The sequence below is a fragment of the Stomoxys calcitrans genome, chromosome 3, assembly GCF_963082655.1.
Source record: "Stomoxys calcitrans chromosome 3, idStoCalc2.1, whole genome shotgun sequence".
NCBI lineage: Eukaryota > Metazoa > Arthropoda > Insecta > Diptera > Muscidae > Stomoxys > Stomoxys calcitrans.
Window position 1 is genome coordinate 92,486,074 of NC_081554.1, and position 136,826 is coordinate 92,622,899.

The following is a 136,826-nucleotide window of genomic DNA, read 5'->3' on the forward strand; positions in this document are numbered from 1 at the left end:
AAAAATTTAATTGATTCAATATTTTTTTAGGCGAATCTTAAAAAATTTTCAAGTATAGTGCTTGAGTAAATTCAATTAAATGCTATTTTGTCTCCCACAATATAAAGGCAAAGATATTTCAAAGACCCAAACGTCACGCAGCCAGTTCTACGTGCCGGATTAACACACTGCTACGACAACAACTACAAATTTCAAGGGCACCACTACCCAACACCCGAAATTTTTTGGAGAACCCCACAGCGGAGTTTTTTTTTTTAAACGGGAGGCCACGGTACCCAAATAACGCACCTGAAGTTCATGCTCCAGGAGGTAAACATCTGTATACCAAATATAGAAATTAATTGGAATTTACAAAAAATTTCAATACTTTTTCAATTGGATCAACTAAAAAATGAATTGAAAATTTCAAAATTTTCAATCATTTTTAAATAATTTCATTGAACATTTCAAAAGTTTCAATTATTTTTTTAATTGAATATGCAATTTTTTTGATTGAACATTTTTTCAAATACTTTTTCAAAAACGGTGATTGATATTATCATTTTCGTGATTGAATTAAAAAATTAATTTGATCAAATGATTTCGTGAATCGGATTATCCGTTTTGTCCAATGTTCATAACTTGTAAACTGATTTTCCGAATACTTATCTAAATAAAAAAAATTCTTGTGGATTTCGTTTTATGAAATGCTATTCATGCTGGAGGGTGGGTATTAGGATGGCGAATTTTTGAGTTTTTTTTTTCTCAAAAATTATTTTCGATTGCACGATTGAATGAACTTTTGCCCATTAATGACTAAAATAAAATTTATTCCATTTAAATATTGAAAAAGGTCAAGAATAGACAATTATCGAATTTGTCTATTCTTCTTATATATAAAATTTAATTTGTGTTTGTTTGTTTGTCGGTTTGTTTGTTTATTCCGTATAGACTCAAAAACGGCTGAACCGATTACCTTGAAATTTTCACAGATTGTGTAGGTTAGTCTGGAAGGAAACATAGGCTATATAATTTTTTTATATCGTAAGGGGGTCGGACCCTCCCCCTCACCCCAAAAGTCCTATCCAAAAAAAAAGTGGACCGATCTGGACAATATGGGACTTAAATGAAAGGTATTGAAGAGTAGAAACCGAATTTCATACTAAAAATTGGTTCTGTGTAAGTGTGGGGCCGCCCCGGGAGTAGATTACGAATCTGCCACACAAAATCAGAACGAAGTATAAGGTGTCACCCAACCCCCCAAAAACGCTTTAAATGGGCATATGACCCGTCATGACTTTATGGGACTCGGGTTTTTTTTGTTTGTTCCGTAGAATCAAAAACCTCAAATTAAAATTATTCGACAATAGATTACAAATATTGTATAAAAAATTTGGTCCAAGTAAAGGGAGGACGCCCCACCCCCAAACAGGCATATTAGCCGACCATGTTTATATGGGACTCATTTGAAAAGTATTTGGGAGTAGATTACGAATATGACAATAATTTGTGTCCAATGCTAGGTGGCGCCTTTCCTTAAAAAATAAGTCAAATAGGTTGATTAACCCATTATGACAATATGGGACTTAAATGAAAGGTAATTGAAAGTAGAAAACGAATTTGGTATCCAATTTTGGGACCAAGTGTTTGGGGGACGCCCTAAAGCACCCCCTAAACTGAACTTCATTTCCGATTATGGCAATATGGAGCTCAAATCAACGGTATTTGGGAATAAATATCGAATTTGGTATCTATTTTCAGGGCAAAGTGCTGGTGGCCGCCCCAGCCCCAAAACACCCTCCAAGCTCTTATAAAATGTATTTGAAAGTAGAGCTCGAAGCGTATATTTGCATTATGGGCCAAGTGTGTCTCTAAACCGGATATTTATCAATACGATAATATAGAACTCAAAAGAAAGGTATTTGGAAGTGGAGTAAAAATTTACCCAGGAACTGGGAAGGAGGACCATTCTCACACATCAATGAAAGCTTTCCGATACAAGTTTAATCTTAATGTTAAGGGACTTTTTTTTATAGCCGAGTCCGAATGGCCACCACTTTGGGGAGAATTTTTTACATGACCATGTATGGCAAATGTTGCCAACATTAAGAGGGTATAACCACCGCTTTAAATGTTGTTCCATGTTATCGATAGGATTTGACCGCAGGCGTTCAGCGTTATAGGCGGACAAAGGCGACAGCGGCACGAATTCGATATACATATTCAGGGCGAAGTGTCCCAAACCTAAAAAGATATTAGGGAGTTAAAGAAGGCGCAGCGGAGCGGGCCCGGTTTGGGTAGTCTTAAATAAAAACTCATCAAAATATGATACAGATATATGAGGTTATGAAAAAGTCATCACCCTAGTGGGTATATGAGATTAATTAACGTATTGTTTCTTGTTCACAGTTTAAAACAAGTAAAAGCGTGGTAAGTTCGGCCGGGCCGAATCTTATATACCCTCCACCATGGATCGCATTTGTCGAGTTCTTTTCCCGGCATCTCTTCTTAGGCAAAAAAAGGATATAAGAAAAGATTTGCTCTGCTATTAGAGCGATATCAAGATATGGTCCAGTTTGGACCACAATTAAATTATATGTTGGAGACCTGTGTAAAATGTCAGCCAATTCGAATAAGAATTGCGCCCTTTGTGGGCTCAAGAAGTAAAATAGAGAGATCGATTTATATGGGAGCTGTATCGGCCTATAGACCGATTCAGACCATAATAAACAGGTATGTTAATGGTCATGAGAGAATCCGTCGTACAAAATTTCAGGCAAATGGGATAATAATTGCGACCTCTAGAGGCTCAAGAAGTCAAGACCCAAGATCGGTTTATATGGCAGCTATATCAAAACATGGGCCATATCGGTACACTAATAAGAAGTATTTGTGCAAAATTTCAAGCGGCTAGCTTTACTCCTTCGGAAGTTAGCGTGCTTTCGACAGACAGACGGACGGACAGACATGGCTAGATCGACATAAAATTTCACGACTATCAAGAATATATATACTTTATGGGGTCTCAGACGAATATTTCGAGTAGTTACAATCAGAATGACGAAATTAGTATACCCCCCATCTTATGGTGGAGGGTATAAAAATCTTGGCTCATCACTTATGTTTTCGACCCGCCCCAATGCATAAGCACACATTGTTTTCGCCATGCGTTGTTAGGAATGGCTTTTAAAATCAATTCTTAAAATTATTAAAACGAGTAAGTACGGCGGCTGTGTGACCGAACCTAAACAATTTTTTAAAAACCATAGGTTTTACCCATATTTACTTACTGCCTTGAACTCAGTTTTTCAAATTTATGAATGATTCATCATAAGTTAAATATTTTCTTATAAATATTTGTATTTCTAACACATGCTAATTTTTGTTGTTTTTTATTCTTGTTTCAGAAGATCCAACAGAAATATGCAAATTAAACCAGTCAGCTGTGGTGGCCTGAAGCTCCGAGAAAGAGAGGCGCTTTGAGAGGGAGCCAGCAGCAGATAGCAAGTCCAACGAGACGACAACCACAGCAAAAATCATCCAAACTAAAAACCTATGAGACTGAGCATGCGCAGCTTTTTCAACTAGATCCACCACAAACACATAGCAACCAACCAACCAACCAAACAAACAACAAACACCGCATTCATCTAGAAGTAATCTCTAGAAGAAATTTTGAAAACAGAAACTTATATACAACCCGAAAAAAATGTACAAAGCTTAGACAAAAAAGAAAAAAAAAACAAACAAACAAAAGGTAACAACACATTTTTTTTATAGAAAAAGAGAAAAATAAAAGACTAACACATAGACCGAAAACCATCGTCAACGATAATTGCCAAGAAGAGGAAGCCAACAAGCCTGCCAGTCAGCAAACCAACCAGCCAGCCATCCGATGACAGCAACGACAAAAGTCCGAACAACCGAAGTAACTAGTCATTCAAAAGTAACAACACAAAATATTACATTTAAGCCAATCACATTCCCGTTTTTCTCTCGCATCCAAGAGCACCCGGTCGCGGTTTCTTTCTCTCTCACTCACTTTGTGCGGTGCAACTCGTCCAAAATTTTTATTATAAAAATTTAAACAAAACACAAAATTGCCAAGCGAAACCGGTCATCATCAATGTTTGTTGGGTCTCACAAGGCAGAGGAGGGGAAATAAGATTCCTAATCGCAGAAAACGAAGACACGCATCACTCCAAGACAGCGGAAACTCAAAACGCCATCGTCAATCTGAGTACCGGGTCTATGGTCTGTGGTGGCTGCATTATCATCTGTTGTTCATCTGGTTGAATCAACATCTTTTGTCGCCCATCATTAACATCAGCACCAGCAACAGCAACATCATTGTCGTCATCATCTCCAATACACACGACCCTAACTACAGCTACAGCCGTAGCGGCAGACACAACAGCAGTTAGTAACGCCGATACCCTTGCCATGGCCAGCAACATGCACAATACCCGTTTGTTGAGATTCTTAATTGTGGTGACCATTGTTGTTCTTACCATATTCATATATGCGTCGTATTCATCAACGCAAACACTGTCGCCGCCACCCATGCGCAATTCAGCGGCAGCCTCACTGATGGCCTTCTCAATGACAACAAACAATCGCAGCAACAACAATGAAGGCAGCCTGGAGGCAGGTGTCTTAAATTCTTTGCCATACGATGGGCATAATAAAGCGACGAATGTCAAGAACAGCCGGGCGGTGGGGCTGACACATTACTCAAATTTGCCACCGGGCGGGGGTGGCAGCCATGGCGGCGAGGTGGTTTTAATTAAAAAATTATCACACCACAGGGAGCCCACCATTGATGAAAATGCCATCGATGGAGGTGGCGAAGTGGGGGGTGTGGGTGTTGTCGGAGCCAGTGGTGCTATGGCCGATGATGTTGTGGCTGATGACACAGCCCTGGAGCATTTTAATAATAACAACAATGATCTTCTGCAGGAGGAGCAATATGTGCAATCGGTTGATAACAATTTAGGTGAGTGGATTAGAGAAATGTATGTATAAATTAGTTTTTTTTCGACATTATGATGGACATCACTTACTTTACTTTAATTGGTTATAACAGAGCATTTGTCCCATTAGCCGAACTTATAATAGTGTTCCAAGCGCCTCGATCTTCTGGGCTCCTTCTAAAATCTCTGCTACCAAGTTTCGAGAAGTCTTTCACCACTTAGCTTTTCTATCGGGTTTTTGGTCGTCCCGGTTTGCGTGTACCATCGTGATCGCCTTTAAAAGATTTCTGACAACCATTTACGCAAACTGGTCCATATATATTACGAACGATTTTTCTCTCAAGTACTACCTCATAATTTTTTATGAAGGATTTTTCTCTCAAACACTCCAAGTACCCATGCTTTTGAGCCATAAAACTGCACGGGTAGTATCAAAGTATTGTATGGTGTAATTTTCGTCTGTCTAGAGTAGGGATCCCAGTAGGGATTCTCGATTAGTCGACTTTTTGCGTAAAAAGAAAGAAAAGTTGGAGTTCACTTTCAATGATTAATAAGTCGAATAATCGATTTTGAAATTGAATAATCGAAAAGAAAGCTACACAGAGGTAAACGTTTGGCCTTGCTTATGTTGCTGCTAGGTAAGAATTTTTTGCAATTTTACGATTTATTGCTCTTTGGTTTAGTCTTGTTGCCATAAATAACTCGTGCCAAAGTTTGTGCATGTCCAAGCCAAATGTTGGGATAACGTCATTATAAATTTAAGATTCACTTTAATAGTTGTATGTTTATGAAAGCTAAATTTTGGCACAAATGTATTTTTTCTCCATTATCTATTGGACTATATCTTTTCATTGCCCCTGCATAGACTGGACTCCATCTTAAAAATATTCAGCTCCTAAAAGACATTTTTAATGTCCGATTTTGCTTAATTTTGGAAAATTTTTTATAATATACCAGGCGTCGTATGAACCATTACCAATGTTCCATTATCTATTGGACTATATCTTTTCATTGCCCCTGCATAGATTGGACTCCATCTTAAAAATATTCAGCTCCTAGAAGACATTTTTAATGTCCGATTTTGCGTAATTTTGGAAAAAATTTTAAATTATACCAGGCGTCGTATGAACCATTACCAATGTTCCATTATCTATTGGACTATATCTTTTCATTGCCCCTGCGTAGATTGGACTCCATCTTAAAAATATTCAGCTCCTAGAAGACATTTTTAATGTCCGATTTTGCTTAATTTTGGAAAATTTGTTATAATATACTAGGCGTCGTATAAACCATGAGCTGTATATACGAATAGTTAGACTCATCAAAATACAACGTTTGCGTTGGCTAGGTTATGTTGTCACAATGGATGAATAAGCTCCAGCAAAGAAATCTTTTGAAGGCGACCATAATAGAAACCGCAAAAGTAAAGACCAAAACTCCGATGGAGTGACTAAGTCGAGAACGACATCTCGAAACTGGGTGTCAGAAATTGGATATAAAGCGCATAAAATCGAGACGCTTGGGCATCTATGTCACGTTCGGGTAGAGGAATAAATTTTCTGTAATGGCCAATTAAAGTAAAGTAATATACCCATCTCAGTCCATATTTTGATGTAGCCACCATATAGATCGATCTCCAGATTAAACAACTTAAGCCTATAAAATGCAAATGTATCGAATAAAGCCTACTGACATCGTATGTGAGGAAAATGTTGCTAAACATCAATCAAATTTTGTGAAATCTCACAATGTTTCGAACAGTGTTGCTAATTTATTTAATTGTAATTAAACTTTTTTAGTTGGCGTGTAAAGCGTTGTTTTGGTAGAAAACAGTTGTATGTTGACATCATTGTTATCATAAGACTGTCAAACAAGCTAAAAAAAAATTTGCAAATTGATAGTTTTAAGTTAGGAATAGTGGTACAGTACTTTTTATCAATAAGCGACTCAGGCTGTGTAATCCATAATGCATGGGAAATCGAGCATAACACAGTGTCCGTAGCCGCCGCATGACCAAAGCGAAATCTCCCTTAGCCTCACAGCAGTGGTCGCAGCAATTTGTCGAGCCACGATGTCCAGAGGCATTGAAGCGCGTCCAACAAACCCCAACACCATATAAAACATAGGTCTGACAACTGCAGTATATATCCAGTGCATGGCACGCGGTTTAAACCCCCAACTTTTGACAATAACCCTCTTGCAGATGTATAGGGCAAGAAAAGAAAGGCAAGACTTTCTTGCCCTTTCCACGGATTGGTCCAATATGAATTAAGGCACTGGAGCAGAGGTTTTGTATTGAATTCGTAGGGATTATGGATTCACATAGATTTGTGGTCGGGTGTAATGTCTTTCATATCCCTAATATCTCTACACAAAAAAATAAAACAAAATAAAAAGGCAACGTTTCTTAAAACTTGAAACTAAAAATTTTTGTAAACAGATGATTGTCATTGTTCGCCTCAGTTAATAGACATGTACATTTAAATCTACGAAATTTGACAATGTTGCTAGCAACATGTTGAAATCATTTTGTAAAAAGAACTTAATACTGCCTAATTGAAAAAATTTCGTAGACATTTTTTTTTATAGTTCATTTTGACAACGCTTTAAGGTCCACATCGGTCCACTTTTATGTGCAGGTTCCATATTAACGTACCCCCAATTTTCGGTACTTTTGCTCTGAACCTCACATTTTTTTCCAATGCGTCTAAAATTTTGTAAGCAACTTTTTCTTGGCCTGGCCAAAGCATAATCCATGGACGAATCGACCAAAAATTTATAGTGTCTCCTATATAAGGGTAAATTTCACAAATAGAGATTTTTGCACTGAATTTAGCGATGTAGTCATCGTCGGTGTGGTGTGATATTAAAATGCGTCAATTTTGCATTTAAAAATTTTCTTAATACCTTATTTAGAAAATTTAGCAAATTTTTGACAAAAAGTCGAAACGTCTACTTCGTCTAGCTTCTGTTAGCCAATATTATCCTTCGTTTTATTTCAAAACTGGTCTCATTTGTTGCCGAGGCAGATCAAGTTGCTGACTATCTTTATTTGCGCGGGTTTACAGGGGTTTGTTGGAGTTGACATCATCCACTTTGTCTTATCACTATTTACTGCCAAACCCATTCTCTTTAGATTCTCTTTAGATTCTTTCAAAGGCTGCGATTTCTTCTTCCGGTGACCGACCCATAATACCGATGTCGTCGACATAGGTGAGAAGCATATGTTCTCTTGTGAGTAGTGTGCCATCATTTTTCATACCTGCATCTCGTATATAGGCTATTAAAGAGATCACACGATAGGCTGTCTCCCTGTCTAAAACCTCGTTTGGTATTGAACGGTTCGGAGAGGTTCTTTCCGATTTAAAATGAGGAGCACGTATCAGCTAGCGTCATCGCTCAAAGTCGTGTCAGTTTTGTAGGGATACCAAACTCAGGCATGGCCTGAAATACCTTTGAACGTAAAGGGCCGTCGAAGGCGGCTTTGCAGACGATGACAAGATGGTAGGTGTTGACTTGTTCTTCTCGGGTCTTTTCCAGGATTTGGCGCAGTTTAAAAATTCGGTCTATGGTGAATTAACCAGGTCTCAATTATATTATTGACTTTAGGCTTTAATCTTTCACACAGTACGCTCGAGAGTATCTTGTATGCGATGGGGAGGAGACTTATTCATCAGTAGTTGGCACATTCCGTCTGGTCTCCTTTGTTGTGTACGGGACATAGTATGCTGAGGTTCTAATCATCGGGTATGCGATCTTCTAGCCAGATAAGCTGATGCATACGCCTTATCAGCGTATCGCCTCTGGTCTTAAATAGTTCAGCGGGCAAGCCTTCGACTCCTGCTGCATTGTTGTTCTTCAGTCGGGTCACTGAAGCTTGGACCTCGTTCTGACTAGGAGGTAAACATTCTATATCTTCATCAGGGATTGGTTCTGCGTACTTATCTACACCGCCATCGTCGGGCACCAGCAGCTTTCTGTAGCAGTTACCAGAATTCCTTCTTTGTCTCTGCAGGAGGATGTGCCTGCACCAAAGCTAACGGTTTGATGTTTGATTTTTGGTAACATTTCCGGACTATATTCTGACTCTTGTATATCTCAATTCGCTCACACTCACCTCTTTCCATTTCCTTTTTCTTTCTGAGGAATAAACGTTCCTCATCTCACATTTTCTTCCGATACCTCTCCTTCCTTCCGTAGCACTTCGACACTCTTGGTCGTAACATGGGTTTCTTGGAGGAGGCTTTTGGTACCCAAGTACGGATTTCGCAGCATTTTCCATGTTGTGGGCAATAGAATGCCACTGCGCCGTTATATCACATCGCGACAAGGAATGCTTTCAACATGTAGTTGAGTCAGTCGAGTGGAGAATGCCGTTGCCATATTTTGTGTTTGCAGCATTTCAATGTCCAGCTTCCGTGCATTGTCATACCGTACTTTTCTCGCCATGCTAACTTCCATCTATTTTGACGCGGCGACATCTAACTTAACCCATTATCGGACGTTATCTCGTTGAGGGCAAATTTTCCGACTGTCGGAACAAAGATATTTTTCTTCTCTATCTTCGCATTGCAATCTCCCAGAACGATTTTAATATCATGGGCGGAAAACTGTCATATTCTCTCTGTAGGCGCTCGTAGAAAATATCCTTGGTCTGATCGTCCTTGTCGTCCGTCGAGGCATGTGCAAGTTAACCATATCATATCTCCCACTGTGTATGGTCTGCCATGCTCTGCGTTTCAAAGTATGAGAGCAGAGCAGTTAGAATTGCAGAGCGACTGCTGGCCGATGGTTGAACTGAGCATCCAGACAAAGGGTGAGAGGAGTTTAGTTATGGCAACCAACCAAGAAACATTCTCATAGACAACGATCAGACGACGAAACTATGTTTGCCACTGTTCCTTAATGGAATTTTTAAGGGGAAAATTGCCTTTTTAAAAAGTAGAAATCTTTGCCAAATATGATTGCACCCTCCACCTTCTAAAATCGAAAGATCAGTTTATATGGAAGCTATATCAGTTTATAGAGCAATAGAACAACGGTTCATACCAGGCACTGGTGTTAACTAGTTCCATTTGCATGGGAGGGTGTGGCAAAATAGTTGTAGTTCAAATTTATAGATAAGGGTCATTAGTCCAAAGGAAAAAAAATAAAATTTGCCATGTTCGGAACATGTTTTACATACATGTGGTATAATATTGGGTTGCCTAAAAAGTAATTGCGGATTTTTTAAAAGAAAGTAAATGCATTTTTAATAAAACTTAGAATGAACTTTAATCAAATATATAATTGCCATTTTGTTCGATAACCTTTTCCCATCTTCCGACAAATTTTGTATTCCACGCTCATAGAACTTCTGGCCTTTATCTGCAAAAAACTGAACCAAGTGCGATTTTATAGCCTCATCATTGCCGAAAGTTTTACCATTTAAGGAGTTCTGCAAAGATCGAAATAAATGGTAGTCTGAGTTCCCAGCCAAGCTCACTCAGTTTTTGGCGAGTGACCAAAGATGTGTGCGGTCTGGCGTTGCCCTGGTGGAATATGACACCTTTACGATTGACCAATTCTGGTCGCTTCTCCTTGATGGCTGTATTCAATTTGTCCAATTGTTGACAGTAAACATCAGAATTAATCGTTTGGTTCCTTGGAAGCAGCCCAAAATATACCACACCCTTCCAATCCCACCAAACAGACAGCATGACCTTCTTTTGGTGGATATCAGCCTTTGAAGTGGTTTGAGCTGGTTCACCATGCTTGGACCATGATCGTTTTCGACTAACGTTGTTGTAAACAATCCATTTTTCATCTCTAGTTATGATTCGTTTTAAAAACGGATCGAATTCATTGCGTTTAAGGTGCATATCACAAGCGTTGATTCGGGTTGTTAAATGAATTTCTTTCAATACATGTGGTACCCATATTCAAATTGACGCCAAACAAACAAATGTAAACAAAATTTCGGGCACTTTTTTTCTAAAGCAAGCTAAAAGTAACAGCTGATAACTGACAGAAGAAAGAATGCAATTACAGAGTCACAAGCCGTTGAAAAAATTTGTCAACGCCGACTATATTACTATATTTCTATTGGGCAACCCTATATATAAACTGCTAAAACTAGAAATTTCAAAATTATGCATGAAGGTAACAAGGGATATAAAGGGCAGGATAGGCTGGATTTTTACCTTTTTCGTACAAAAAATGTGCAAAAGATACCTTTTTCCCTACAACTGAACAAAATGTAAATTTTTCCGTACAATTGTGCGAGAAGTACCTTTTTCTGCACAAATACGAAATGTACCTTTTCCTTTGTCACTGAACGAATGGAGCAGATATCTTAAATTTGTTTTATGAATTCGTCTTGAGCATTTAAATTTTTGCACAAAATTCGTACTACGTATTTGATACCAAAAAGTGTTAAATTTGTTGTTATTGTTGCAATATTTTGTATTCTATCTTTCGTCTGCTTGGTTCTGCTGAATATACAGATCTAGAACCTTTGAGGTTATGGTGGGGTGCATCCAAATGGATCTGCATCTGAGTCGAGCAGGGCTGAATGGGCAGTTAAAAAGGTGACAAGTTGGAGAACCTTTAAAAGGACATTTAAACTAAAAAGTCGAAAATAACGAAAATGATTAAGCTTTGAGAAGAAACTGACGATTTGTAATAAGATTTATTCTGTTTGCCAGTATTCTACCTGGCTAAACTATCAGTTCCATGATTTGGAATGTCAACATTACCTTAATTCGAATATGAAATGTGTAAACTTCAAAATGTATTAAAGTGAAAAAATCCAAGGAGTATCTTTTTTGAAATAGGAAACCTTTAACCTCATTTGCTGCGCAAAATTTTATTATAGTAAATACTCGTATATGCAAATAAAATGCTAATTAGTCTCATTTCTTTTATGTTTTTAGGAAATATAAACAACTCCGTATCATCTGCCGGTACTGGTGTGGCATCCGGTACCGGCGATGCGAAACGACATAAATCACCTGAAGGCTTAGACCAGCAATCTTATTCAAATAATCATCATCATCATGAGCAGCAGCAACAACAACAACCACAAAAACAACTGGAGCATCGGCAGTCACAATCTAACACCAACAATCTTAACAAAATACCAGACTCAGATGTTCTCATACCAACGTCCAATTTGCAAAAATTTATTGAAAGCGCTGATAAGATATTGAAAAATATCACAAATCAGCAACAACTGACACCCACCAGTGAAGCGAAAGGTAAGTTACACACGATCATTCAAATCTCTCTCAGAAGTTGATATTTACGAGCTTCACGTATTCGAATTTCGTTACGCCTTAAATGTTTACATACACTCAAAAATCAATTAAATACGGAGAATAAAAACTGATTTCGAGGAGTATACTTCAATACACTGTTGCACATTTCGGCATGAGACGAAGTTTTTACATGGCGTAATATCTAAAAAAAAGGTCGCTAGCATAAGGAGGGGATAACCACCGCTGAAAATATTTTCTGATGTTCTCGCCAGGATTCGTATCCAGGCAAACGGTGTCATAGGCGGACATGCCTCTGCGCTGCGGTGGTTGCCGAGGGTTCGCAAACAATTCAATGTTCCAAATTCCATCGTAATCGGGTGTAAACTGAGACTTTAGTGGGCTCAAGTCCCCAAATCGGGATATCAGTCTATATGATGTCTATACGAGATAAACCAATAACAATATTAGCCAAATAAAGACAGCCATTTGTACAAATCTGCAGTCTTCCCCACTGCATTTTGCTCACTCCTGCGTCGGTGTTTGACCATTCATTTACCACTGAGAGCCCAATCGTTCCATATGTGGTTGTTAAGTTTTCTATGTTCATGCCATAAGTTCTGTCGGCCTGCTACTTTTGGACATGATTCCTGTGTCTTGCTTCATTTATTTAGTGGTATGGCATGATAAAGAAAACTGACAGACCATGGCTATGCCTAGGATATTCGGACGACTAAAACCCCGAATTCTTTTTCTATCGACTTGGACATCTAACTGCAAGAAAATTCTGTAGGGTTATTTTTAACGGCTACAACTTTTGAATAATTTCATGACAATCGCCTGATATTCTCTTACAAAACATTCTCTTATCCAAAATAACTTTTTTTTTAGTTCCGTATATTGGTTGTAATGGGCAACCCCATATAACTCTAATCTGGCAACAACATTAATGACAAGGATACATGTACGCGCCTCATCCAGACCTCCACTTTTCCACGAAGTTTAAGTTTTTCCATTGGCTTGTGAAATAAAGATTCTTGAATGGTTTGATTTTAACTAAATTATAGTCTTTTATTCAACAATAATAGCACATCATTGGTCTTAAGGATAACTTGATATATTATTTATATAAGCCCGTTAGAAATGATTTTAAGATGGGGCGTTTCACCCAGTTGCTTGACCTTACATTTGAATATTTATTTATTTTATATATACATATATCTCCGATGTATGCCATTTTAAAAATGTAGATAAGGGGAGGGTCCACCGCCACTTCATATATCGAACAATTATATATTCCATTATTCCATCCAGACCATATGAATAGACCCATAAGGTCCAAGCGTAACAAACAATCAAACAAAGTGTATCACTGAGATTTTTACATAGTATGTTTAAGGAGATATCTTAAAAGTGTTAGGAGGTAATTCCGTGGCGTAGGATGTTATATAGTCGGCTATATCTAGACTTGGTAGGTTCCATTCAAAGCCAAACATTACAAGGTAGTTATATTATAGGTATACAAGCTCGACCCGGTAGCCGAGTTGCGACAATCGTGGGTTCAATTCTCACCCAAGGAACGGTTTGTCGCTACTATGGTATTACAATGTATAACATTGTCCCACAGAGTCTGATTAGAAAATAGTGTGTCACTTATATTGCTTGTCATAAATTCAATTGTCTAAAGACAGGTTGCTGTTTAGCAAGCAATGGATGATGTAACTCGATCAGTAATTTTCTGTTACAAACTTAAGTCCCTGTATTAGCTAAAAAATATTTTTGAGTGTAGCCATATTACTGGTAATGTCAACATTAGTGAAACTGATTCAAATAACTCAAATAACACTGTGGTACAAAATTCAATTTTTTTCCGAAATAAAAAGAAGTTTTCCCTTCTGGATCCATCCAATCACCGCCATCATAAATGGCAGGAAGATTTTGTCTGCTCAGAATCTTAGAGATTTATCCTATAGTGCATATCAAGAGCATCGTATTCCTGAGAATTGGAGCACTTTTTGTAAATATCGGAACAAGGCCAAATCCGTTATACGAAAGGAAAGAAATAGATATTATTCTGAACGATTTGGTAGTTTAGATTCCAAGGGCTTTTGGCGTGTTCTTAAGGGTTAGGGTTGCTTTGGCGATGACAAGCTAGTGTATGATGGTGATGTTGACACAGTTAAAAATTTTTTTGGTTCCGGTGTTCGAACTAACCGACCTATTAATATTGATTTTGTATGGAAAATTTCGCGTTTAGTACCAATTCCTAAGTCTTCTATTATTCGTGGTCCTGATGATCTAAGACCTATTTCAATTCTTCCAGTACTTTTTATGGTTTTCTAAGGCATTTAAAGTACTTTGATGGTTTTTTAAGGCATTTGACTAAGGCGTTTAATTCTATTTGCTTTGGTATTATGGTTGAGAAACTAAGGGGTAACTTTAACTTTTCTAGATCTGCACATCACAATTTGTTGATTTTAAAGGAGCTCGATCTAGCATTATTCCACTCTCTTCTGGTGTGCCGCAGGGATCGGTCTTAGGACCTCTTCTTTTTATACTCTACATTAATGATTTTTCTTAATTCCTTGGACCCAACTTGTGTGAAACTTTTCTTTTTGCAGACGATATATATCTTCTTTTTAGTGTGGATCGTGGTTTTAGCAATATTTTGGAGATGAATATTAACGCTTCTATAGGACGAATCTTGTTATGCTCTAGTCTTAACTCGCTTTCTATCAACCCTTCAAAAACTAAGGCATTACAGTTTGGATCCCAGACGCAGTCTGGATTTGATATTTTTGTGGGGAATTCTAGAGTTAATTTTGTTGATAGTATTAAATCTTTGGGGATAGTGATTGATAAAGACCTTAATTTCGGTTGTCATATTGACTCTCTCTATTCACGTGTTTATGGTATTTTGCGTCGGTTGTATTCGGCAGGTATTTATTTCCCTTCGTTGGTGATAGTCAGGCTTGGAAATAACGTCAGTAACGTTTGACTATAATCTTCTAAAACTGAAACGGGTGATGAATGCAGTAGCTAGGTTTGTACATAATGTACATGTTCGTGACCACATTTCAGGGTATTTCAAAACCTTTTTGGGAACTTCTTTTGACCGTTTTATTGATCTACGAAATATTTTATTCTATTACAAAGTTATAAAAAGTGGAACACCGTTAACACTGCGTAGATACTTCAATTTTTCTCGCTCAAGTAGGAGTACTCAGATAAACTTGCCCGTATATTTAGGTCTGTTTTCGAAAGATCATTCTGTATTCGTGTGACCAGGTGTTGAAAGTATTACACGCTGAGTTAAGAATCTTTTCACACTCGAATAATGTTTTTCGCTTAAAACATATTAACTTCTATTCTACAGATCGGACTTAGTATTGTTGCTAAAATCTTTTTGTATTGTTAACATGGGACTTGTTAAAAAATCCAACAGTTTAAATTTTTGCATAATCTTGCTATGGCTGGGGAGCCAATTAAAATAAATTAAGCTAAGAATCTTACATCATTATGTAATGTTTATTAACGGGTATATATCGTTGTAATACTTTTTTTTTGGCCGAGGAGGCTTATTTAATTCTATTAAGAAATAAATAAAGAAGAAATTTTCGGTCTTCAAGTACTCGTAATCCTTTCAATTTAAATGTATAGTGTCTTCGGCAATATTACTGACAAGACTATGAGAAATGTTTTTGTCGAACATTTTAACCCTCAAGCGACTCAAAAAAGGGATCTTTTAAATCCCTTTCTAAAAAAAGAGCTCTCTTTTAAAATGGGTGTGTAGCGCATCAAAATGTTCGCCATAAAATTTCACTATAGGCCTCCGAATGCACCAAAATCCTAAATTTAAACTTTACGCCTTAAATCATTAAATATTGAAAGTTCAGCACTTTTTTAAGTTGGTGCCGAAATCACCTAAAATACTTAATTTTAGGTTGATGAAGTAGAAGAAATTTTTCTTATCAAATTTTACCGTGAATCACTGAGCAAATAAAAGAAAAAAAAGTTCTTCGATCATTGAGGTTTCTCGAAAGAGAAATAGAAATGAAAATTATAAAAAAAATTATCTTCGCCTTAACAGGCAAAAAACTCAAGAAAAAATAAAATATTTGATATATATCATAAAAATATCGATATCAAAAAAAAAAAAAACAAAATATTTTTTTGTTTTTAGTTTGTGTTGTTCTTTTTTCGAGATGGTGCATGGATGTAACATGAAACTTTTTTTCATTTAAGACGGATCGTGTCAAAAGAAGAAATACTCTGCATCAAATTTCACTAAAGTTTCAAAATAGGCTATTTATGTAGATATTAAAAAAAAATCTTTAATTTTTGTTAATTTCTTGGTTTTTCCCATTCTTCACTTTAGAAGAATGATGACAATGGAAGAAATGTTGTACATCGACTTTCACTAAGTATTAATTAAGAAAAAAAAAATTTGAAGTTGTGATTTATATTTGCAAAATATTGAACACAATTTGGGTATAAAAATAGAGTAAATTTTTTTTTTAATTTTTCTTTACAGTACCCTGCTTTGGGTGCTCTGGGGTAATAAATTAAATTATAAATCCAAAATCCAATAATAAAGAAGAAGAAACAAACAACTTAAAACAAATAAAAAGCAACTGGTGCTCTCTTGTTTATATGGAGAACACATAGAAATGTAATGATGAAGGAGATGGTTAAAACAAAACTAATAAAGTAATAATGCTTAGGTAGCTACAGCCTTCCTATTAGTGTGAACATTTTTATAGTGAAACTTGTCAATACTGTATTGTTCATTTTCCCTGCGATTTCGATGAGTTCTGGATGACCTCTATTCATTTCTGGGAAGTGCGGTTCCGATTTGACTATATTTGGATATAGCTGTCCTTAGACCGACCACCCGCTCTCCCGTTATAGGGTAATGAGGCCATAAATAATCCATTTATTACCCGAACTCGATGAAATTTGGCACAGTCAAATGTTTAACAGTTCGGACCATATTTGGATATTTAGAGGGATGCCAAAACGCATTATTTCAAATTTCATCAAAGTCGGATGTGAAATGCTCCTTTTATGGGCTCAATACTCTATATCGAGAGATCGGTCTATATGGCAGCTATATCCAAGTATGGTCCGATCTGGACGATATTCAACTAAAGGGTTTAGAAGGGTACCAGAACTCGCTGTGCCAAATTTCATCGAAATCGGATGAAAAATGTTTCTTTTAAGGGCTCAATACTCTTTATCGGGAGATCGGCCTATATGGTAGATATATCCAAATATGGTCCGATCTGGACCACATTTGACAGGAATGGGTAGGGGTCTACCAGAACACACTGTGCCAAATGTTATCGAATTCGGATAATAAATGGATCTTATATGGCCTCAATACCCTATATCGGGAGATCGGGTTGTCGGTCTAAGGGCAGCTATATCCAGATATAGTCCGACTTGAACCGCACTTCACAGAAATGAATAGGGGTCTACCAAATACCACTTCTTATTACATATTGGCGAACAATTTATTATGTGCGGAAATTATTTTTCACTTTTTCATAAAAAACATGTGCCCACCGTAGAAGATTTACATAGGTTTCTCAATTTTATTTACAATAAAAGACGAAAGACTAGCTCCATAAAAGTAGGCCCTTTGAGAAAGCAGCGTATCAGGCTGACCACCTCACCATTCATGACGACAAAGTAGAAGCAAATCTCTATTCTACTCACTAAAGTAGTTCTGCCCAAAAACGATCCGGTATATTCAGCCACCTAAGCTCCTTTTGGCAAGGGAAAAGCCCACGTGCAAGTTGTATGCCCCGCATGCAACCAGGTAAAACACTTCATAATTATTCTATTTATCTGTCCACCAGATCACTCTGAAGCATCTAATTTTAGGCAACGATTTTTGAATGAAGACTAAAAGTTGTTACCACAATACAGAAATATCGTGGCAAGCTTTAGGTCATAATTGTGCACTATTCAAATATAAAAAGTAAAACAAATATTACAAAAGCAACACTAAACATGTTTGTAACCATTTTAAACAACCGTTTTTTAGCTTGTTTTTCTATTTTGAGTTCTTTTTTTCCAAAAAATAATAGCCAAATGTTTAGCCAAAATAGAACAGCTGAAGCAAAACAGCTGTTTTCGAAAATTCGAAATTCTCTGTCCTCATTCAATCCCTTGGAGTTTATTCCCAGGAAGTTTTCAAAATTGGGCTGATATTGTTCGGGTAACTTAAGTGATTTGTATTATAGTCACAGATTTATTTTTTTCGGTAACATAGCTGAATTCCAAAACGTCCAAAAATCACACTTAAGGTTGTCAACAAAAAAAGTTCACATGAAATGCACAATTTTGTACTTTAATTTTCTTAAAAGTTGTTATATCTAAATAAATAGTCTATTTTCTAACTTATAGTGAAATTTGATGCAGAATAATAATTCTTTCGACACTTACTTAACCCTAATTGGCTATGACAGAACATTTGTTCCACTAGCCAAAAGTAGGATAGCGTTTCAATCGCCTCGATCTTCTGCGCTCATTCTAAAATCTCTGACACCAAGTTTCGAGATGTCTCCCAAAACTTGATCTTTCCATCGGGCTTCCCGGTTTGCGTGTACCACAGTGTTTGCCTTCAAAAGACTTCTTTGCTGGAGCTTCTTCATCCATTCTGATAACATTCCTAGCCACCGCAGCCGTTGTATTTTGATGCGTGTAAATATGCTATCGTCGTCATACAGCTCGTGGTTCCTACGTCGCCTATATTTTCCATTAACGCAAACTGGTCCATATATTTTACGAAAAATCTTCCTCTCAAATACTGCAACCACTGCCCCATCTGCTTTCACAAGTACCCATGCCTCAGACCATATAAGAACACGAGTAGTATCAGTGTCTTGTATAGTGTAATCTTCGTCTGTCGAGAGGTGATGGAGAGGAGAGGCCTTGTTTCTACACTGCTTACTTCGTCCAAAGTAGCATCTCTTTGCCAGTATTATTCTTCGCTTTATCTCAAAACTGGTGTCATTCGTTTGGGTTACGGCGGTGCCGAGGTAAATAAAGTTACTGAGTATCTCATAGTTGTGGTTCCCAACTTTCTCCAATTTCTTTATCTGTTGTACAAGCCGTTTTGGTATTTAAAACCATCCATTTCGTCTTATCTCCATTTACTGCCAGACCCATTTTCACTGACTCTCTTTCGATTCTTTCACAGGCTGCAGTTACTACTTCCGGTAACCGACCTATGATGTCGATGTCGTTGGCATAGGCGAGTAGCATGTGTTCTCTTGTGATTAGTGTGCCATATCTATTCACATCTGCATCTCGTATAATCTTCTCCAGCAGGATATTAAAGAGATCAGACGATAGGCTGTCTTCTGCAAACCTCGTTTGGTATTGAATGGTTCGGAGAGATTCTTTACTATTCTTACTGAGGAACGCGTATCAGCAAGTGTCATTCTGTAGAGCCTTATTAATTTTGCAGGGATACCAAACTCAGACATGGCTAGAAATACCTTTGAACGTAAAGGAGTATCGAAAGCGGCTATATAGTCAAGAAAGAGATGGTAGTTGTTGATTTGTCCTTCTCGGGACTTTTCCATGATTTGGCGCAGTGTGAATATCTGGTCCAGGGTGGATTTACCAGGTCTTAAACCGCATTGATACGGCCCAATTATCTCATTGACTTTTGGTTTTAATCTCTTACACAGTACGCACAATCTGATTTTAATCACCGAAATCGTTACGAAAGTCATATGAAGTGGTTGACATGATTTTGGAATGAAACGTCGATGTTTCGGAGAGAAATCGGAAGGAAATCTGAACAAAAACCTTGGGAAATTTGGAAAGGGAAATTTTTGGCCGAAACTTCGTAAAGAATTCTGAACGATTTCGAAAGTAATTTCGTACTGAAATCGGTTGTACCTTCCGAAACTTCTTACAGAATTCTGAAATGTGTTTCGGACATATTGTTGAACAATGTGTTTAGGACATAATTACATCGCACGTGTAACAACAATAACATAAGTCATATTTATTAAGAATTTGAACATAACATGTACCTGGTTCAATAATTAAAGAAATTCTACACAAAAACAGACATGAAAATCGTGAATCATCAAGCAAAAAACAAAAATTACCATGTGTGACGAAGAAAGCTTGAAAAACCCACAAGACAACAAGCAGGAGAGAAACAAAAACAGGCAAACAAAATTAAAACAAAAATATCTCTTTTAGTGTAGAGAAATGGGGGAAAATATCCCTCAGATAAGTAGGACAGAAATCGCTACGAAGACTGTTCCGAAATTGTTCAGACTTTTCGGACATCCGACATTTGCTTTGCTGGGTTGTATCACTTTATCTGGTACAGCGGTCAAAAAAAGTATTCATCATTCAATGTTTTTTTTTTAATAAGTCTACAAAAGACAATTGGAATAAAAACATATTAAACTAATGATGCAGTAGTGCTTGTGTGATATATATGTACACAATTTCATTGTTTTTAAAGAAAAAAATAGTATTTATTGGAACAAAAAGGGCCATTTAACAGCTGAACACAAAAAATTAAACAAAAAAAGTATTCATCATTGCAAAAAAACAAAAAAATAAATAACATAATTTAAAAAAATTAATACTTTGTTATTCGACCACAGCGTCTTATAACTTCTTTTAAACGGTTTGACATCGATTGGACTAATTTAGCGGTTATATTTTGGTCTATATTAGTCCATTCCTCCATTATCACCTGTTGCATTTGACTCTTGCTCGAAAACTTGCGCGTTCTCAATTTGCGTTCGAGATGTTCCCAAAGATGTTCAATTGGGTTCAAGTCGGAACTTTGAGGAGGAGTTTTAATGGATTTGGGGCAGTTATACAGCATCCACATCTTGGTATTTAAAGCAGAATGTTTGGGGTCATTATCTTGATAATATTGAAAGTTATTACCAAGCCCAAGTTTTACAGCACTATCTTTTAAATTCCTCTTTAAAATGTCAATGTAATACTTATGATCCATTACTCCATTAATAATTTCAAGATTTCCCGCTCCTGAAGCCGCCATACACCCCCAAACCATTAAACCACCTCCACCATGTTTTACAGTAGCAACTGTGTTTCGTTCTTCAAGCTCTGTATTTGGTTTTCTGTACACTATGACCTTTCCATCGCACCCAAAAAGATTAAACTTGCTCTCGTCTGCAAAAATGACTGTTTTCCAAAATGATTCGGGCTGTTTTACATACATTTTTGCGAAGTTTAGCCTTTTCACTCGGTTTATTTTATTTATAAAGGGCTTCTTACATGCAGTTCTTCCTCTGTAACTATGCCTTTTGAGTGTATTTCGAATTGTTTGTGTAGTAACTTCCTTCCCTAAATATTCCATAGTGTTTTTACGAAGAATGGTCGCATTTGTCTTCGGAGTTTTCTGAACTTGCCGCACTAGCCAACGCACATCTCCAACTGAAAGTGTTTTTGGTCGACCAGATCTTGGTTTATTGTCAACAGTTTTCGTTTCTGTCCACTTTCTGATGATGGATTGTATAGTAGATCGTGGTCTATTTAATATTTCACTGATAGTTTTTTGAGTTAAACCATTCCTGTGGTGTTTTATTATCAAAACTTTTACCTCATCAGAAACCTCGTTTTGCTTACGACCCATTTTGACAAAAACTATATTTTCAATGAAATTAAATATTTGCTGTCAAGGGCAAAGCCTCCTTTACTAAATAAAACAGAAAAGGGGGATTCCCAAATAATATTTGAATTTGACTTTGATGATAGCACATCAATGATGAATACTTTTTTTGTTCTGTTTTTGGTGGTATTATATAAAATTGCATTTTTTGCGCTAATTAAATTTATTTTTTGAATTTATTTTAAAACATAATACGAAAAATAAACTATTGCATAAAACTGCATTATTTGTTTACTTTAAATTTTCTTCAATTACCCAAAATAAGTGAATTTATTATCAATTTTGCTAATGATGAATACTTTTTTTGACCGCTGTATATATTTCAGATTTTGCATTATTATGCTATTAAAGACCAGGCAGTCTTCCGTCGCCGATTCGTGTGCAAACAAGGGAGCGAATTAGTATCTTCTCCTATTTGCTGATTACTGATTAGACGCAATTAAGTTAATATGGCTGGTTGTATGGTGGCTGGGCTTGCTCGTACGTACGTACACGGTAGGAGAAACGGAAGTGCGATATCTTGGTACGAATATGCAGTAGACTATGACGGCGACAAGGCAACTATCTAATTAAACCCCGAAAACACAAAACAATTGTTGAGCATTGCCTTTTTCTTGGTACTCTTTTGACAGAAAGATAAGACGACGACGATGAGTGCTAAGCAGAAGTTAATCAACACAAATTGCCGTTTTGGTGATTTGTTGTGCAGCAGGGTGGTGACGTCGCACAGTGTTGCCAAATTAAAAAATCTTAGAAAGAATTCTGGAACTTTTGAATTGATAGAAATATGTACACGAAATTAATGTTTTACATCCTAGCCATAAAAGTGTGACAAACAACTAGTTCATATATAACAAGTAGAAGCGTGCTAAGTTCGGCTGGGCCGAATCTTATATAACCTCCACCATGGATCGCATTTGTCGAGTTCTATGCGTGGTATCTCTTTTTGGGCAAACTAAGAATATTGAATAAGAACTGTTATGCTATTGGAGCTATATTAAATTATAGTCCGATTCGGACCATAATTGAATTGAATGGTGAACATTGTAGAAGTCATTGTGGAATATTTCAGTTCATTCGGATAAGAATTGCGTCTTATAGGGGCTCAAGAAGCAAAATCGGGAGAAAGGTTTATATGGGAGCTGCATCAAGCTATTGAACGATTCAGACCGTATTAGACACGTATATATAAGGTCATGGGAGAAATTTCTTCTAAATCGGATGAGAATTGCGCCCTCTAGAGGCTCAATTTAAACCATTTTTGGTACAGTTATAAGAAGTCATAACGTTAGTCATAACGTCATGCGAATTTTCAGCCAAGTCGGATAAGAATTGCGCCCTCTAGTGGCTCAAGAAGTCAAGATTCAAGATCGGTTTATATGGCATTTATATCAGTTTATGAACCGATTTAGACCATACTTAGCACAGTTGTTGAAGTCATAACAGAACACGTCGTGCAAAATTTCAACCAAATCGGATAAGAATTGTGCCCTATAGTGGCTCAAGAAGTCAAGATCCCAGATCGGTTTATATGGCAGCTATATCAGGTTATGGATCGATTTAAACAATTTTTAGTACAGTTATTAGAAGTCATGACGGAACACGTCATGCGAAATTTTAGCCAAATCGGATAAGAATTACGCCCTCTAGTGGCTCAAGAAATCAAGACTCCAGACCGGTTTATATGACAGCTATATCAGGTTATGGACCGATTTAAACCATACTCAGCACAGTTGTTAGAAGTCATAATAACACACTTCATGCAAAATTTCAGCTAAATCGGATAAGAATTGTGCCCTATAGTGGCTCAAGAAGTCAAGATCCAAGATCGGTTTGTATGGCAGATATATCAAAACATGGGCCGATTTGGCGCATTTACAATCCCAACCGACCTACACTAATAAAAAGTATTAGTGCAAAATTTCAAGCGGCTAGCTTTACTCCTTCGAAAGTTAGCGTGCTTTCTACAGACAGACGGACGGACATGGCTAGATCGACTTAAAATGTCATGACGTTCAAGAATATATATACTTTAGGGGGTCTTAGACGAATATTTCGAGGAGTTACAAACAGAATGGCGAAATTAGTATACCCCCATCCTATGGTGGAGGGTATAACAAGAAAATAACACCCACTGAAAAAAAAGTTTTGAACGATATAATGATGTTATAGATTCTGAAGCGAATAACTTTTTATAGGAAAGAACGATTTGCACAATATTTTCTTTTACTCGAAGAATTTTGCCATCTTTCTTACCAGGTAAAAAAAAATTAATCGGTTTACAATTAGTCCCTTAATTCCAGAAATACCGACGATACCTTAACTAAAATTTTCAAAAAAATGTATAAATCCAATAACTCATAAGCCCACCGAAGCGCAGAGGTTAGCATGTCCGCCCATGACGCTGAACGCCTGGGTTCGAATCCTGACGAGACCATCAGAAAAAATTTTTCAGCGGTGGTTATCCCCTCCTAATGCTGGCAAGATTTGTAAGGTACTATGGTATGTAAAACATCTCTCTAAAGAGGTGTCGCACTGCGGCACGCCGTTCGGACTCGGGTATAAAAAGGAGGCCCCTTATCATTGAGCTTAAACTTGAATCGGACTGCACTCATTGATATGTGAGAAGTTTGTCCCTGTTCCTTAGTGGAATGTTCATGGGCAAAAATTGCATTTTTGCATAACTCATAGACCGTTGGAGATATAATTGCCATTTCAGCATTTTTTTTTTTTTTTTTTTTGTATTAAATCCGTTTTTTGTATCCGTTCAAAAGTACCAGAATTATTTCAAAATTTTTCGATTTGGTAACACTGTGCGTCGTAGCAGAGTCAATCTTATATGTTCCATTTCTGCTTTTTTATAGTTCTAAGAAAAAAGCTGCAAAGTTGAAATTTATTCATGTTGTCTGTCCGTCCGCCTATCTGTCTGTCAAACTCATGAGCCCAAAATTTTGCACCAATTCTACTTTTTAACAAAGTTGGATTTTTGATATAGCCGACATATAAACTGAAAACCAAAGTCGATGTTATTATTGTTGTGGCTATATTTGCAAGTGAAGGTGGCGTCAAGCTCCGGTCGGTGAGCAAGCTGGTAGCGGTCCAAAGGACTGCTTACCGCGGTAACAGGGTAGCCATTGTTGGTCAGTATTTATGCAAGAGCCGGTGCCGCCCAGCTTCTCACTGAGACTCTCCGCTTTATACCGCTGATTGTCAGCGACTGCCGTTGCAGCTACTCCGTATGGAGCATTCCATTATCCTCAGGCTGTGGACTCGCCCGGTAGCTTGTAGCTAATATTCTCGTGACAGCGGTGAACACCCGACAGATCGCAGTTCCAGCCCATATGGTGTTCACACCATTTCGTGCCAGGCTTCTGATTGGTCTTATTGGGCACCTGGATGCGGCAGCTCTCACAGATCTGCCTGAAATGTTGCATTTGATGTTCCATTATGTCTTTCAACATGCAAACATGCCAATTATGGTCGCTATCTGTTAGACACGAAAGGCGGGCATCGATCCCCCATAGGATTTTCGCCGTCCTACCGACCGTTTCGCTGTTCCAGAGTGCTGCATGCGCATTCGTTGCCCACTCCCTTAACACGGACTGCGTCGACCCGAAAGGCTTCGGTTTAACCAAGTTTATTGGCGGCAGTCCTCTGGCCTTCACTGCCAAATCGTCTGCCCTTTCATTTCCCCTTACTCTGTAATGGCCCGGCACCCAAACGATGCGGATCTTCCCATCCTCAGAGAAGGCGTTAATCTTCTTCTTACACTGCAAGACTGTTCGTGACCTTACAGTCCTGGTTGTTATTGCCCTTATGGCAATTTTACTGTCCGTAAAGATGTTCACACTCGACGTGCTCGCATTAGCATCACACCACTTTACGTATTCTGTGGTCGCCCGATCTCCGCCTGCAGGACCGTATTATGGTCAGGCAGTCTAAAACAGATCTCAGTCCCTGGGCTCTCAATGTATACCACCAGGCCCACTCTGTCCTTTAGCTTTGATCCACTCTGACCTCTAGCTTTGATAACATGATCTACCAGTTGGCAATACTACGGTTCCTTCAATCCAAGACTGTGTCGATGGCAGCAGTGCCTCGCACTCGACTTCAAGGTTCATCTCAGGTATCCGATCCTTCCTTCCAGGTTGCCTATCGTCGCCTCGATTATATGAGCTGCTCCCATTCTCAATCCATTCTCCCATCGCCTTAAGTCGTCTGTCAATAGGTGAGATATCTAGAATTGTCTTCAGTGCCCTAGTGGGCGTGGTCCTATACCAAGACAAAATGTTCTCTGAACCTTTTGTATGGTCCTTATGTTGCACTTTTTCTCCATAGCAGTCCACCAAACTTCTGGCTTCTGTAGAGCCAGTGGACTATCCTTGGATTCAGGCCCCATTTAGAGACTACGGCCCGTCTACATAGTACCCAACATCTGTAAGTCTTCTCAGTACGCTCCTGAATGTGAGCTCCCAATTCAGTTTCCTTTCCAAGATCACACCTAAGTGCGTTAAATTGGCCCATCTTCGTTTTCCTCATGAAAAGGCATATTTCAGTCCTCTCTGGATTAACATTGAGACATCTGGGTCTAGCCCAGTCATATGTCATATGCAAGACCCTTTCGGCCCTTCTGCATAGCTCGTTCGCATCCTTACCCCTTAGAAGTATTAAAACATCGTCTGCGTAGCAGACGGGTACAAATTCCTCCTCAGTCAGCATTCGTAATAGGTCATTTATGGTGGTCACCCATGGGAGTAGCGATAATATTAAAATACATAATATTCTGCTTAGAACAAACTCGCTTATACAATGTGCAGTCTTTTGTGATACCAACTCAACTCAACTCAGACCAACTCAACTACCGAAAATGTTTCACAATAATAAAACTCCGCCTATGACGCCAAACAACTGGATTCAAATCCCTGCGAGAATCGAACACAAACGTTCAACGTCATAGACATGCTAACATCTGCGCTACGGTGGCCTCAAAGAACACTTGCGCAAAACAAGTGTTGACATGCCATCCCGGCCCGGGGATTTATTTGCCCCGAGATTCTCAAGAACCCTTTTAACTCCACGAGTTCAAAAAATCTGGGGCATGACGCCAGATACATTTTCGATTAAGGGGAGTGGTTGATTGCTATCCGGCAGGGAGGAGTTCCCTGCAAACATATAAGCCAACAGGATAGCCTTATCAACCGAATCAGTGAACGTTTAAAAGACTTGGAATAGATGAAGAACTACTCTTTACCCTTTTACACGAACGACCTCGTGTAGAAGCAAGAACCCATTTACATAATTCTTTTTTCTGAAGAAAGTGCTTGGCAAGATATAAAAAAAGATATTGTTTCTTGACTATACCTTAGGGTACCTTTAACAGAAGATGAAAATATCAACATTTTGCCTTGGTCTTATCAGTTTTTATACCGTCTACCATAGGATGGGAGTATACTAATTTCGTCATTCTGTTTGTAACTCATTGAAATATTTCTCTAAGACCCCATAAAGTATATATATTCTTGATCGTCATGACATTTTAAGTCGATCTAGCCATGTCCGTCCCTCTGTCTGTCTTCGACCTCTAACTTTCGAAGGAATAAAGCTAGCTGCTTGAAATTATGCACAAACACTTCTTATTAGTGTAGGGTTGGGATTGTAAATTGGCTATATCGGTCCATATTTTGATGTAGCTGTCATATAAACCGATCTTGGATCTTGTCTTCTTGAGCCACTAGTTGGTACAATTCTTATCCGATTCGGCTGAAATTTTGCATGAGGTATTTTATTATCACTTCCAACAACTGTGTTGAGTATGGTTGAAATCGGTCCATAACCTGATATAGCTGTCATATAAACCAATCTGGGGTCGTGACTTCTTGAGCGTCTAGAGGGCGCAATTCCAATCTGATTTGGCTGAATTTTCGCATGACGTGTTTTGTTATGGCTTCTAATAACTGTGCCAAATATGGTTCAAATCGATCCATAACCTGATATAACCGCCATTTATACCAATCTTGAATCTTGACTTTTTGAACCACTAGAGGGCGCAATTCTATTCCGATTTGGCTGAATTTTCGCATGACGTGTTTTGTTATGATTTCTAACAACTGTGCCAAATATGGTTCAAATCGATCCATAACCTGATTTAGCTACCGTATAAACCGATCTATGATCTTGACTTCTTGAGCCTCCAGAGGGCGTAATTATTATCCTATTTGGCTGAAATTTTGTACAACGGCTTCTCCCATGACCTTCAACATACGTGTCAAATATGGTCCAAACCGGTCTATAGCCTGATATAGCTCCCATATAAACCGATCTTCCTCTTTCACTTGTTGGGCCCCTAAAAGGCGCAATTCTTACTCATATTGTCTGCAATTTTATACAATGGCTTCTACTATGGTCTCCAAGATTCAATTCAGTTATGATCGGATTTGGAATTGAATAATATAGCTCCAATATTATAGAAATTCTTTTCTTTTATCCTTTGTTTGCCTTAAAAGAGATATAGGGTAAAGAACTCGACAAATGCGATCTATGGTGGAGGGTATATAAGATTCGGCCCGGCCGAACTTTGCACGCTTTTACTTGTTCCTTATAGGTGAGGTTAAGTTGAAAAGAGGGTGCGGATATTAATCCGCCCCATGCCGCAATGGACATACACCTAAGCTAGTAGTCGGCTTTTTGTGCGCGTTAATTACTAAGAAATAGTGTGCTACTTACAAAACCCTATTTGCTGTCCATAACACACCCTTTAGTTGGTTTATGTCTGGTTTTTCGTTATAACTCCGACACTTTTTAAGCTTTATTTCACTCAAATGGTGCCACAATAAAAAAATATGACTACATATTGTGCATACACTTCATATCGCTCATTTACATACAAAGTCTGTATTTAGCCATCGAAAAAGAATTCTTGTACTTCGTCTTATCTAATTCCTGATCATGCATATTTTTGTTCTTTGATTTTTTAGCGCCTGAAAAATATTACTTACCATTGGATCCTGCCAACGATGATAATGATTTACTTGATGATAATGACGAAGCTTTACCACCTTCGGTGATAATGACCATTAAAGGAGGAGCGGGCTCCTCAATAAACAACCCAAGCCAGATTGAAGTCAAACAACCACAAAAAGCAGTAGCAGCAGCTGCACCGGCGCCGGCAGTGCCCGCTGTCTCACCCGGTAATTCGGCAAAAATCACATCGACAACTAAAAAAGTGCCAAAGGTACAAGCCGATCCCACACAAGGTATACCCACGGAGCAAATTTACGAGCCTGGCCATATGAACGAAGAAATCGATGTGGAACAAATTTGCCCCAACAAGGGCAACAAACTGAAACTTCTAATACTCATAACATCAGCACAAACCCATACCGAAGCAAGATTGGCGATACGACAGACCTGGGGCCACTTTGGCACACGCCGAGACGTTTCCACCGCTTTTATTCTGGGCCGAACCACAAATGCCACCGTTAGCGAGGCCTTAACGCAAGAGAATATAATCTATGGCGATTTGATAAGAGGCAATTTTATCGATTCCTACAACAATCTAACCCTCAAGACGCTCTCATCCTTAGAATGGGTGGACCAACATTGTCCCAAGGCTAAATATATACTTAAGACCGACGATGATATGTTCATCAATGTACCTAAACTCTTACAATTCCTGGATGCCCACTCGAAAGACAAGCGGGTGATCTATGGGCGCTTGGCCAAAAAATGGAAACCCATACGCAATAAAAAATCCAAATATTATATATCAACGGGGCAATTCAATGCCGCTGTCTTTCCCCCCTTCACAACGGGACCAGCCTATGTCTTGACCAGTGACATAGTGCACGAACTGTATGAGAAATCCCTGGAGCAGGTCTATTTGAAGCTGGAGGATGTTTTCACCACGGGCATCGTGGCCCAACTGTTGGGCATAAAACGAGTGCATGTCAATGAATTTCTGAATCGGCGCATAGCCTTCAATCCCTGCAATATAAGGAAGTCGATATCAGTGCATATGATAAAGGCAAACGAACAATTCGATTTGTGGAAGAAGCTGCTGGACCAGACCACAAAATGTAAATAGTATTTTAGTGTTAGACTCTTCTAAGGCTCCCAAACTCCTCCACACATCGCAACACAAACAAGACACACACACACACAGCCACAACCCACAACTCATTTACTAGCTGTAAGTTTTATGAAAGAAAAAAAAAAAAGCTATACCACAAACTAACAGAACCCGACTGACTGACGAAAAGACAAACAAACAAACCACAAAAACACAAGATGATCGGACGAACGTACGGACTTAAGGTCAAATGAAAGCTTACTTTAGGAAGAAAAAAATTTAACTTAGTTAATTTTTTAAAATAACTCATAAATGTGTATATTTTTTAAGCCATTTAATGTAATTTTAGTACATACTCCTATATGTATATATATACAAATATATATATATGTATAAAAAAAAAACATTTACCCATAATATTATACAATAACAAATAACCACAATACCTACCTACCCCCCGGGAATAGAACGAAGAAGAAGCGCCCTGTTTAGTTTTTAATTTTCTTATACTCAACTTTTAAATCTGCGACAAAATGCTTAGCCGGAAGCTTTGCTGTGAATTGAATTTTATTTTAATTATAACAACGAATCTGATGTAGAAATGCAGAATTGAGAGAAAAGCTTAAATTGGCAATGGAGAGATACCAAAAGGATGTTTTATCAGACGCGTGGATATGAAATAAAACCCATAGAAATTTGTTTTATTTTTTCAAAATGATTTGGGGCAAGTGTTCGCCACAGTCGAAGGCCACCGTGGTGCAGAGGTTAGCATGTCCGCCTATGGCGCCGAACGCCTAGGTTCAAACCCCCGCGTGAACATCAGAAAATGTTGCTAATACTGGCTACATTTGTGAGGTATCCAGTCATGTTCAAACTTCTGTACTCCGTTCGGTCTCGGCATAATAAAGGAGGTCCCTTATCATTGGGCTTAAACTTTAATCGGACTGCACTCATTGATATGAGAGAAGTAACCCCTGTTCCTTAATGGAATGTACAATCGGATATTGTCCGGCTGTTTTCTTTGTTGCTGTGCTACAAAAGGAAACTTCTCTTTATAGCGTAGTTTCGGTCTTTTTGACAAATCCCACCTAAAATCGCGAACTGTGGTCGCCATAGACATAATTTCACAAAATATGAACGTTGTTTGAATTAGGAAAATTTTCATTACTTATTTGGCTCTAAAGAAGATTTATGGTATTTTTAAGGCTTGAGCCCAATTTGCAAATGATTTGACCGAAATTTAGCATTTTGGTGGTTTCGAAGTAGCGGTTTCTAAGTAGCCATTATATCTAGGGATGAGATGGGACGTTGAAAATGTTTTCATACCCAAGATATCTGCAAAATTATAAATACACAGCTTTTGGGTATAAATGGGTAAATACCCGGGTATTTACCCAATTTACCGGGTAAATACCTTTTGGGTATTTACCCATTTATACCCAAAAGCTGTGTTTTTATAATTTCGCAGATATCTTGGGTAAAAAAACATTTTTCAAAAAATTGTTGATGATTTCGTTTTCTTTGTATGTAAACCTGACCTTCTGATCTCATAAAATCGGATTTTTATTATATATAGCCGCTATATAGACCGATCACCGGACTTAAAGTTTTGAAACAATAAATTGCTCATTTTTCATCCGATTTCAATGAAATTTGGCTCAGTGAATTTGGGTAGACCCCTATTAATTTCTGTGAAGTGCGGTTCAGATCGGACTATATTTGGATATTGGTGCCCTTAGACCGACCACCCGATCTCCCGATATAGGGTTTTGAGGCCATAGAAGATCCATTTATTATCCGAATTCGATGAAATTTAGCACATTGTGTTTTGGTAGACCCCTACCCATTCCTGTCAAATGTGGTCCAGATCGGAGCATATTTGGATATAGCTGCCATATACACCGATCTCCCGATATTGTCTAATGAGACTATAAAAGGAGCATTTTTCATCTTATTTCGATGAAATTTGGCATAGCAAGTTCCGATACCCCTCTAAACTTTTTTGTTGAATATCGTCCAGATCCGACCATATTTGAATATAGTTGCCATTTAGACCGATCTAATTTATGAATGGAACTCGACTTCATATGGCCACCGCTGGCTTTACGTAGCCCCCAAGAAAATAGAAAATAGGCGTCAAATCGCACAAACGAGGTGGCCAATCAACTGGGCCATTTCTTGAGATAACACGCTCATCAAACTTACTCTTTCAATGCATCTATTGTAACATGTCGTCCAGGTCCATATCTTCCAATTCAGACCAATATTTATTAAGACATAAATGAGCTTTGTCACTGAAGATGATTTTGCTTTGATTTATTTTCGAGTTGGGTATACAGTATTAAAAATTATGTGCAAAAAATTCGGGTTAGTGCAACTCCTATGAGACGCTCCTGATCGTCTGAAGAAGCTCCCTCCAATATGTAATTTAAAGCTATAGTCGTCAAGAATGGCGAAAGGCCTTTAGCATGAAGATAATTTAGACAGGAAAATAGATTTTGTGTAGCCATAATCCTGCACCTACACTCGCAATTTCAGGGCAGTCTCACAATAGGTGCTCAACCATCTATGACTCCTCCTCACCCCCACAAGTTATGCCTAAGTCCGCCATGTTACCAGCGCAAGATCAAAGTCGTGACATTGCGATGGCTTTTCTGGACATTCAGTAGTGAGAGCAGCAGCTCCATCACAGGAGAGGTCCCCCGAACATACCAAGTTACCTAGTATTTTGCCAGCATGGGCACTCTGAACGGCCACACACCATGATGAGAACGTCATCCTCGTACCCAACAAACTTTAACTGTCCTTTTGAAATGACCTGAAAATCCGACAGATATCCAAGAGCCAAAAGGGGGTACACAATCCCTCCTTGTGGTGATTGAGCTCTAATCACAATCTTCCTATTTGAGCTATTTGTTAGCATTTACTTGGTAGCTATCTACGGCTACAATAACTTTATGAAAATATTTAAACCTGTCATCTTTGTTGATTTTGTGGGTTGTTGTTGTTGTAGCCACATTTTCATGTGGAGGTGACGATCCTCGTCAGGCTCCTGTAAGTGAGCAAGCTCTTCCGGTCCAAAGGACCGATTGCCGCGCTAACAAGGTGGCCATTGGTTTTTTACAATCGCCAATAACCCACTTTGTGATATTGAGCATTATAGGCACTCAGTGTTTGAGCAAGAGTCGAGGCCGCCCGTCCTCTCACTGAGACTCTCCGCTCGATCGTCCACGACTGCCGTTGCAGCTACTACGTATCCACTATCCGCAACCTTGCTCTGATTGGTCGAAACCTATTTGCCGAAAATTTTAAATGTCAGGGCGAATCGAATTTTCTTCGCCCTGTTTACAAATTTTGACATATCAGGTTCGCCAATGCGACCACCTTATGAAATACGCCTTGGCTTCGACCAATCAGAGAAGAAGAAAGAAGTGTAACCTTCCACGGTAGACCAGGGTAGCTCTGGTTCAATTCCAATTGGGCTGGGATTGAGTCCAACTTCATGTATCAAGCAGATGAATGATAGAGCACAACATACTGCTACAACAACAACAACATTGAACACGCTACAAATTGGAGTTCCCAGTACCAACACGTAGGGTGTTGATAGCCATCTCATGCCACGATCTGTATACATACAGCGATTGTGGCTTGAACAACAACTAGAATACAATCAAAAATGTATTCAAGATAAGGTTGTTGTTGTTGTTGTAGCTGTGTGTTATACACTGAGGCGGCAGCCCTTGGCAATGAAGAACTCCATCGGGTTAATCTAGTACGTACAACCGACTGCCATGGGATTGTACAAGATAAGGTCGATCGAATCAGCTACTACAACACGAGCCAACACCTCGGCTGTCATATAAACAAATTGGTATAACATCTTTAACCGAAATTGAAATATGGTTAGGTTAGGTAAAAGAACACTCACCTGGCAACCACAGTTGCCAACCGTTCAGTAATAGCCTCGTCTTCTCACGATCTGGATCCCCCCTGGACTATTTCGTTGTTCCACAATGTTGCATGCGCATTTGTCGCTCACTCCCTTAACTAAAACTGCGTCGACCCAAAAGGCTTCGGGTTAACCAAGTTTATTGACGGTAGTCCTTTGGCCTTCACCGCCAAATCGTAAAAAAAGATAAAAGTAAACGAACTGCTGGCATAGAGACCGAAAGAAGTCTCACCAACTAGAGGGCCGCCCTGAGAGCCATCGCAGGCTCTTACAGAAGTCCAGCACGACTTGGCAGTCGAAAGACTGCATAGAGCTCAGTGAAGAGGTGTTCATCCACAATTCTACACCTACTCCCTGTCATCGCGGGGCATTGGCATCCCAGATGCTCGACCGTTTCCGACTCCTCCTAATCCCCACAGACCCTGCAGAAATCATCACCGTCTCGTGCCCATCACCATGTCAGCAACCTGACATCGCAGTGGCCAACCAGGACTCCCACTTACAATCCAAGGTTGTACCCCTTGAGGTCCCGGAACCCAGCACGATCTGACAGCAACCCCCAAACATCCGAGGTGCTCCTTGCATCTCCCAAAAAGCCTTGACTTCACATCACCCGCAGCCATGGCCTTTCAGCACCGCCTGACTCTCCACCTAAATTGGGACAGTCTGAAAGGGCAGCTGCTCCCGACTCAGGAACTCATCCAAGGCCCTGAGAATCGTATAACCTCAGGCCGAAAAAAACTGCACCCGCAGCCATGGGCTTTCAGCGCCGACTGACTGTCCACCTTAATTATGACAGTCTGAAAGGGCAGCTGCTCCCGTCCAGAAATCCATTTGACTTCCTAATCCCTAGCAGTTAAACAAAAACCCCTGCCCACATGCAGCATTGACCCATCCGTGTAAACGGATGAAGCCAAGAAGGCCGAACGTGCCCACACCTCCAGACCGCCATCGCAATTGAAATATACTTATTCGTATTTTTTATGACAATTCCCGAGCACTTTGACCACAAAGTTGGGCTCCAGTCTCTTTTTTTTTTTTTGAAATGTTCTAAGACTGAATACACGCATGTTGCTGCTTCCGACCAAATCTCCATATACTGAAATATTTCAAGAAACTCCATCCAGCCGTTTTGACAACGGTTTACGAAACAAAATGAAAAACAAAAACTAAATTTGTATACCCTACACCACTACTGTGGTACACGGTATTATAACTTAATGAATTAGTTTGTAACACCTAAAGGGAATAGAGATAGACCCATTGATAAGTATACCGATCGACTCAGAATCACTTTCTGATTCGATTTAGCCATGTCTGTCTGTCCGTCCGTCCGTCTGTCTGTCTATGTTAATTTGTGTACAAACTACAGGTCGCAATTTTCATCCGATCGTCTTCAAATTTAATATGGGCATGTTTTTCGGCCTAGAGACGAAGCCTATTGAAATTGGAATAAATCGTTTCAGATTTGGATATAGCTCCCATCTATATGATCGTCCGATTTGCAGTAATACAGCAATAAAATGGTTATCACTCCTAGACCCACTGCAAGCGCATTTATTGACCAATCTTCCCAAAATTTTGTACAACGTTTTCCTCGACGAATTCCACAATATCCATAAAGTTTGGTAAAAATCGGTTTCGATGTAGATATAGCTCCCATCTCCCGTCATTTGTCAACCGTTGTTATTACAGTTGGAACATATTTTCTTTGCTCGAAATTTGATACAGTAATTTTAATAACCTACCTGAATACATCCGCCGAGGTCCATCAAAATTGCTTCAGAATTAGATATAATCCCACTTTGTATTTATAGGGTAGGTGTAGGGTATTATAAAGTCGGCACCGCCCAACTTTTGCCTTTCCTTACTGGTATATAAATAAGATTGCAAATGCAAACTTTACCACGAGCATTCCATTAATTAGCTGCGGGAAGATCCTATCTTATAAATGATTGTTGGGATACACACCAACTCTCAGGATGGTCACGAAAACTCCACCGTTGCAGACCACCTCGGTGTCTACCTCCAATAACTTTAGGTCTGGGGGATTCTGCAACAGCCCCTGGGTAACGCGAATAATTTCGGAACCCCTGACGCAAGAGTAGATTCCGTAATACAAAGCAAAACACTGTTAAAGGGTTAATGTTTCAAGTCTTTTAACAAATCCACCTGTGAGACACGTTTACTCGCTCAGAAAATCAAAAAAAGAATAGTTCAACAAAACAGAACAAATTCAAAAAAGAACTAGAAGAAGCATAAAAAAAACAACCGCGTCGCTTCAAAAAGCATCGCCGTTCGGTCGGCGAGATGTTCAACGCAACTGAGTCGCTAATGTAGCGGTTTGCGCATGAACAATGATACCTCATCTATTTTGTATTTCCAACCGAGGGAGTTTAAATGACTTATTATAAATAAAATAAAAATGAATGCTATACGATTCAAGTGTTTAGCTCAATGGTAAGATACTTTAAGTCCAATTGCGTGCCGCTAAACGACAGACCCATACGTAAAAAAGTTTTACATGACTAAAAGCCATGTAAGGGGAAAACCATCCTGATATTCACGACGGGTTGAGACTCATCAGCGAACTTGCTATCCGATGCTATCCATACCATACAAGTTGAAATCTCTAATGTTTCAATTGCGTCTTAAACGAAAAAAAATCCCATCCAAAGTAAATTTAAAATTTGCGATCCCGAGATTGGTCGGCCATAATAATGTTGTCAACAGATAATGTTGACATTCGAAAAAGCATTATGCGCACCACAACTAGCAGTACCACTTTGTTGAAATATCGACTTTTTTGCAAACCCTAACATGCAGCCAATATACATATCTCCCATTGCATTAACTTATACTTTTCCTTGTAATGCAAAATATACAAAGTCTTATACTCCATTTTAGTTATGTTTGTATGTAGCATACACATGTAATATACATAATAATTACTTATAAAATATGCCTAATAATCAACTTTAGTATGAATCTGTAATTTATGTTTTAAACTCTTTGAACCTTCTAGGCGATAATTCCTTATTTATTTTTCTTGTTGTTTCCTAGGGAATATTCCTTAAATTATGGTCCCCTTTTGTTTTACTTTTGCCAGACTATTATTGTATTGTTTGCATTACAAATGCCATTTTTTATAGTTTAAGAATTCATATAAAACCAGAGAATACTAAACTATCTGTAATATTTTTAAGTTAAAAAAAAAACAAAACAAAACAAAACCAAGTGTGAATTTAAAAAAAAAAAAAAAACAAAAACATAAATCTATTTATATATGTATATTATACAAATACTATAAAAATAAACAAATGAAAACTAATAAAAAAAAAATACTTAATAAACATTGAAATATAAAAATTTGAACTTTTTGAACTGTTCAGTCTATTTAATGATGAGCCAAACTGGTGAATGTTCTGTAAGAGTTGCTCTAGTTAGACTTACTTGGGTGGTCGTATGGAAAGGCTTCTGGATTGCAACCCAACTACGGTTGTCAATTTAATATACATAGCTGAACGTTCAAAACACTGACATTGAATGAAACTAACAAAAAAGATCCAACTTTATACTGATTTTTATTTCATGATTTCATCTCCTGGCAACGCAACAATAGTTGAGTTGCTGTCCACAATCGACCCATTGATTTCGTCACGGAAAACAAGACATATGCAGGAAGCTGTTGAGTATTGCCGGAAAAGTTTACAAATGACTCTCTGACAAGAGCAAATGCAAATTTGCCCATGAACATCCTATCCTATCCTCGGCGACTTCCCACAATCATAGGGGGAATACTAATCTTGTCGTTCCGTTTGTAAAAAATTGCAAATTTTGCCCATGAACATTCGATTAAGGGACCGGTGCAAACTTCGCACATATCAGTGAGTGCTGTCCGACTCAAGTTCTAAGCTCAATGATAAGGGACCTCCATTTTATAATCGAGTCAGAAGGGCGTGCAGCAGTGCTACGCCACTTTGGGGATAAGTTTTTACATGGCATAGTCAGTGTTGCCGTTTTTGGTAGGTTCCTACCAAAATTGGTAGGCGGACCTAAATTTTTGATAGGTTTCTCAAATTATAAATACCAAGTTAATTACTGAACAAGTAAAAACGTGCTAAGTTCGGCAGGGCTGAACCTTCGGATACTTCTTAAAATTTCTACATACCGAATTTCTACCAAAACAGGCAAAAAGTGGATCGGCTGGTTGGAAACTATACCAGTTTATAGACTGATTTGAACAATAATTAGCATGGATGTTGGAAATTAAACAAAACACTATGGGCAAAATTTCAGCCAATTCGGTTAACAATTGTGGCTTTCAGAAGCTCAAGATGTCAAATCGGGAGATCAGCTTGTATGGGAGCTATGTCAGGTTAAATACCGATTTGAACCATACTTGGCACGGTTGTTGGAAGTCTTAACAAAACATCTCGTGCAAAATTTCAACACAATCAGCCAACAACTGAAGCTTTCAGGGACTCAAGAAGTCAAATCGGGAGGTCGGTTAGTGTGGAAGCTATATTAGATTATAAAATGATTCGGGCCATACTTGACACGATTGTTGGAAGTCGAAACACAGAAAACTTCGTGCAAAATTTAAGCTCAATCGGACTACAATACCGGTCTTCAGATGCTCAAAAATTCTATCTGGAGATCGGTTTATATGGGAACTATATCAGGTTATCGGCTGATTTGGACCGTTCAAAGCAAAATTTCAGCCAAATCGGATAATTGCGGTCTCCAGGGGCTCAAAAAGTCAAATCAGGAGATCGGTTTGTATGGGAGCTAAATCCAAATCTTAACCGATATGACCCATTTTCAATCCTCAAAGACATATATCAATAAGAAGTGTCTGTGCGAAATTTCAAGCGGTAAGCTTTACGCGTTCAACTGCTACGATGATTTTCGCAGACGGACGGACATGGCTAGATCGACTCAGAATATTGAGCCGATCAAGAATATATATACATAATGGAGTCGCAAATTAATATTTCGAGGTGTTACAAACGGAATGACAGGAGGCCACCGTAGCGCAGAAGTTGGCATGTCTGCATATGACGCTGAACGCCTGGGTTCGAATCCTGGCGAGACCATTAGAAAAAATTTTCAGCTGTGGTTTTCCCCTACTAATGCTGGCAACATTTGTGAGGTACTATGCCTTGTTAAACTTCTCTCCAAAGAGGTGTCGCACTGTGGCACGCCGTTCGGACTCGGCTATGAAAAGGAGGCCCCTTATCATTGAGCTTAAAACTTGAATCGGACTACACTCATTGATATGTGAGAAGTTTGCCCCTGTTCCTTAGTGGAATGTTCATGAGAAAAATTTGCAATTTTTTACAAACGGAATGACTAGATAGTATTCCCCCCTATGGTTGTGGGAAGTCGCCGAGGATGGCCCAAAATTATTGAACTTTTTGTTGCTTCTGCGTTTTCGTGCAGAATAAAACCATTGATGTTGAGGGGTCTAATACCCTAACAAGGGGTCTCACTGTTTCAAATTTTGGAGAAAAAGCTTGTAAGTTCTGATATTAACTGTAACTGGTACGTGTGTCAAGGGATTTTCTTCGATTTTCGTAAATTCTGGGTAAGAAGTGTGGCTTTTGTGAGTTCAATGCCTTCAAACTTATAAAAGGCTATATTTTAGCTACATACAAATATGGGCTTTGATTAATCCTCAGACGTTGAGGGGTCCATGCAGATAACCACTGCTGAAAAAATTTTTTATGGTGGTCTCGCCAGGATTGGAACCCATGCGTAGAGCGTCAGAGGCGTACTTGCTAACATCTGCGCTACGGTAGCAATTTTCCTTAATAGGGATACGTTCGAGGACTGCTAAAATAATTTTTTGGCTGATAGTGAAAATGCAAATTTTTATCATCAAAAACAGGTTATCTTAGTATACTCAAGCATGATTTACATGCTCTTGCATGCGCTCGAACCAATTTTCGAGGCATTTTTTTTATTTAACGCTTCAACAGTATTTTCTGGCGGCGAAAATCATTGACCCCTCATTTTTATCCTAATTTACGGGAATAAAAAAAGTAATTGGTTGCCAAGTCAGCTCTGTACAGTGGATGTCCCGTCAATTCGACGTTTCGGTCGGTCAAACAGGGGATGGTTTGAGAGCTTGCATTGTCATGGGGAACAATGATTCGCTTTCTTATGTTCGTTTTTCGAATTTCTCCCAAGACTTCAGGCAATCAAATTGTTGTGTACCGCTGAGAATTGACCTACGTCCGTCCTACGATGCTCAAGTGGCGATCTTATAAACGTATTTTGAAGCATCGCGATCGTATTTATGAACATTTCATAGATCTTGTTGTTGTTGTTTTATTGTGTTCTATCTTTCGTCTGCTTGATTCTGTTGAGTGTTAAGACCCAGGAACTCTGCGACTCTGGACGCACCCCACAGGGATCTGGGTCTGAGTCGTGTGTGTCTGGCCGGATAGTTAAACAGGTGACGTGTATCGTGCGGTCCCTGGTTACAATCGGGACATACATCTTGCACGTCGGCGCCAATCCTTGCTCTGTAGGAGTTGAGGCGGCTGCATCTGCTGGAACGTAATTGAGCCAGAACTACTCTGGTTTGCCGGGGGAGATCAATTTCTTCAGGTGCAATGGGAGGCGGAGTTCTCCAAGGACTACATTCACCCGGTAGCCATTTGCAGAATCTGCTACCGTGTCTGCATGAATGTTGTTTAGACCTGCTTGATATGCCGCTGATCTAGAGGTTCTCACTTGTAACGCTGAACCTCACGCTTTAGATCACGTAGATCTATTGGGTTGCCCAAAAAGTAATTGCGGATTTTTCATATAGTCGGCGTTGACAATTTTTTTCACAGCTTGTGACTCTGTAATTGCATTCTTTCTTCTGTCAGTTATCAGCTGTTACTTTTAGCTGGCTTTAGAAAAAAAGTGATAAAAAAAGTATTTTTGATTAAAGTTCATTCTAAGTTTTATTAAAAATGCATTTACTTTCTTTTCAAAAATCCGCAATTACTTTTTGGGCAACCCAGTACTTTAAGGCTTCTGGGCGGTGGATATCTATCCACAAGATGATGTTTTGGATGGTCTCTGCGATAACAGCCCAAAAAGTATTGCTTAAACAGCATGTAATTATGTCTTCGCACTGGTAGGATCTTTGTCTCCTGATGGAGGTGGTCCACATGAGAACTGAGGAGATAGCCCGTCACAGTTCGGGGGGCGGCATTCGGACAGAATTGAATATTATTCCACTGCATGTCACAAAGTTAACGAGACCACACTGGCGCTGCATAACGTAGTCAACAAGGTTTCTTTGTCTGCACCCCAAAAGCTGCCAGCAAGCGAGTTGAGGACCTTGTTTCTACTTTTGACCTTATCGCAAATTGCTGTGGCATGTGGGGAGAATGTGTAAGAACTGGCAAATGTGAAGCCAAGTATTTTGGGACACTTAATGGTCGGAATCATTTCTCCATCGACCATCACGGTCAGCTCAGTATTCACATCACGCGTATTTGTAGTGAACAATGTGGCTTAAGATTTGGTGGCAGATATCTTCAGGTAGACGTTCAACCTATCGCAGATGTCAACAATGGGTGGGGGGCTTGATGCCATGATCGTACAATCGTCCGCATATGATACGTTCTCTATGCCGTCTGGAGGGGATGGAATGGAGAATAGTTAGAGGTTAAACAGTGCCGGAGATATCACCCCACCTTGGGGAACTCCCTGTTTCACTCTACGGTGCTTCGACTTCTTATCCCAAAATTCCACAAATAACTGGCGACCACACAGATAAATCGCGACTCAGCGTTTCAAGCCTGGCTGGAGGGACGTGTTGGCGATGACCTCAAATAATTTGGCATGGCTGTCGAATGCCTTCGATAGGTCCAGTGCCACGAGGACCGTCCTATCACATGACCTAGGCTGGTTGAAGCCACGGCAAACGTGTGCGGTGATGACATGCAAAGCTGTTGTTATGCTGTGCAGTCTCCGAAATCCATGTTGATGCTCGGCGAATGGAGCCTACGAGGCTCGGGCGGAGTAATGCCTCAAGCGTCTTTGCTCCTGGTGAGAGAAGGGAGATCGATCTGTACGACTCCCCCAAACTCGGGTCCTTTTCAGGCTTCAGTAGCGGGATCACTCTGCCCATATTCCAGACATCGGGAACTATAAGAATGTTCAAAGACAGGTTGAGGACAGATAACTCCAACTCCAGGTAAATCCAGATTCTTCAACAACAATGTAGAGATTCCGTCGGGGCCCAACGCCTTGGATGACATTCGTAACTTCGCCCAAGGTAAATTGTGATGGCTGTCCATCGCCTCAGAGACCACGAATACGGCGAATGACTTTCCTTCTTGCCCTGTCACTCTCGGTGCACAATAAATTGACGGTTCAACAACCTGGCGCATCTCTTCGGATCAGTCACGGTTATTTCGCCAAAAGTGACTGAGGTCCTGTCATCCCGTCCACCGGAGTTCGAGAGCTTGCCTAAACCAGTGCCTAAATTACAGTTCTTCAAGTGTTCCAGCCACAAATTCCGCTTATGTTCGTTGACTACCCTGTTTATTATCAGATTCAGCTCGCTGATTCTGGGTTTAGTTGGGTCCATACCACGAATCCCCTCACGCTCGTCTGCGAGTACCACTGCTTGCGCCGGGAAATTGGGCCGCACTTGGGCTATTCGGGATATAAGGCAGCTGCTGCGTGAATGATGTCTCGGAATTTCCTCTCGGCCACTAGCACATCCGAATGGGGTGGCAGTTCACTGAAGCGGCGATTGGTATACTCTCTGAAGCCTGCGCAATCGGCATTCTTCTGATTGATAAACGTCCGGCGCTCAGAGGTTATGAAGTCGGGTGATCGGTCGATGGTGAGAATTATGAGGAGGTGATGAGACCCCAAAGAGATGACGGCTTGCCAGGATACGTCACTCAGAAGATCAGGGGATCTCGTAATCCTAGTGGGGGCATCCTCATTCACCGTGCAAAACGTGGAGCTTTCAATCTGGGCCTACGGGAGAATGCCATGAAGTGTGATGCGCATTAAAGTCCCCAAGAACCAGACGATTATGGCCAGATAGTAACCCACTTATGTCGGGGTTGTAAGCTTGGTCATTAATGGGGACACAGCTACCGACCGGAGGTATGTACACGATGTGTAGCTCTATCTCGGCAGTACCGGACCTGACTGCTATCCCCATGCACTCTATGTAGGGGTCACTAGCGCCAAGCGCAGGCGAGTTGGGTCTCTATTTTGCACGGAATGGTGTATCACGAAGGCTAATCCCCCACCTCCATTCCTTGAGCGATCCTTACGTAGCACATTGTAACCGTGACAACTGTGCAAGCTGCAGGTGTTGGTCAGCTTTGTCTCCTGGATCGCTGCGACCAATATGCTCTTCCGACTCATAAAGTCCACAATCTCATCGAACTTGCCACGGAGTCCGTTGCAGTTTAGCTGCAAACACGATACATTTCCCGGCACTTGCCTGGCAATATTTGGGCTGGGATGCTGCCGTTGCGTATAGTGCCGTACATGAGAGGTCGGGGGTCACATAGTCCGACGACGAGAACGCTTGTGGCCCACTGCTGGCTATGTTCGCACAGCACCTTGCGACACATCCAGTATGACTATACTCCCGTAGTGAAGTGAGGCCAGAGCAAGATCGGAAATGTACCCACTCCATACACCGGTTACACCTCACCGACCGATGATGGAGGCGGTTCTGGCAAACCGAACAGAACCAGTGTCCGGGGGTCTTTTCAATCCTGGCACGGATCAGAAGAGTGCGGAGAAGGCACTCCGGGATGTGTCGCTCCCATAAGGAAAAAAACGAACACGTACACTGAGGCCGGCAGCCCTCGCCGATGAGAGTTCCATCGGGTCAACCCGGTGCGTACAACCGGCTGCCATGGGATTGACCCACTAATGTCGGGGTTGTAAGCTTGGCCATTAATCGGGACACAGCTATCAACCAAAAGCTTTTCATAAGAGTTTTCATACATAATTCTTATCGAATATCAGCTTATGTAGTAGGTAATGCACATTGTCTTGAAACTCATTGTTACAATTAAGGCAAAGTTTCCGTGAGTGCTCTATCCACCAAATAGGAGATTAAAGAGTATTTAAGAGAGTTTTTTTTACAATTTTAATATAATGTTCTTTATTAAAACCCTTGAATATTTAGGTTACAAAATCAACATCTATATGATGTATGTACTAATATGCTCTAGACAACATCAAAGTGATCTGAGTCTTTTTAATTGCATTTGTTTTTTTTTTGTTGTTGTTGTTGTTGTATAGGATATATATTTTCATTATCATTTACAAACTAAAGCTTAGTCTAAACTTAAGTAAGGTAAAAAAGTATGATGTCGCTTGTTGTTCATACATACTTATACATATGATACGATTACAATCGTACCAGTGTTTGTTGATTTGTTTAAATTTGTGTTTGTTTAGGTCTTTAAATTATTTTAATTCAAAAACGTCGTCCATTCTCAATTCACTTCACTTTCGCGAAGGGAAAATATGATGAAAACTGTTTAACGAAAAACTTTAGTTACGAAATTGGTTGAGTTTTAATTCAAATAAACTTTAAACTTCTTAAATAGTAAACAAATGATTGAAATGGTTTGGTTTGCCTAACTGGAGAAAGGATTGAATGCTTACCCAAAAATGTTTCAAAAAAAATGCTTATACGCTTGCCTTTCCGAGTGAACCTATGCCAAATGCACCTAAGCAGCCTTAAAGGTTCTATCGTTTGTAATAATTGATAAGTGTTTTTTTTAAATCGTCCCGTTTTTCGAGTAGTACATGATATAAGTTGGGAATTCATTACAGCAAAAGAACATTTAATAGTCTTTTTTCAATTTGTTTATAATAAAAAAATATGTTTAACAAAAATATATTTTAAATAAAAAAACAAAAACCCCCAAAGGACGACTTCATCCATATAAATGAGAGTTGCTCTATTATAGGAGGAACGAACTGAGTTTTTGTAGCCCGATCGGGATATTATGTTGCTTTGAGGGTTAAGTACGAATCTGATATTCAAATTCGGGAATAAGGGTCCCATCATCGCAAAAAAAAATTGCACCAAACGATCAAGTAGGCCTATCGGAAGTCAGAGCAAATCGGTACAGCTCTTAGTACGTCTATTTCAAATATATACAATTTCAACCATTATTCTGGGTTCCGAAGCAAGCAATGAAACAACGAAATGTACTTTTAGAAGATATTGTCTAGATTTAATGTTTGCCTACAGTAATTCTTTTCTTTTCATTTTTCATGTTATATAAATTTCTCTCTTCAGTTCCCTTTGTATACAAAATTTTGTAAATTATTATGGGACTTCAACTCTCTTGAAAGTAGTCTTTCCTATTTGCATTGTAGCAAACACAACAAAAAAAAATCTTTTCAATTTGAAAAGAGCATCATTGGAGCAACAAAAACCTAATTGTAAATAATTTTTGTCAAGTTCCAGCTATAAAAAACATTGAAAATGAGAATGGACGAGAAAAATAAAATAACTTAGGTTAGAAAGAATTACTGTTTTCAATATCTACGATGGTTGTTGTTACCGCCACCGCCAGCGCCACCTCTTGACCAATTATTATTACCACTATTATTGTATTGGTTGTTTTGCGAAAAGTTATGTTGGTTCGGCCGGCGATTATTCTGTTGCTGATAGTTTCGATTCTGGTATGAAGATGAAACATATCCTCCTTGCTGTTGTGGTGGAAAACGTCCTTGTGCTTGATGCTGTTGTTGGTGTTGTGGTTGGTTGGAAGAACCAAAACGCCCACCCGATTGATTGTATGGGTGGAATCGCTGTGCACCGGTATTCACCCCAGCCCCTCGGCCACCACCTCCGTAAACATTACCACCACCAGCACCTGTAAAAAATTAAATTTTTTTTTAACTCGTTAACAGTGTATGACATTTTGAAAATAAGGCCAAGTAAATAAAATAAAGTATGGAGTAAGGAAAGTGTGTTGTTGTCAGCACCATTGGACTGGTTATCCGTATTGCGATTTCAATTTCGACCAAGAAAAATCATCAGCAGGAGATGTTAAATGGATCATGATCAAGTCGTCTTAAGGAGCCCTATTCAAATTCAGATGTGTGCTTACAACTCTAGTTGGAATGGTTGTAAAGCACCATGATCCATTTGACATCTCCTGCTGATGATTTTTCTTGGTCGAAAACGAGATCGCGTTACGGAAAACCCGTCAAATGCTTCTAGCAACAACACACTTTTTGCTGACTTTTAAATGTTTTTTGCTTTACTATTCGTTGACTAGAAATCATTAAACAATGGTCTAAAGCCGGAAAATGTACTGCAATGGAACCTCAATCAGATTTTTAGACCAAAAAAAGAAAGCGCAAACAGATAAAAAAAAGTAAACTACGTTTAAATGGCAATCTGCCATCAGACTCACTTCGATGTTTTCGTCCATTGTGATACCACAGGAACAGAAGAAAGAAGATGCCTTCTAGTTCCTACTGTTGAACCATTCAGACCGCTTTAAAAAGCCCAATAACTTGCGAATGTTCACATCCGCTAAATCTCAATCTCAGCAGGCCTCGTCGTCGAACGTTTTTTAACATCGTTGCAAGGCCATGTTAAATCCGGCACGGGATAGCTGTGAGCACCACACAGCCTGGAATATTGAGGTCCAATTTGTGTGGTGTTCATTGCTGTCATGAGAAACTAAGCTGCGTGCTACCGGGCGCGTCCACAGGTTGCGGATAGTAGAATACTCCATACGGAGTAGCTGCAACGGTAGTCGCGGACAATCAACAATATCGAGCGGAAAGTCTCAGTCGACAAATTCACTAATTGTGTACACAAAAAAAAAAATCAGAAAGGTGTTTTTTATTCTCTCTCTCTCTCTCATAAAAAATGTTAACTTTTTAATCTGTAGAGGACATCTTAGAAGACCGTGTCGTGTAAACCGTCATCTGACATCTGATAACGTTGGGCTGCAAGGCAATGTTCTTGCTGTCTCAGTGGCAATGAAAGTATGTTCATCACCACTCCTGACTAACCCACCAATTATCACAATTTGATCTTCTCAACAACGTTAGAGTGCCCATCACTGCAATAAATCATCAATGGATTAAATGGATTACGTTAGAAAATCTCAGCAGACCGCGTCGTCAAAACGTTTTTAAACATCCGTGCAAAACCATGTTAAATCCCGGCAAGGTATAGCTGTAAGCACCACACAGGCTGGAACATTGAGGTTCAATTTATGTGGTGTTCATTGCTGTCACGAGAAAGTGAGCTGCGAGCTACCGGACGCGTCCACCGATTGCGGATAGTAGAATACTCTATACGGAGTAGCTGCAACGGTAGTCGCGGACAATTAGCGGTATCGAGCGGAGAGTCTCAGTGAGAGGCCGGGCGGCACCGGCTCTTGCTCAAATACTGAATGTCTATGATGCTCGATATGACAAGGCGAGTTATTGGCGTCTTTAAGTAACCAATGGCCACCATGTTTCCGCGGCAATCGGTCCTTTGGACCGAAACGAGCTTGCTCACCTGCAGGAGCTTGACGAGGATCACCACCTACACATGAAAATGTAGTTATAACAACAACAACCATGTTAAAATGTTGAAGACATATAGCCGACAGCATATACAAATCGTTGATGACATTTTCATGTAGTTGTCGCAAAAATCATGCATGCCATCTTAGGCGACATTGTGAACGAACATGTCATCATGTCTCATGACAATTCAAGTAACAGGACTTTTACAAAGGCCTTTAGAAAGCGTCCGTTTTTTGAAGAAAAAAATAAAAAAACATTTTAAATTTCTCAATAAAAAAATTATTCTGACTTGTCATAGACACGTTTAGGAATTCGGTGACAATCAAACTGTATAACAGGCAATCTGTAGGTGACAAAATTCAAATTGTCTTAAAGAAGTCTATCATGATATTGACTTCAAAGACTTCAGCGATATAGAGCGGAGAGTCTCAATGAGAGGCCGGGCGGCATCGGCTCTTGCTCAAATACTGAGTGCCTATGATGCTCGATATGTCAAGGCGAGTTATTGGCGTCTTTAAATAACTAATGGCCATCATGTTCCTGCGGCAATCGACGACGAGGATCGCCACCTCCACATGAAAATGAGGTTATAACAACAACAACCATGTTAAAACGTTGAAGACATATAGCCGACGGCATATATTGGGTTGCCCAAAAAGTAATTGCGGATTTTTCATATAGTCGGCGTTGACAAATTTTTTCACAGCTTGTGACTCTGTAATTGCGTTCTTTCTTCTGTTAGTTATCAGCTGTTACTTTTAGCTTGCTTTAGAAAAAAAGTGTAAAAAAAGTATATTTGATTAAAGTTCATTCTAAGTTTTATTAAAAATGCATTTGCTTTCTTTTTAAAAATCCGCAATTACTTTTTGGGCAACCCAATACAAATCGTTGATTAAATCCTATGGCAGCCGGTTGTATGTACCGGATTGACCCGATGTGCTGTCGATTGACGGCAAGTGCTGTCGCCTCAGTGTACTACACACTGCTACAACAACACAAATCGTTGATGACATTTTCATGTAGTTGTCGCAAAAATCATGCATGACATTTTAAGCGACATTGTGAACGCTTTAGAAAGCGTCCGTTTTTCGAAGAAAAAAATAAATAACATTTTAAATTTCTCAATAAAAAAAATTGTGCTGACTTGTCATAGACACGTTTAGGAATTCATTAACAAAATTCGAATTGTCTTAAACAAGGCGTATTAATCAGGTGGCCCTATCAGCATAGCTGATAGAACTTGAAATGTCAATTCATTTTTAAATTCGCCTCATAAAAATATAAACTTCAAAATAAATATTTTATAAATAAATTTTTGTGTTCTCTGCTGTTATGATTCTAAGACTTAGCTTAAATAATGGTACGCGTCTAACAACCTCAATCGATATCAGCTTCACTTAGGAAACTTAGGTTCATTGTGTCGCCCCCAAAAAAATTTCAAAAAGAGCTGAAGAACAGCGATAAAATTTACGGCAGTACGAAGACATACATTACAGACATTAGAATGAAGACGTTAAGGAACCAACAATGTTGTTGTTGTAGCAGTTTATTGTGTACTATCTTTCGTCTGCTTGATTCTGTTGAGTGTCAAGACCCATGAACTCCGCGACTAAGACGGGGTGCGTCCACAGGGATCTGGGTCTGAGTCGAGTGGGTCTGGCCGGGCAGTTAAACAGGTGACGTGTATCGTGCGGTCCCTGGTTACAATCGGGACATACATCTTGCACGTCGGCATCAATCCTAGCTCTGTGGGAATTGAGGCGGCTGCATCTGCCGGAACGTAATTGAGCCAGAACCACTCTGGTTTGCCGGGGGAGGTCGATTTCTTCGGGTGCAATGGGTGGCGGTCGTTCTCCAAGGACTACATTCACCCGGTAGCCAATTAACGCGTCTGCTACCGTGTCTGCATGAATGTTGTTCAGGCCCGCTTGATCTAGAGGTTCTCTCTTGTAGCGCTGGACCTCACGCTCTAGATCGTGTAGATCTACCTTAAGGCTTCTGGGCGGTGGGTATCTATCCACAAGATGATGATTTGGATGATTTCTGCGATAACAGCCCAAAAGGTATTGCTTAGACAGCATGTAGTTATGTCTTCGCACTGGTAGGATCTTTGTCTCCTGATGGAGGTGGTCCACATGAGAACTAAGGAGACAGCCCGTCGCAGTTCGGAGGGCGGCATTCTGACAGATCTAAATATTATTCCACTGCATGTCACAAAGTTGACGTGACCACACTGGCGCTGCATAACTTACCACAGACCGGCCAATTGCTTTGTACGTGGTCAACAAGGTTTCTTTGTCTGCACCCCAAGCGCTGCCAGCGAGTGACTTGAGGACCTTGTTTCTACTTTTGACTTTATTGCAGATTGCTGTGGCATGTGGGGAGAAAGTGTAGGAGCTGTCAAATGTGACGCCAAGTATTTTGGGACACTTGATGGTCGGAATCATTTCTCCATCGACCATCACAGTCAGCTCAATATTCACCTCACGCGTATTTGTAGTGAACAGTGTGGCTGAAGATTTGGTGGCGGATATCTTCAGATTTCTTGCAGCGAAATATGAGGCAAGCTCGTTGAGGTAGACGTTCAACCTATCGCAGATGTCATCAATGGTTGGGGGGCCTGATGGCATGATCGTACAGTCGTCCGCATATGATACGATCTCTATGCCGTCTGGAGGAGGTGGGATGGACGATAGGTAGAGGTTAAACAGAGCCGGAGATATCACCCCACCTTGGGGAACTCCCTGTTTCACTCTACGGTGTTTTGACTTCTTATCCCTAAATTCCACAAATGACTGGCGGCCACACAGATAATTCGCGACCCAACGTTTCAGACCTGGCTGGAGAGACGTGTTGGCGATGTCCTCAAATAATTTGGCATGGCTGACCGTGTCGAATGCCTTCGATAGGTCCAGTGCCACGAGGACCGTCCTATCACATGGCCTGGGTTGATTGAAGCCACGGCAAATGTGTGTGGTGATGGCATGCAAAGCTGTTGTTGTGCTGTGCAGTCTCCGAAATCCGTGTTGATGCTCGGCGAATGGAAATTCTCCTACGAGGCTCGGGAGGAGTAATGCCTCAAGCGTCTTAGCCACTGGTGAGAGAAGGGAGATCGGTCTGTACGACTCCCCCAAACTCGGGTCTTTACCAGGCTTCAGTAGCGGGATCACTCTGCCCATTTTCCAGACATCGGGAACTATAAGAGTGTTCAATGACAGGTTAAGGACAGTGGTAAGGTACTCAACTCCAGGTAAATCCAGATTCTTCAGCATCAATGTAGAGATTCCGTCGGGGCCCAACGCCTTGGAAGATTTGGCGCCACGGATGACATTCGTAACTTCGCCCACGGTAAATTGTGGTGGCTGGCTTTCCTCCTTGCCCTGTCTCTCTCGGGATGCACTATAAATTGACGGTTGAACAACCTGGCGCATCTCTTCGGATCAGTCACGGTTAACTCGCCAAAAGTGACTGAGGTCCTGTCGTCCCGTCTACCGGGGTTCGAGAGAGACTTAACAGTGGCCCACAATTTGCCTGCACCGGTGCCTAAGTTACATTGCTCCAAGTGTTCCAGCCACAAATTCCGCTTATGTTCGTTGACTACCCTGTTTATTTCCAGATTCAGCTCGCTGATTCTGGGGTTAGCGGGGTCCATAGCACGAATCCCATCACGCTCGTCTGCGAGTACCACTGCTTGCGCCGGGAAATTGGGTCGCACTTGCGGTATTCGACCGGCTGGTATAAAGCGAGCGGCTGCTGCGTTGATGATATCTCGGAATTTCCTCTCGGCCACAAGCACATCAGAGGGGGGTGGCAGTTCATTGAAGCGGCGATTGGTATACTCTCTGAAGCCAGTCCAATTGGTCTTCTTGTAATTGATGAACGTCCGGCGCTCAGAGGTTATGAAGTCGGGTGGTCGGTCGATGGTGAGGATTATGGGGAGGTGGTCTGACCCCAAGGAGATGACGGCTTGCCAGGATACGTCACTCTGGAGATTAGGGGATGCGATTGAGATGTCTGGCGAGCTGCTGCACCTCCTCTTAATCCTAGTGGGGGCATCCTCATTCACCGTGCAAAACGTGGAGCTATCTATCTGCTCTGCCAAAGCTATGCCACGCTGGTCGTTACCTAGGGGAGAATGCCATGACGAGTGATGTGCATTAAAATCCCCCAGAACCAGACGACTATGGCCAGATAGCAACCCACTTATGTCGGGGCTGTAGGCCTGGCCATTAATCGGGACACAGCTACCAACCGGCGGTATATACACGTTGTATATCTCTATCTCGGCAGTACCAGACCTGGCTGCTACCCCCATACATTCCATGTATGGGTCACTAGCGTCAAGCGCAGGCGAGATAGGTCTATACTGCACGGAATGGTGTATAACGAAGGCCAATCCCCCACCTCCATTCCTTGAGCGATCCTTACGTAGCACATTGTAGCCGTGACAACTGTGCAAGCTGCAGGTGTTAGTCAGCTTTGTCTCATGGATCGCTGCGACCGATATGCTCTTCCGACCCATAAAATCTACAATCTCATCAATCTTGCCTCGCAGTCCATTGCAGTTTAACTGCAAGAACGATACATTTCCCGACACTGGCCTGGCAATAGTAGGGCTAGGGTGCTGTCGTTGCATAAATTGCCGTACGGGAGAGATCGGGGGGGTCACATAGTCCGACGACGAGGACGCCGAAGGCGACGACGGCGACGCTTGTGACCCACTGCTGGCTATGTTCGCACAGCACCTAGCGACATAGCCAGTATGACTATACTCCCGTAGCGAAGTTAGGCCAGAGCAAGAACGGAAATGTACCCACTCCAAGCACCGGTTACACCTCACCGACACTGACCGATGATGAAGGCGGTTCTGGCAAACGGAACAGAACCAGGGTCCGGGGTTCTTTTCAATCCCGGCACGGACCAGAAGCATACGGAGAAGGCACTCCGGGATGTGCCTCTCCCATGACGAAAAGACGAACACGTACACTGAGGCGGCAGCCCTTGCCGATGAAGATTCCATCGGGTCAATCCGGTGCGTACAACCGGCTGCCATGGGATTGAGGAACCAACAATAAGTCCCCCACGTGTCCAGCCCGACTTCAAAGTCCTGGGATTATAACGGCTTGCCAGGACCCATTTCAGCAGTGAGAGCGGTAGCTCCATCTCATCTAGGAAAGGTCCCCTGAACACACTAAGTCACCTCATATTGGTGAGTACCACCAACGTTTTTTGGGGTTTACGTCAAGTCCATCGGCCAATTTTGGTATCGTAATGGCTTGCCAGGACCCTTTCAACAGTGAGAGCGGTAGTCCCACCTCATCTAGGAAAGGTCCCCTCAACACATCAAGTTACCTCATATTAATAGCAATCCCATAGCCAATCTTGGCAGCATACTATATGAACTCATCAAATAAATAAATTAAAGCTATCTATTAAGCCAAAAAATTCACCGAGGCAACTGATTCGAAAAGAAAGTCGAATACAATACGACAAATTGGCGTTGGTTCTACCTATCCCGTCGAAATTGATGCTGATCCTGATGAAGTAAATGCTTATTATCTAAACTGGACAGTGAACCCTGAATCTAATACTGCACAAAGAAACACATCAACTGTTTCATCGAATGCAACAATATTTCCTGAATTCACAACTTTTGAATTAGCATGTGTTCAGCCTATTGATGTATATGAGGGCTGTATGGCAATAAAATCAAATGCAGTTGGTTTGGATGATTCATAAAATGCACTTTGCAGTATATACTGTCTTATATTATCCACTTTTTTAACACTATATCGACCACAAGCATATATCCGTTCGCATGGAAACATTCAAAAGTGATACCAGTGCCAAAATCAAAACATGGAAATGACTATCGCCCGATATCCATTTTGCCATTCTTATCGAAGGCTTTTGAGAAAATAACCCATAAGCAAATAAGTGCATACATAAATGATTTCCGCCTGTTATCCACCATACAGTCTGGTTTCAGACCAAGGCATAGCTACATCACTGCTTTAATCGATGTTACCGAAGACATTAGATCAAATAATGAAGATGGACAAGTAACATTTCTAGTACTGTTGGATCACTCAAAAGCCTTTGACTATGTCAGCCATAATGTACTTTGCTTAACACAGAATTTCACTCTGTTGTATTTAAAGACCTAATGTCCAAATCTCTGCAACTGAATAAAGGTGTACCGCAGGGTTCGATTCTGGAACCACTGCTTTTCTCGATATACATAAATGACCTTCCATCCCGGCTCACATATTCCTCTATACACATATATGGCGATACCTATCTGAGCTTTTCTAAATCTGACATACCTCAAGGATTCCTCAAAATAAATGAAGATTTGGATATTGTTTCCAGATGGACTCATGACATTTAGCTGCATATAAACCCACTCAAATTGAACTGTCTATTAATTTCAAATCACAACCAGAATATTGTCACTGATGAATGCAAATTAATGGTGACCAGCATTTCCAGTTTGTTAACAAAGCTAAAAATCTTGGCTTAGCTTTTAGTAATACACTAACATGGACTGATCACATAATTGCAACAACTGGAAAAATATTTGGTATACCAAGAACACTATATCAAACGCAATCGTTTACACCACAACACATAGGTCCTTGTTGGCTAAATCGTACCTACTACCTGTGCTCTGCTATGGAAGTGAGCAATGTTGCCATTCAAGAAATTTATTTTCTACCAAAATTTAAGAAAAATCCTACCAAATGTTTTACAAACCAATTTTGCCACTCCATTTGCCACACCGCAAAAAAACGTTTTAAACTTTACAAAGTACTAGATCGTCGTTATTCATAGAGAAACTAGACATTTCTGAACGTCTGTTTGCTGAAATCACTCCACAGCATTAATCAAACTTGACGTGTATCTTGATATATACCGATCTCCCGAAAAGAAATCTTGGAATCTCGTATTTTGGTCCGATTTCAATGTACAACTCTGCCGGATAAAGCGATCTGCCAATTTAAGTGTTTGAGCATAGACAATTTTCGCCATCGCAGTGAGTTGCATGGACCCCTCAACATATGAGTATGAACCAGATATGACCATATTTAAAGTCAACTGCCATATAGCCCTGTTTTCCGATTAAAGCCCTTGGATGCACAAAAGTCACATTCCCTAGCCAGAATTTACGAAATGTAGAAGAGATACCTTACAACTCGTACCAAAATTTCAAATTTTGCCTATAAACATTCCACTAAGGAACAGGGGCAAAATTCTCGCATATTAATGAGTGCAGTCCGATTCAAGTTTAAGCTCAGTGATAAGGGGCCTCCTTTTTATAGCCGAGTCCGAACGGCGTGCCGCAATGCGACACCTCTTTGGAGAGAAGTTTTACATGGCATAGTACCTCACAAATGTTGCCAGCAATAGGAGGGGAAAAACACCGCTGAAAATTTTTTCTGATGGTCTCGCCTGGATTCGAACCCAGGCTTTCAGCGTCATTGGCGGACTTGCTAACCTCTGCGCTACGGTGGCCTCCCTTCAAACTCGTACCAGTTATGGTCAATATCAGAACCTACGCACTTTCTCCTGAAATTTGAAGCATGATTTTATTCTGCGCTCTCAGCGAGTTAGTTATCCATGTCGATTTTTCAGTAATAAATTTGGTGTTTCTATGTTAGACAAACATACCAAAAATTGAGGTCTACCTACCAACAGCCCACAATGCTATTATTAAATACGTTCGTGGACTAAATCGATATGACAGTTATTCGCTCTACGAGAAAAGTATTACCTTGACATCATGTATCTTTAACTCTTACATAAAATCATCTGTGAGAGATGTCCGAAGTACCTGTATCGAAAATTGCAATTTGGGAGAACAACTCGCAGGATTTTAATAGTCGCCCCACGGTCGTCGTCGTCGTCTATTTATATCAAAATGGCAATATTTTACAAATTCGTTCGGCCTTTGGAAATCTCTATTTCTTGCTAGCTACGTTGAATGTCATTGATATCACACATACTGTAATTATAAGATCATTGTTATCTTGTTGTATGTGAAAACAAAACAAGTAAATACAAATGATAAAGTAGAGTAGCAGGCAGGTGAAAACAACACCAACTACCACGATGAACTCGACGAGGAGGTGAATTGTGAACTACATGTGTGGCCGCCAGTTAAGAAAAACGAAGTCGAAGCCCGTAGAGTTAAACATCGAGTTTCCTAGGTGGGTGTTTCCCAGGTACTGTTAAACCTCTTCCTCTCCAACTGTCGTTCCGGCATTGAGGAGAACCCCCGACACTGGTTCTACTCGGTTTGCCAGAACCGCCTCCAGCATCGCTCGGTGTCTAATAGGTATAACCGGTGCATGCATGCAGTGGGTGCATTACCGATCTTGTTCTAACCTTACGCCACTACGGGAGTACAGTCGCACTAAATATGTTGCAAGGTGCTGTGCGAACATAGACAATAGTGGTCACAAGCTAGGTGTGGCCGCCAGTTAAGAAAAACGAAGTCGAAGCCCGTAGAGTTAAACATCGAGTTTCCTAGGTGGGTGTTTCCCAGGTACTGTTAAACCTCTTCCTCTCCAACTGTCGTTCCGGCATTGAGGAGAACCCCCGACACTGGTTCTACTCGGTTTGCCAGAACCGCCTCCAGCATCGCTCGGTGTCTAATAGGTATAACCGGTGCATGCATGCAGTGGGTGCATTACCGATCTTATTCTAACCTTACGCCACTACGGGAGTACAGTCGCACTAAATATGTTGCAAGGTGCTGTGCGAACATAGACAATAGTGGTCACAAGCTAGGTCGTCGCCTTCGACGTGTTCATCATCGGGTTAGGTGATCGCTCCGACCTCTCCTGTGCGGCAATAAACGCAACAGCAGCTCCCCAGTCTGAAAATTGCTGGACCAATGCCGGGAAGTGTATCATTCTTGAAACTGAATTGCCACGGACTCCGATTTTGTGATTTGGATGTACATATTGGTTGCAGCGATCCAGGGGACAAAGCTGACCAACCCCTTCAGCCTACACAGTTGTCACGGATACATTGTGATACGTAAGGATCGATTAAGGAGTGGAGGTGGTGGATTGATCTTCGTGTTACACCATTACCTACATGGAATGTATGGGAATAGCAGTCAGGTCTTGTACTGCCGAGGAAGAGCTATACAACGTGTACATACCGCCGGTTGGTAGCTGTGACCCAGTTAATGACCAGGCCTACAAGCCCGAAATAAGTGGGCTACTGTCTGTCCATAAACGACTGGTTCTAGGAGACTTTAATGCGCATCACGTTTCATGGCATTCTGCCTTAGTTGACGACCAGCACGGGAAAGTTGTGAGCGCCACAAAGGCTGGAACATTGAGGTCCAATCTGTGTGGTATTCATTGCTGAACAAACTTAGCTGCGAGCTACAACATGCTCCATATGGAGTAGCTGCAATGGCAGTCGCGGACAATCAGCGGTATTGAACGGAGAGTCTCGGTGAGAGGCCAGGCGGCACCGGCTCTTGGACCAATACTGAGTACCTATGATGCTCGATATGACAAGGCGAGTTATTGGCGCCATTAAATAACCAATGGCCACCTTGTTCCCACGGCGATCGGTCCTTTGGAGCGGAACGAGCTTGTTCACCTAAAGGAGCTTGACGAGGATCGCCGCCACCACATGAAAATGTGGCTACAACAACAACAACCAGCACAGCATAACTTTGGCAGAGCAGATTGAAGTTTCCATGTTATGCTCGGTGAATGAGTTACAAAATCTCCAAGTCCCTAGCTGGCAGCACTTGGCGTGCTGATAAAGAAACCTTGTTGCCCACGCACAATGCAATTGGCTGGCCTGTGGCAAGTTATGCATCGTCAGTGTGGGCTCGTCAACTATGCGACAAACAGAGGAATAATATTCAGGTGACGGACCATGCCCAGCACGATTGTTGGAAGTCGGAATTGAAGGAAATCGTCAAATGAACAAGCTAGAAACTGCTGTAGAGACACAGTACAAGAAATTGCCAATCCCAAGGCAGCCGGTTGTACGCACCGGATTGACCCGATGAAGTCCTTCATCGGCAAGGCCCGCCGCCTCAGTGCATTAAAAAAAAAACACTATTTATGAACCACTTGGTTTGGCCCGATAAAGTCCTTCCTTCATCGGCAAGGGCTGCCGCCTCAGTGCACAACGCACTGCTACAATAACAACAAATCTCGCCATCAGGAAGGGTAAACAATCGCTTAAAATCTTTTTTTTTCAGAAAATTTTTTTCTTTTCATTTGGATACGAAGTGCAACTCATCACTTAAATATAATTGACATACGTTAATTGGCAACAATTGATACATACCTCCTCTGCCTCTGCTAAAATTGCTCCCACTGCCACCCCTATTGTTGAAGTTACTATTTGTGTTGCCATAGTTGAAACTTTGGGCATTATATTGTTTGTTGAAGCCACCTTGTTGTCCCATGGTGTTGTTCAGCATGCGATGACCACCTTGCGTTACATAGGCTTGTGGCAGATTATTGTTGAAACCAATTCGGGGTTTGTAGTTCGAATCCCTTTTCTCAGGCGCCAGCACGGCCGGAGGATCGATGGCATTGTTTAGACGTTTGGCGGGGAATATGAAGTCCTCGTCGTATTGTGGATCTCTAAAACGTACCGTTATCACCTCATTATCGGTGATATCATAAAGACCCATTATGGGTGAGTGAAGGGTACCTTGAACAGGTACATTCTCATCAGCCAACAAAATGGTGCCGCGCATGCCATCCATAAGCACATTTATTTCGGGTGTTTTAGAAAAGGCGTTTGTGGCGTAGTATTGTGTGAAAGCTTTGAAGAATTCATTTCCACGGCTTATATACAATTTACAGTCTCCCCTTTGGTTGCGCTTTATTTCCTGTGCCGTGAGCATTCCATAGAAAGGTTTAAGCGCCTTAAACAATCGGTTTTCGTCCACAAATGGTAGTAGAGCAACCCCCTGCCAGGCATATTTCTTGCCATTCAAATCAATCTTAAAATCTTCCGGGTAAAAATCTATTATATCCGAATGGGGGTCATGCATTAGAGTGGCCCAAGGTTTTGGCACGTGACTGCTACTAGCTGCCGGGAACACGCCCATAAGTTGTTCTAAAGGATTGAAGGGTTTAGATCCTTTCGGGAAGCTGGTTGACAACCCCGATATATTGACGAAGTCCGAAGCAAATGGTGCGTAATGGTATGGGAAATACCAATCCCAAGAGGCACATCCCTGATAGTAGTATTTAAGGACCCAACATAGACCTCGGACATATTGAAGAGCCACGGAGTACCGGAAATCAAGATTTTCCTGACCCACATCAAATTTCGATTCGTAATAACGATCTTTGAATCCGTCTTCCCATAGGCGAACCTCATCATTTGCATGCTCTTCATCTTCGTTATCGTCGTCCAAACCAGCCTGGGCTGCATTCCTTTTCTGGCCCGCATGTTGTCCTCTCTGGTCCATGCCAGCTTGTGTGGAATTGGTGTTTCTTAAATTAGCCGCATTCTGCTTATAATTATCAATTATAGGCAGAGGATTTGCATTACCTCTGCCCAAAGGCGTCAGCCTGAAGGAGCCCGATTGTTCCATAACATTTGCATTGTATGAATTGGCCTCTCTACGACGTTTGGCCTTTTCGCGCTGCTTGAATTGCACTTCACGACGTTGTCGATCTTTGAAAATGTGATCCTCGACATTTCCCAAATCGGTGAGAATCAATTGCACTCTATCCAAGTTCACTTCACCAGAGTTAGTGAGATAGCCTCCCGTGCGATAGACACATTTCTTATAGAGCTCCACCAAACGATCAACAGCACCTTCTCTTATCTCCAAGGAGGGAAGGTGGGGCAGAAAATCATTGCCTACAAAGAAGCACATGAAAACCCAGTCATCTAAGACTCTTTCAAATTCGTATTTAAAGGGCAAATTGGGCATTTCCAAACACTTCTTCAAATACTCCCTTAGAACACTCAAACGTACAAATATAAATTTAACTTCCGCTCCAATAGGTACATCGGGTTTGAAATTGGAGACGTCAGTAACACCCTCTGGCGTTAGCCCGGTACATTTGTCCATTTCATGGCCAAATTGACTGCAAAGGTCACAAGGCTTTGGTTTGTTGGGCAAAAACTCCTCTCTTATAATGGTGAAGTTTGGCTCATGAGTGGCTAGACCTAACATAATCAAATCGGCATCCGCGCCACACAGAACGTGTTGTGTGTTAGGGTCGTGATCCGGCTGTGATCTTTGCTTTCTAATGTAATCCATAATCTTATGCTCCCCCTCGCCAGGCACATTGGCGTCCGAAAGAACCACTTTGATGTCTCTCCATGCAGGATTATTGTTCAGACGATCATGTATATAGTAGTGTAAACACTGAGATAAACGCTCCATGAACGGTGTGCCAGGTGTAATGCAGTTTGAATCAAAATGTTCACCCTTTTCCTTTTCTGGTGGCAAAATACAGCCTTTGGCCATTAACTCGCTGCGAATTCTCTCCATTTCCATGCGCTTCTCCACAGACTCTTTGGCAGCTCGAAAACGTCGGGAGCGTTGTTGGTTCATTTTTGCCCTGGGTGCCACGCCATCAATAGCCATGTAGAGAATCTTTCTTGGTCGTACAATATTCATCAGCCTGTCAATACAGTCGAAAATGGCCACCATCATTTCGTCTTCGTTTTTGGGAGCGGGTTTATCTTCTGGATGTGTGCAAGGATGGATAATGCCATTCATATCCAGGTACAGATTGTCAAATTCAATTCCATTTGGGTTTGGCAGAGTACAGTCAGGATAGATATTTTTGCCTGTTTCTGGGTCAACTTCTTTATTCTCAACACATTCGATTATAACACTGGGATACTTTCGGCTAAGCCATCTAAAAAATGCTGGTACTCCCATGTCGAAGAGAGAATACCAAATACAAATCTAACTTTAGGTGGCAAAAGGACAGTTTTTTAAAAACTGTTTAATTTCGTGGGTGAAACGTGTTCTTTTTTTCCAACTGTATTTATTTTCCCACTTGCAGCTATCGAAAACAACAATATGCGGCACCGAAAAAACGTGTGTATGTGTATGTACTAAAAATCGGTTTTCGACTAATCAATTATTCAACTTTGCGGTTAAAAAATCGACTAATCGATTATGAACTTGGGCCATCGAAATCGTTAACATAATGTAATGGCCCTTTTAGACGGCACATAATGATTGTAATCATCATGTTTACGTGTTGATTACAGCCTTTGCCTTAACGGTTCATCGCCTTTTTTTCTTTTCTTCGATTTAATTTGTTTTTTCATACTTTCTCATTTTTTAACTTTATTTGGCACAGAACTAGAGCTGGCTAGCTATCGATAAACAGAATATGCTATATTTTCGATAGTTTTAATAATATACATCGATACTCTCGTTACTATCTCATCAACTATATTTAAACGAAAATGAGAAGTAAAAATCAGGATATTGATTTATATAGAAGCAATATCAATGAACAGACCAAATAAAACCAAGGTTAATAAAGTCAGTTGGAAGTCATAAAAGAATTCATTGTACAAAATGTTAGTCTAATCAGATGAAAAATGAGCCCTCTTTAGGCGCAATGTATCTTAAAATATATATTCAGTGTCGGATTGGTAATTTTTTTTAGTTTTCCAAAAAATTTTACATTTTTGATAGTATCCATCGGAAAAATATCAATCGATATTCAGTCAAAAATTTAAATGTCAATAGTGCTATCGATATTTTGTCAGCTCTACACAGAACGTGTTTTTTAATATCTGTTATTTAATGATTACACATTTCTTTGTAAACGGTAATCTATAGATGTCATTCTCGAAAAAAATCAAATGATTGTGCCATCAGTCATAGCTGAAAAATCAAAATTATTTGATTTTTTCGATGAATGATATCTATCCATTACCGTTTAATAGGACATTCAATATGACATTCCCTCATTAAGGCTGGTACTATGTTCGATTTTCGCAATAATTTTCGCCGATTACTTTTTTTAGATAATAGATGTTGATGCAAAAAAACTTGCTGATTTCTTCCAGTTGCACATTCCCTCATTACTTAAGGTAAAATTTTAATAAAATTGTTTTTTAACCTTATTATTTGTGTAGTGTTTCAAAAAAGTAATCGCAGAAATATGGGGTTTCAACGGTGAAAATTGAAAAACTATACCAGCCTTACTTATGAAAAGAAATGTAACCGGTGAAAAACAAACATAGTACCAGCCAAGATATATTAATTTTCAGGTAGTGGCAGTTGCCCAACGACAAAATATTGTGTTCACTTTCTGTCAAAAACATTGATTAGTGCAACTCTGATTTTGAGTATGTTACTAGTTCGCGCCATTTTTCGTTGTGTTATGGTTCTTAACCCCACCCCACCCACTCACAACTCACAAGAAAAAATTGTATTCAGCTGTTTACGGTACTCTACCTGGTAATTATGTCATGGTACCATTTTTGTATATTACGAAAAGCACGCTACAGCTCAATGCGGATTTATAAAGGTGGTCTCACTCGAACAGCTGTTAGCAGCCGGCCAGTTTGACGGTATTAAGATGTCAGATTTTGTTTGCATTCTCTTTGTTGTCCTCTTCTTTCTCTAATATTATCTGTTCATGTATGCATGAGAATACCTTTTATTGTTTCGCCATGAGCTGTAGCCAAACAATTAGAGGTGGTCGCATTTGTACAGCAACCACCAATCATATGGTGCAATCCGCCATGGTGTCATCAAGCTGATCGACGTTTTGCCGACACACACAAATAAATTTGTATGCGTGTGTGTATACATGGGCGTATATGAGCGAGAAAAAGATAACAAAAGAAGAATGCAAACAAAAAATATAAAATATCAGTGCAATGGGGTATTAATAAGTTATCGATATTATATCAACAGATTATAACACATTATTAGTGACTTGCACTAAATAGTACTAAAATAAAACAACAATTATGAGCTCAGCATGGCAGATCATGTTTCGTGGTCATTGTATAATATTGGTTAACATAGGATCCATATTGATGTATGGATCACATGTACACATAATATCAGTAATGGCTGAAAATTGATTTTTTTGATGATTGGTGTGTATCGATTACCATTAACACAGAAATGCGTAATAATAACCAGACAGATATTGAAAAACACATTCTGTCTAAAATAAAGTTTTAACCAGAGAAGAAAGGCACGGAAAATTAAATACAATCAAAGAGAAAAAAAGTCCATGTATCGCTTTTGGCAAAAGCTCTATTTAAGACGTACACACGATGAGTACGATTATGATGTCAGCATTGCAGAAATTGTTCACCTTCATTGACTGTAATCGGTCTTATGGATTGACTCGTTTTGCTGATGTCGTTTTGAAAAACATCTCAACTGTTTACTTAGTTGAGATGTTTCGAAAATTTCATTTTTTCACACTCCAACATATATGTTATGATACACTAATGTTCACCAATGCAAATACAACCACCAGCACGATGTACCGTGTAAACTCCACGTAACAAAAAAGTCATTTGTTTCTTCAATGTCGACTATTCGATTTTTGTAAAACTAAATTCGATTAATCGATTATTCGACAGGTTTGGATCGGAGTTGTAAAATCTATTGTTTGTAGAAATTATGGCGAACTACGAAAATATAGTCTTGGATTTGGAACGCGAGGAATTGGAGGAATCATTTCCAGATGTTAAACTCTACATTAAATTGTTTGCCTGCTATTTAGTGCAGAATAAATTATATGATGCGAAATTTCTTTGGAAACGTGTTCCACTTTCGTTTAAAACTGAAAACGAAGACCTTAACGAGCTATACCTACTTCTGAAAGCTCTGATCAGCAACAACATTCAAGATTTTCTTAAGCATATTAAAAGAGATTGGCCAGAAGAAATTAAAAGCATTATGGATGACCTGCTACGATCTGCGCAAGGGAATGTGGTTAGCACAATTGAGAATGCATATACTTGGATAGTCCGTGAAAATCTAATTGAAGCTATTGATGTATATCAAAACCAACTGACAGAATGTTCATCGAACAACAAAACCGGTGATAATCAATCAAATGTTTCACATATAAACACGGCGACCGTCAGTTCGGAACATCAATTATCAAGATTGACGGGATTTGTCTCATTTTTAGAAAATTAATCATTTTGTATAACGAAAATCAACGATAACAAACAGTATCTAATAATAATAAAAAGGCTTTAAATAAGAACGGAACTTGGTATTCATACATGTGTACATTGTTTAAAGGTGAGCATAAATTCGCCAATGCTATCCTTAGTAATTATTTTATTTGAAGTTGTCTGACTTCTAGGTGTACACTGTACACATTACACGGGCATTACGACCACATTATGGTCCGATCTGTGTGGTGTCACTAGAAGCTTAGCAGCGAGCTACCGGGCGCGTCCACAGGTTATGGATAGTGGAATGCTCCATACGGAATAGCTGCAACGGCAGTCGCGGACAATCAACGGTTTTGAGCGGAGAGGCCAGGCGGCACCGGCTCTTGCACAAATACTGAGTGCCTATGATGCTCAATATAACAAGGCGGGTTATTGGCGCCTTTAAATAACCAATGGCCACCCCTTTCTCCGCGGCAATCGATCCTTTGGACCGGAACGAGCATGCTCACCTACAGGAGCTTGCCGAGGACAACACAGGATCATCTGAGCAGCAAAATTCAATCCAGGATTTGTTCTGAACTTGTTGTCCCTGTATTTCTAAAACTCGGCCTTATGACTGTCCTAATTCGTGGTGTGCTTGTGGCTTTTGCCTCATTGAGTCTGTTATAAAGCTACTTAAGACTGGTACTTTTACTTTTTTTGATAATAGATTTTGAAGCAAAAATACTTGCTGATTTCATACAGTAGGACTTAAAACAATTTTAATGAAAGTTTAATGTTATCATTGATCGATCGCCGTGCAAAGAACAAAAGTTTTGCAAAAGATGTTTGTGTTTGTTGCTATTAGTATCGTTAGATAATTAGATTTGAATAAGGGAAGTAAGATTTGATTTGTTTTCTATTGCGCTTATGTAACAAGTCGTCTTAAAGAGCCCTGTTCAAATTCAGATGGGTGCTAAACAACTTACTCTATTAGGAAAAGTACAGCTAATAGACAGGGTTGTCGAGTGGGGTTAATGTGGTAATTGTATCATAGATGCGTTTTCGCTTTAAATACGATTCAAATACAACATACCAACGCATGGCCCAAAGACGAAACGCGTCCCATAGTGGTTGGTGTGTTGCTAACTTTGGCTTTCCTTTAGTTCTCCATTTCACGTCAAGTCATTTCAAGTCAAGTTTTTGTGCGCTCCAAATACGTCATATCACCAGTGACTTTTGACATTTCAAGGATTGTTGTCAGGGTTATCAGGTTTTATCCAAACAGAGCCTCGTGGATACCTGGGTCCCTATGCGTTTAATAGATGACTTCAACCCAATCCTTACCGCATTCGAAGTTCCTATGTTGCAAAGGATATTCTCTCAATCTTTACTGTTCATCCTATCCGCAGTTCGTCCGCATGAAAGAACAAGCCTGGCTCCTCTTGATCTCATAATAAATTGCGTAAGGTCAGGACCTACAAATCATGTAAATCTGAAATCTTCTCCATCTGTGACGACACATGGCAAGTTCAGCACTTCTAAAGTGATCGGGAATTCGACCACAAGCCTTCTGAGCGATCGGAAGCACGGGATCTTGATACCTCAAGTGAAGGGCATCTGCGTGGTGAGAACAAGTCAAAGGCTAAGAAAATCTATCTAAGAAAATCGGCAACCCCTTCCCGATAACAGTCGGCAAGCAAGGCAAGTAACAAGAACTTATACTACTAAATTTGCCATGGACATTACATTAAGGAACAGGGGGATACTTCTCTCATATCAATTAGTGCAGTCCGATTAGAGATAAGGAGCCTCCTCCTCTGAGTGCCGCAAAGCGGCATCATTTGGTAGTGATATCTCCGGCACTGTTTAACCTCAACCTATCCTTCATTCACTATAAGGAACAAATACGCGTGAGATGAATACAGAGCTGGCACTGTAATGGTCGATGAAGAAATGATTCCGACCATCAAGTGTCCCAAAATACTTGGCGTCACATTTAACAACTCTTATACATTCTCCCCACGTGCTACAGCAATTTGCCATAAAGTCAAAAGTAAAAACAAGGTCCACAAGTCACTTGCCGGCAGCACTTGGGGTGCTGACGGAGAAACCTTGTTGACCACTTAAAAAGCCATTGGCCGGTCTGTGGTAAGTTATGCAGCGCCAGTGTGGTATCGTATATACAGATTTATCAGAATACCGCCCTTCGAACTGCGACGGACTGTCTCCTCAGTTCTCATGTGGACCACCTTCATCAGAAGACAAAGATCCTGCCCGTGCGAAGACATAACTACATGCTGTCTAAGCAACACCTCTTAGGCGGTTATCGCAGAGACCATCCAAATCACTATCTTGTGGATAGGTATCCACCGCCCAGAACTCTTAAGGTAGTTCTACATGATCTAGAGCGGGACAACAACCACTAGGTAGACAATTTTTAACATGGCAGGATACCTCGTAAGCAGTATTAGTAAAGGGTAAACACCACTGAAATTTTTTCTGATGTTCAAGCCGGTGTTTGAGCCTACGCGTTTGGCGTCATAGGCGGACATGATAACCTCTGCGCCATGGTAGCCACCGAAGAAAAAAGAACAGTTATCAATTATTTCAAGATCGAAATTACTGAATCTCCGAGGCCATATGGAAAGGACGCAATTAATCACCGAGTATAAATATCTTTTTGCAATATGCTTGACAAAATGGTAGCAGAGATAGAAAAGGAACTTATTCCTTTTGCAGTTGCCACAAACCACTCGTAATTAAAGAAGTTCGATCTTCCAAAACAAATATGTTTAATGTTATGCATTTTTTTTCAATGTATTTTGTGTTGACAAGAGCTATGAATGAAGTTTGTATTTTAAAGATTCTACCTACCTACCTATGTTTTATAGTTCAGTTGTCAAACTTTTATATTCAAGAAAGAACACAAAAATTTTTTCAAAAAAGGAAAGAACAAAAGAACCAAAACAAAAACTGAAAAGAAACTCAACAAACAAACAATAAAATATGGATACATTCAACCAATTCGTGGAGTCCGAATTTGGAGCAACCGAGGAACATGGGATTCGTGCAAATAACAACATTGACGGTAAGTTTTGCAAAAATGAATTTCATCACAAAAAAAAAATGTTTATATTAAAACATTATTTTGCTTTTTATTACAAAAACATTTCAGATTCTTGTTCTGCGAATGAGCCCCATCAAGAACGGCACGGAAGAGAGTCGTCAAAACGTTTTCCTGACCATCCCGCGGCAAGAATAGAAACAAAAAACGAAAATCAAAGAAAGGCAACGAGGAATGTCCTAAATGAAGTCTTTGATTGTGATTGCGGGGCGAATGGGGACAATGGTGGATTGGGAGGAACTAGTTGCGTAGAGGGTAAGTATTGCAAAATGTGTTCAATTCATTTGTGTTTAAATATGTATCTCGTTTGTAAAAAAATAAAGAAAATTTTGTTAATTTAAAATAAAATGTCATTCTAGAATATTTGGGAAACGAGGCTTTTGAGGTACAGGAACATAATGCAGTTGGGGGTCAGTTTTGTAATATAGCAGGGAAATTTGGCAATCCGAAAAGGGATTTCAGAGATTGGCAGCAGAGTTTGAACAATTTTCAATTAGAAGGCTATAGAACTGCCGATGCCTTAGTGGACGCCTCTAATATCATTGACTTGGAATTTAGCTCCGGATTCGATACGGATGAAGAACCAGGGGTTATTAGTTTTAGACAATCTCAATATTGGAAGCACATAGTAAGTTCGCGAAGAAGGTTGTATAACCACTATAAAGAGATACAAAGAATCCGCATCGCATATGAGGCATACGAGGATAATGATTCCAAGGGACTGAAACTAGAAAATGTTGATCAGCAAAGCAACAATGTTGAGCGTGATGGTTCCTTCATGAATTCCGAGCACGATTCCGAGTCTGAATATGAATCGGCAATTGATATCTCTGAAGATAATGCTAACGATTCTTGCTCCCAATTCGAGACATTTCGAACATGTGAACGAACCACCAGCAATGCAGATGATGATTGCTTGGAATTGGTGTACAATTCGCATTTTCCTAATGATCTGCTGCAATTAGAGAGCCGAACATACAACCAACACTTGGAAGTCCAAAGCAACAGTGTTGGACATGATAATTCCTCCATGGAATTATCAGAGTCGGAATACGAATCGACAATCGACTTTCCGGAAGATTGTGTCAATAATTGTTGCTGCCAATCCGAGACCTATAGGATAGGTGACCAAACCACCAAAACGTATGATGATGAGTTGCAATTGGATAACAATGGAGATGTCCCAATGAAATCAATATATCAAATTACTTCATATGAGGATTTAGACAATTGTTCTATCTTTGAATATAAAAATTATGCGCTGGAAGATTTTTACAGTGATCTTTTGAAATTAGAGAGTTTTAGACAAAGATGGTACCAGCACATCAATGAACAAAGCAATAGCATTGGATATGATGACTCTTCCGTGGAATACGAATCCGAAACCGAACTAGCAAACGACATAACTACAAATGGTGCTAATAATTGTTGTTCCCAGTTCGAGACATATCGCAAATGTGATATGTCTCGAACATTAGCTTATAATGAAAATGTTCCAATGTTACCGGAATCGGAATTCGGAAATATTTCATGTGAGAATATGGAAAATCTGTCCCTCTTTCATCGAAAATTATTCGCCAGAAGATTTTCGCACTGATCTTTTAGAATTCGAAAACTCTGGGCGGCAAAGATTGTACCTATACTTTGAAGACAAAACAAGTTTCTCTGGACAAGATGATTCAGAACCAGAGATAGATTTTCCAGAAAATTTAGCTAGCTGCTCTCAATTTGAAACATTTCGAAAATATGACCAAACCAGTACCAGTTATGATGCCATCGTATCAGCATCTATGAATGCTTCCAATATTGACCACAAAATTCATTATTATAGCGATGTCACGGACAATGGTGATGATACCATGGAATCGGAATCAGATTCCAACAATGATAGCCGTCTTGAATGTGATTATGATGGCGATATTGAAGAAAGTGATGATGAAGACAACTTCTGAATTGTGCGTAGAAAAACTATAGGAAGGATCTAATGTAGAAAGTTTTTGCAATTTTGACTTTTGGGACTTTTGGCCATAGGATTACAAACTTGCGAGGAATTGAGGTATGGGTAGGGGTAATAGAAATGTTTCTTCATATCACTCGGAAGTTAAGAGGCCGATTTTAGAAATCTTGGCCCCAGCCAGAATCAAGTTAGGAAGCTTGGTAAGAGAAATGAATAATTAGAAATACTTAGCCGAGGTATAGCCTGAGCAGGGGGAGTAATGGTCTTTTTAGTGAACTTGAATCTGAGACAGAGCACAGTAAATAACAAAAGAAAGTTGGCGACTGTTGAATCTTAAATTTAATAAGCATCTCATGAGTGGCATGACAAGGGGAGAACCATTCTTCGTATCCAAGTTGTTCAAGGCTATGGGTCACTACCGAATCCCCTCCTCTACACTGATGCTGAAGAATCAAAATAAACCGGGAGTCAAGTACTGGACAAAGGTCCTCAGCCTGTCTTTGGTTTTAGATTTCCCGATGGCTGGAAAATGGGCAGAGTAATAATGCTACTGAAGCCCGAAAGACTCGAAGACTCAGACCGATTGCCATACGCTCAGCAGTAGCCAAGAAACATGAAGGACTACTCCTCCCGAGTTGATCAATTTCCAATCGAAGAGCATCAGCCACCACATTTTTGCACACCAAACATGCCCCTATTAGGCATTCTGGACCAAACAAAGACCTCTCTCCCTCCATCCGGGCCTAAAACGTTAGATCACGAATTATTTTTGTGGTCTCCAGTCATGTGTGAACTGAAGAGAGAATAATTTGATAGTCCGTAAAGAGATACATGGAAGTGTTCCAAGGCAAGGTTATATCTCTGGCATGGTTCAAACCCCACCTATCCTCTATTTCGCCATGTACAGACGAATGGATGAAAGCACTATTGAAAGAAGATTGTAACTACGCAAGGTGCGACCAACGAAAGTATTAAATTATTATTTAATTTTATACTTAACAAAGTAGAGTCTTATACTTAACGAACTACAGTACAATATTATCATTTCAATTTAATTGTTATTCAAAAACCAACAACGCTAATAAAATTACTAATTAAACAACAAATTTATCCTGAGTTTAATTTTGTTAATCAATTTTATATACATTCGCCCTTCATTGTCGTAAAATTCGAAGCCGTTCTAGTCCCGTTGAAGAATTTTCATTCGCAAAGAATCAGCCACCACGAAATATTTGCACACCATTCCTGCGCATATTAAGAGTGGTCCCAATCTGTTCAGGCCATGTGACAGTCGTGACCTCTTGGCTCTGGACCTATGGAAGTCTTTCGATACGGTCAGTTGTTCCTCCCTCCATCCGGGCATAAAACGTTGGGTTGGAAATTGTTTGTGTGGTCGCCAGTCGTATGGGAAATTTAGAGATAAGAATTTGAAGTCACGTAGAGTGAGACAAGGAGTTCCCCAAGGCGGGGTAATACCTTAGCACAGTTCATCCTCTATTTATCCTATATATTTTTATTATTAAAAAAAATATTTCTTCTATTTGGGGACCATAAAAAGTGGATTTTCCAGTAGTCGGCATTTGAGTACGGAGAAGAAAATGGTTCTTCTGCGCCCTTGAGAAATCGAATGGCAGATCGGACTATTATTATTATTTAAATATTGTCCGATATAGCCTATCTCCGAAATTACCCCGCCTATGGACGAAATCATAATATGTACTATCTTGGAGGACTCCGTGGCACACAAGTTACTTGTCCGCCTATGAATCTCAATCTCCGAGTTCGAATCCTAGAGGAGAACTCCGAAAAATGTCACTTAACTGATATAATCACGCTGCACCCTCTTAAAATTAAATGTAAGCTGAAAATTGGTACAAATTATCTTTTTAGCCAGTATGGGGTTTAGTTCGATTAAGAATTTGGAACAGTGAGTTGAGTTCAGAAACGTGAGATACAATCCAATCCCATGACAACCGGTTGTACGTAAACGATTGACCCGATGCTGCGAAGCACTCACCATGGAAGTATCGATAGAACAGCGTCACATAACCCACATTACGACGATGCTCAAAAGAAACAATAGTGTTGAATACCCTAGCGTCGCCAATCAACACCAGCGCTCTGCTCTGAACGGAGTCCAGAAGTTTCAAGGATGATTTGGAAGATCCAGCCCATACATGTGTATTATATTCCTTCCATCTTCGGCCTGATGTAGGTTGTAATTCTTGTTTTCCGTTTAAAAAAGTCTTAAAACTTGAAAGCTTCTTTCGACACTTCAAATACATCAACGGAGATCACATTGCTTCTTCATGCTTAGAACATCAAGATAGATATAGACGTCGATAGATATAGACGATTGCAATAAGTCAGCGAATCGTTTATGTGACAACAAACAACAGGGCGTCTTGCGTGCATTAAAATCTGTTCGGTTCATTCGTCCCCACTTGGAAATGCCTTTTCACGTGTAGGTTGGGTGTGTGGTAACAAAGATCGTCATAAGACTATGAAGGTATCAAGTACATAATAGCGCACCCCCAACTTTAGGCATACTTCTGTTCATCTGGTGGAAGAAGATGCTGTGTGGCTGCATACTATGTGCAGCGCCAATTATTATATAGCAGGGGAGTCCTCCCTTAAGGTAGTTGTCCCGCAAAGGGATCTCCGTGCTTTGGGCACACCACTCTTCCAGGGATCCTCTGCATACAAGGTCTCTTTTACCTTCTTCTAGGAGCGAACATAATGGACCACTCTCCGAGTGAAGTGACCACATACTGAGGTTACTAGTCGTTAGGCGTTGGTGGGTAAATAACGATCTGTCTGTGCTTTGGGTTGTTCAAGGTATAGAATAAGGATAAGTTTAAGGAACAGTGGATTCTCCTCTCATATCAATGAGTGCAGTCCGATTAGAGATAAAGAGCCTCCTCCTCCGAGTGCCGCATAGCGACACCATTTGGTAGTGATGTCTACGGCACTGTTTAACCTCAACCTATCCTCCATTCACTACAAATACGCGTGAGATGAATACCGAGCTGACACCGTAATGGTCGATGGCCATCAAGTGTCCCAAAATATTAGGCGTCACATTTAACAGCTTACACATTCTCCCCTTGATTATTGTTTAAACCGTTGAGTGGAGCGGACGTATTATTATTTCACTCCGCAAGAATTTTCCTGAAACTCGTAATAGGTCATTATTTTTGGAAGACAAATTTAAGTCACTCAAGGATAGCTGCGATGGAAGTGACCCTTATGCGGTTAATGAAATGCGTCTTTTTCCAGTGGAGCGGCAGATCTATAGCCCGGGAGTAGGCTTAGAATGGACTCCAAAGACCCAACAGCTGTGTTGGTGGTATCAGACCGTAGCATGTTGTCTGCTACTGAAACCTCGACTGGTGGAGCGGCTGCTCCAGGCTCCACTAGCTGACAGACGACTGGTCAGCAGGGGCTTTGACGAAGACACCTGGTTCGAGTCTAAAGGACAAGGCCAAACCTATTCCTTCTTCGCATGCCTATAATTTGCCTAGGCCATCTGCCTTCCCCGGCAAACCAACACGCTCTTTAAGATGTTGGAATAATAGAAGACGCATCGCTCTCAGGGTTATTGAGGGGCTTGGTGCGAATGATCCTAGGACTCCCACTGATAGGGAGAGAGATTCCCTAAATTGGGCTCGGGAATTCGCTGCACAGGCTACCCCAAAGAATACACGTCTAGATTCGGAAACTGCATCGCAGTCAGCCAAAAGGCTGCGGTCACCTGGAGGGCATTCCATGCCTAAAAGAACTAGGGCGAACAACAGTAAGATGGGTCCCAGAACCTTTACTAATGTCACTAGGGACAGTTTGGTGATGGCAGTTGTCGACAAGGGAGAAGAACAGGTCTGCATACCTAGGAATAATTGGAGTGAGGTTTTCAATGGACTGTCATCAGTATACTCCGACGTCCTTGCGGAATTCCCTGGGTCTCCTCCAGTTTGTGACGATGCAGGCTGGTATCGAGGCCGATACAAACTAATTGCCTTCGGCGATGTATGTATCGTACAAAGGATTACCTCAGATCCTGAAGCGATACTTGGAAGACTAAGGGAATGTAATCCCAATTTTTCATCCACCGACTGGAAGATTGGTAGATTGGATGAGGCTGATGGTGACCGGAGACATGCAGTATTCGTACTAAACTCCGGCTGTCTCGCAGACCGCAACAAGTTTGAAGGCGTTATATCCTACGGATTCAACAAGTTTAAACTGAAGGTCTATAAAAGCGGTGGGGTTGAGGAATCAGGAGACGACTCAGCAGTTGTTGCTGAAAACTTGCCTGAGGTACTGTCGACCACATCGCTAAAGTCTGGCAGATGGCAGGAGACTGAAAATCCCCCTGCCACAATCGAGACAGGAGGGAATGGCATCGAAAGGGGACCCGACAAGCCCAGTGAGGGTGGGTCACAAAGTTGGACTGGGCTCAAAGTGCGCGCCAGCGGGGTAGCACGGAACTCAGAAAGTACTTCGACACCGGCAATTAGTGAAGAATCTAAGGAGAAATCGTCCACACCGCAAGTGTCCAGAGTCCTGAGGAAGGAAGAGTAGTTTCTCACCTGCCCCTGGATGCGTACGGAAGCTTATCATGACAAGTTCTAACGAATCTTGTGAGGATGAACTCCTGGTGGAGTCAGAAGACGAGGCTAACACAACAGTGGTGGAAGTTCTGAATCCTGACAATGGTCCGGTTTCAACAGATAAATCTCCACCATTGTAAAGCCGCTTCGGCGGCGGCACTAAAGGTTCTCCTGATGGCTGGGGGATTTGATGTGGTTCTTATCCAGGAACCATGGGTGTGGGGAGGAATGGTACGTGGACAAAAAACAGAGCCTGTTCTTGCAAAGGGTGGTCTAAAAGTTTTTCTTCTTCCGACGCTAAGCACTGAAGATTTAGTAGTAGCCAGCCTTGAAATAAACAAGTCTCATTACTGGCTGGCTTCCCTATATATGGCACATGATTCAGAGATGCCGCCTTCAAACCTTAAGTCGCTGGTTGAAGCTGCTTCTGTAGGGAAGTGATACTAATGCACATCAACAGATATGGGGAAGTTCGGATGTCAACGAAAGGGGTGAGCTGCTTATTAAATATATTTTAAGCTGCAATCTGGCAATTTGTAATAAAGGGAATAAACCGACCTATATTACCAGGAACAGGCAGGAGTTACTAGATATTACCTTTGTATCGGAAGATATAAGTGGAAGAATGTGCGACTGGAAAGTGTTGCATGACCACAGCTTCTCTGATCATCTTTATATTAGTTTTAGCTTTATATTAATTTCGGCTAAACAGAAGAAAGGCGGATAGGGATAAATTTCGGCACAAATTCTGCACCACTATCCCTTCTAGACTAGAAAAGGAAGTAGAAACTACGGAGGATATAGACATAGTGGTGAAGCGGATCACGAAGGCCTTGAATGACTCATGTGTCAGCATGCCCTAGTGCCAAGCCAAGGGGCAAACAGCGACCGCAATGGTGGACCCCAGAGCTGTTTGGTCGAAGGAAGGACTGCAGAAATCTCTTGAGCAAAAGCCACAAGAGCACCAGACAATTGGGACATCTATAAGGCTGAGCTAAGAAAATACAAGGGCGAGCTTAGAAGGGCTCAGAGCAAATATTGGGTAGAATTCTGCAGCTCCGTGGAGGATACATATGAGGCCTCTAGGCTAAGGAAGATTCTGTCCTCGAGACCTATTACGGTGGGGTATATCCAGAAGTCAGAGAATGTATGGACAATGTCTAGTGAGGAAATACTAGAACTACTCGTTGACACACATTTCCCTGGAAATTCTCCAACGGACAACATGGCGCCAGAAGAGGTTGCCACTGATATGCATTCGTCGGAGGCCATTCGAGAAGTTTCGACTCCTATAAGTCGTCAGGCCCTGATGACGTATCACCGGTTGAATTACAAGCTGTGTCTGATAGACTGGTTCCCTGGCTTAGGGAGATATACTCCGCTTGTATCAGAATGTCGTATATACCTGTGGGATGGAGGAACACTAACATCATTTTCATTCCGAAAGCAGGAAAACCCTACCACATAAAGGCGAAAGATTTTCGTCCTATTAGTCTACCATCCTTTATGCTGAAGACTCTTGAGAGGTTGATAAAAACATATCTTAGAGCAAAGATCCCTAGAGATCGCTTGTCGCGGCAGCAGCATGCATAAAGTAAAGGCAAATCCACAGAAACAGCCCTTCACGACCTCTCGCTGTCAAGGAGAGTTGAAGGTGCTTTTAATAATGTAAAACCGACGTCAATAATGAAGGAGTGGGCGTTTCTAGCATTAACTCTACCGTAAGAAAGTTTATTAATAACTTACTTACTAAATGATGCATTACGGCAGGCTTTGGATCTGTGGATCTAAAAAGATGGGTCATCAGAGGAACACGTCAAGGAGGTGTACTGTCTCCTCTTCTTTGGAATATAGCCATTAACAATATATTATTGTCTCCGGAAGAAAAATGAGTAAAAGTGGTCGCGTTTGCTGATAACGTGGCAATTGCGGTGAAGGGAAAGTTTCCCAGCACTACCCAGATATACTTCAGGAAGATCTACGTGGAACAGCGAAATGGGCTACCAAAAGTGGTCTAGGTATAAATCCGTGCAAGACAGAATTAGTTCTATTCACCAGGAGATACAAGTTGCCTACAGTGGAACCTGTCTCCTTGTGTGGAAAGAATGTTTCATTTACAGAAAGCGCAAAATATCTGGGTGTTTTGCTGGATAGGAAACTGAACTTCAAATCCAACATTTTGGAAAGGCCACTTTTGCCCTATACACCTGCAAGAGAACCATTGGCAAAAGTTGGGCATTTAGACCACGAGTCATAGTGTGATAACTGCAATATATACCCAGTATATTGCAGTTATCAGACCTATTATGCCATATGGTGTTGTGGTCTGGTGGACGGCGCTTCAAAACCCATCTACTGCTCAATACTTTACCGGATCCAAAGGAAGGCTTGTTTGTGCATCACAGCCGCACTGAGGACGACACCATCTGATGCACTGAATTTATTGCTACATCTTATGCCTCTGCGACCATTGCCGTGAGGTTAAGTGAACTTTCTCATTGGTGATGTGGCGGCCACGGACACTGTGTTATACTTGATACAATATCCGATGTTGCAGGCAGTGTGGGATGCCTGAGCTGATTTTTTATAAAAATTACTGTACCAGTATTCCTGATAGAACCGATTGGAACTACGATATTCCTGGTAACTGAAGTTACATAGACTTCTATACGGTTGGTTCCAAACTAAACGACCAGGTGGGCTTTGGGGTGTAAAAGTGGTCATATCGAAAAGGTTACCCGACCACTACAGTGTGTATCAAGCAGAGATCCTTGCAATTAAGGAAGTGGTGGAATGGCTAAGATATAATGTCATTACGACGATTGGCATTAATATCTTCTCAGACAGCCAGGCAGTCATTAAATCCCTGGAGAACGTATTTCTGAACACAAAAACCGCCCTCGACTGTCGCAGATCTCTCAACAATGTCTGAACAGTTCCAAATTCACCTGTTTTTGGTGCCGGGCCACAGAGATATCCCAGGGAATTTTAAAGCGGATGAGCTTGCGAAACTAAGAACCACCCTACACTTTCCAGGGACATGTAAGCTAAGTTTTCAGGACTAGGCCCGAAAACAACCAAAGATAGATGGTCACAAAGAGGGGGCTGTAAGCATTCCAAAACTATGTGGCCTCATCTAGACTTGAAGAGGTCTACTGCTTTGCTGTCATTGGCTAGAACCGAAGTCTCAGTCATTGTGTCCGTCATGACGGAAAACATGCTGACAGACTGAAGGTTGCCAGCAACGACTTTTGCAGAAGCTATAGGGACATCGAGGAAGAAGAGACTATAGAACACCTTCTGTGTGTGTGTCCCGCACTAGCAGTTAGAAGAAGTTCCACTAGGTTCTCATTTCTTCGAGAACTTGTCTGATTTAGCGGATGTGAACATTCGCAAGTTACTGGGCTTTTTAAAGCGATCTGGATGGTTCAACGGTAGGAACTAGAAGGCATCTTCCTTCTTCTGTTCCAGTGGTATCACAATGGACGAAAACGTCTAAGTGAGTCTGATGGCAGACTGCCACTTAAACCTTTCATACACATTCTCCCCACATGCCACACCAATTTGCGATGAAGTCAAAAGTAAAAACAAGGTCCTCAAGTCACTTGCCGGCAGTACTTCGGGTGCTGACAGAGAAACCTTGTTAACTGGTAACCTGGTAAAAAGCAATTCGCCGGTCTGTGGTAAGTTATGCAGCGCCAGTGTGTGACGCAGTGGAATAATACTCAGATCTTTCAGAATGCCGCCCTCCGAACTGCGACGGGCTGTCTCCTCAGTTCTCATGTGGACCACCTTTATCAGGAGACAAAGATCCTACCCGTGCGAAGACATAACTACATGCTGTCTAAGCAACACCTCTTGGGCTGTTATCGCAGACACCATCCAAATCATCATCTTGTGGATAAGTATCCACCGCCCAGAACTCTCAAAGTAGTTCTACATGATCTAGAGCGGGACTAGCCAACATTCATGCAGGTACGGTAACAGGTGTGGAAAATAGCTACCGGGTGAATGTAGTCCTTGGAGAATGACCGCCTTCCATTGCACCTGAAGAAATTGACCTCCACCGGCAAACCAGATGCAGTCGCCAAAACTCATACCGGGCAAGGATTGATGCCGACGTGCAGGATGTATGTCCCGATTGTGACCAGGGACCACACGTCACCTGTTTAACCTCCCATCCAGACCCAGATCCCTCTGGAGGCACCCCATCTTAGTCGCAGAGTTCCTGGACCTGGATACTCAACAGAATCAACCACTTGGTAGACAATTTTTAACATGGCAGGATACCTCGCAAGCAGCATTAGTAAAGGGATAACCACCGCTGAGATTTTTTTCTGATATTCAAGCCGGGGTTTGAGCCTACGCGTTCGGCATCATAGGCGGACATGATAACCTCTGCGCCACGGTAGCCGCCGAAGAAAAGAGAACAGTTATCAATTATTTCAAGATCGAAATTACTGAATCTCCGAGGCCATATGGAAAGGACGCAATTAATCACCGAGTATAAATATCTTTTTGCAATATGCTTGACAAAATGGTAGCAGAGATAGAAAAGGAACTTATTCCTTTTGCAGTTGCCACAAACCACTCGTAATTAAAGAAGTTCGATCTTCCAAAACAAAGATGTTTAATGTTATGCATTTTTTTTTCAATGTATTTTGTGTTGACAAGAGCTATGAATGAAGTTCGTATTTTAAAGATTCTACCTACCTACCTATGTTTTATAGTTCAGTTGTCAAACTTTTGAATTCAAGAAAGAACACAAAAATTTTTTCAAAAAAGGAAAGAACAAAAGAACCAAAACAAAAACTGAAAAGAAACTCAACAAACAAACAATAAAATATGGATACATTCAACCAATTCGTGGAGTCCGAATTTGGAGCAACCGAGGAACATGGGATTCGTGCAAATAACAACATTGACGGTAAGTTTTGCAAAAATGAATTTCATCACAAAAAAAAAATGTTTATATTAAAACATTATTTTGCTTTTTATTACAAAAACATTTCAGATTCTTGTTCTGCGAATGAGCCCCATCAAGAACGGCACGGAAGAGAGTCGTTAAAACGTTTTCCTGACCATCCCGCGGCAAGAATAGAAACAAAAAACGAAACAAAAAAGGCAACGAGGAATGTCCTAAATGAAGTCTTTGATTGTGATTGCGGGGCGAATGGGGACAATGGTGGATTGGGAGGAACTAGTTGCGTAGAGGGTAAGTATTGCAAAATGTGTTCAATTCATTTGTGTTTAAATATGTATCTCGTTTGTAAAAAAATAAAGAAAATTTTGTTAATTTAAAATAAAATGTCATTCTAGAATATTTGGGAAACGAGGCTTCTGAGGTACAGGAACATAATGCAGTTGGGGGTCAGTTTTGTAATATAGCAGGGAAATTTGGCAATCCGAAAAGGGATTTCAGAGATTGGCAGCAGAGTGATGGTTGAGCGTGATGGTTCCTTCATGAATTCCGAGCACGATTCCGAGTCTGAATATGAATCGGCAATGTATATCTCTGAAGATAATGCTAACGATTCTTGCTCCCAATTCGAGACATTTCGAACATGTGAACGAACCACCAGCAATGCAGATGATGATTGCTTGGAATTGGTGTACAATTCGCATTTTCCTAATGATCTGCTGCAATTAGAGAGCCGAACATACAACCAACACTTGGAAGTCCAAAGCAACAGTGTTGGACATGATAATTCCTCCATGGAATTATCAGAGTCGGAATACGAATCGACAATCGACTTTCCGGAAGATTGTGTCAATAATTGTTGCTGCCAATCCGAGACCTATAGGATAGGTGACCAAACCACCAAAACGTATGATGATGAGTTGCAATTGGATAACAATGGAGATGTCCCAATGAAATCAATATATCAAATTACTTCATATGAGGATTTAGACAATTGTTCTATCTTTGAATATAAAAATTATGCGCTGGAAGATTTTTACAGTGATCTTTTGAAATTAGAGAGTTTTAGACAAAGATGGTACCAGCACATCAATGAACAAAGCAATAGCATTGGATATGATGACTCTTCCGTGGAATACGAATCCGAAACCGAACTAGCAAACGACATAACTACAAATGGTGCTAATAATTGTTGTTCCCAGTTCGAGACATATCGCAAATGTGATATGTCTCGAACATTAGCTTATAATGAAAATGTTCCAATGTTACCGGAATCGGAATTCGGAAATATTTCATGTGAGAATATGGAAAATCTGTCCCTCTTTCATCGAAAATTATTCGCCAGAAGATTTTCGCACTGATCTTTTAGAATTCGAAAACTCTGGGCGGCAAAGATTGTACCTATACTTTGAAGACAAAACAAGTTTCTCTGGACAAGATGATTCAGAACCAGAGATAGATTTTCCAGAAAATTTAGCTAGCTGCTCTCAATTTGAAACATTTCGAAAATATGACCAAACCAGTACCAGTTATGATGCCATCGTATCAGCATCTATGAATGCTTCCAATATTGACCACAAAATTCATTATTATAGCGATGTCACGGACAATGGTGATGATACCATGGAATCGGAATCAGATTCCAACAATGATAGCCGTCTTAAATGTGATTATGATGGCGATATTGAAGAATGTGATGATGAAGACAACTTTTGAATTGTGCGTAGAAAAACTATAGGAAGGATCTAATGTAGAAAGTTTTTGCAATTTTGACTTTTGGCAATAGGATTACAAACTTGCGAGGAATTGAGGTATGGGTAGGGGTAATAGAAATGTTTCTTCATATCACTCGGAAGTTAAGAGGCCGATTTTAGAAATCTTGGCCCCAGCCAGAATCAAGTTAGGAAGCTTGGTAAGAGAAATGAATAATTAGAAATACTTAGCCGAGGTATAGCCTGAGCAGGGGGAGTAATGGTCTTTTTAGTGAACTTGAATCTGAGATAGAGCACAGTAAATAACAAAAGAAAGTTGGCGACTGTTGAATCTTAAATTTAATAAGCATCCCGTGAGTGGCATGACAAGGGGAGATCCATTCTTCGTATTCAAGTTGTTCAAGGCTCTGGGTCACTACCGAATCCACTCCTCTACACTGATGCTGAAGAATCTGAATGAACCGGGAGTCGGGTACCGGACAGAGGTCCTCAGCCTGTCTTTCACTCTTAGAGTTCCCGATGGCTGGAAAATGGGCAGAGTAATAATGCTACTGAAGCCTGGAAAACTCAAAGATTCGATCCAATTTCCAAACTCTCAGCAGCAGCTAAGTAGATTGAAGAATTGTTCCTCCCAAGCACCGTTGAGGGATTTCATTCGCAGAGCATGAGCCAACACCAATTATTTGCGGTCCATACCTGCGCCTATTAATCGCTGTCCATGACCGGTAAGGCCATGTGATAACCGGTTCCTCGTGGCTCTGAACCCATCGAAGACCTCCCTCCCTCCGGGCCTAAAACGTTGAATCACGAATTATTTATGTGGTCGTATGTGAACTTTTGAGATACAAATTTTAAGGCCCTTAAAGTGATACAAGGAAGTTCCCAAAGGGGGGTAATATCTCTGGCACCGTTCAAACTCCTTTTCCGCCCCTACAGACGAATGGTTGAAAACACTGTAGAAAGAAGATTGTAGCTACGCAAGAAGAGACCAACGAAAAGATCAAATTATTAATACATTTTATATTTAACAAACTAGAGTACAACATTATTATTTCAATTTATTTATGTTATCCACACACCAACAACACAAATAAAACCACAAATTAAGCAATGAAATTATCCTGAGTTTAATTTTGTAATCATATTTATGTAAATTTACCCCTCAATTCACATAGCCGTGCTAGCCTCGTACATCCGTCTGCTTATGGTAATCAAGCTACGTTCTCTGAAGACAAAGCTTTTGAATTGAAGCTTGTTACAGATTAGTATTCAATAGGTTAAGTTCGAAAATGGCCCAATGGTCCATATTGGACTATAAATTAATTTATCATATATATCGAAATTCAATCATTACCTTTATTTTTTTATATCCACCGAAGTAATACCCAAAATATGGAATAACGGTCGTTTAGTTCTCATTTTTAAGCCACATCTTCTGATGACAGGCAAATTTAACGTTGTCCTTATTCAGGAAACTCGCTGTGCGGAGGAATTGTTAGTGGACTAAGAATTCCTATTCAAGGTTACGGGGAATGGGAGACACAGATCCTGTATTCTTGCAAAGGTCAGTCTAAACCTTTTTCTTCTTCCGTCGCTAGCCAGCCTTGAAATGAGTAATTCTCATTACTGGCTGGCTTCGCTAGATATGGGACACGATTCAGAATTGCCGCCTTCAAGAGCCTCAGTGCACATCACAAGATATGGGGAAGTTCGAATATCAACGAAAGTGGTGAACTGCTTATCGAATAAAGGTATTATAAGTTGCAATCTGGCGATTTGTAATGAAGGAAATAAACCAACCTTTATTACCAGAAACAGGTACTACAAATTACCTTTGAATCAGAGAATATTAGCGGAAAAATATGTTACTTGGATGACCACAGCTTCTCTGATCGTGGTCACATTAGTTTCAGTCCAGAAAATAATACTGCAGATGTGGTCTCTTCGCACAAATTCTGCACAAATGTCCCTTCTAGACCTGAAACGGAAGGTGAAACTGCGGAGGACATAGACATAATGGTCAAGCGGATCATGAAGGCCCAGAATGACTTGCTTATGTGAACATGTCCTAGAGCCAAACCAAGGGGCAAACAGCGAAGGTCTACAAGGGCTAGCTGAAAAAGGCGCAGAAAACATTCTGGCTGGAATTCTGTAGCTCCGTGGTGCATACATCTGAGGCCTCTATGCTACGGAAATTCGTGAATTCGTGAAATTAGTGAGGAAACACTACAACTACTCGCTGATACAAATTTCCCGGGAATTTCTGCAACGCATGCATGCATGCGTCGAAGGCTGGTGGGGAAATTGTATCTGAGCCACGACCTAATTATTTATTTATTCAACACCGGTCAAATTACAAGCTGGACTAGTTAGACAGGCTCCTTGGATATTGTTGCTTTTCTTTTCTTCGTGAACCGATGAATAAACGTCTCACACCAGTTGGCCTTCCAAAATAACAAAACTGAAGTATGGCTTTATGTTTGAAATGATGAAACTGCTGGATATATTTATTTTGCTTGATATGTGTTTTGTATTTTAAATATAAGGGTTGTACATTTGATGTGTGTGTGTGTGTTTAAGGTGTGAGGTTACGTTAATGTGTTGTTTATTCACTATTAATAAATAAAGATTCAAGTTAAAATTTACATTTAACACTTTAAAACTTTAACAAGTTCAATAAAAATTACAACAAAAAATGCAAAGCACGACTTACATGTTTTTTTGGTATCACGAATAGAAAAGAACAAGTATTTGCCAGAAGGGCCTATTTATACAAAAAATTGGCTTAAAAATAAACAAAAACAATAAACAAAATGAAGATATGTCGCAAATTGGCTTGGGATATTTCAGCCATTGTACTTCATTGCTGACAGTTGCACCAGCATTTTGCAACAACAGGGTTACCGTCGAGCAGGGTTGCCCTCAAACGACATCCCCACCCCCGTGAACTGACCCAGAGGGGGAGGCTTCACCTTCACCAGCAGAGTCTTCAACGTCTAGTATGGCCAACTTGGAAACAGGACGGCGGTAGACACCCACATCTGTGCGCACTTCGGCTGAACGTGCTACACCATCTTTGCCGCGATGGAGCTCGATGACACGCCCTCTTTTCCATTGGCTTCTTGGAAGATCTGGGTCACAAATAAAAACAAGGCAGCCCACGTCCAACGGTTGTGATGGCAAACACCATTTCGTCCTTCTCGTCAGCTCAGGAAGATATTCACGCAGCCATTGATGCCACATGCCGTTCTTTAAGTTCTGCACCACACGCCACTGCTTTCGAAGACACATCAATCTGGGCTCATATGGTGCCGGAGTTTGGGTTGAATTAGTGCACCCAAGCAGAAAATGATTCGGGGTCAATGGTTCCGGGTCTTCGGGAGTCACAGGTAGATGAGTCAAGGGTCTCGAATTGATGATGTTCTCTGCTTCGATTAGAAACGATTGGAGCGTTTCGAGCTTTGGAGCCTGCTCTTTCAACATGATGTACAATGCCTTCTTCACGGACTGCACAAGCCGTTCCCATACGCCGCCTTCACTTGGATTCAACGGAGTGTTGAATATCCATTTGATGCCCAATGCCGTCAAACCTGAAGAGAGACTATTAGTATCCAAAAACATATCAATACCTTGTAATTCCTTTGCTATGCCAACAAAATTGGTCCCGTTGTCGCTTCTTATGGATACAGGGACACCTCTTCTATTAATGAAGTTGCGGATACACATCAGGCAAGCATCGCTGGACAGGTCTGTGGCAATCTCCAGGTGGATGGCACGGGTTGTAAAGCAGGTAAAAAGAGCAACCCACCTTTTCTCACGTTGACGGCGGATTCCAACACTTACTGGGCCAAAATAATCAAGTCCTGTGTATGTGAAGGCTCGAACGTATGGGGTCACCCTCTCCATCGGTAAGGCAGACATCTGGGGTTGACGTGGCCTGGCTCGACGAAGTTTGCAGGCGGAACAGTGGCTCTGGATGCTGTTTAATAGTTGACGCAGTGATGGCACCCAGTACTTTTGACGTATTTCGCTCATAGCAGTGGCAGTGTTGATGTGCAGGAACTTTCTGTGGTAGAATTCCACCAATAACCTGGTGAACCGATGATTTTTCGGCAAAATTATGGGCTGCCTGGCTTCCAGATTCAAAAAGGCAGCATTTTGGATTCTCCCAGACGCACGAATTAAGCCATCTTGGCCAACAAAGGGATTCAGCGACAATAATTGGCTGCTTTGGCTCACTGAGTGTTGTTTTTTCAGGTCCTCAAGTTCGTCTTCGTATTGTTGACGTTGCACATGACGGCACAGATAAGACACGGCATTCTCTTCTTCTTCCAGCGACAGATCACACAAGAACAACGCCTCACCTTTGATTTTACGGCTCATGTTTTGCACATACCGGAACACCCATGCCATAGCCCGTTTCAGCCTTCTGTAATTGGAAAAATTATCAATATTTGGAATGCACCAACATACCTTCTGAGCCACCAGAACTCTGTGCTTGGATCGCAGTTCTGAGCCACTTTCATCCTTTTTCATTTGATTGTGCACCTCACTCGGCCAATACGATTCCGCCTTCCGCAAAAACGTTGGTCCATTTTTCCAACGTCCTTCGGGTTCATATGGCTTGAACAGTTTTGAGCGAGTTCCTTCGTCTGCAGTGTTCTCGTTACCAGGGCACCACCTCCATTGTTCAATGCGGCTGCCGTCCAATATCTCAGCCACACGATTTGCCACATATTGCTTGTATCTTCGGTGATCTGACCGAATCCACTGTATCACCGTAAAAGAATCTGACCAAAAGAAAACATTATTAACACAGCACAAATGGTTTTTTAATATGGCCTCTTTCATTCGAACGCCCATTACAGCAGCTTGCAATTCCAGTTTTGGTATTGTGTGATACCGTGTCGGGGCACAGCTTGTTTTGCCCATTACAAACATCACTTTAACACCACTGACACTTACCACTCTCCAATATGCCACAACTGCCATAGCCTCTTCGCTTGCATCCACAAAGACATGTAGATCAACATTGCTGCTGCTAAAACCACCGGCGTAACATCTTGGAATCTTAAATTCCACCAATCTCGATAACTGCTCCAACCAGTACTTCCACTGGCTATAAATTTCTGACGGCAATTGCTCGTCCCAACTTACCCCACATTTCCAGACCTTCTGCATTAGCACCTTTGACGTCACCATAAAGTCGCACAGGAATCCGTATGGGTCGTATACGGACATATTTAGGCCGAGCATCTCCCTTTTTGTTGGCACCTTTGTAAAATTTAATATATTTTTGTCCACTTTGGCCAAACGCAAATGAAAACAAAAATCATCTGTCTTTGGTGCCCAATGAATACCGAGTACCCGTTCTATGCTGTCACCAAAAAGAAAGTTGCCACTGTTCTCGCCATTGCCAGGATTATTACCACATAGTATTGCCACTCGTTCACTGTTGGATATTATGTTGCGAAGATGGAAACCACCGGATTTATGGATCCTTACCACTTCGCGAACAACATTAAGGGCTTCATCTTCAGTTTCGAAACAATCGACATAATCATCCACATAATGACGTTCGATGATACCATGGACGGCTCTTGGTGACTTTTCGATGTATTTTGTCGCATTTTTATTCTTGACATATTGGGCAATGGTTGGTGAACAGGTGGCTCCAAAAATAAGCCTTTCCATAACATAAGTGTCCACAGGCTGATCAGGATTGCCATCTCTCCACAGAAATCTTTGGCTATCTTGGTCTTTCCTGGCAATGGCGATCTGGTGAAACATCTCTTGTATGTCACCACATACAGCAATGGGGGATTCTCTAAATTTAAAAAGAATTGAAATTAATGAGTTATTAATGTCAGGACCAGGAAGTAAGGCTTTGTTTAATGAGAAGTTCATAACCTCGGCCGCCGCATCAAAAACCAGCCGAATTCCTTTTTTATTTGGATTTAGTACACCAAAATGGGGCAAATAAAAGGTCCGTTCGCGCATTATAGATTTTTCTTCATCCGATAATTTACGGCAATATCCTTTTTTAACATAATCTGCTATTTTATCGCAATATTCCATTTTATACTCACTGTCTTTTGCCATCTTACGTTCCACAGAGTACAAACGATTCAAAGCCATGTTGTATGAGTCAGGGATCGGTCTCACATCTTCTCTCCACAACAACGAACATTCATATCGGCCATTTACTTGCTTTGTGTTTGTTTCCAATATGCCCATTGCTCTCTCGTCTTCTTTGGATTTTATAGGTTTCACGGGTATTTTGGTTCCAAGGGTCTCCACATCAAAATAACCACGCATCATATCGCTCAACTCCTTCAAAACATCATTTTGGTACACACACTTCCTTACGTGTAAAGCCCTCTTTATGTTTGTTGGTTCTTCACCAGGAATTGGTCCATATATAACAGCGCCTAATCTGGTGGTTGACACAATGGGTCCAAATTCGGATAAAAGTGTAGGCGTCTCAATGGGAACTGTTAGGAAGGAATGGGTTAAGCTTAAAATCATTTTTGGTTGAACATTAGAATAATCCCGCATATTTAAATTGGCGATTTTGTCACTTTTTTGGGATTTCATAAAATGAGCTATATGGCAACTCTGTACTGGCAATGACATATCCGATGAAACGTAAACATTGGAAAGTAAGTATTTTCTGTTAAATTGGCCAACTCCACTGATGGTCACGCGAATTTTTTCCGTTTTCTGTGTTACGCGGTGAGTATTAAGCCATTGCAGCTCCAAGTGCTCAGGTTCTCCATGGAGTTCAAGTTCTCGTGCTATTTCCAGATCCAGCATAGAAACGTTGGCGCCGTCGTCAATGAAGGCGTAAGTACTTATTGTTTTGTGCTGCCCATGCAAAGTTATGGGTAAAATCTGGAAAAGCACATTATCGGGAGAATGAGCTGCATGGCAATTTCGTCTTTCGGTTTGTGGTCGTTGTGCTTCGGACGTGACCGTGCGGTTATTTTGTGTCCCACCCGTCGTGGACAAATGAGTTGGCTCGATCGCTGGCTCCGGTTGTGATTGTGAAAGTGTACTGTGCAATAAATTGTTGTGTGGCTTTGGGCAATCATTAACGCCACAACGGCGTTTTGTGTGGCAAAATTTAACTTGATGTCCACGTTTTAAACAACAAAAACAAATCTTGAGCCCTTTTATAGTGTTCCATCTTTTGTCGATGGACATGTTTAAAAATTCTGTACAGTGTTTTATGTTAGTGCACTCACCCTTACATACTGGACATTGGCTGACAGTGACGTTGACGTATTTTCGGTTTGGTGGCGGTGCAGTAGCAGCAAAATGGCGGCGGTTTGATGCGGCATTGGTCGAAGTTGACGGCAAGGTGTCATGGACGATATTGGCCAGGCGACGCAGTACTGATAGCCATTCTGCAAAGTCAACTATGGTGGCTGGTTGTTGTAATTGGAGGCATTTTTCGGCCCACTGCATTTGGCGGCTTGTGGAAAGTTTAGCGACCAGTTCGCTCAACAATGAAGGGTTGGAAAGATGGTGATCTCCCTTCACGTTCTTGACAAATGTGGCCATGTTCGAGATTTTGTTGGCGAAGTTTACCAGGGCTTCCAGGTTGTCATTGGCTAAAGGTGGAATGGCACGAACCTTTTCAATTTGGCTTCTAATCAGCTGTTCCGGACGACCAAAGGTTTCAAGCAGCGTTCGTATAATGGTGTCGACGTTGGCAGAATTACCTAGTAGCGATTCGACGGTTTCTCTGGCTCGACCCTTGATAGCATCTCTGAGGCGCATAATGTTGTGGAGGCTGTTATATCCAAATTCGGCTGTGGTGCTTTCGTACGCTTCATAAAAGGTTTGCCATTCTTCTGGAAGACCTGAAAATGTGGGAAGAGGATAAATTTTTTTGTGTGGAACAGATATAAAACTTTGTGGATACGAATTGTGGACAGACATATCCGAATTTATAGACCGTGATGGCGGCGGATATTGTGGCGTTGGCTGACAAACTTGCTGTTGTAGAGGCGACAGTTGTGGCGGCTGTTGTAGAAGATTCTGTGGCGGCTGATATTGTGACTGATTTGGTGGTGGCAGTGATGGCTGAGATGTTGGCAGTATTGGTTCTGGCATATTTGATGGCGGCTGTGGCAGCGTCGATGTAGGTAATGCGGACAGCGACGTCGACGTCATTTGATTGGCTAACTGCGTTTCCACTTGTTTGGCAGTATTAACAAGTTGCGCTTGCATCTTCTTCGTTGATGCAATGTACTCACTTTGCATTACCTGCATTTGACGCTGCATCTGCTCCATTTGCACTCTCATTTGCTTCATGAACTCACCGACTTCATTTACAGGTTTTGATGTCCCGGCTGGTGAATTGGCTGCAGTTTTCTGGTGCTGTAATTGAGAAGGCGGATTAATCGTATTGACATGAGTAGTACCGTCCATTGGCTGTAGCTGTGGCTGTCTTTGTTGGCTTTTTGCTGGCGTATCTGACTTTGGTGAGTGGTTGACAGACATTTCGCTGACGTATTGCTGATATCGGGCTGGCGGGGTTCCTTTTGTGCTTCTGCTGCTTGTTCTTCTTGGCTGATCTTGACAATTGGACATAAACTTGGCTGAATCTCGATCACAAAGGTAAGTAACACAATTCACACAAAGGCTGGCTTGATTTTAATGCAAAATTTGGCAAAAATTTGAGGGCTGGCTTCTTCAAAATAAATTTTGCATTAAAAATAACACAAAATGTCCGTCCGTCCACGGCTTTTTTTTTACGTTGTTTACTTGCCGCCAAACATATAACACAAAATGACTTTAAACATTGAATAAAATTGTTGCTTTTCTTTTCTTCGTGAACCGATGAATAAACGTCTCACACCAGTTGGCCTTCCAAAATAACAAAACTGAAGTATGGCTTTATGTTTGAAATGATGAAACTGCTGGATATATTTATTTTGCTTGATATGTGTTTTGTATTTTAAATATAAGGGTTGTACATTTGATGTGTGTGTGTGTGTTTAAGGTGTGAGGTTACGTTAATGTGTTGTTTATTCACTATTAATAAATAAAGATTCAAGTTAAAATTTACATTTAACACTTTAAAACTTTAACAAGTTCAATAAAAATTACAACAAAAAATGCAAAGCACGACTTACATGTTTTTTTGGTATCACGAATAGAAAAGAACAAGTATTTGCCAGAAGGGCCTATTTATACAAAAAATTGGCTTAAAAATAAACAAAAACAATAAACAAAATGAAGATATGTCGCAAATTGGCTTGGGATATTTCAGCCATTGTACTTCATTGCTGACAGTTGCACCAGCATTTTGCAACAACAGGGTTACCGTCGAGCAGGGTTGCCCTCAAACGACAGATATACTCTGATTCTTGGGGTTGCAAGTACTGAGACCGATTTGAGTGGTGTCCATCGTCACTACGAGAAGATCAGGTGAGAGCTACCGGGAGCGCAGTCGCGTTATCGAGTAGAGAGTCTCAATGAGAGTCCGGCCGGCACTGGCTCTTATTTAAATACTGAGTGCCTATGATACTCGATATGGCAAAGCGAGTTACTGGCGCCTTTAGATAACCAATGGCCATATGGTTCCCGTGGCGGTCGGTCCTATGGACTGGAACGAGTTTGTCCGCATATGGAGCTTGACGAAGATCGCCATCTCCACATACAAATTTGGTTACAACAACGACAACAACAACACTGCTTGTATCACCATTTCATATAGACCTGTGAGATGCAGAAACAAAAGGTCATTTTCATCCCAAAAGCAGGCAAATCTTAACATACAAAGGCGAAAGATTTGAGAAACATTAATCAATAACTTACTTAACCAGGCACTCCTGGGATCCGTAGATGTATAAAAATTGGTTATAGAAGAACACCTCAAGAGAGTGTACTGTTTCCTCTACTTTGGAATATAGCCGTTCACAATATATTATTGTCTCTGGAAGAAGGCGACAACGAAGTGGGCTACCGAAAGTGGTAAAGGTGTTAATCCGTCTATGATGGAAAATGTTCTTTTCACCAGGAGGTACAAATTACCCGCAATGGCACCTGTCACCTTGTGAGCAGAGAACGTTCCATTAACTGAAAACGCAAAATACCTGTGCTAGACAGGAAATTGGACTTCAGGAATTAGTATTGTAATAAATGAAGGAATAACTAAATTAAACATTTTGAAAAGGGCAGGAAAGGCAACCCTTGCCCTATACACTTGCAAGGAAGCCATTAAGAAATTATGAGGGTTTAAGCCGCGTGTCATACACTAGATGGAGTGCTTGTTTGTGCATCACAACAATAACATCTGATGCCCTGAACATTGCAGCTAGAGAAGTTCCTGGGACCACTGCTGTGAGGCTAAGGGAGCTTTATCTTTGGTCATGCGGCGGCTACGGACAATGTATTATCCTTAACACAATTCCCGATGTTCCAGCCAGTGTGGATTAAACATTGCCTGAGCCCTTATTTGATAGAAAGTAAAGTGCCAATATTCCTGATATAACCGATTGCAACTACAATATCAACTGAAAGCTACCAAGCGCACGCACTGGTTGCGAATAGTGAAATGTAGCTGCAACTGCTGTCACGGACAACCAGCGGCATCGAGTGGAGAGTCTCAGTGAGAGGCCGGGCGGCACCTCCTATGATGCTCGATATGACAACAAGGCGAGTATTTGGCACCTTCAAAATAACCAATGGCCATAATGTTCCCAGTCACGGACAACCAGCGGCATCGAGTTTAGAGTTTCAGTGAGAGGCCGGGCGGCACCTCCTACGATGTTCGATATGACAACAAGGCGAGTATTTGGCACCTTCAAAATAACCAATGGCCATAATGTTCCCAGTCACGGACAACCAGCGGCATCGAGTTTAGAGTTTCAGTGAGAGGCCGGGCGGTACCTCCTATGATGCTCGATACAACAACAAGAAGGCGAATATTTGGCACTTTTAAATAACCAATGGCCATAATGTTCCCAGTCACGGACAACCAGCGGCATCGAGTGGAGAGTCTTAGTAAGAGGCCGGGCGGCACCTTCTATGATGCTCGATATAACAACAGGCCAAGTATTTGCAACCTTTAAATAACCAATGGCCACAAAGTTCCCACGGTGGTCGGCCCTATAGACCGGGACGATCTTGCTCACCTTTAAGAACTTGACGAAGATCGCTGCCACCACATGCAAATATGTGATTACTACAACAATATACATGGTTATAGAAGCTACATACACTTCTATACGGATGGTTCTAGACAAGACTACCCGGTGGGCTTTGGAGTGTTCTCTATCAGAACTAAGTCTAGTCATATCGAGAAGGTTACCCGACCACTGCAGTGTGTATCAAGCGGAGATACTTGCAATTAAAGAAGTGATAGTGAGCTAAGTATTCAGAATCAAGCCCAAAGACAACGAATGATGGTTGGTCACAAGTGCGGGTTGTGAACTCTTAAATATATTGTCGCCCAATCTAGACTTGAAGAGATTTACTGCTTTGCCGACACTTGTTCATCGGTAAACATGCTGCTAGACTAAACGTCGCAAATAACCATTTCTGCAGAATCTGTGAGGACGTCACATTTTCTGTGCGTGTACCGCACTGGCAGAAAGGAATTCAACTTTAGGTTCCCATTTATTTGACAACTTATCTGAAATCGCAAGTTGTTGGGCATTTTATGCCGATCAGAATGGACAAAATCGTCAAATGCGTCTAATGGCAGACTGCCTAACACATAGCCAGGCAAAATGGCCGTGTCATGGGCAACCATATTCCTGCTTGGTTTGAGTTTATCCTTACTACCGGAGGATCATCAACACGGATTCTATGAGATGCCCAGCACAACAACAGCACTCACCGTGGTCTATATGGGAAGATACACCTTCAAAGAACCATCCTCATGACCCTTGACCTATCAAAGGCATTTGATACGGTCAATCATGCCACATTTTTTTTTAATGACGTCATCGAGTTCAATCTTCCGAACTCGAGGAAAAAGTGATTTGCGAACTACTTGTGCGGTCGATTCAATGTAGAGTTCAGAAACGAGAGGTACAATCCAAAGTTCCAGAACGGTGTTCTCTGCCCTGTTCCGTTTAGTCTCTATCGTTTGAAGCGCACTCTAGGTCGGGTAAGGAAATTTTGATTTCCAAGATTTGGCGGAAGTTCAGGGGTACTAAGCTGAAAATCTCGCTCATTGGCCAAACTGTTCTTCTACTGGACGAGTGAGTTCACTATAGTTCCTAAGGTAATGGTCGATAGACAAATAATTCCGACAGTAAAGGGGCCAAGAGTTCTAGGGATCATCATCGACTCGACAACCTCTTATCGATGCAAGCAAGGCAAGAAGAAAATCAGTTATCATATGGAAAGGGCCCAGTAAATCACCGAATATTAATATCAGCTTTTCTGCAATATGCTTCATTGTAGGAAAGATAGAAAGGAAAGTAATTGCTTTTGTAGTCGGCACAAACCACTCGTAATTAAAGAAGTTCGATCTTCCAAAACAAAGATGTTTAATGTTATGCATTTTTTTCAATGTATTTTGTGTTGACCAGAGTTATGAATGAAGTTCGTATTTTAAAGATTCTACCTACCTACCTATGTTTTATAGTTCAGTTGTCAAACTTTTGAATTCAAGAAAGAACACAAAAATTTTTTCAAAAAAGGAAAGAACAAAAGAACCTGAACAAAAACTGAAAAGAAACTCAACAAACAAACAATAAAATATGGATACATTCAACCAATTCGTGGAGTCCGAATTTGGAGCAACCGAGGAACATGGAATTCGTGCAAATAACAACATTGACGGTAAGTTTTGCAAAAATGAATTTCATCACAAAAAAAAAAATGTTTATATTAAAACATTATTTTGCTTTTTATTACAAAAACATTTCAGATTCTTGTTCTGCGAATGAGCCCCATCAAGAACGGCACGGAAGAGAGTCGTTAAAACGTTTTCCTGACCATCCCGCGGCAAGAATAGAAACAAAAAACGAAACAAAAAAGGCAACGAGGAATGTCCTAAATGAAGTCTTTGATTGTGATTGCGGGGCGAATGGGGACAATGGTGGATTGGGAGGAACTAGTTGCGTAGAGGGTAAGTATTGCAAAATGTGTTCAATTCATTTGTGTTTAAATATGTATCTCGTTTGTAAAAAAATAAAGAAAATTTTGTTAATTTAAAATAAAATGTCATTCTAGAATATTTGGGAAACGAGGCTTCTGAGGTACAGGAACATAATGCAGTTGGGGGTCAGTTTTGTAATATAGCAGGGAAATTTGGCAATCCGAAAAGGGATTTCAGAGATTGGCAGCAGAGTTTGAACAATTTTCAATTAGAAGGCTATAGAACTGCCGATGCCTTAGTGGACGCCTCTAATATCATTGACTTGGAATTTAGCTCCGGATTCGATACGGATGAAGAACCAGGGGTTATTAGTTTTAGACAATCTCAATATTGGAAGCACATAGTAAGTTCGCGAAGAAGGTTGTATAACCACTATAAAGAGATACAAAGAATCCGCATCGCATATGAGGCATACGAGGATAATGATTCCAAGGGACTGAAACTAGAAAATGTTGATCAGCAAAGCAACAATGTTGAGCGTGATGGTTCCTTCATGAATTCCGAGCACGATTCCGAGTCTGAATATGAATCGGCAATTGATATCTCTGAAGATAATGCTAACGATTCTTGCTCCCAATTCGAGACATTTCGAACATGTGAACGAACCACCAGCAATGCAGATGATGATTGCTTGGAATTGGTGTACAATTCCCATTTTCCTAATGATCTGCTGCAATTAGAGAGCCGAACATACAACCAACACTTGGAAGTCCAAAGCAACAGTGTTGGACATGATAATTCCTCCATGGAATTATCAGAGTCGGAATACGAATCGACAATCGACTTTCCGGAAGATTGTGTCAATAATTGTTGCTGCCAATCCGAGACCTATAGGATAGGTGACCAAACCACCAAAACGTATGATGATGAGTTGCAATTGGATAACAATGGAGATGTCCCAATGAAATCAATATATCAAATTACTTCATATGAGGATTTAGACAATTGTTCTATCTTTGAATATAAAAATTATGCGCTGGAAGATTTTTACAGTGATCTTTTGAAATTAGAGAGTTTTAGACAAAGATGGTACCAGCACATCAATGAACAAAGCAATAGCATTGGATATGATGACTCTTCCGTGGAATACGAATCCGAAACCGAACTAGCAAACGACATAACTACAAATGGTGCTAATAATTGTTGTTCCCAGTTCGAGACATATCGCAAATGTGATATGTCTCGAACATTAGCTTATAATGAAAATGTTCCAATGTTACCGGAATCGGAATTCGGAAATATTTCATGTGAGAATATGGAAAATCTGTCCCTCTTTCATCGAAAATTATTCGCCAGAAGATTTTCGCACTGATCTTTTAGAATTCAAAAACTCTGGGCGGCAAAGATTGTACCTATACTTTGAAGACAAAACAAGTTTCTCTGGACAAGATGATTCAGAACCAGAGATAGATTTTCCAGAAAATTTAGCTAGCTGCTCTCAATTTGAAACATTTCGAAAATATGACCAAACCAGTACCAGTTATGATGCCATCGTATCAGCATCTATGAATGCTTCCAATATTGACCACAAAATTCATTATTATAGCGATGTCACGGACAATGGTGATGATACCATGGAATCGGAATCAGATTCCAACAATGATAGCCGTCTTGAATGTGATTATGATGGCGATATTGAAGAAAGTGATGATGAAGACAACTTCTGAATTGTGCGTAGAAAAACTATAGGAAGGATCTAATGTAGAAAGTTTTTGCAATTTTGACTTTTGGCAATAGGATTACAAACTTGCGAGGAATTGAGGTATGGGTAGGGGTAATAGAAATGTTTCTTCATATCACTCGGAAGTTAAGAGGCCGATTTTAGAAATCTTGGCCCCAGCCAGAATCAAGTTAGGAAGCTTGGTAAGAGAAATGAATAATTAGAAATACTTAGCCGAGGTATAGCCTGAGCAGGGGGAGTAATGGTCTTTTTAGTGAACTTGAATCTGAGATAGAGCACAGTAAATAACAAAAGAAAGTTGGCGACTGTTGAATCTTAAATTTAATAAGCATCCCGTGAGTGGCATGACAAGGGGAGATCCATTCTTCGTATTCAAGTTGTTCAAGGCTCTGGGTCACTACCGAATCCCCTCCTCTACACTGATGCTGAAGAATCTGAATGAACCGGGAGTCGAGTACCGGACAGAGGTCCTCAGCCTGTCTTTCACTCTTGGAGTTCCCGATGGCTGGAAAATGGGCAGAGTAATAATGCTACTGAAGCCTGGAAAACTCAAAGATTCGATCCAATTTCCAAACTCTCAGCAGCAGCTAAGTAGATTGAAGAATTGTTCCTCCCAAGCACCGTTGAGGGATTTCATTCGCAGAGCATGAGCCAACACCAATTATTTGCGCTCCATACCTGCGCCTATTAATCGCTGTCCATGACCGGTAAGGCCATGTGATAACCGGTTCCTCGTGGCTCTGAACCCATCGAAGACCTCCCTCCCTCCGGGCCTAAAACGTTGAATCACGAATTATTTATGTGGTCGTATGTGAACTTTTGAGATACAAATTTTAAGGCCCTTAAAGTGATACAAGGAAGTTCCCAAAGGGGGGTAATATCTCTGGCACCGTTCAAACTCCTATTCCGCCCCTACAGACGAATGGATGAAAACACTGTAGAAAGAAGATTGTAGCTACGCAAGGAAAGACCAACGAAAAGATCAAATTATTAATACATTTTATATTTAACAAACTAGAGTACAACATTATTATTTCAATTTATTTATGTTATCCACACACCAACAACACAAATAAAACCACTAATTAAGCAATGAAATTATCCTGAGTTTAATTTTGTAATCATATTTATGTAAATTTACCCCTCAATTCACATAGCCGTGCTAGCCTCGTACATCCGTCTGCTTATGGTAATCAAGCTACGTTCTCTGAAGACAAAGCTTTTGAATTGAAGCTTGTTACAGATTAGTATTCAAAAGGTTAAGTTCAAAGATGGCCCAATGGTCCATATTGGACTATAAATTAATTTATCATATATATCGAAATTCAATCATTACCTTTATTTTTTTATATCCACCGAAGTAATACCCAAAATATGGAATAACGGTCGTTTAGTTCTCATTTTTAAGCCACATCTTCTGATGACAGGCAAATTTAACGTTGTCCTTATTCAGGAAACTCGCTGTGCGGAGGAATTGTTAGTGGACTAAGAATTCCTATTCAAGGTTACGGGGAATGGGAGACACAGATCCTGTATTCTTGCAAAGGTCAGTCTAAACCTTTTTCTTCTTCCGTCGCTAGCCAGCCTTGAAATGAGTAATTCTCATTACTGGCTGGCTTCGCTAGATATAGGACACGATTCAGAATTGCCGCCTTCAAGAGCCTCAGTGCACATCACAAGATATGGGGAAGTTCGAATATCAACGAAAGTGGTGAACTGCTTATCGAATAAAGGTATTATAAGTTGCAATCTGGCGATTTGTAATGAAGGAAATAAACCAACCTTTATTACCAGAAACAGGTACTACAAATTACCTTTGAATCAGAGAATATTAGCGGAAAAATATGTTACTTGGATGACCACAGCTTCTCTGATCGTGGTCACATTAGTTTCAGTCCAGAAAATAATACTGCAGATGTGGTCTCTTCGCACAAATTCTGCACAAATGTCCCTTCTAGACCTGAAACGGAAGGGGAAACTGCGGAGGACATAGACATAATGGTCAAGCGGATCATGAAGGCCCAGAATGACTTGCTTATGTGAATATGTCCTAGAGCCAAACCAAGGGGCAAACAGCGAAGGTCTACAAGGGCTAGCTGAAAAAGGCGCAGAAAACATTCTGGCTGGAATTCTGTAGCTCCGTGGTGCATACATCTGAGGCCTCTATGCTACGGAAATTCGTGAATTCGTGAAATTAGTGAGGAAACACTACAACTACTCGCTGATACAAATTTCCCGGGAATTTCTGCAACGCATGCATGCATGCGTCGAAGGCTGGTGGGGAAATTGTATCTGAGCCACGACCTAATTATTTATTTATTCAACACCGGTCAAATTACAAGCTGGACTAGTTAGACAGGCTCCTTGGATATACTCTGATTGTTGGGGTTGCAAGTACTGACACCGATTTGAGTGGTGTCCATCGTCACTACGAGAAGATCAGGTGAGAGCTACCGGGAGCGCAGTCGCGTTATCGAGCAGAGAGTCTCAATGAGAGTCCGGCCGGCACTGGCTCTTATTTAAATACTGAGTGCCTATGATACTCGATATGGCAAAGCGAGTTACTGGCGCCTTTAGATAACCAATGGCCATATGGTTGCCGTGGCGGTCGGTCCTATGGACTGGAACGAGTTTGTCCGCATATGGAGCTTGACGAAGATCGCCATCTCCACATACAAATTTGGTTACAACAACGACAACAACAACACTGCTTGTATCACCATTTCATATAGACCTGTGAGATGCAGAAACAAAAGGTCATTTTCATCCCAAAAGCAGGCAAATCTTAACATACAAAGGCGAAAGATTTGAGAAACATTAATCAATAACTTACTTAACCAGGCACTCCTGGGATCCGTAGATCTATAAAAATTGGTTATAGAAGAACACCTCAAGAGAGTGTACTGTTTCCTCTACTTTGGAATATAGCCGTTCACAATATATTATTGTCTCTGGAAGAAGGCGACAACGAAGTGGGCTACCGAAAGTGGTAAAGGTGTTAATCCGTCTATGATGGAAAATGTTCTTTTCACCAGGAGGTACAAATAACCCGCAATGGCACCTGTCACCTTGTGAGCAGAGAACGTTCCATTAACTGAAAACGCAAAATACCTGTGCTAGACAGGAAATTGGACTTCAGGAATTAGTATTGTAATAAATGAAGGAATAACTAAATTAAACATTTTGAAAAGGGCAGGAAAGGCAACCCTTGCCCTATACACTTGCAAGGAAGCCATTAAGAAATTATGAGGGTTTAAGCCGCGTGTCATACACTAGATGGAGTGCTTGTTTGTGCATCACAACAATAACATCTGATGCCCTGAACATTGCAGCTAGAGAAGTTCCTGGGACCACTGCTGTGAGGCTAAGGGAGCTTTATCTTTGGTCATGCGGCGGCTACGGACAATGTATTATCCTTAACACAATTCCCGATGTTCCAGCCAGTGTGGATTAAACATTGCCTGAGCCCTTATTTGATAGAAAGTAAAGTGCCAATATTCCTGATATAACCGATTGCAACTACAATATCAACTGAAAGCTACCAGGCGCACGCACTGGTTGCGAATAGTGAAATGTAGCTGCAACTGCTGTCACGGACAACCAGCGGCATCGAGTGGAGAGTCTCAGTGAGAGGCCGGACGGCACCTCCTATGATGCTCGATATGACAACAAGGCGAGTATTTGGCACCTTCAAAATAACCAATGGCCATAATGTTCCCAGTCACGGACAACCAGCGGCATCGAGTTTAGAGTTTCAGTGAGAGGCCGGGCGGCACCTCCTACGATGTTCGATATGACAACAAGGCGAGTATTTGGCACCTTCAAAATAACCAATGGCCATAATGTTCCCAGTCACGGACAACCAGCGGCATCGAGTTTAGAGTTTCAGTGAGAGGCCGGGCGGTACCTCCTATGATGCTCGATACAACAACAAGAAGGCGAATATTTGGCACTTTTAAATAACCAATGGCCATAATGTTCCCAGTCACGGACAACCAGCGGCATCGAGTGGAGAGTCTTAGTAAGAGGCCGGGCGGCACCTTCTATGATGCTCGATATAACAACAGGCCAAGTATTTGCAACCTTTAAATAACCAATGGCCACAAAGTTCCCACGGTGGTCGGCCCTATAGACCGGGACGATCTTGCTCACCTTTAAGAACTTGACGAAGATCGCTGCCACCACATGCAAATATGTGATTACTACAACAATATACATGGTTATAGAAGCTACATACACTTCTATACGGATGGTTCTAGACAAGACTACCCGGTGGGCTTTGGAGTGTTCTCTATCAGAACTAAGTCTAGTCATATCGAGAAGGTTACCCGACCACTGCAGTGTGTATCAAGCGGAGATACTTGCAATTAAAGAAGTGATAGTGAGCTAAGTATTCAGAATCAAGCCCAAAGACAACGAATGATGGTTGGTCACAAGTGCGGGTTGTGAACTCTTAAATATATTGTCGCCCAATCTAGACTTGAAGAGATTTACTGCTTTGCCGACACTTGTTCATCGGTAAACATGCTGCTAGACTAAACGTCGCAAATAACCATTTCTGCAGAATCTGTGAGGACGTCACATTTTCTGTGCGTGTACCGCACTGGCAGAAAGGAATTCAACTTTAGGTTCCCATTTATTTGACAACTTATCTGAAATCGCAAGTTGTTGGGCATTTTATGCCGATCAGAATGGACAAAATCGTCAAATGCGTCTAATGGCAGACTGCCTAACACATAGCCAGGCAAAATGGCCGTGTCATGGGCAACCATATTCCTGCTTGGTTTGAGTTTATCCTTACTACCGGAGGATCATCAACACGGATTCTATGAGATGCCCAGCACAACAACAGCACTCACCGTGGTCTATATGGGAAGATACACCTTCAAAGAACCATCCTCATGACCCTTGACCTATCAAAGGCATTTGATACGGTCAATCATGCCACATTTTTTTTTAATGACGTCATCGAGTTCAATCTTCCGAACTCGAGGAAAAAGTGATTTGCGAACTACTTGTGCGGTCGATTCAATGTAGAGTTCAGAAACGAGAGGTACAATCCAAAGTTCCAGAACGGTGTTCTCTGCCCTGTTCCGTTTAGTCTCTATCGTTTGAAGCGCACTCTAGGTCGGGCAAGGAAATTTTGATTTCCAAGATTTGGCGGAAGTTCAGGGGTACTAAGCTGAAAATCTCGCTCATTGGCCAAACTGTTCTTCTACTGGACGAGTGAGTTCACTATAGTTCCTAAGGTAATGGTCGATAGACAAATAATTCCGACAGTAAAGGGGCCAAGAGTTCTAGGGATCATCATCGACTCGACAACCTCTTATCGATGCAAGCAAGGCAAGAAGAAAATCAGTTATCATATGGAAAGGGCCCAATAAATCACCGAATATTAATATCAGCTTTTCTGCAATATGCTTCATTGTAGGAAAGATAGAAAGGAAAGTAATTGCTTTTGTAGTCGGCACAAACCACTCGTAATTAAAGAAGTTCGATCTTCCAAAACAAAGATGTTTAATGTTATGCATTTTTTTCAATGTATTTTGTGTTGACCAGAGTTATGAATGAAGTTCGTATTTTAAAGATTCTACCTACCTACCTATGTTTTATAGTTCAGTTGTCAAACTTTTGAATTCAAGAAAGAACACAAAAATTTTTTCAAAAAAGGAAAGAACAAAAGAACCTGAACAAAAACTGAAAAGAAACTCAACAAACAAACAATAAAATATGGATACATTCAACCAATTCGTGGAGTCCGAATTTGGAGCAACCGAGGAACATGGAATTCGTGCAAATAACAACATTGACGGTAAGTTTTGCAAAAATGAATTTCATCACAAAAAAAAAATGTTTATATTAAAACATTATTTTGCTTTTTATTACAAAAACATTTCAGATTCTTGTTCTGCGAATGAGCCCCATCAAGAACGGCACGGAAGAGAGTCGTTAAAACGTTTTCCTGACCATCCCGCGGCAAGAATAGAAACAAAAAACGAAACAAAAAAGGCAACGAGGAATGTCCTAAATGAAGTCTTTGATTGTGATTGCGGGGCGAATGGGGACAATGGTGGATTGGGAGGAACTAGTTGCGTAGAGGGTAAGTATTGCAAAATGTGTTCAATTCATTTGTGTTTAAATATGTATGTATCTCGTTTGTAAAAAAATAAAGAAAATTTTGTTAATTTAAAATAAAATGTCATTCTAGAATATTTGGGAAACGAGGCTTCTGAGGTACAGGAACATAATGCAGTTGGGGGTCAGTTTTGTAATATAGCAGGGAAATTTGGCAATCCGAAAAGGGATTTCAGAGATTGGCAGCAGAGTTTGAACAATTTTCAATTAGAAGGCTATAGAACTGCCGATGCCTTAGTGGACGCCTCTAATATCATTGACTTGGAATTTAGCTCCGGATTCGATACGGATGAAGAACCAGGGGTTATTAGTTTTAGACAATCTCAATATTGGAAGCACATAGTAAGTTCGCGAAGAAGGTTGTATAACCACTATAAAGAGATACAAAGAATCCGCATCGCATATGAGGCATACGAGGATAATGATTCCAAGGGACTGAAACTAGAAAATGTTGATCAGCAAAGCAACAATGTTGAGCGTGATGGTTCCTTCATGAATTCCGAGCACGATTCCGAGTCTGAATATGAATCGGCAATTGATATCTCTGAAGATAATGCTAACGATTCTTGCTCCCAATTTGAGACATTTCGAACATGTGAACGAACCACCAGCAATGCAGATGATGATTGCTTGGAATTGGTGTACAATTCGCATTTTCCTAATGATCTGCTGCAATTAGAGAGCCGAACATACAACCAACACTTGGAAGTCCAAAGCAACAGTGTTGGACATGATAATTCCTCCATGGAATTATCAGAGTCGGAATACGAATCGACAATCGACTTTCCGGAAGATTGTGTCAATAATTGTTGCTGCCAATCCGAGACCTATAGGATAGGTGACCAAACCACCAAAACGTATGATGATGAGTTGCAATTGGATAACAATGGAGATGTCCCAATGAAATCAATATATCAAATAACTTCATATGAGGAATTAGACAATTGTTCTATCTTTGAATATAAAAATTATGCGCTGGAAGATTTTTACAGTGATCTTTTGGAATTAGAGAGTTTTAGACAAAGATGGTACCAGCACATCAATGAACAAAGCAATAGCATTGGATATGATGACTCTTCCGTGGAATACGAATCCGAAACCGAACTAGCAAACGACATAACTACAAATGGTGCTAATAATTGTTGTTCCCAGTTCGAGACATATCGCAAATGTGATATGTCTCGAACATTAGCTTATAATGAAAATGTTCCAATGTTACCGGAATCGGAATTCGGAAATATTTCATGTGAGAATATGGAAAATCTGTCCCTCTTTCAAATCGAAAATTATTCGCCAGAAGATTTTCGCACTGATCTTTTAGAACTCGAAAACTTTGGGCGGCAAAGATTGTACCGATACTTTGAAGACAAAACAAGTTTCTCTGGACAAGATGATTCAGAACCAGAGATAGATTTTCCAGAAAATTTAGCTAGCTGCTCTCAATTTGAAACATTTCGAAAATATGACCAAACCAGTACCAGTTATGATGCCATCGTATCAGCATCTATGAATGCTTCCAATATTGACCACAAAATTCATTATTATAGCGATGTCACGGACAATGGTGATGATACCATGGAATCGGAATCAGATTCCAACAATGATAGCCGTCTTGAATGTGATTATGATGGCGATATTGAAGAAAGTGATGATGACGACAACTTCTGAATTGTGCGTAGAAAAACTATAGGAAGGATCTAATGTAGAAAGTTTTTGCAATTTTGACTTTTGGCAATAGGATTACAAACTTGCGAGGAATTGAGGTATGGGTAGGGGTAATAGAAATGTTTCTTCATATCACTCGGAAGTTAAGAGGCCGATTTTAGAAATCTTGGCCCCAGCCAGAATCAAGTTAGGAAGCTTGGTAAGAGAAATGAATAATTAGAAATACTTAGCCGAGGTATAGCCTGAGCAGGGGGAGTAATGGTCTTTTTAGTGAACTTGAATCTGAGACAGAGCACAGTAAATAACAAAAGAAAGTTGGCGACTGTTGAATCTTAAATTTAATAAGCATCTCATGAGTGGCATGACAAGGAGAGATCCATTCTTCGTATCCAAGTTGTTCAAGGCTCTGGGTCACTACCGAATCCCCTCCTCTACACTGATGCTGAAGAATCAAAATAAACCGGGAGTCAAGTACTGGACAAAGGTCCTCAGCCTGTCTTTGGTTTTAGATTTCCCGATGGCTGGAAAATGGGCAGAGTAATAATGCTACTGAAGCCCGAAAGACTCGAAGACTCAGACCGATTGCCATACGCTCAGCAGTAGCCAAGAAACATGAAGGATTACTCCTCCCGAGTTGATCAATTTCCAATCGAAGAGCATCAGCCACCACATTTTTGCACACCAAACATGCCCCTATTAGGCATTCTGGACCAAACAAAGACCTCTCTCCCTCCATCCGGGCCTAAAACGTTAGATCACGAATTATTTTTGTGGTCTCCAGTCATGTGTGAACTGAAGAGAGAATAATTTGATAGTCCGTAAAGAGATACATGGAAGTGTTCCAAGGCAAGGTTATATCTCTGGCATGGTTCAAACCCCACCTATCCTCTATTTCGCCATGTACAGACGAATGGATGAAAGCACTATTGAAAGAAGATTGTAACTACGCAAGGTGCGACCAACGAAAGTATTAAATTATTATTTAATTTTATACTTAACAAAGTAGAGTCTTATACTTAACGAACTACAGTACAATATTATCATTTCAATTTAATTGTTATTCAAAAACCAACAACGCTAATAAAATTACTAATTAAACAACAAATTTATCCTGAGTTTAATTTTGTTAATCAATTTTATATACATTCGCCCTTCATTGTCGTAAAATTCGAAGCCGTTCTAGTCCCGTTGAAGAATTTTCATTCGCAAAGAATCAGCCACCACGAAATATTTGCACACCATTCCTGCGCATATTAAGAGTGGTCCCAATCTGTTCAGGCCATGTGACAGTCGTGACCTCTTGGCTCTGGACCTATGGAAGTCTTTCGATACGGTCAGTTGTTCCTCCCTCCATCCGGGCATAAAACGTTGGGTTGGGAATTGTTTGTGTGGTCGCCAGTCGTATGGGAAATTTAGAGATAAGAATTTGAAGTCACGTAGAGTGAGACAAGGAGTTCCCCAAGGCGGGGTAATACCTTAGCACAGTTCATCCTCTATTTATTCTATATATTTTTATTATTAAAAAAAATATTTCTTCTATTTGGGGACCATAAAAAGTGGATTTTCCAGTAGTCGGCATTTGAGTACGGAGAAGAAAATGGTTCTTCTGCGCCCTTGAGAAATCGAATGGCAGATCGGACTATTATTATTATTTAAATATTGTCCGATATAGCCTATCTCCGAAATTACCCCGCCTATGGACGAAATCATAATATGTACTAACTTGGAGGACTCCGTGGCACACAAGTTACTTGTCCGCCTATGAATCTCAATCTCCGAGTTCGAATCCTAGAGGAGAACTCCGAAAAATGTCACTTAACTGATATAATCACGCTGCACCCTCTTAAAATTAAATGTAAGCTGAAAATTGGTACAAATTATCTTTTTAGCCAGTATGGGGTTCAGGATTCACTAATAGAAGGTTAGGTCACATGCAAAACACAAAGTGGATAGGCCCCATAAACATCATTAAGGATGTCAAATCTGACGATTGAAAATGTCATCATATAGGAGAAAACGTAAACAAAGAATGAATGTAAAAAGAGAACAAGTTGACATCCTCAATGCCAAGTACTGCCAAATATTAAAAAAAAAAGTATATCGGCTGATCGCTTGGCTTAACCTTATTCAGTGAATCCTGTATGGGGTTTAGTTTGATTAAGAATTTGGAACAGTGAGTTGAGTTCAGAAACGTGAGATACAATCCAATCCCATGACAACCGGTTGTACGTAAACGATTGACCCGATGCTGCGAAGCACTCACCATGGAAGTATCGATAGAACAGCGTCACATAACCCACATTACGACGATGCTCAAAAGAAACAATAGTGTTGAATACCCTAGCGTCGCCAATCAACACCAGCGCTCTGCTCTGAACGGAGTCCAGAAGTTTCAAGGATGATTTGGAAGATCCAGCCCATACATGTGTATTATATTCCTTCCATCTTCGGCCTGATGTAGGTTGTTGTTGCTTTTCTTTTCTTCGTGAACCGATGAATAAACGTCTCACACCAGTTGGCCTTCCAAAATAATAAACTGAAGTATGGCTTTATGTTTGAAATGATGAAACTGCTGGATATATTTATTTTGCTTGATATGTGTTTTGTATTTTAAATATAAGGGTTGTACATTTGATGTGTGTGTGTGTGTTTAAGGTGTGAGGTTACGTTAATGTGTTGTTTATTCACTATTAATAAATAAAGATTCAAGTTAAAATTTACATTTAACACTTTAAAACTTTAACAAGTTCAATAAAAATTACAACAAAAAATGCAAAGCACGACTTACATGTTTTTTTGGTATCACGAATAGAAAAGAACAAGTATTTGCCAGAAGGGCCTATTTATACAAAAAAATTGGCTTAAAAATAAACAAAAACAATAAACAAAATGAAGATATGTTGCAAATTGGCTTGGGATATTTCAGCCATTGTAGTTCATTGCTGTCAGTTGCACCAGCATTTTGCAACAGCAGGGTTACCGTCGAGCAGGGTTGCCCTCAAACGACATCCCCACCCCTGTGAACTGACCCAGAGGGGGAGGCTTCACCTTCACCAGCAGAGTCTTCAACGTCTAGTATGGCCAACTTGGAAACAGGACGGCGGTAGACACCCACATCTGTGCGCACTTCGGCTGAACGTGCTACACCATCTTTGCCGCGATGGAGCTCGATGACACGCCCTCTTTTCCATTGGCTTCTTGGAAGATCTGGGTCACAAATAAAAACAAGGCAGCCCACGTCCAACGGTTGTGATGGCAAACACCATTTCGTCCTTCTCGTCAGCTCAGGAAGATATTCATGCAGCCATTGATGCCACATGCCGTTCTTTAAGTTCTGCACCACACGCCACTGCTTTCGAAGACACATCAATATGGGCTCATATGGTGCCGGAGTTTGGGTTGAATTAGTGCACCCAAGCAGAAAATGATTCGGGGTCAATGGTTCCGGGTCTTCGGGAGTCACAGGTAGATGAGTCAAGGGTCTCGAATTGATGATGTTCTCTGCTTCGATTAGAAACGATTGGAGCGTTTCGAGCTTTGGAGCCTGCTCTTTCAACATGATGTACAATGCCTTCTTCACGGACTGCACAAGCCGTTCCCATACGCCGCCTTCACTTGGATTCAACGGAGTGTTGAATATCCATTTGATGCCCAGTGCCGTCAAACCTGAAGAGAGACTATTAGTATCCAAAAACATATCAATACCTTGTAATTCCTTTGCTATGCCAAAAAAATTGGTCCCGTTGTCGCTTCTTATGGATACAGGGACACCTCTTCTATTAATGAAGTTGCGGATACACATCAGGCAAGCATCGCTGGATAGGTCTGTGGCAATCTCCAGGTGGATGGCACGGGTTGTAAAGCAGGTAAAAAGAGCAACCCACCTTTTCTCACGTTGACGGCGGATTCCAACACTTACTGGGCCAAAATAATCAAGTCCTGTGTATGTGAAGGCTCGAACGTATGGGGTCACCCTCTCCATCGGTAAGGCAGACATCTGGGGTTGACGTGGCCTGGCTCGACGAAGTTTGCAGGCGGAACAGTGGCTCTGGATGCTGTTTAATAGTTGACGCAGTGATGGCACCCAGTACTTTTGACGTATTTCGCTCATAGCAGTGGCAGTGTTGATGTGCAGGAACTTTCTGTGGTAGAATTCCACCAATAACCTGGTGAACCGATGATTTTTCGGCAAAATTATGGGCTGCCTGGCTTCCAGATTCAAAAAGGCAGCATTTTGGATTCTCCCAGACGCACGAATTAAGCCATCTTGGCCAACAAAGGGATTCAGCGACAATAATTGGCTGCTTTGGCTCACTGAGTGTTGTTTTTTCAGGTCCTCAAGTTCGTCTTCGTATTGTTGACGTTGCACCTGACGGCACAGATAAGACACGGCATTCTCTTCTTCTTCCAGGGACAGATCACACAAGAACAACGCCTCACCTTTGATTTTACGCCTCATGTTTTGCACATACCGGAACACCCATGCCATAGCCCGTTTCAGCCTTCTGTAATTGGAAAAATTATCAATATTTGGAATGCACCAACATACCTTCTGAGCCACCAGAACTCTGTGCTTGGATCGCAGTTCTGAGCCACTTTCATCCTTTTTCATTTGATTGTGCACCTCACTCGGCCAATACGATTCCGCCTTCCGCAAAAACGTTGGTCCATTTTTCCAACGTCCTTCGGGTTCATATGGCTTGAACAGTTTTGAGCGAGTTCCTTCGTCTGCAGTGTTCTCGTTACCAGGGCACCACCTCCATTGTTCAATGCTGCTGCCGTCCAATATCTCAGCCACACGATTTGCCACATATTGCTTGTATTTTCGGTGATCTGACCGAATCCACTGTATCACCGTAAAAGAATCTGACCAAAAGAAAACATTATTAACACAGCACAAATGGTTTTTTAATATGGCCTCTTTCATTCGAACGCCCATTACAGCAGCTTGCAATTCCAGTTTTGGTATTGTGTGATACCGTGTCGGGGCACAGCTTGTTTTGCCCATTACAAACATCACTTTAACACCACTGACACTTACCACTCTCCAATATGCCACAACTGCCATAGCCTCTTCGCTTGCATCCACAAAGACATGTAGATCAACATTGCTGCTGCTAAAACCACCGGCGTAACATCTTGGAATCTTAAATTCCACCAATCTCGATAACTGCTCCAACCAGTACTTCCACTGGCTATAAATTTCTGACGGCAATTGCTCGTCCCAACTTACCCCACATTTCCAGACCTTCTGCATTAGCACCTTTGACGTCACCATAAAGTCGCACAGGAATCCGTATGGGTCGTATACGGACATATTTAGGCCGAGCATCTCCCTTTTTGTTGGCACCTTTGTAAAATTTAATATATTTTTGTCCACTTTGGCCAAACGCAAATGAAAACAAAAATCATCTGTCTTTGGTGCCCAATGAATACCGAGTACCCGTTCTATGCTGTCACCAAAAAGAAAGTTGCCACTGTTCTCGCCATTGCCAGGATTATTACCACATAGTATTGCCACTCGTTCACTGTTGGATATTATGTTGCGAAGATGGAAACCACCGGATTTATGGATCCTTACCACTTCGCGAACAACATTAAGGGCTTCATCTTCAGTTTCGAAACAATCGACATAATCATCCACATAATGACGTTCGATGATACCATGGACGGCTCTTGGTGACTTTTCGATGTATTTTGTCGCATTTTTATTCTTGACATATTGGGCAATGGTTGGTGAACAGGTGGCTCCAAAAATAAGCCTTTCCATAACATAAGTGTCCACAGGCTGATCAGGATTGCCATCTCTCCACAGAAATCTTTGGCTATCTTGGTCTTTCCTGGCAATGGCGATCTGGTGAAACATCTCTTGTATGTCACCACACACAGCAATGGGGGATTCTCTAAATTTAAAAAGAATTGAAATTAATGAGTTATTAATGTCAGGACCAGGAAGTAAGGCTTTGTTTAATGAGAAGTTCATAACCTCGGCCGCCGCATCAAAAACCAGCCGAATTCCTTTTTTATTTGGATTTATTACACCAAAATGGGGCAAATAAAAGGTCCGTTCGCGCATTATAGATTTTTCTTCATCCGATAATTTACGGCAATATCCTTTTTTAACATAATCTGCTATTTTATCGCAATATTCCATTTTATACTCACTGTCTTTTGCCATCTTACGTTCCACAGAGTACAAACGATTCAAAGCCATGTTGTATGAGTCAGGGATCGGTCTCACATCTTCTCTCCACAACAACGAACATTCATATCGGCCATTTACTTGCTTTGTGTTTGTTTCCAATATGCCCATTTCTCTCTCATCTTCTTTGGATTTTATAGGTTTCACGGGCATTTTGGTTCCAAGGGTCTCCACATCAAAATAACCACGCATCATATCGCTCAACTCCTTCAAAACATCATTTTGGTACACACACTTCCTTACGTGTAAAGCCCTCTTTATGTTTGTTGGTTCTTCACCAGGAATTGGTCCATATATAACAGCGCCTAATCTGGTGGTTGACACAATGGGTCCAAATTCGGATAAAAGTGTAGGCGTCTCAATGGGAACTGTTAGGAAGGAATGGGTTAAGCTTAAAATCATTTTTGGTTGAACATTAGAATAATCCCGCATATTTAAATTGGCGATTTTGTCACTTTTTTGGGATTTCATAAAATGAGCTATATGGCAACTCTGTACTGGCAATGACATATCCGATGAAACGTAAACATTGGAAAGTAAGTATTTTCTGTTAAATTGGCCAACTCCACTGATGGTCACGCGAATTTTTTCCGTTTTCTGTGTTACGCGGTGAGTATTAAGCCATTGCAGCTCCAAGTGCTCAGGTTCTCCATGGAGTTCAAGTTCTCGTGCTATTTCCAGATCCAGCATAGAAACGTTGGCGCCGTCGTCAATGAAGGCGTAAGTACTTATTGTTTTGTGCTGCCCATGCAAAGTTATGGGTAAAATCTGGAAAAGCACATTATCGGGAGAATGAGCTGCATGGCAATTTCGTCTTTCGGTTTGTGGTCGTTGTGCTTCGGACGTGACCGTGCGGTTATTTTGTGTCCCACCCGTCGTGGACAAATGAGTTGGCTCGATCGCTGGCTCCGGTTGTGATTGTGAAAGTGTACTGTGCAATAAATTGTTGTGTGGCTTTGGGCAATCATTAACGCCACAACCGCGTTTTGTGTGGCAAAATTTAACTTGATGTCCACGTTTTAAACAACAAAAACAAATCTTGAGCCCTTTTATAGTGTTCCATCTTTTGTCGATGGACATGTTTAAAAATTCTGTACAGTGTTTTATGTTAGTGCACTCACCCTTACATACTGGACATTGGCTGACAGTGACGTTGACGTATTTTCGGTTTGGTGGCGGTGCAGTAGCAGCAAAATGGCGGCGGTTTGATGCGGCATTGGTCGAAGTTGACGGCAAGGTGTCATGGACGATATTGGCCAGGCGACGCAGTACTGATAGCCATTCTGCAAAGTCAACTATGGTGGCTGGTTGTTGTAATTGGAGGCATTTTTCGGCCCACTGCATTTGGCGGCTTGTGGAAAGTTTAGCGACCAGTTCGCTCAACAATGAAGGGTTGGAAAGATGGTGATCTCCCTTCACGTTCTTGACAAATGTGGCCATGTTCGAGATTTTGTTGGCGAAGTTTACCAGGGCTTCCAGGTTGTCATTGGCTAAAGGTGGAATGGCACGAACCTTTTCAATTTGGCTTCTAATCAGCTGTTCCGGACGACCAAAGGTTTCAAGCAGCGTTCGTATAATGGTGTCGACGTTGGCAGAATTACCTAGTAGCGATTCGACGGTTTCTCTGGCTCGACCCTTGATAGCATCTCTGAGGCGCATAATGTTGTGGAGGCTGTTATATCCAAATTCGGCTGTGGTGCTTTCGTACGCTTCATAAAAGGTTTGCCATTCTTCTGGAAGACCTGAAAATGTGGGAAGAGGATAAATTTTTTTGTGTGGAACAGATATAAAACTTTGTGGATACGAATTGTGGACAGACATATCCGAATTTATAGACCGTGATGGCGGCGGATATTGTGGCGTTGGCTGACAAACTTGCTGTTGTAGAGGCGACAGTTGTGGCGGCTGTTGTAGAAGATTCTGTGGCGGCTGATATTGTGACTGATTTGGTGGTGGCAGTGATGGCTGAGATGTTGGCAGTATTGGTTCTGGCATATTTGATGGCGGCTGTGGCAGCGTCGATGTAGGTAATGCGGACAGCGACGTCGACGTCATTTGATTGGCTAACTGCGTTTCCACTTGTTTGGCAGTATTAACAAGTTGCGCTTGCATCTTCTTCGTTGATGCAATGTACTCACTTTGCATTACCTGCATTTGACGCTGCATCTGCTCCATTTGCACTCTCATTTGCTTCATGAACTCACCGACTTCATTTACAGGTTTTGATGTCCCGGCTGGTGAATTGGCTGCAGTTTTCTGGTGCTGTAATTGAGAAGGCGGATTAATCGTATTGACATGAGTAGTACCGTCCATTGGCTGTAGCTGTGGCTGTCTTTGTTGGCTTTTTGCTGGCGTATCTGACTTTGGTGAGTGGTTGACAGACATTTCGCTGACGTATTGCTGATATCGGGCTGGCGGGGTTCCTTTTGTGCTTCTGCTGCTTGTTCTTCTTGGCTGATCTTGACAATTGGACATAAACTTGGCTGAATCTCGATCACAAAGGTAAGTAACACAATTCACACAAAGGCTGGCTTGATTTTAATGCAAAATTTGGCAAAAATTTGAGGGCTGGCTTCTTCAAAATAAATTTTGCATTAAAAATAACACAAAATGTCCGTCCGTCCACGGCTTTTTTTTTTACGTTGTTTACTTGCCGCCAAACATATAACACAAAATGACTTTAAACATTGAATAAAATTGTTGCTTTTCTTTTCTTCGTGAACCGATGAATAAACGTCTCACACCAGTTGGCCTTCCAAAATAACAAAACTGAAGTATGGCTTTATGTTTGAAATGATGAAACTGCTGGATATATTTATTTTGCTTGATATGTGTTTTGTATTTTAAATATAAGGGTTGTACATTTGATGTGTGTGTGTGTGTTTAAGGTGTGAGGTTACGTTAATGTGTTGTTTATTCACTATTAATAAATAAAGATTCAAGTTAAAATTTACATTTAACACTTTAAAACTTTAACAAGTTCAATAAAAATTACAACAAAAAATGCAAAGCACGACTTACATGTTTTTTTTTTGGTATCACGAATAGAAAAGAACAAGTATTTGCCAGAAGGGCCTATTTATACAAAAAAATTGGCTTAGAAATAAACAATAACAATAAACAAAATGAAGATATGTTGCAAATTGGCTTGGGATATTTCAGCCATTGTAGTTCATTGCTGTCAGTTGCACCAGCATTTTGCAACAGCAGGGTTACCGTCGAGCAGGGTTGCCCTCAAACGACAGTTGTAATTCTTGTTTTCCGTTTAAAAAAGTCTTAAAACTTGAAAGCTTCTTTCGACACTTCAAATACATCAACGGAGATCACATTGCTTCTTCATGCTTAGAACATCAAGATAGATATAGACGTCGATAGATATAGACGATTGCAATAAGTCAGCGAATCGTTTGTGTGACAACAAACAACAGGGCGTCTTGCGTGCATTAAAATCTGTTCGGTTCATTCGTCCCCACTTGGAAATGCCTTTTCACGTGTAGGTTGGGTGTGTGGTAACAAAGATCGTCATAAGACTATGAAGGGATCAAGTACATAATAGCGCACCCCCAACTTTAGGAATACTTCTGTTCATCTGGAGGAAGAAGATGCTGTGTGGCTGCATACTATGTGCAGCGCCAATGATTATATACCAGGGGAGTCCTCCCTTAAGGTAGTTGTCCCGCAAAGGGATCTCCGTGCTTTGGGCACACCACTCTTCCAGGGATCCTCTGCATACAAGGTCTCTTTTACCTTCTTCTAGGAGCGAACATAATGGACCACTCTCCGAGTGAAGTGACCACATACTGAGGTTACTAGTCGTTAGGCGTTGGTGGGTAAATAACGATCTGTCTGTGCTTTGGGTTGTTCAAGGTATAGAATAAGGATAAGTTTAAGGAACAGTGGATTCTCCTCTCATATCAATGAGTGCAGTCCGATTAGAGATAAAGAGCCTCCTCCTCCGAGTGCCGCATAGCGACACCATTTGGTAGTGATGTCTACGGCACTGTTTAACCTCAACCTATCCTCCATTCACTACAAATACGCGTGAGATGAATACCGAGCTGACACTGTAATGGTCGATGGCCATCAAGTGTCCCAAAATATTAGGCGTCACATTTAACAGCTTACACATTCTCCCCTTGATTATTGTTTAAACCGTTGAGTGGAGCGGACGTATTATTATTTCACTCCGCAAGAATTTTCCTGAAACTCGTAATAGGTCATTATTTTTGGAAGACAAATTTAAGTCACTCAAGGATAGCTGCGATGGAAGTAACCTTTATGCGGTTAATGAAATGCGTCTTTTTCCAGTGGAGCGGCAGATCTATAGCCCGGGAGTAGGCTTAGAATGGACTCCAAAGACCCAACAGCTGTGTTGGTGGTATCAGACCGTAGCATGTTGTCTGCTACTGAAACCTCGACTGGTGGAGCGGCTGCTCCAGGCTCCACTAGCTGACAGACGACTGGTCAGCAGGGGCTTTGACGAAGACACCTGGTTCGAGTCTAAAGGACAAGGCCAAACCTATTCCTTCTTCGCATGCCTATAATTTGCCTAGGCCATCTGCCTTCCCCGGCAAACCAACACGCTCTTTAAGATGTTGGAATAATAGAAGACGCATCGCTCTCAGGGTTATTGAGGGGCTTGGTGCGAATGATCCTAGGACTCCCACTGATAGGGAGAGAGATTCCCTAAATTGGGCTCGGGAATTCGCTGCACAGGCTACCCCAAAGAATACACGTCTAGATTCGGAAACTGCATCGCAGTCAGCCAAAAGGCTGCGGTCACCTGGAGGGCATTCCATGCCTAAAAGAACTAGGGCGAACAACAGTAAGATGGGTCCCAGAACCTTTACTAATGTCACTAGGGACAGTTTGGTGATGGCAGTTGTCGACAAGGGAGAAGAACAGGTCTGCATACCTAGGAATAATTGGAGTGAGGTTTTCAATGGACTGTCATCAGTATACTCCGACGTCCTTGCGGAATTCCCTGGGTCTCCTCCAGTTTGTGACGATGCAGGCTGGTATCGAGGCCGATACAAACTAATTGCCTTCGGCGATGTATGTATCGTACAAAGGATTACCTCAGATCCTGAAGCGATACTTGGAAGACTAAGGGAATGTAATCCCAATTTTTCATCTACCGACTGGAAGATTGGTAGATTGGATGAGGCTGATGGTGACCGGAGACATGCAGTATTCGTACTAAACTCCAGCTGTCTCGCAGACCGCAACAAGTTTGAAGGCGTTATATCCTACGGATTCAACAAGTTTAAACTGAAGGTCTATAAAAGCGGTGGGGTTGAGGAATCAGGAGACGACTCAGCAGTTGTTGCTGAAAACTTGCCTGAGGTACTGTCGACCACATCGCTAAAGTCTGGCAGATGGCAGGAGACTGAAAATCCCCCTGCCACAATCGAGACAGGAGGGAATGGCATCGAAAGGGGACCCGACAAGCCCAGTGAGGGTGGGTCACAAAGTTGGACTGGGCTCAAAGTGCGCGCCAGCGGGGTAGCACGGAACTCAGAAAGTACTTCGACACCGGCAATTAGTGAAGAATCTAAGGAGAAATCGTCCACACCGCAAGTGTCCAGTGTCCTGAGGAAGGAAGAGTAGTTTCTCACCTGCCCCTGGATGCGTACGGAAGCTTATCATGACAAGTTCTAACGAATCTTGTGAGGATGAACTCCTGGTGGAGTCAGAAGACGAGGCTAACACAACAGTGGTGGAAGTTCTGAATCCTGACAATGGTCCGGTTTCAACAGATAAATCTCCACCATTGTAAAGCCGCTTCGGCGGCGGCACTAAAGGTTCTCCTGATGGCTGGGGGATTTGATGTGGTTCTTATCCAGGAACCATGGGTGCGGGGAGGAATGGTACGTGGACAAAAAACAGAGCCTGTTCTTGCAAAGGGTGGTCTAAAAGTTTTTCTTCTTCCGACGCTAAGCACTGAAGATTTAGTAGTAGCCAGCCTTGAAATAAACAAGTCTCATTACTGGCTGGCTTCCCTATATATGGCACATGATTCAGAGATGCCGCCTTCAAACCTTAAGTCGCTGGTTGAAGCTGCTTCTGTAGGGAAGTGATACTAATGCACATCAACAGATATGGGGAAGTTCGGATGTCAACGAAAGGGGTGAGCTGCTTATTAAATATATTTTAAGCTGCAATCTGGCAATTTGTAATAAAGGGAATAAACCGACCTATATTACCAGGAACAGGCAGGAGTTACTAGATATTACCTTTGTATCGGAAGATATAAGTGGAAGAATGTGCGACTGGAAAGTGTTGCATGACCACAGCTTCTCTGATCATCTTTATATTAGTTTTAGCTTTATATTAATTTCGGCTAAACAGAAGAAAGGCGGATAGGGATAAATTTCGGCACAAATTCTGCACCACTATCCCTTCTAGACTAGAAAAGGAAGTAGAAACTACGGAGGATATAGACATAGTGGTGAAGCGGATCACGAAGGCCTTGAATGACTCATGTGTCAGCATGCCCTAGTGCCAAGCCAAGGGGCAAACAGCGACCGCAATGGTGGACCCCAGAGCTGTTTGGTCGAAGGAAGGACTGCAGAAATCTCTTGAGCAAAAGCCACAAGAGCACCAGACAATTGGGACATCTATAAGGCTGAGCTAAGAAAATACAAGGGCGAGCTTAGAAGGGCTCAGAGCAAATATTGGGTAGAATTCTGCAGCTCCGTGGAGGATACATATGAGGCCTCTAGGCTAAGGAAGATTCTGTCCTCGAGACCTATTACGGTGGGGTATATCCAGAAGTCAGAGAATGTATGGACAATGTCTAGTGAGGAAATACTAGAACTACTCGTTGACACACATTTCCCTGGAAATTCTCCAACGGCTAACATGGCGCCAGAAGAGGTTGCCACTGATATGCATTCGTCGGAGGCCATTCGAGAAGTTTCGACTCCTTTAAGTCGTCAGGCCCTGATGACGTATCACCGGTTGAATTACAAGCTGTGTCTGATAGACTGGTTCCCTGGCTTAGGGAGATATACTCCGCTTGTATCAGAATGTCGTATATACCTGTGGGATGGAGGAACACTAACATCATTTTCATTCCGAAAGCAGGAAAACCCTACCACATAAAGGCGAAAGATTTTCGTCCTATTAGTCTACCATCCTTTATGCTGAAGACTCTTGAGAGGTCGATAAAAACATATCTTAGAGCAAAGATCCCTAGAGATCGCTTGTCGCGGCAGCAGCATGCATAAAGTAAAGGCAAATCCACTGAAACAGCCCTTCACGACCTCTCGCTGTCAAGGAGAGTTGAAGGTGCTTTTAATAATGTAAAACCGACGTCAATAATGAAGGAGTGGGCGTTTCTGGCATTAACTCTACCGTAAGAAAGTTTATTAATAACTTACTTACTAAATGATGCATTACGGCAGGCTTTGGATCTGTGGATCTAAAAAGATGGGTCATCAGAGGAACACGTCAAGGAGGTGTACTGTCTCCTCTTCTTTGGAATATAGCCATTAACAATATATTATTGTCTCCGGAAGAAAAAGGAGTAAAAGTGGTCGCGTTTGCTGATAACGTGGCAATTGCGGTGAAGGGAAAGTTTCCCAGCACTACCCAGATATACTTCAGGAAGATCTACGTGGAACAGCGAAATGGGCTACCAAAAGTGGTCTAGGTATAAATCCGTGCAAGACAGAATTAGTTCTATTCACCAGGAGATACAAGTTGCCTACAGTGGAACCTGTCTCCTTGTGTGGAAAGAATGTTTCATTTACAGAAAGCGCAAAATATCTGGGTGTTTTGCTGGATAGGAAACTGAACTTCAAATCCAACATTTTGGAAAGGCCACTTTTGCCCTATACACCTGCAAGAGAACCATTGGCAAAAGTTGGGCATTTAGACCACGAGTCATAGTGTGATAACTGCAATATATACCCAGTATATTGCAGTTATCAGACCTATTATGCCATATGGTGTTGTGGTCTGGTGGACGGCGCTTCAAAACCCATCTACTGCTCAATACTTTACCGGATCCAAAGGAAGGCTTGTTTGTGCATCACAGCCGCACTGAGGACGACACCATCTGATGCACTGAATTTATTGCTACATCTTATGCCTCTGCGACCATTGCCGTGAGGTTAAGTGAACTTTCTCATTGGTGATGTGGCGGCCACGGACACTGTGTTATACTTGATACAATATCCGATGTTGCAGGCAGTGTGGGATGCCTGAGCTGATTTTTTATAAAAATTACTGTACCAGTATTCCTGATAGAACCGATTGGAACTACGATATTCCTGGTAACTGAAGTTACATAGACTTCTATACGGTTGGTTCCAAACTAAACGACCAGGTGGGCTTTGGGGTGTAAAAGTGGTCATATCGAAAAGGTTACCCGACCACTACAGTGTGTATCAAGCAGAGATCCTTGCAATTAAGGAAGTGGTGGAATGGCTAAGATATAATGTCATTACGACGATTGGCATTAATATCTTCTCAGACAGCCAGGCAGTCATTAAATCCCTGGAGAACGTATTTCTGAACACAAAAACCGCCCTCGACTGTCGCAGATCTCTCAACAATGTCTGAACAGTTCCAAATTCACCTGTTCTTGGTGCCGGGCCACAGAGATATCCCAGGGAATTTTAAAGCGGATGAGCTTGCGAAACTAAGAACCACCCTACACTTTCCAGGGACATGTAAGCTAAGTTTTCAGGACTAGGCCCGAAAACAACCAAAGATAGATGGTCACAAAGAGGGGGCTGTAAGCATTCCAAAACTATGTGGCCTCATCTAGACTTGAAGAGGTCTACTGCTTTGCTGTCATTGGCTAGAACCGAAGTCTCAGTCATTGTGTCCGTCATGACGGAAAACATGCTGACAGACTGAAGGTTGCCAGCAACGACTTTTGCAGAAGCTATAGGGACATCGAGGAAGAAGAGACTATAGAACACCTTCTGTGTGTGTGTCCCGCACTAGCAGTTAGAAGAAGTTCCACTAGGTTCTCATTTCTTCGAGAACTTGTCTGATTTAGCGGATGTGAACATTCGCAAGTTACTGGGCTTTTTAAAGCGATCTGGATGGTTCAACGGTAGGAACTAGAAGGCATCTTCCTTCTTCTGTTCCAGTGGTATGACAATGGACGAAAACGTCTAAGTGAGTCTGATGGCAGACTGCCACTTAAACCTTTCATACACATTCTCCCCACATGCCACACCAATTTGCGATGAAGTCAAAAGTAAAAACAAGGTCCTCAAGTCACTTGCCGGCAGTACTTCGGGTGCTGACAGAGAAACCTTGTTAACTGGTAACCTGGTAAAAAGCAATTCGCCGGTCTGTGGTAAGTTATGCAGCGCCAGTGTGTGACGCAGTGGAATAATACTCAGATCTTTCAGAATGCCGCCCTCCGAACTGCGACGGGCTGTCTCCTCAGTTCTCATGTGGACCACCTTTATCAGGAGACAAAGATCCTACCCGTGCGAAGACATAACTACATGCTGTCTAAGCAACACCTCTTGGGCTGTTATCGCAGACACCATCCAAATCATCATCTTGTGGATAAGTATCCACCGCCCAGAACTCTCAAAGTAGTTCTACATGATCTAGAGCGGGACTAGCCAACATTCATGCAGGTACGGTAACAGGTGTGGAAAATAGCTACCGGGTGAATGTAGTCCTTGGAGAATGACCGCCTTCCATTGCACCTGAAGAAATTGACCTCCACCGGCAAACCAGATGCAGTCGCCAAAACTCATACCGGGCAAGGATTGATGCCGACGTGCAGGATGTATGTCCCGATTGTGACCAGGGACCACACGTCACCTGTTTAACCTCCCATCCAGACCCAGATCCCTCTGGAGGCACCCCATCTTAGTTGCAGAGTTCCTGGACCTGGATACTCAACAGAATCAACCACTTGGTAGACAATTTTTAACATGGCAGGATACCTCGCAAGCAGCATTAGTAAAGGGATAACCACCGCTGAGATTTTTTTCTGATATTCAAGCCGGGGTTTGAGCCTACGCGTTCGGCATCATAGGCGGACATGATAACCTCTGCGCCACGGTAGCCGCCGAAGAAAAGAGAACAGTTATCAATTATTTCAAGATCGAAATTACTGAATCTCCGAGGCCATATGGAAAGGACGCAATTAATCACCGAGTATAAATATCTTTTTGCAATATGCTTGACAAAATGGTAGCAGAGATAGAAAAGGAACTTATTCCTTTTGCAGTTGCCACAAACCACTCGTAATTAAAGAAGTTCGATCTTCCAAAACAAAGATGTTTAATGTTATGCATTTTTTTCAATGTATTTTGTGTTGACCAGAGTTATGAATGAAGTTCGTATTTTAAAGATTCTACCTACCTACCTATGTTTTATAGTTCAGTTGTCAAACTTTTATATTCAAGAAAGAACACAAAAATTTTTTCAAAAAAGGAAAGAACAAAAGAACCAAAACAAAAACTGAAAAGAAACTCAACAAACAAACAATAAAATATGGATACATTCAACCAATTCGTGGAGTCCGAATTTGGAGCAACCGAGGAACATGGGATTCGTGCAAATAACAACATTTACGGTAAGTTTTGCAAAAATGAATTTCATCACAAAAAAAAAAAAATGTTTATATTAAAACATTATTTTGCTTTTTATTACAAAAACATTTCAGATTCTTGTTCTGCGAATGAGCCCTATCAAGAACGGCACGGAAGAGAGTCGTCAAAACGTTTTCCTGACCATCCCGCGGCAAGAATAGAAACAAAAAACGAAAATCAAAGAAAGGCAACGAGGAATGTCCTAAATGAAGTCTTTGATTGTGATTGCGGGGCGAATGGGGACAATGGTGGATTGGGAGGAACTAGTTGCGTAGAGGGTAAGTATTGCAAAATGTGTTCAATTCAATTGTGTTTAAATATGTATCTCGTTTGTAAAAAAATAAAGAAAATTTTGTTAATTTAAAATAAAATGTCATTCTAGAATATTTGGGAAACGAGGCTTCTGAGGTACAGGAACATAATGCAGTTGGGGGTCAGTTTTGTAATATAGCAGGGAAATTTGGCAATCCGAAAAGGGATTTCAGAGATTGGCAGCAGAGTTTGAACAATTTTCAATTAGAAGGCTATAGAACTGCCGATGCCTTAGTGGACGCCTCTAATATCATTGACTTGGAATTTAGCTCCGGATTCGATACGGATGAAGAACCAGGGGTTATTAGTTTTAGACAATCTCAATATTGGAAGCACATAGTAAGTTCGCGAAGAAGGTTGTATAACCACTATAAAGAGATACAAAGAATCGGCATCGCATATGAGGCATACGAGGATAATGATTTCAAGGAACTGAAACTAGAAAATGTTGATCAGCAAAGCAACAATGTTGAGCGTGATGGTTCCTTCATGAATTCCGAGCACGATTCCGAGTCTGAATATGAATCGGCAATTGATATTTCTGAAGATAATGCTAACGATTCTTGCTCCCAATTTGAGACATTTCGAACATGTGAACGAACCACCAGCAATGCAGATGATGATTGCTTGGAATTGGTGTACAATTCGCATTTTCCTAATGATCTGCTGCAATTAGAGAGCCGAACATACAACCAACACTTGGAAGTCCAAAGCAACAGTGTTGGACATGATAATTCCTCCATGGAATTATCAGAGTCGGAATACGAATCGACAATCGACTTTCCGGAAGATTGTGTCAATAATTGTTGCTGCCAATCCGAGACCTATAGGATAGGTGACCAAACCACCAAAACGTATGATGATGAGTTGCAATTGGATAACAATGGAGATGTCCCAATGAAATCAATATATCAAATTACTTCATATGAGGATTTAGACAATTGTTCTATCTTTGAATATAAAAATTATGCGCTGGAAGATTTTTACAGTGATCTTTTGAAATTAGAGAGTTTTAGACAAAGATGGTACCAGCACATCAATGAACAAAGCAATAGCATTGGATATGATGACTCTTCCGTGGAATACGAATCCGAAACCGAACTAGCAAACGACATAACTACAAATGGTGCTAATAATTGTTGTTCCCAGTTCGAGACATATCGCAAATGTGATATGTCTCGAACATTAGCTTATAATGAAAATGTTCCAATGTTACCGGAATCGGAATTCGGAAATATTTCATGTGAGAATATGGAAAATCTGTCCCTCTTTCATCGAAAATTATTCGCCAGAAGATTTTCGCACTGATCTTTTAGAATTCAAAAACTCTGGGCGGCAAAGATTGTACCTATACTTTGAAGACAAAACAAGTTTCTCTGGACAAGATGATTCAGAACCAGAGATAGATTTTCCAGAAAATTTAGCTAGCTGCTCTCAATTTGAAACATTTCGAAAATATGACCAAACCAGTACCAGTTATGATGCCATCGTATCAGCATCTATGAATGCTTCCAATATTGACCACAAAATTCATTATTATAGCGATGTCACGGACAATGGTGATGATACCATGGAATCGGAATCAGATTCCAACAATGATAGCCGTCTTGAATGTGATTATGATGGCGATATTGAAGAAAGTGATGATGACGACAACTTCTGAATTGTGCGTAGAAAAACTATAGGAAGGATCTAATGTAGAAAGTTTTTGCAATTTTGACTTTTGGCAATAGGATTACAAACTTGCGAGGAATTGAGGTATGGGTAGGGGTAATAGAAATGTTTCTTCATATCACTCGGAAGTTAAGAGGCCGATTTTAGAAATCTTGGCCCCAGCCAGAATCAAGTCAGGAAGCTTGGTAAGAGAAATGAATAATTAGAAATACTTAGCCGAGGTATAGCCTGAGCAGGGGGAGTAATGGTCTTTTTAGTGAACTTGAATCTGAGATAGAGCACAGTAAATAACAAAAAAAAGTTGGCGACTGTTGAATCTTAAATTTAATAAGCATCCCGTGAGTGGCATGACAAGGGGAGATCCATTCTTCGTATTCAAGTTGTTCAAGGCTCTGGGTCACTACCGAATCCCCTCCTCTACACTGATGCTGAAGAATCTGAATGAACCGGGAGTCGGGTACCGGACAGAGGTCCTCAGCCTGTCTTTCACTCTTAGAGTTCCCGATGGCTGGAAAATGGGCAGAGTAATAATGCTACTGAAGCCTGGAAAACTCAAAGATTCGATCCAATTTCCAAACTCTCAGCAGCAGCTAAGTAGATTGAAGAATTGTTCCTCCCAAGCACCGTTGAGGGATTTCATTCGCAGAGCATGAGCCAACACCAATTATTTGCGGTCCATACCTGCGCCTATTAATCGCTGTCCATGACCGGTAAGGCCATGTGATAACCGGTTCCTCGTGGCTCTGAACCCATCGAAGACCTCCCTCCCTCCGGGCCTAAAACGTTGAATCACGAATTATTTATGTGGTCGTATGTGAACTTTTGAGATACAAATTTTAAGGCCCTTAAAGTGATACAAGGAAGTTCCCAAAGGGGGGTAATATCTCTGGCACCGTTCAAACTCCTTTTCCGCCCCTACAGACGAATGGATGAAAACACTGTAGAAAGAAGATTGTAGCTACGCAAGAAGAGACCAACGAAAAGATCAAATTATTAATACATTTTATATTTAACAAACTAGAGTACAACATTATTATTTCAATTTATTTATGTTATCCACACACCAACAACACAAATAAAACCACAAATTAAGCAATGAAATTATCCTGAGTTTAATTTTGTAATCATATTTATGTAAATTTACCCCTCAATTCACATAGCCGTGCTAGCCTCGTACATCCGTCTGCTTATGGTAATCAAGCTACGTTCTCTGAAGACAAAGCTTTTGAATTGAAGCTTGTTACAGATTAGTATTCAATAGGTTAAGTTCGAAAATGGCCCAATGGTCCATATTGGACTATAAATTAATTTATCATATATATCGAAATTCAATCATTACCTTTATTTTTTTATATCCACCGAAGTAATACCCAAAATATGGAATAACGGTCGTTTAGTTCTCATTTTTAAGCCACATCTTCTGATGACAGGCAAATTTAACGTTGTCCTTATTCAGGAAACTCGCTGTGCGGAGGAATTGTTAGTGGACTAAGAATTCCTATTCAAGGTTACGGGGAATGGGAGACACAGATCCTGTATTCTTGCAAAGGTCAGTCTAAACCTTTTTCTTCTTCCGTCGCTAGCCAGCCTTGAAATGAGTAATTCTCATTACTGGCTGGCTTCGCTAGATATGGGACACGATTCAGAATTGCCGCCTTCAAGAGCCTCAGTGCACATCACAAGATATGGGGAAGTTCGAATATCAACGAAAGTGGTGAACTGCTTATCGAATAAAGGTATTATAAGTTGCAATCTGGCGATTTGTAATGAAGGAAATAAACCAACCTTTATTACCAGAAACAGGTACTACAAATTACCTTTGAATCAGAGAATATTAGCGGAAAAATATGTTACTTGGATGACCACAGCTTCTCTGATCGTGGTCACATTAGTTTCAGTCCAGAAAATAATACTGCAGATGTGGTCTCTTCGCACAAATTCTGCACAAATGTCCCTTCTAGACCTGAAACGGAAGGGGAAACTGCGGAGGACATAGACATAATGGTCAAGCGGATCATGAAGGCCCAGAATGACTTGCTTATGTGAACATGTCCTAGAGCCAAACCAAGGGGCAAACAGCGAAGGTCTACAAGGGCTAGCTGAAAAAGGCGCAGAAAACATTCTGGCTGGAATTCTGTAGCTCCGTGGTGCATACATCTGAGGCCTCTATGCTACGGAAATTCGTGAATTCGTGAAATTAGTGAGGAAACACTACAACTACTCGCTGATACAAATTTCCCGGGAATTTCTGCAACGCATATGCATGCGTCGAAGGCTGGTGGGGAAATTGTATCTGAGCCACGACCTAATTATTTATTTATTCAACACCGGTCAAATTACAAGCTGGACTAGTTAGACAGGCTCCTTGGATATACTCTGATTCTTGGGGTTGCAAGTACTGACACCGATTTGAGTGGTGTCCATCGTCACTACGAGAAGATCAGGTGAGAGCTACCGGGAGCGCAGTCGCGTTATCGAGTAGAGAGTCTCAATGAGAGTCCGGCCGGCACTGGCTCTTATTTAAATACTGAGTGCCTATGATACTCGATATGACAAAGCGAGTTACTGGCGCCTTTAAATAACCAATGGCCATATGGTTCCCGTGGCGGTCGGTCCTATGGACTGGAACGAGTTTGTCCGCATATGGAGCTTGACGAAGATCGCCATCTCCACATACAAATTTGGTTACAACAACGACAACAACAACACTGCTTGTATCACCATTTCATATAGACCTGTGAGATGCAGAAACAAAAGGTCATTTTCATCCCAAAAGCAGGCAAATCTTAACATACAAAGGCGAAAGATTTGAGAAACATTAATCAATAACTTACTTAACCAGGCACTCCTGGGATCCGTAGATCTATAAAAATTGGTTATAGAAGAACACCTCAAGAGAGTGTACTGTTTCCTCTACTTTGGAATATAGCCGTTCACAATATATTATTGTCTCTGGAAGAAGGCGACAACGAAGTGGGCTACCGAAAGTGGTAAAGGTGTTAATCCGTCTATGATGGAAAATGTTCTTTTCACCAGGAGGTACAAATTACCCGCAATGGCACCTGTCACCTTGTGAGCAGAGAACGTTCCATTAACTGAAAACGCAAAATACCTGTGCTAGACAGGAAATTGGACTTCAGGAATTAGTATTGTAATAAATGAAGGAATAACTAAATTAAACATTTTGAAAAGGGCAGGAAAGGCAACCCTTGCCCTATACACTTGCAAGGAAGCCATTAAGAAATTATGAGGGTTTAAGCCGCGTGTCATACACTAGATGGAGTGCTTGTTTGTGCATCACAACAATAACATCTGATGCCCTGAACATTGCAGCTAGAGAAGTTCCTGGGACCACTGCTGTGAGGCTAAGGGAGCTTTATCTTTGGTCATGCGGCGGCTACGGACAATGTATTATCCTTAACACAATTCCCGATGTTCCAGCCAGTGTGGATTAAACATTGCCTGAGCCCTTATTTGATAGAAAGTAAAGTGCCAATATTCCTGATATAACCGATTGCAACTACAATATCAACTGAAAGCTACCAAGCGCACGCACTGGTTGCGAATAGTGAAATGTAGCTGCAACTGCTGTCACGGACAACCAGCGGCATCGAGTGGAGAGTCTCAGTGAGAGGCCGGGCGGCACCTCCTATGATGCTCGATATGACAACAAGGCGAGTATTTGGCACCTTCAAAATAACCAATGGCCATAATGTTCCCAGTCACGGACAACCAGCGGCATCGAGTTTAGAGTTTCAGTGAGAGGCCGGGCGGCACCTCCTACGATGTTCGATATGACAACAAGGCGAGTATTTGGCACCTTCAAAATAACCAATGGCCATAATGTTCCCAGTCACGGACAACCAGCGGCATCGAGTTTAGAGTTTCAGTGAGAGGCCGGGCGGTACCTCCTATGATGCTCGATACAACAACAAGAAGGCGAATATTTGGCACTTTTAAATAACCAATGGCCATAATGTTCCCAGTCACGGACAACCAGCGGCATCGAGTGGAGAGTCTTAGTAAGAGGCCGGGCGGCACCTTCTATGATGCTCGATATAACAACAGGCCAAGTATTTGCAACCTTTAAATAACCAATGGCCACAAAGTTCCCACGGTGGTCGGCCCTATAGACCGGGACGATCTTGCTCACCTTTAAGAACTTGACGAAGATCGCTGCCACCACATGCAAATATGTGATTACTACAACAATATACATGGTTATAGAAGCTACATACACTTCTATACGGATGGTTCTAGACAAGACTACCCGGTGGGCTTTGGAGTGTTCTCTATCAGAACTAAGTCTAGTCATATCGAGAAGGTTACCCGACCACTGCAGTGTGTATCAAGCGGAGATACTTGCAATTAAAGAAGTGATAGTGAGCTAAGTATTCAGAATCAAGCCCAAAGACAACGAATGATGGTTGGTCACAAGTGCGGGTTGTGAACTCTTAAATATATTGTCGCCCAATCTAGACTTGAAGAGATTTACTGCTTTGCCGACACTTGTTCATCGGTAAACATGCTGCTAGACTAAACGTCGCAAATAACCATTTCTGCAGAATCTGTGAGGACGTCACATTTTCTGTGCGTGTACCGCACTGGCAGAAAGGAATTCAACTTTAGGTTCCCATTTATTTGACAACTTATCTGAAATCGCAAGTTGTTGGGCATTTTATGCCGATCAGAATGGACAAAATCGTCAAATGCGTCTAATGGCAGACTGCCTAACACATAGCCAGGCAAAATGGCCGTGTCATGGGCAACCATATTCCTGCTTGGTTTGAGTTTATCCTTACTACCGGAGGATCATCAACACGGATTCTATGAGATGCCCAGCACAACAACAGCACTCACCGTGGTCTATATGGGAAGATACACCTTCAAAGAACCATCCTCATGACCCTTGACCTATCAAAGGCATTTGATACGGTCAATCATGCCACATTTTTTTTTAATGACGTCATCGAGTTCAATCTTCCGAACTCGAGGAAAAAGTGATTTGCGAACTACTTGTGCGGTCGATTCAATGTAGAGTTCAGAAACGAGAGGTACAATCCAAAGTTCCAGAACGGTGTTCTCTGCCCTGTTCCGTTTAGTCTCTATCGTTTGAAGCGCACTCTAGGTCGGGCAAGGAAATTTTGATTTCCAAGATTTGGCGGAAGTTCAGGGGTACTAAGCTGAAAATCTCGCTCATTGGCCAAACTGTTCTTCTACTGGACGAGTGAGTTCACTATAGTTCCTAAGGTAATGGTCGATAGACAAATAATTCCGACAGTAAAGGGGCCAAGAGTTCTAGGGATCATCATCGACTCGACAACCTCTTATCGATGCAAGCCACGATTCACTAATAGTGAATTCAGTGAATCCTGGATGCAAGCAAGGCAAGAAGAAAATCAGTTATCATATGGAAAGGGCCCAATAAATCACCGAATATTAATATCAGCTTTTCTGCAATATGCTTCATTGTAGGAAAGATAGAAAGGAAAGTAATTGCTTTTGTAGTCGGCACAAACCACTCGTAATTAAAGAAGTTCGATCTTCCAAAACAAAGATGTTTAATGTTATGCATTTTTTTCAATGTATTTTGTGTTGACCAGAGTTATGAATGAAGTTCGTATTTTAAAGATTCTACCTACCTACCTATGTTTTATAGTTCAGTTGTCAAACTTTTGAATTCAAGAAAGAACACAAAAATTTTTTCGAAAAAGGAAAGAACAAAAGAACCAAAGCAAAAACTGAAAAGAAACTCAACAAACAAACAATAAAATATGGATACATTCAACCAATTCGTGGAGTCCGAATTTGGAGTAACCGAGGAACATGGAATTCGTGCAAATAACAACATTGACGGTAAGTTTTGCGAAAATGAATTTCATCACAAAAAAAAAAATGTTTATATTAAAACATTATTTTGCTTTTTATTACAAAAACATTTCAGATTCTTGTTCTGCGAATGAGCCCCATCAAGAACGGCACGGAAGAGAGTCGTCAAAACGTTTTCCTGACCATCCCGCGGCAAGAATAGAAACAAAAAACGAAAATCAAAGAAAGGCAACGAGGAATGTCCTAAATGAAGTCTTTGATTGTGATTGCGGGGCGAATGGGGACAATGGTGGATTGGGAGGAACTAGTTGCGTAGAGGGTAAGTATTGCAAAATGTGTTCAATTCAATTGTGTTTAAATATGTATGTATCTCGTTTGTAAAAAAATAAAGAAAATTTTGTTAATTTAAAATAAAATGTCATTCTAGAATATTTGGGAAACGAGGCTTCTGAGGTACAGGAACATAATGCAGTTGGGGGTCAGTTTTGTAATATAGCAGGGAAATTTGGCAATCCGAAAAGGGATTTCAGAGATTGGCAGCAGAGTTTGAACAATTTTCAATTAGAAGGCTATAGAACTGCCGATGCCTTAGTGGACGCCTCTAATATCATTGACTTGGAATTTAGCTCCGGATTCGATACGGATGAAGAACCAGGGGTTATTAGTTTTAGACAATCTCAATATTGGAAGCACATAGTAAGTTCGCGAAGAAGGTTGTATAACCACTATAAAGAGATACAAAGAATCCGCATCGCATATGAGGCATACGAGGATAATGATTCCAAGGGACTGAAACTAGAAAATGTTGATCAGCAAAGCAACAATGTTGAGCGTGATGGTTCCTTCATGAATTCCGAGCACGATTCCGAGTCTGAATATGAATCGGCAATTGATATCTCTGAAGATAATGCTAACGATTCTTGCTCCCAATTCGAGACATTTCGAACATGTGAACGAACCACCAGCAATGCAGATGATGATTGCTTGGAATTGGTGTACAATTCGCATTTTCCTAATGATCTGCTGCAATTAGAGAGCCGAACATACAACCAACACTTGGAAGTCCAAAGCAACAGTGTTGGACATGATAATTCCTCCATGGAATTATCAGAGTCGGAATACGAATCGACAATCGACTTTCCGGAAGATTGTGTCAATAATTGTTGCTGCCAATCCGAGACCTATAGGATAGGTGACCAAACCACCAAAACGTATGATGATGAGTTGCAATTGGATAACAATGGAGATGTCCCAATGAAATCAATATATCAAATTACTTCATATGAGGAATTAGACAATTGTTCTATCTTTGAATATAAAAATTATGCGCTGGAAGATTTTTACAGTGATCTTTTGGAATTAGAGAGTTTTAGACAAAGATGGTACCAGCACATCAATGAACAAAGCAATAGCATTGGATATGATGACTCTTCCGTGGAATACGAATCCGAAACCGAACTAGCAAACGACATAACTACAAATGGTGCTAATAATTGTTGTTCCCAGTTCGAGACATATCGCAAATGTGATATGTCTCGAACATTAGCTTATGATGAAGATGTTCCAATGTTACCGGAATCGGAATTCGGAAATATTTCATGTGAGAATATGGAAAATCTGTCCCTCTTTCAAATCGAAAATTATTCGCCAGAAGATTTTCGCACTGATCTTTTAGAATTCGAAAACTCTGGGCGGCAAAGATTGTACCGATACTTTGAAGACAAAACAAGTTTCTCTGGACAAGATGATTCAGAACCAGAGATAGATTTTCCAGAAAATTTAGCTAGCTGCTCTCAATTTGAAACATTTCGAAAATATGACCAAACCAGTACCAGTTATGATGCCATCGTATCAGCATCTATGAATGCTTCCAATATTGACCACAAAATTCATTATTATAGCGATGTCACGGACAATGGTGATGATACCATGGAATCGGAATCAGATTCCAACAATGATAGCCGTCTTGAATGTGATTATGATGGCGATATTGAAGAATGTGATGATGAAGACAACTTTTGAATTGTGCGTAGAAAAACTATAGGAAGGATATAATGTAGAAAGTTTTTGCAATTTTGACTTTTGGGACTTTTGGCCATAGGATTACAAACTTGCGAGGAATTGAGGTATGGGTAGGGGTAATAGAAATGTTTCTTCATATCACTCGGAAGTTAAGAGGCCGATTTTAGAAATCTTGGCCCCAGCCAGAATCAAGTTAGGAAGCTTGGTAAGAGAAATGAATAATTAGAAATACTTAGCCGAGGTATAGCCTGAGCAGGGGGAGTAATGGTCTTTTTAGTGAACTTGAATCTGACACAGAGCACAGTAAATAACAAAAGAAAGTTGGCGACTGTTGAATCTTAAATTTAATAAGCATCTCGTGAGTGGCATGACAAGGGGAGATCCATTCTTCGTATCCAAGTTGTTCAAGGCTCTGGGTCACTACCGAATCCCCTCCTCTACAATGATGCTGAAGAATCAAAATAAACCGGGAGTCAAGTACTGGATTTCCCGATGGCTGGAAAATGGGCAGAGTAATAATGCTACTGAAGCCCGAAAGACTCGAAGACTCAGACCGATTGCCATACGCTCAGCAGTAGCCAAGAAACATGAAGGACTACTCCTCCCGAGTTGATCAATTTCCAATCGAAGAACATCAGCCACTACGACATCTTTGCACACTAAATCTGCGCCTATTAAGCATTGATTGTCTCAATCATATCAGGCCATGGCTCTGGACCAAACGAAGACCTCTCTCCCTCCATCCGGGCCTAAATCGTTGGATCACGAATTATTTTTGTGGCCGCCAGTCATATGTGAACTATAGAGAGAATAATTTGATAGTCCGTAAAGGGATACAAGGAAGTGTTCCAAGGCATGGTTATATCTCTGGCATGGTTCAAACCCCACCTATCCTCTATTTCGCCATGTACAGACGAATGGATGAAAGCACTATTGAAAGAAGATTGTAACTACGCAAGGTGCGACCAACGAAAGTATTAAATTATTATTTAATTTTATACTAAACAAAGTTAGTCTTATACTTAACGAACTAGAGTACAATATTATCATTTCAATTTAATTGTTATTCAAAAACCAACAACGCTAATAAAACTACTAATTAAACAACAAATTTATCCTGAGTTTAATTTTGTTAATCAATTTTATATACATTCGCCCTTCATTGTCGTAAAAAGCAAAATGATCCATTTGACATTCTCTGCAGAAAAATGTACTACCCGCACGGGATAACTATGAGCATCACACAGGCTGGAACTTTGAGCTCCAATATGCCAGGTATTCTTCGTTATTACGAGAAAATAGCTGAAAGCTAGCGGGCGCGTCCATAAGTTTCGGATAGTGGAATCCTCCATACGGAGTTACTGCAGTCGTCAACAATCAGCGGTATCGAGTGGAGTCTCAATGTGAGGCCGGTTCTTGCTTAAATACTGAGTGCTATGATGCTTGATACGAAAAGGCGACTTATTGGCATCTTTAAATAACCAATGGCCATCATGTTTCCGCGGTGATGGGTCGTATAAACCGGAACGAGCTTGCTCGCCTTTAAGAGCTTGACGAGGATCGCCACCTCTACATGCAAATGGGGCTACAACAAAAACGACGAACATAGTACCAGCAATTAGACAAACCAACACTGACCCTTGGTTTCATCGTAGGACTTGCAGCCTTATGGTGTTCAGAAATGTATCCCATTATAGCTTTCTTCTGCTTAGTGAAGATACCTATACTACAGTATTTCCATCTGATGAACGGGTCCGAAGGGTGGATTGTTTTTGCATCACAGCTGCATTGGACAGCCTTGCCGTTGTGCCACTTTAGTGTCAAATTGGCATCCCTCTTTTCGACAATGTTACTAGTGTGTCACTTAATGCCATGCTTGCTAGCTTTTGGGCCACTTTTCAAAAATCATTCTTTTATTGCGCGCTTTCATTTATTTGTATAAACGTTGCAGATATGATTAAACCTTAGAGCAAGAACCTGAAATATTTTTCGGATGTGGTACTCCTCACTATTAAATATAATTTGTCTACGAAGAGATATCGTTCAGAGGCAAGCAATTCGGCCTCGACTATAAAAAAGGGAGAAGGTTACTCGATCACTGTAGTATGCATCAAGTGGAGATCTTTGCAAAAGAGTGGAATGGCTAAGATCTCAGGCAGCCATTAAATCTTTGAAGAACGTATTTCGTAATTCAAAAACCGCTCGATTTTTGCAGATCTCTCAACAAGATGGGCTGTTTAAAATTCACTTATTTTGGGTTGCTAAGCCACAGAGGAAATGTTGTTGTTGTAACAGTGTGTTGAGTTCTATCTTTCGGTTGCTTGTTTCTGTTGAATAGCCAGATGATACAGGTACTCCGCGACTAAGGTTAGGTGTGTCGTGTGGCCTTAGGTCGCAATCCTTGCTTATTGAGTCAGAGCAACTCGGGTTTGCCGATGGAGATCAATTTCCTCGGGTACGATAGTTGGCAGCCGCTGTTCAAAGACAACACTCACCCGGTAGATATTCACCATATCTGCTACTGTGTTTGCATGAATGGTGTCTACACTCGCTTGACCAAAGAATTGCACAGTTCACGTGTTTGCAAGGATACAGGAATCTATAGATATGGCTCTAAAAACATCTAAGCAACTTCAGGTTACTGTCCGATTGAAAAACATGCTGAAATACTGAAGGTTGCAACCAACGACTTCTGCATATGCCACCACATTTGCATGTGGACATAGCGAACCTCGTCAAATTCCTATAGGTGAGCAACTTCGTTTCGCTCAAATAGACCGATCGACGAGGGAGATATCATTGCGATTTCCCATCTCGTGAAGCGATGTACACTAGTTCTGTTCCTGTGTTCCTGCGGTATCACAATGGAAGCCAATTGCTGTTGTATTTTAGTACTTTATAGAGCAAATCACGATTATCGTTTCTTATTATCTATTATTACATATTATCGATGAGGAAAGAAGAAGAATCCGGCGCGAAAGGAAGCTTTTTTTTCTGTGAATTTTGTAATTGAAAAAATTGATTAAAAACCCCTTAGAATGGTTTATCCCGAAAGTAAGTACTTCGATACGGATGATGGGAAGAAGATCCCACTACCGCGTATTAGGAGATACGATCATTTTCAAGCGGAGTATATCGCCATCATTCAACCGCATGGGGCAGGCCCCAAATTTCGATTGATGCAGCTTTGTGCGAGCCTCTACTCCAAATACAAGGACTTGGACATTCATTATATCACGAAAAGGAAAATACGTCTAATAAGCACTGATATGGGTACCATAAATAGTATTGTTGCAGATGACGATCTTCGCCGTAAATGTAATGTCTTTATTCCGGTTGAGCTGTGTGAGACGAAGGCTGTCGTTGAAATTCCAGCTGAGACTGATATTACCGAAGCCCACATTTTTAAGAACGCAGCAACAAGTCATCGTGCTGAATACGGCTATCTGCCAAGCGAACCACGTATTACTGAGGTAAAACGGATGACAAAACCCGATCCAGAGAAGGCTGATACACGTTTGGACATCGATATGGTAGTCATATGCTTTACCGGCGATTTACTACCATCTCACATATCGCTCGATAGGGTAATATTTCCCGTTAAACCGTTCATCGAGTACACCCCACAATGTAGACGATGCTGGAGATATGGTCATACTACCAAGGCATGTCGCAGATTTGAGGAGATTTGTTCGCGTTGTGGCACTTCTCATGCTGGTACCTGCAATGGCGCAGTGAGATGTGTGAATTGCAACGGTACTCATGAGGCTACTTCATTCGAATGCCACGTTCGAATGGATTTACGTGAGAGGGCGAGAGTTAAGGCTGAACTGAGAATGCCCAAGAGGACCACTCTTCAAAATCAACAGGCAGCAGACCCAATCAATGATTCGTTTGTATACACTGATGTAGATTTTCCGGCTATTAATTCGAAGAGGCCTAAATTGGTACGCTTGAATAGACCTCGGAAAAGAAGAGGTCAGACGAAAACACTGGTTAATGATACTAGCATGTTGGAGGAAGACAACAATGCCTCTGAATCAGAGGTGGTGACTCCTGACGAGAGACCAACTGTAATACCAGATATATCACCAACAGAACTTTCAACTGAGGATGTCAGTTCACTTAATTTGCCAGAAGACGCCGACGGGATTATTATGGAACCGATCGGAACTTCAACATGTGAAGATATTGTTATCACGGAGGAAGTGATTAACGAAAAAACAAACATTACTAAGACGACGCTCAACGACGAGCCAATAACATCAAGTGTCAAACCCAAAACCAGCAATACAACATCAACCACCAATTGTAACACAACGTCTTTACAAGATCCCTTTCAAAAATTCCAACAATCTGTTCCTATTGAAGAAAACTACCAAATCCCTAATGAGGATCAGGACTTACGTTTTACACAATATAAAGATAAGTGCTAGATGAAGTTAATTCAAATAAATCTCACTAGTATCAGGAACAAGAAATCACAACTTATGGAATTTTTGAGGGAGCACGAAATTGATGTAGCATGTCTTTCTGAGACATTCTTAGACCCGGATGAGGCTTTTACAATACCTGGATATGACATGATAAGATGGGACAGAACCACCAATGGCGGAGGTGTTGCCATCTTATTACGAAGAACACTGACATACAGGGCTATCCCGATCATAACTACTAACAACAGATTGGAAATTGCCGCGTGCAAACTGGAGACTCATTTTGGCAACATCGTAATTATGTCGGCATACATACCACCATCTGCCACTTTTAACAAGAACGATCTTAGCCACATGTTGTCTTTGGTTAATAGTGATGATCACTATATAATTTGCGGAGATTTCAACAGCCATCACCAGATATGGGGTAATCGTAATATTGACGACAAAGGTTCGATGATGGTCGAATTCATAGAGGACAACGATATAGTACTGCTGAATGATGGATCTAAAACGTTTTTTGGTTGCGCAAATCCTACCGCGATTGACCTTACATTATGCAACCCATCGTTGGCTCTGATTGCAACATGGACAGCCATGAATGAAACCTTAGGTAGCGGGCATTGTGTGATAAGGGTATCACTTCAATTAAGACCTAAGGTCCAACAAAAGATCTCTTATGGTGTCCCTCGTTTTATCCCTAAAGACACCTTAAACCAGGGTGTTTGGGGCATACTTCAGAGCGACACTTTTAGGATGACACAAGAGGGTGAGAAATTTGATGTGTTTTCTAGACTTTTTTATGAAAAGTTTAAGGCAAGGACTGATATGAAAAATCACCCTGACACGCCATGGTGGAACTTAAATTGCAAGAGGACTAAGGCTAAACAAATTCGAGCTGTTTGCGAATTCAGGAAGAGGCCATCGAGGGAGAATTTTAAGAGATTTGCTTTATCCAAAAAAGAGTACTTTTACACTATCAGGTCCGAGAAAAGGCGTGGCTGGAAGTTGACATGTGAGGGTATAGACTCAGAGATAACACCTACTGAACTTTGGAAGATCATTAAGAGATTTAGAGGCATGCACGTTCCCAAATCACCCTCAATACCTGATTCATGTATAGATCCATTTTGTGATACACTTGCCGGTCCTCAGGGCCCTATTTTTATTTCTCCATGCTATGAAGATGAGGTTCCCGACGCCGCGTTCTCAATGCCAGAGTTGGAAATGGTAATTGCTGCCTCTCGGGATACCACACCCGGCTTTGATGGCATTCGCAATGGCCATATCAAGGAATTTGATGGTGATATTAGGAATGCACTCCTTGACTTATTTAACGATGTGTGGAGAAGCAGACGAATTCCAGTCTCATGGATGCAATATAGGATAACACCGATACATAAAAGAGGTAAGCCTAATGATCAACCTGATTCATATAGGTCCATAGCCGTCCTGTCCTGTTTACGTAAGTTGTTCGAAAAAATGATCTGTCACAGAGTCGAGCACCATTTGGAATATGAAACCAGGATGAATAACTCACAATTTGGATTTAGGCGCGGAAGATCTACCTACGACAATGTTGTGACCCTCTGGTCGGCAGCCCAGGTTGCAAGGAAGGAGGGCAAATTTACAATTTGTTTATTTCTCGATATTAAAAGCGCCTTTGAGAATGTGAACATTGACTTATTGATATCCAGATATAGGACACTTGGAATTAGCGGACATACATGCGAGGTGCTATACAACCTACTACGATATAAAGACCTTTTTATGGAGAGGAACGGTAAGACCTATCGGAGGAGGTCATTTACCGGAACACCACAAGGCTCGGTAATCAGTCCTTTAAGCTTTAATGTTTACATAAATGATCTTTTTGGCAACTTGGAATCTGAGATTTTGGGATACGCCGATGATGTAGCTGTGTTTTACTCTGACTCGTCATTGGAGAGGTGTATTGAGAAAGTACAGCACGACGTATTTATTTTGGAGAATAGATTGAGCGAGTTGCAGCTTTCACTCTCTCCAAGTAAATCGAAGGCTATGCTGATATTACCCGGCAGGAGGCGCTTGGGCCCATTGAATCCATGTTTGTTGATTGGAGGTTCCTCAGTCGAATTCGTCAGTACATTCTGTTTTCTTGGTTACATACTGGATCCACACCTTAAACTTGACAGACACGTCAAATATGTCAAGAAAAACTGTTTTGCGTTCATGAATATCTTAAGAGCATTGTGTGGCGTTACGTGGGGTGCAGATCCGCAAAATTTATTACTACTCTACAAGGGAGTGGTAAGACCCAGAATGGAATACATGGCTCCGTTGTTAATGGATTGCTCTCCCGCCGAGTCTCTTATTTTACAAAGAGTACAATTCAAGGCCATAAGGGTCGCTCTGGGAGCGATGATCTCTACTCACACCCTTGCGTTGGAACAGCAAGCTAAAATCATGCCAGTGCCGGAGAGAATTGGACTTTTGGCGAATAATTACATCAACAAGATCATCTCTAACAGAACACATCCAGCAAGAAAATATATAATGAGATATATCAACAACGGTTTCTCGGGATCTGTGTTCATGTCCGAATATGGAAAGAAAATTCGTGAGTTTAAGATCGAGGACTACGAAAAGATACCTAGATATCAACACCCTTTCGACAGTGTTACGTATAGACCTAAGGTGGAATTTATGGATGTTCGAAAGGGATGCACAGATGAGAAGATCGTGTTGCAGCAATTTAACCAGATCATTGAAGATAGATGGAGACAATATACCAGGATATACACAGACGGATCTAAGACTCGAGAAAGGACTGGCCTTGCATTTTGGGTTCCAGATATGGACATAGAGGCTTCCTTCTCGATACACCCAGTTAATACAATATTCTCTGCAGAGGTGTACGCAATAGTCGAGTCGCTAAAATTCATAAAGGTGAATGATATTGGTCAATACATTATTATCTCAGACAGCAGGTCGGTGTTATCGGCCTTGGATACATTTGGAAACAACAGGACACATCCACACATATGGTCAATAAAACACCTCTTACATCAATTGGCCGTGGCTGGCTACACGATAATTTTTCTGTGGGTACCCAGTCATATGGGTATACCAGGAAATGAGTACGTTGACTCTGTTGCAGTGAATCATGAGGATGCCACGGACCATCCTGCGATACCCCATATGGAGATAAAATCATATGACAAGGCTAATGCTATCTGTCGATGGCAACAAAAATGGGACGACAGCCCTCACGGCCGCAG

At 41.0% G+C, this 136,826-nt stretch overlaps 8 protein-coding genes and 1 long non-coding RNA gene across 9 annotated transcripts; 3 read left to right on the top strand and 6 right to left on the bottom strand.

Moving 5' to 3' along the window:
- Positions 1–3,319: 3,319 nt before the first annotated feature.
- Positions 3,320–3,862, bottom strand: LOC131995668 (uncharacterized). The gene is made up of 2 exons (XR_009397537.1): positions 3,785–3,862; positions 3,320–3,642 (listed from the first exon to the last, which is right to left on the bottom strand). It is a non-coding gene; the product is annotated as an uncharacterized LOC131995668 (long non-coding RNA).
- A 62-nt stretch (positions 3,863–3,924) lies between these two features.
- Positions 3,925–30,272, top strand: LOC106090831 (UDP-GlcNAc:betaGal beta-1,3-N-acetylglucosaminyltransferase 9). The gene is made up of 3 exons (XM_059364502.1): positions 3,925–4,975; positions 11,867–12,190; positions 28,850–30,272. Exons 1-3 carry the CDS (start codon positions 4,423–4,425, stop codon positions 29,956–29,958), a joined length of 1,986 nt encoding a protein of 661 aa, XP_059220485.1. The 5' UTR covers positions 3,925–4,422; the 3' UTR covers positions 29,959–30,272.
- Positions 30,273–44,028: 13,756 nt separating this feature from the next.
- Positions 44,029–60,530, bottom strand: LOC106090834 (5'-3' exoribonuclease 2 homolog). The gene is made up of 2 exons (XM_013257165.2): positions 57,779–60,530; positions 44,029–45,786 (listed from the first exon to the last, which is right to left on the bottom strand). The coding sequence occupies exons 1-2, from the start codon at positions 60,351–60,353 to the stop codon at positions 45,446–45,448; spliced, it is 2,916 nt and encodes a 971-aa protein (XP_013112619.1). The 5' UTR covers positions 60,354–60,530; the 3' UTR covers positions 44,029–45,445.
- A 2,509-nt stretch (positions 60,531–63,039) lies between these two features.
- On the top strand, positions 63,040–63,681 carry LOC106090833 (COP9 signalosome complex subunit 8). Its single transcript, XM_013257164.2, has one exon. The coding sequence runs from the start codon at positions 63,087–63,089 to the stop codon at positions 63,609–63,611; it is 525 nt and encodes a 174-aa protein (XP_013112618.1). The 5' UTR covers positions 63,040–63,086; the 3' UTR covers positions 63,612–63,681.
- A 12,571-nt stretch (positions 63,682–76,252) lies between these two features.
- On the top strand, positions 76,253–79,905 carry LOC131996065 (uncharacterized). The gene is made up of 3 exons (XM_059365513.1): positions 76,253–78,195; positions 78,283–79,485; positions 79,538–79,905. The coding sequence occupies exons 2-3, from the start codon at positions 78,708–78,710 to the stop codon at positions 79,903–79,905; spliced, it is 1,146 nt and encodes a 381-aa protein (XP_059221496.1). The 5' UTR covers positions 76,253–78,195; positions 78,283–78,707.
- Positions 79,906–82,823: 2,918 nt separating this feature from the next.
- On the bottom strand, positions 82,824–83,936 carry LOC131996066 (uncharacterized). The gene has a single exon (XM_059365514.1). The coding sequence runs from the start codon at positions 83,934–83,936 to the stop codon at positions 82,824–82,826; it is 1,113 nt and encodes a 370-aa protein (XP_059221497.1).
- Positions 83,937–84,146: 210 nt separating this feature from the next.
- On the bottom strand, positions 84,147–89,284 carry LOC131995694 (uncharacterized). The gene is made up of 2 exons (XM_059364586.1): positions 84,387–89,284; positions 84,147–84,330 (listed from the first exon to the last, which is right to left on the bottom strand). Exons 1-2 carry the CDS (start codon positions 88,500–88,502, stop codon positions 84,274–84,276), a joined length of 4,173 nt encoding a protein of 1,390 aa, XP_059220569.1. The 5' UTR covers positions 88,503–89,284; the 3' UTR covers positions 84,147–84,273.
- Positions 89,285–104,634: 15,350 nt separating this feature from the next.
- LOC131996067 (uncharacterized) lies at positions 104,635–106,622 on the bottom strand. Its single transcript, XM_059365515.1, has 2 exons — positions 105,541–106,622; positions 104,635–105,031 (listed from the first exon to the last, which is right to left on the bottom strand). Exons 1-2 carry the CDS (start codon positions 106,620–106,622, stop codon positions 104,635–104,637), a joined length of 1,479 nt encoding a protein of 492 aa, XP_059221498.1.
- A 238-nt stretch (positions 106,623–106,860) lies between these two features.
- LOC131995730 (uncharacterized) lies at positions 106,861–111,766 on the bottom strand. Its single transcript, XM_059364681.1, has 2 exons — positions 107,073–111,766; positions 106,861–107,016 (listed from the first exon to the last, which is right to left on the bottom strand). Exons 1-2 carry the CDS (start codon positions 111,186–111,188, stop codon positions 106,960–106,962), a joined length of 4,173 nt encoding a protein of 1,390 aa, XP_059220664.1. The 5' UTR covers positions 111,189–111,766; the 3' UTR covers positions 106,861–106,959.
- Between the last annotated feature and the right edge of the window lie 25,060 nt (positions 111,767–136,826).

Bases quoted from the DNA above. Each gene is read 5' to 3' on its own strand.
- LOC106090831 (XM_059364502.1), top strand. From the start codon at position 4,423: ATGGCCAGCAACATGCACAATACCCGTTTGTTGAGATTCTTAATTGTG. The intron at 4,976-11,866 runs GTGAGTGGATTA...TTATGTTTTTAG, and splicing joins ATCGGTTGATAACAATTTAG to GAAATATAAACAACTCCGTA. The intron at 12,191-28,849 runs GTAAGTTACACA...TTGATTTTTTAG, and splicing joins ACCCACCAGTGAAGCGAAAG to CGCCTGAAAAATATTACTTA.
- LOC106090834 (XM_013257165.2), bottom strand. From the start codon at position 60,353: ATGGGAGTACCAGCATTTTTTAGATGGCTTAGCCGAAAGTATCCCAGT. The intron at 45,787-57,778 runs GTATGTATCAAT...AATTTTTTACAG, and splicing joins TTTTAGCAGAGGCAGAGGAG to GTGCTGGTGGTGGTAATGTT.
- LOC106090833 (XM_013257164.2), top strand. From the start codon at position 63,087: ATGGCGAACTACGAAAATATAGTCTTGGATTTGGAACGCGAGGAATTG.
- LOC131996065 (XM_059365513.1), top strand. From the start codon at position 78,708: ATGGTTGAGCGTGATGGTTCCTTCATGAATTCCGAGCACGATTCCGAG. The intron at 79,486-79,537 runs GTGAGAATATGG...ATTCGCCAGAAG, and splicing joins GGAATTCGGAAATATTTCAT to ATTTTCGCACTGATCTTTTA.
- LOC131996066 (XM_059365514.1), bottom strand. From the start codon at position 83,936: ATGAGCGAAATACGTCAAAAGTACTGGGTGCCATCACTGCGTCAACTA.
- LOC131995694 (XM_059364586.1), bottom strand. From the start codon at position 88,502: ATGTCCAATTGTCAAGATCAGCCAAGAAGAACAAGCAGCAGAAGCACA. The intron at 84,331-84,386 runs GTGGCTCAGAAG...TTCCAATTACAG, and splicing joins GATCCAAGCACAGAGTTCTG to AAGGCTGAAACGGGCTATGG.
- LOC131996067 (XM_059365515.1), bottom strand. From the start codon at position 106,622: ATGAGCGAAATACGTCAAAAGTACTGGGTGCCATCACTGCGTCAACTA. The intron at 105,032-105,540 runs GTCAGTTCACAG...TTATTTTGGAAG, and splicing joins GGTGAAGCCTCCCCCTCTGG to GCCAACTGGTGTGAGACGTT.
- LOC131995730 (XM_059364681.1), bottom strand. From the start codon at position 111,188: ATGTCCAATTGTCAAGATCAGCCAAGAAGAACAAGCAGCAGAAGCACA. The intron at 107,017-107,072 runs GTGGCTCAGAAG...TTCCAATTACAG, and splicing joins GATCCAAGCACAGAGTTCTG to AAGGCTGAAACGGGCTATGG.